At 56.0% G+C, this 132,774-nt stretch overlaps 2 protein-coding genes across 13 annotated transcripts; both read right to left on the reverse strand.

Annotated features, from left to right (window-relative positions):
• Positions 1–5,217: 5,217 nt before the first annotated feature.
• On the reverse strand, positions 5,218–85,557 carry DYSF (dysferlin). Of its 10 annotated transcripts, none has more exons than XM_032108322.1 (58): positions 85,448–85,557; positions 76,943–76,998; positions 76,380–76,471; positions 75,234–75,339; positions 74,435–74,549; positions 74,159–74,352; positions 73,029–73,157; positions 72,750–72,812; positions 72,583–72,633; positions 72,475–72,505; positions 71,598–71,713; positions 70,614–70,740; positions 70,246–70,349; positions 69,056–69,124; positions 68,935–68,978; positions 68,762–68,844; positions 67,269–67,310; positions 66,479–66,594; positions 66,062–66,175; positions 64,692–64,869; positions 63,505–63,629; positions 62,496–62,602; positions 60,302–60,494; positions 59,448–59,603; positions 56,967–57,098; positions 56,512–56,678; positions 56,103–56,217; positions 55,911–56,016; positions 55,255–55,397; positions 53,590–53,763; positions 52,869–52,974; positions 52,536–52,613; positions 49,355–49,536; positions 48,432–48,572; positions 47,614–47,643; positions 46,858–46,884; positions 46,005–46,046; positions 43,953–44,054; positions 43,305–43,466; positions 42,383–42,548; positions 41,606–41,679; positions 37,771–37,833; positions 35,207–35,218; positions 34,062–34,160; positions 33,375–33,503; positions 32,477–32,632; positions 31,119–31,210; positions 28,538–28,708; positions 27,953–28,095; positions 24,710–24,849; positions 23,814–23,902; positions 23,502–23,597; positions 20,880–21,021; positions 13,242–13,341; positions 12,802–12,980; positions 11,799–11,908; positions 10,425–10,572; positions 5,218–8,316 (listed from the first exon to the last, which is right to left on the reverse strand). In XM_032108322.1, the coding sequence occupies exons 1-58, from the start codon at positions 85,533–85,535 to the stop codon at positions 8,278–8,280; spliced, it is 6,354 nt and encodes a 2,117-aa protein (XP_031964213.1). In that variant the 5' UTR covers positions 85,536–85,557; the 3' UTR covers positions 5,218–8,277. The 10 variants fall into 10 exon arrangements, with proteins under 10 accessions (XP_031964213.1, XP_031964209.1, XP_031964214.1 ...); XM_032108318.1 differs by lacking the exon at positions 85,448–85,557 and adding an exon at positions 80,280–80,497; XM_032108323.1 differs by lacking the exon at positions 67,269–67,310.
• Positions 85,558–98,697: 13,140 nt separating this feature from the next.
• LOC116444337 (transcription factor COE4-like) lies at positions 98,698–127,057 on the reverse strand. Of its 3 annotated transcripts, XM_032109653.1 has the most exons (17): positions 126,812–127,057; positions 125,952–126,067; positions 119,492–119,648; positions 116,154–116,217; positions 116,003–116,058; positions 115,714–115,787; positions 114,769–114,837; positions 108,596–108,677; positions 106,842–106,959; positions 105,716–105,849; positions 105,496–105,622; positions 104,253–104,341; positions 103,203–103,268; positions 101,302–101,443; positions 100,644–100,823; positions 99,719–99,907; positions 98,698–98,866 (listed from the first exon to the last, which is right to left on the reverse strand). In XM_032109653.1, the coding sequence occupies exons 1-17, from the start codon at positions 127,055–127,057 to the stop codon at positions 98,796–98,798; spliced, it is 1,980 nt and encodes a 659-aa protein (XP_031965544.1). In that variant the 3' UTR covers positions 98,698–98,795. The 3 variants fall into 3 exon arrangements, with proteins under 3 accessions (XP_031965544.1, XP_031965546.1, XP_031965545.1); XM_032109655.1 differs by lacking the exon at positions 126,812–127,057 and having other exon boundaries at positions 105,496–105,592; positions 125,952–126,130; XM_032109654.1 differs by lacking the exon at positions 126,812–127,057 and having other exon boundaries at positions 105,716–105,846; positions 125,952–126,129.
• Between the last annotated feature and the right edge of the window lie 5,717 nt (positions 127,058–132,774).

Genomic DNA, 132,774 nt, shown 5'->3' on the forward strand with positions numbered 1-132,774 from the left:
TGCAGCTCTCCCTTTCCTCTCAATCTGGCCTCGGACATTTCCAGGGATGGGATATCCACAGCTTCTCTGGAATTCCATTCCAGGGCCTCACCATCCCCACCAACCAATAATTCCTTCCTAAATGATGGACTTTGAACCATTCGGGTTCATTCCATCCCATTTCTCCCAGTTTTGAGGCCTCCCCGGTGGCACCTTTGGAAGAAGGATCCCCATCCCTATTCCCAGGCAATCCATTCCAGGGAAATTAAAAACCACACTTCCCTGTACAAGTCCGGGATATTTCAATCCCGGAATTCTGGATTCTCCATTACCTCTGGGTGATGAAGAAGCCAATATTTCTAAAAGGGCTTTTCCATGCCCAGGATGTGGGAGCAGGGAAGCCGTGTTTGATATCCCGACGGTTTTTTCCATCTCGCATCACATCTTTCATTTTTTTTTCCTTGCTTTTATTCCCTTTTCAGCATCCACTGCTCAGCTTCCTGGATATAAAAATAAATAGCTGGAATCAAATCCCATTCCCAAAAAATGGCATTTAATGGACTCCAGAGCTCCAGCTGCTCTCCAGCACTTTAATGGGAAGCAGAACTCCTGGAATTAGGCAACCTGGAATGTCTCATCCACCCACTGGCACACCAGGAGTGGAATTCCTGCTCCAGACTCTCTCCAGCCTCTTCTTCTCCTTGGCATGGGGAGGACTTGGACATGAGGGGTTGGAATTTCTCCATGGAGCCCGGAAGTTGTCAAAGAGGAATTTTCCCAATGGTGAGGAGAGGATGGAAAATTGTCCTCACCAGCAGAGCTCGGAACAATTGGAATTTGGGATTTGTGGCCCCCTGAATCCCTGGAAGTGTCCAAGGCCAGGCTGGACAGGGCTTGGAGCATCCTGGGATATTGGAAGATGTCCCTGCTCATGGAATGGGGATGAGTTTAAGGTCCCTTCCTTGATCTATTCCATGATCCCATGATCCTGTGGCTTGGGAAGATGAAGGATCGTGGGAAAAGTTCCAAACTGGAGTGAAGGTCAAGGCCCAACCTGACCTCAGCTGCTGCTCCCGCTGGGATAAAATCCTGGATGCATCCACAGCCCTTTCCTGTTGATTTTATCCCAACATTTCCTTTCGGTTTTCCTCCTTGGCCGGAATTTATTCCTGGCCGTTTTCTGGTTCCGCATGGGTTAAACAAGCCTGGGAATTCCAATCTCATCCCACATGGAGTCTCCCTTCTCCCAGATACCTCCGCTCTCTTCCCTGTCTTTTTTCCATCTCCTTGTCCGATTCCCTCCCATCCAGTTTTGTGGGCAGGCTGGAATTTCCCAAAATTAAATATTTGGGACAAATCCCTGTTTTGCGCTAATTCCTGGTTGGGGTGGAGGTGGGAGAGGTAGGAAAGAGGGAATGATCCTCTCCAAGTTAATTTTTTAGGATTGAGTTGAGAAATAATTAATTAATAATCAATAAATTAATTAAAATTAAGTAAGTATTAATTAATTAATTAATTGTCTTCAACACCTCCAGGATTTCCAGAGCTCAGGCCACGAGGGAGATGATCGCCCACAAAATTTGGGATTTCCAGTATTCCTTAAAAAATGGTGCTGGAATTGACGGAAATTTCGGTTATCCTACAAGAATGAGTATTTTCAGGGTTTTTTCCTTGCAAAGGAAATCATGGAATTCCCAATCCCTGATTTTTCAGACAACTGGAAAATAGAAATAAAATCCAACCTGCCCTATTATCATTCAATTTGCTTTTCCTCGGATTGCACAGTTCCTGAAAAAAAACCAGGAATGATTTGGAGGCTCCTAACTCCAATTTGCTCCCAGTTCCCGAGGTGAAAACAGGGATGATCTCTTCCCGGCATTCCAGCACGGAGAGCTTCAAACCTCTCCAATGACCTGCCTGTTCCTCTTTGGAGTCGCTGGGAAGCTCCAAGGCCATTCCCACCCCTTGGAAGTGACTCATCCCAATTGTTCCCTGTTATCCATAGAGGATGACAATGAATCCAGGCTTTGTTTTCCAGCTGCGGATTTGCCAGCAGATGATTCTTCCCGCTGTTTTCATTGGCAAAGAGGAATTGTAAATCTCTGGCTCATCCTGGGATTTCTTTTTCCCACTTTTCCATGTCCACCAAATCCTATTGGTCTTCATTTGCTTGGGACAGAAGCGCAGCCTTTGGATTCTGCTCCAAAGGGTGGAAAAAACAGGGATAAAGAGGCTTCTGCCTCCTCTGCCGGCCCCAGGAATTCCATCCAGTTAAAAGGCTCCATCATTTTCATAAACATGGGATTATTCCGTTTCCAGGGAAAACCTCCAGGAAATCCCAACAGTGAGGTGGGAGAACAGATGAATTTCATTCCCACGACTTCTGGGAAGAAGGAAAAAGAGGGAGAAAAAGGCTGGATTTGGGAGAGCCAAGGCTTCCCTAATTTGTCAGGCTGTAATTCCCATCCCTTCCCGGGATGCTGGATTGGGATGAGGCCTGGATACAAACCACCAGTGGAAAAGAAGGAGAGGATGGAGGGAAAAGTGGGAAAAGACCAAAAAAGAAGGGAAGGCAAAGGGAAGGGCACCGGGGGAAGTTTACATTGGATATCGGGAAGAATTCCTTCATGGCAAAGGTTGCCAAGCACGGAAATTCCTGATGTTCAACCCATTGGACAAGGAATGCTGACACCGCTCCAAGGCAGGGATGGAGCAGCCAAGGGTCAGGGAATCTCCTAGGATTCATCCCAAAGGCCAAACAGGAGCACTCAGGGAATCCTAAAAGTTGGAAAAGATCTCCAAACGCAACCTTCAAAATCCTGTTCTCCAGGGAGGTTCTGGGTTCCCCATCCCTGGAAGTGTCCAAGGCAGGGTTGGACAAGGCTTGGAGCACCCTGGGATAGTGGAAGGTTCTGGATGGGCTTTAAGGTCCATTCCATCCCAAACCATTCCATGATTCCATGATTCAACCCAATATCCCAAATATCCACTAAACCTTTCCCAAAAGTCAGAATTCCATAGCCTGAGCTGGCTTGAAGACGAAGGATCATGGATCCCATGGAAGAGGAGGAGCTTTAAGGTCCCTTCCTTGACCCATTCCATGATTCTGGGACAGCTTGGGAAGATGAAGGATCATGGAAAATTTCCAACTGCCAGGGAAGATCCAGGCCAAATCCAACCTCAGCTGCTGCTCCAGCTGGAATAAAGCCCTGGATGCATCCACAGCCTTTTCCCCCCTTTTTTTATAAGGGATAAAAATACCCGGTACAGTCCAGGGATTGGTTCTTTGGGAAGGCTGGGATGGGGATGGGAAAAGCAGACGGGACAAATAAAGCTCATTTTCCTCTGGAAGCGGATTCGGGATGGAGACAAACCCGGAGCAGTTTCACGGCTCATTTCTTGGGAGTCTCCTCCACATCCCCACAAATCATCCCTCAGTCCCGGGGTTTTGGCTTTTCTGGGATGAATCCCAACTGCAGCTGTCCCACAGCACGGTTATCCATGGAAAAAGCCGATAGGAATTTCAGGTTATCAATCCACTTTTAAATTCATCACCACCTTCTCCATGGCTGCCTCTTCCAGGGGGAACATTCCAGCACTGGGAATCACCATCCTGGGAAAGCCTGAAGGGGTCAAGCCTGAAGTCACAGCTGAAATCCAGGGAAATCTCCACCTTCCCATAGAAAGATTGAGGGATTTGGGAGCCAGGAAGCCACAACGGTGTTTTTTAGGGAGCATCCCGTTGGATCCGTGTTCCAGGGAATGAGAGGAACCCACGGGTTCTGAAGGGGTTAAACCAACAAATCCAGCTGCTAATGGCTCCCAAAAAAATTTATGGAAGGGCTTGACCTGGATCCCACCTCTCATCCCCCTCTCCCTGTGCCGCCTCCCTCCTTTCCAAACGCTCCGGCCCAATCCGCATTTGTGGGTGGAAAACTCTCCCTTCGGAGCGAATCAATCCAGGAACTGCCTGGAAAATTGTTATTATGGAGGAGAAAAATCCACCCAGCTCATTCCCAGGGTTTTTTGGGATGGCTGCTGGAGATTTAGGGAGTTCAGCCCCAGTGTGGGATGGAAGTTTTCCAGCTCCTGGGGCTGAGCCCAGGGAATGGGAACACAACAGGGTCGTTGTGTCAGGACGGTCCCAAAGGAGCTGCCACACTTCGTAATTCCAGGCTGGAATTATTCCCAGCATCAAGCCGAGGAAATCAGGGATCAGGGAAGCTCTCGAGCAGCGGAACGTTTGGCAATTAAATTCCATGCATGGGCAGGGAATCCTGGAATCATGGAATGGGTTGAGATGGAAGGGACTTTAGGATCATCCTGTACCACCCCATCCATGGGCAGGGACACCTCCCACTGTCCCAGCTGGATCCAAGCCCCAGTGTCCAGCCTGGCCTTGGACATTCCCAGGGATCCAGGGGCAGCCCCAGCTGCTCTGGCAATTCCAGCCCAGCCCCTCCCCACCCTCCCAGCCAGCAATTCCTTCCCAACATCCCAGCCCAAGCTCCCCTTTCCCACTGGGAAGCCATTCCCTGCCTCCTGGCCCTCCAGCCCTTGGCCCCAGTCCCTCTGCAGCTCTCCTGGAGCCCCTTTAGGCCCTGCAAGGGGCTCGCAGCTCTCCCTGGCTCCTTCCCTTCTCCAGGGCAACATTCCCAGCTCTCCCAGCCTGATCCAGAGCAGAGAGGCTCCGGAATCCTGGAATGTTTTGGGATGGAAGTGACCTTAAACCCCATCCCACTCCCACCCCATCCATGTGCAGGGACACCTCCCACTATCCGAGTTGCTCCAAGCCCCAGTGTCCAGCCTGGCCTTGGGCACTTCCAGGGATGAGACATCCACAACTTCTCTGGGAATGGTCAACCATGAAGCCCCCAAAAGCATTTTTTCCCCAAAATCCCTTCCCCCCCACCCTCCCCCCCCCATTCCAAACCCAAACCTTATCCAAAAAAACAGGGATCTGAAATATCCCAGCATCTCCATCCCTTCCATGTGGCCATGGGATGTGGACAAACAGAAGCCAGTCTCGGAAAAAATGGGAAAGCAAGGGTGGAATGTGGATTTTAGGGCAACAAATGTTATTTGTTCACCTTTCCCGCCAAAAAAATTCCCAACATGGAAATAATGAAGGGAGCTCCCGGGATCCTTCCCTTCTCCGGGTTGAACCATCCCGATTTTCCCATTCCCACTCCCAAGAGGAGGCGCAATTCCATCCCCACAATGAAAACACCGGGAACGGGAAGGTTTCAGAGCATTTCATTGGGAGTCACAGTGCTTTGGGCATTATTGCGGATAAGGCAGGCACGGGTGATCCAGAACGAATTCCAGCCAATTCCCTGGACAACCGGAAGCCACAGGGAATTCTTTGTACAGCTCCTGCCTGGATTTGGAGGAGCCACAACCGGAGCTGGATGTGGCTGTTCAGGGAAAAGAAATGGGATGGAGTTGGTTTTTCCAGATGCTCCAACCTGAATTTACCCACTGGAATCCCACAGAATCCTCTTGGCATGAAAACTGGACTGGGAGCATGGATTTCCTTATGGAAATCCCTGTCCTTATGGAATTGGATGCCCTGGATCCTCCTCTCCTATCCCTGCTGACCCAGGTTTGCCAGGGGAATGCTAGGAATAAAATAGGATTTCCCACTGGAAGTGTCTCTGGAGTGAATCCCAGAGCTTCAAGCCCATCCCATTCCAGGCAGGGACACCTTCCACTATCCCAGGTGGCTCCAATTGTTTTCCGACCTGGCCTTGGACATTCCAAAGGTAACCCATGGATGGATTTTGATTCCTGGGATAGCCAGCGGTGCTCCCAATGGGATGGGGGATGACCATTCCACGTTTGGCATTCCAACATGGATCGTGCATCCATTTGGGGCTCTTGACTCCAAGATTTTGGTTGGGACCTAAGTCAGGATCATGGGGAATGACACCAGGATGGGAAATCCCAGAGTCCCTACAAATCCGAGAGGTGTTGGACCTGCATTCCCACTGTGGATCCCAGGAGAGCACTCAGGGAATGTCCAGATTCCCTCTGGCACAGCTGGAGCCTGGTGGGAAAGGTGCTGGGACCAACATTCCCATCAAATCCAAACTCCCAATCCCAGCAAGGGCCAAACAGAAGCAACTTTTGTCCTGGGCTCCTCAAATCCTCCAGGATAATAAAACGTCTGGAAAATTGGAGCGAATCCCTGTGGTTTGATCGTGGCTATAAACAGGGATGGAGGTGGGAATGAGGTTGGGAAGCTTTTAGGGAAAAACTGAAGGATAACGAAGCATTTAACGATGGAAAATGAAACCTCCGCCCTGGGATGTGCAAATCCAGAGCCGATTCCTCCGCTCCAACTTTTGGGAAAGGGCCATGGATCAGCCAAAGTTCAGCAGCAGGCATGGGGTTATAAATCCCTATAAATCCCAAATCCACGCTTTTTCCGAGTGGAAAAACATGGAGAAGGATTGGCTTGTGCAATCCAGGAGCTGTTACAATGAGTATCCCGGGATTTAATCCCCCATGGATTACATCCCAATCCAACAAAGCAATTTGGCTGGTTTTCCCTATTTTTTAAGAATAGGCTTAAAATCCCGGCTGAAGCGGGCCAGGAGCACAGTTTGTCCCTTGGGATCACTTTTCCCAGCTCCTTGCTCATTCGGAGCAGCCACAGCTCCAAGGAAAACATGGAATCAAGGATAAATCTCATCCTACTGAAGGACAGATGGGAAGATCCCAAATCAGCAAAGGTGCCGGAGCCGCTGGATCTCAACAGGATTTTTGCAGTGGAAAAATGGGAGCTGATTCTTTGCGGGATGAGAATTCAAGGCTGTGCGGATCAACATCCTCCCAGAGCTGGAAAAGCCTGGGAATAATGGAATTACGGAACCATCCAGTGTGGGAAAGACCTCTGAGCTCAAGTCCAACTCTGCCAAGGTCACAAGACCCCAAATGCTTCATCCCACGGGATCATCCCACTCCAAGGACAGGAGGAGGGAACAGCAAACAGAGGGAATGTCCCAGCATTCCCATTGGATCCATGGGAGGCTGAGCAGGTTGTGGCTCATGGATTTGTTTGGAAAACAGATCCCATCCCGGGACAGGTTTTCCGCTCCATTAACGCCCGGCAACGGCGAGTCCAAGTTGGGATGTTTTCCATAAGAATCTTTGGGAATACGAGGAAAAATGACTGATTCTAAAGGAATATTAGTGGGAGGCTCAGCCTGGAGAAAAGCGGGATCAGGGGGGACCTTCTGGCTCTGCACAATTCCCTGAAAATTTGGAGCCAGGTGGGAGCTGGGATTTGCTCCCAGGGAAAAACAGGAAAAGAGGGAATGGACTCAGGTCATCCCAGGAGAGGTTCTGGTTGGACATTAGCAGGAATTTCCTCATGGAAAGGGCGCTCAGGCCTTGGAAGTGCTCAGGGAGCTTTGGAGTGCCCATCCCTGGAGGTGTCCAAGGAATTCCTGGATGTGTCCCTCAGTGCCAAGGTGGGGATCGGGCACAGCTTGGACTCGCTGATCCCAAAGGTCTTTTCCAACCTCAGGGATTCTGGGATTCTGCAAACACTGATACTGAAAAGACCAAGAATTCCCAAAAATGTGGCTGGGGAGTTGCAGGCAGTGGGAGAAGAGGAAATCAAAGCCCACCTTCTCCTGGGATTCCTCTCCCACTTGGAATAGGAGACATGTGGGATTGTGGAGCAGCTCCAAGGAAAAACCGGATCCAAAATTCCATGAGCGGGAATGCAAAGGCCTCAAAATCCAGGAGGAGTTGGGATTTTGTGGAGCACCAACTCCAAATCCCAGGTTTTGCACCACAGCCTTTCCCATTCCCATGGTTTTGGCTTTGGGAATGCAATGTGCCATTTCAGGGGTTTCAGTTTTCCAACTTATTTTCCATAGGTTTCCAATTTATAAATGGGATAATAAAGGGAAAGGGAAACTGAGGCTGGATCAGAGAGCAAAAAGTGCTTGGAATCCGTGGGATTTTGGCTGCTCAGGGCAGCAAATCCCAAATCCTGAGGATCTTCCTCACATTCCCAACTCAGGGATGGAAAGATCCTTTCCCCCCCTTTTCCTTGGATTTGTGCTGGAATTTGGGATTTACCAACCAGAGCAGCAGGAAAACTCAAATAAAAACTGGGAAGGCTGGAAAATCAGGAATATTTTGGTGGAAGCTTTGGTTACGCGATGCTTCCCAGGCGGAATTCCACAGCAGGGAAGCAGAGTCTTTGGCAGCTGCTGGAGGCCTGGATGAGGTTGTTCCACAATTCCTTCCCAAAATTCCCAGGCAGGCAGGGGAGCAGCTTCAGTTGAAAGGTTTCACCAGTTTCATAGCAGCGTAGTTCTGGAAAGATAGAAAAATATGGGAATCACTGGAAAAATAAGGGAATCCTTGGAAGAATAAGGGAATGACTGGAAAAATAAGGGAACCATTGGAAAAGTAAGGGAACCACTGGAAAAATATGGGAATCATTGGGAAAATAAGGGAATCATTGGAAGAATAAGGGAATGACTGGAAAAATATGGGAATCATTGGAAGAATAAGGGAATGACTGGAAAAATACAGGAATCATTGGAAAAATAAGGGAATCATTGGAAGAATAAGGGAACCACTGGAAAAATAAGGGAACCACTGGAAAAATATGGGAATCATTGGAAAAATAAGGGAACCACTGGAAAAATACGGGAATCATTGGAAAAATAAGGGAACCACTGGAAAAATATGGGAATCATTGGGAAAATAAGGGAATCATTGGAAGAATAGGGGAATCATTGAAAAAATAAGGGAATCATTGGGAAAATAAGGGAATGACTGGAAAAATACAGGAATCATTGAAAAAATAAGGGAATCATTGGAAGAATATGGGAATGACTGGAAAAATAAAGGAACCATTGGAAGAATGAGGGAATCGTTGGAAAAACATGGGGATCATTGGAAAAACACTGGAACCATTGGAAAAACACGGGAACCATTGGAAAAATAAAGGAATGATTGGGAAAAAATGAGGGAACCACTGGAAAAACACTGGAGCCATTGGAAAAACACGGGAATCATTGGTAAAATAAGGGAATGATTGGAAAAATGAGGGAACCATTGGAAAAATGAGGGAATCATTGGAAGCTGATGCATTTTTAGGGATACGGGACACAGCTGAATCCAGGGATGGCCAAGCTTCCAACCCAACCTGCAGGGACAAGGAATTAAAAACCACATTCCCACTAAAAAGAACGGGAGAAAGCCCAAAACACAGGAAAAAACTGGATTTTCCCTTTTCCCAGTAAAAATTCCTGGTCATAGGGATGCTCTTTAAGGTCCCATCCCAGAATTCAACAATGATGGGAGTCATTCCTGGATTTTGGTTGTTCTTCCCAAAAGTTTTTAAGAGAAATTCCCATCTCTTCCAATCCTTGGAATAAATTTGGCGCCGTCCACCAGCACCATCCCAGTGTCCAACCAGGGGGAAGCATTCCCTGCTTTTCCCTGATTTTCTGGAGCCTCCTCCTCTCCTCTGGATCCTGCTGCTCCTTCCCTGTTCCCTGCTTCCCACAAATCTCATGGATTCACCACCCAATCCCTGGCCACGTATCCCTACAGCTCCTTTTTCCACGATCCCACGAAATCCAGGACATTGCCTGTTCTGCCCCTTTGGAAAGGGGTCCTGGAGAATTCCCGAAGCCATGCCAGGATTTTTTTGGAATGCAGAGCTTTCCACAGGCCCAGCACCACTCCAGCCCTGCCCCATCCTCATTTATTCTGAGGACAAATCCAACCGGCAGCTCCATCCCTGATTTTTCCCTCTGCATCCCAGAAAACCTTGGGATCTGTTCCAGTGCCAGCGCTTTGTGTTGCTGAGGATACCCCAGGAATGACCTTCCCGTGTTTTTTTGGGATCTCCACCATTCCTGATATCACAGAATTGTTGAGGTTGGAAAAGAGCACCAACCCTTGGTCATCATTATCCATGTCCTCAAGTGTCACATCCAGATGTTTTTGGAATAATTCCATGGATGGGGACTCCACCACTGCTCCAGGGCTGGACATCCCTTTCCATGAGGAATTTTCCTTAATATCCAACCTAAAATTCCCTTGGAACAGCTTGAGGCTGTTCCGTCTTGGCCTGTTCTTCCCTGGGAGCAGATCCCAACTCCCATCCAGCTCCAACCTTTCAGGGAATTGTGGAGAGCCAGAGGGTCCCCCCGATCCCACTTTTCTCCAGGATGAGCCCCTTTCCCAGCTCCCTCAGCCACTCCTGGTGCTCCAGCCCCTTCCCAACTCCATTCCCATCCCTGGACATGCTCCAGCATCTCCACGTCTTTCTCATGAGGATCCCAAATCCCAAAAAAAGTCCCTTTTTAACCCATTGTGTCCCTCAGCACGGGATTTTTCATCCCCCTGCATCCATCACCCCTCAGACCTCGGCCAATCCCTGTCCTCTCCCACCCACTCCGTACCGGGAAGGCGTAGACGAAGATTCCCAGGAAAAGCAGCAGGATGAAGAGGAGGATGGCCAGGACCAGCACCCACTTGTAGCGGCGCCACAGGATGAACTTCAGGGTCTTGTACGGGGACGTGAACCACAGGAAAGAGGTCTCGGGGCGCCTGGAGCCAAGGAAAGGGGAGGTGATCCCAGGATTTCATCCTCCCGGATTCTCAATCCCATCCACCTTGGTGGTCCGGACCAGCCTCCCAATCTCACTGGATTGTCTCAGCTCCTCCCTCCCTCTGGATGTCCCACCAATGTCCTCCTTCGTGCTCCAGTCCCACTGGATTCATGGTCCAGTCCAGCCTCCCAGTCCCACTGGATTTGTGGTCCAGAAGAGTTTCCCAATTCCCTGGAATGTGTCAGTTTCTCCATCCTTCCAGGTATGTCCCACCAATGTTCTCCTTGGTGGTCCAGACCAGCCGCCCAATCCCACTGGATTCATGGTCCAGTCCAGCCTCCCAATCCCACTGGATTCATGGTCCAGACCAATCTCCCAATCCCAATGGATGCATAGTCCAGTCCAGCCTCCCAGTCCCACTGGATTCATGGTCCAGACCAGCCTCCCAGTCCCACTGGATTCATAGTCCAGACCAGCCTCTCAATCCCACTGGATTCATGGTCCAGACCAACCTCCCAATCCCCTTGGAAGGTCTCAGCTCTTCCATCCTTCTGGATACATCCCACCAATGTCCTCCTTGGTGGTCCAGACTGGTCTCCCAGAGCAACTGGATTGGTGCTCCAGACCAACCTCCCAATCCCACTGGATTCATGGTCCAGACCAATCTCCCAATCCCAATGGATGCATAGTCCAGTCCAGCCTCCCAGTTCCACTGGATTCATGGTCCAGACCAACCTCCCAGTCCCAGTGGATTGGTGCTCCAGACCAACCTCCCAATCCCCACTGGATTCATGGTCCAGACCAGCCTCCCAATCCCACTGGATTCATGCTCCAGTCCAGCCTCCCAATCCCACCGGATTCATGGTCCAGACCAACCTCCCAGTCCCAGTGGATTGGTGCTCCAGTCCAGCCTCCCAATCCCACCGGATTCATGATCCAGACCAACCTCCCAATCCCCACTGGATTCATGGTCCAGACCAGCCTCCCAGTCCCACTGGATTCATGGTCCAGACCAGCCTCCCAATCCCAGTGGATTGGTGCTCCAGACCAACTTCCCAATTCCGCAGGATTGGTCCTCCAGCCCTCCCTCCCAGTCCTCACCAGTTCAGACTGGATCCTACCCAGGTGCAAACCCAGTTCAGCCCAGTTCTCCCCAGCTGGAAACCCAGAATTCCCATGAACTCCATGCCCTGGTGGTTGCTTTTCCATTCGGGATGTTCTTACTTGGGATCCTCCAGCCTGGGGTTCATGTTTGGCTCATCCCGTCCCATCCCAGCCGGACGCTCCTCATGCTCCTGTTCTGCCACAATTTCCAAAGTCATCTCCAATTTGCCCTGGATGGGTTAAACAAAAACTGATTTATTGTCCTAAAATAAAAGGTGGAATGAGTGTGGGCTGAAAAATAGGGATTGAGGAATGGACATGGGATGGGAAATAGGGATTGGAGAGAGAAAATATCCTTTGAGCACAACCAAACCACTCCCAACAATGACCACGAGGATCCCAGAATTCCAGAAATCCCTTACCTGGCACTGGATATACTCCAGGAAATCCCAAGTGCCAGTGACACCCAAATTTGGGCAACCACAGAATCCCAGGATCACTGAGGTTGGAAAAACCTCTGGGATCAAGCCCAAGTTGTGACTGATCATCACTGACGCCACATCCAGGCTTTCCTGATTCCCTGATTCCTGATTTCCCTGGAACCAGCTCAGGATTTTTTGGTTGAATGACCCAGTTCCTGGCTGGATTCCCTCACCTGGATGGAACAGTCACCCAAACCTGGAACAGGAGCCCAGACACCTTTAAAGCCATCACTGGGACAGCTGGAATTTTCTCCTAGTGCTTGGGACACAGAATCATTGGCAATAGTTGTGATTTTGGTGACGCATTCCAAACACCCCGGTGAAAATCCCACAAAATCGCTCATTCCTTGGTATGGTGCTGGAAAATTCCAGCCAGCCACGGATGGTCCAGCTGGATCCACAAAATCTCCAGCTGGAGATGGAATTTCTTGCCCTGGCTTGGATCTCCTCAAAGCTTTCAGGGAATTCTGGAATGGTTTGGCTTGGGAAGGGATTTAAAGCCCATCCAGTCCCACCTCAGGCCATGGGCACCTTCTGCTATCCCAGAGTGCTCCAATCCTCATCCAGCCTGGCCTTGGACAGTTTCAGGGATGGGAATTGGAGTGAAGGATCCAAGGAAAAACATGGAGAGGCCACTTTACCGCCAGGATCTTCTTCTGGTCCTGCTCGGCCACACAGGGCCACCAGCCCTTGACGGTTTTCTGCTCAAAGAGGGACACGGAGCGGCCCAGGGACAGGGAATCATCCACGAGATCCAAGGAACACTTCTCTGCTGTCTTGGCAGGCTTGGGCATCCTGTTGAGATCCATCTGGATGGATCCTGCAAAGGAAGAACATTCCAGGTGAGACATCTCAGTGGGACAACCCTTAAAACATGGAATCTTCCCTGATCCCATGGAGCTTGGGCCACCCCAACCATCTCAATCCAAACTCCCAATTTCCACTGTCCCAGGTTGCTCCAAGCCATGTCCAGCCTGGCCTTGGACATTTCCAGGGATGGGACATCCACAGCTTCTCCGGACAACCTGTGCTGGTGATTTTCCCCTTTTTTTTGGGATGGATCCTAAAATTCCCAACTTACCCAAATAGTCATCGAAGGAGAACTTGTCGTTGTCCCAGATCTGGAGGATCAGCTGCGGTGGGATCTTGTTTTCCGTCTTATCCAAGCTCCAGAAGTGTTCCTAAAATCACACCGGGAAAGAAACCATGGGAAAATGAAAGATTCATCGGGAGAATTGGGCAGAGCCTGGCTCCTCCCATCTCCTGGAAATCCTGGAATTCCTGGAGTGTCCTGCTCTAGATCTGCAGGACCACAGGCTCCAGAAAACTCTTGGCTATGGAGAATCAGTGGGAAAACCAAGATGCTTTTGGAAGGTGTTGTCAACAGTTTATGCTTTAATTTAATGATTTAAATTCATTTAATTGACTTTATTTAATTAATTTAATTCCATTTAGGAAAAGGCGTTCCCAAACAGGATCCCTAGGAGTGACACCATAACATTCCCACAATTCCAAGGATGGTGAATCCAAGGTGAAGAGAGCAACGAGCATCGAGTGCCAGCGCTGCCAAACTTCACCTTCCTCTTAATATCGGATTTACACTTCAGTCAGGACTTCTGGCAGAGAATTCCCACAGATCCCTTCCCTTCTGGATCCACCATGGCTCCAATCTGCTCCCAGGTCTGTCACCGGCCGTGGGACAACCTGAGCCCAGCAAATCCCAGTCCCACCTTCAGGCCACCTGCAGCTCCTGAATTTATTTGTGGAATATGGATATGGAAAGGAAGATTCCATGGAATCCCAGGAAATCTGCTGGTATCATACTGGGTGCTCCAAGCCTCATCCAACCTGGCCTTGGGCACTGCCAGGGATCCAGGGGCAGCCCCAGCTGCTCTGGCAATTCCAGCCCAGCCCCTCCCCACCCTCCCAGCCAGCAATTCCTTCCCAACATCCCAGCCCAAGCTCCCCTTTCCCACTGGGAAGCCATTCCCTGCCTCCTGGCCCTCCAGGCCTTGGCCCCAGTCCCTCTGCAGCTCTCCTGGAGCCCCTTTAGGCCCTGCAAGGGGCTCGCAGCTCTCCCTGGCTCCTTCCCTTCTCCAGGGCAACATTCCCAAGTCATCCATCTGTCCTGCACCCCAGAGTAAGGAATACCCACCACCTGGGAAGCGGCAGCAGTGGCGCTATTTCCATGCTTAAAACCAGGAATTTTTTCCAACAGGGATCTAACACCAATTTTTGGGATGCCTGGGAGTTAGGACGAAGAATCCCAGAATCCCTGAGGCTGAAAAAGGCCTCTGGGATCATCAAGTCCAACCTGGGATAGATCCCCACCTTGGCACTGAGTGCCACGTCCAGGAATTCCTTGGACACCTCCAGGGATGAGGAATCCAAAGCTCCCTGGGCACTTCCAAAGCCTGACCACCCTTTCCATAGAAAAACTCCTCCTGCTGTCCGAAAAAGGAGTATTAGGATAAAGGAGAAGGACAAAATCCCACATAAAGCCAAGGGATTGATGGAATTGTTATTCCTGGCTCCAGCAAAGAGAAGGAAAATCCCAGCGGGATTCCTGACACCCCTCCAAGGGTGTCCCAGTGGCAATTCGTCCTGGAAGTGTCAGAAATGACGGGATTTTAATTAAAACCAGGAAACTCCGGGGTTATTCATCCATCGCTCCATAAATTCACCGCAAGACTCGGATTCATTATTTCATCCAATATTAAATTAAAAAAGGGGGGGGATGAATGTGTCACATTCCATAAGAACATAAATATTCCAGCTGGGAGTCCGTGGGCACTTCAATCCCATTGGATTCACTTTAAGAGATCCCCCTGGATGGTTGTGTTTCAATTTCGCTCCGTTCCCTGCCCAGCTTTGGGAAAACGTGCCAGGAATTTTGCATTGGAGCATTTTATGGATGCATTTGAGATATTGGATAATCCAGAAATCCCAAATGAAGTCCATGGAAAGTTCCCTCTCTCCCCTCCACTGGTTGCAGTTGATTGGGATGGATGTTTATCCAGGGGGATGTTTATCCAGGGGGATTTTTCCCAGCTTTTTCAGCTGGTTTGAATTAAAACTGCTTAAAAAGGGGGAAGAGTTGATGGTGATTCTTCCCTCTCCCAGAAACTGGGGAAAGAAGGGATCCACAGGGATCCAGGAGCCATGGATCCGTGGATAAGGAAGCTGGGATGACCTCAGGAGTGGCTGGAAAATTCCAAGGTGGTGGAAGATCCATGTCCAAGGTGATCAAAACACCACGAGCTCCTTCGGATTGTCCCTTCCTGGAGAAATCCAGGTGCCCATCTAAGCTTGGCTTGGAAAAGGGGGAAATATATGGAATTCTGGACTGGTTTGGGCTGGAAGAGACCTTCAAGACCATCTTGTTTCCCGGTTGGAATATTCCTTGGAAAGGCAACTTCCACGAGCTCCATGTCCTTCAGGTGCCTCCTCTTCCAAGTGAATCCCCGGCTCAGAGGTTGATCCCATCACTCCCACATTCCATGGATGTGTCCATGCTCCGGGAACATCCCACTCTCCTGACAGGGTTGATGCAACTTCCCAAGGATTCATTGGAATTTCTCTTTGCCCCATCCCATCCACCCGGAGCCGAACTTGAGGAAAACCTTGCACTTGGGATCATCTCCCACCCATCCCAACTGGATCAGTGTCCCTTGGGATAAATGTCTGAAGCTGAAGGAAAGGTTGGATGGGATGTTGGGAAGGAATTGCTGGCTGGAAGGGTGGGGAGGGGCTGGGCTGGAATTGCCAGAGCAGCTGGGGCTGCCCCTGGATCCCTGGGAATGCCCAAGGCCAGGTTGACCATCGGGGCTTGGATCCACCTGGGATAGTGGGAAGTGTCCCTGGGCGGACCGGGATGGGCTTTGAGGTCCCTCCCATTCCAAACCATTCCACGATTCCATGGAACTGCTGGCAAACCCAGCAGACTTCGGGATCCCACCTTCCCTCCTTCCCACTGCAATGTCCAAGGAAAAAGGGAACAAAACCTTGGCTACTGGATGTTCCCCGCACCCTCTGCATCCCAATCCCTCAGAACAACATCCCGCCATTCCAGGGATAACTCCGGTGGGGCTCAACCCTTTCCAGGTGGGAATTCAATGCTCCATCTCGCCAGCTTTCCCGGTTTTTTTTATGGAAAAACACCATAAAATATCATTTGGCCGGAGACAAAACCTCCCTGCTCCGAGCGCTGTCAAGCCGGGGACACCCAGAGCTCCGCTGGAAAGGCAGGAAAAGGAATTGGGAACTTGGAAGGGGGAATTTGATGCCGAGCAAAGTTTATGGGTCCCTTTCAAGGCAGCGTGAAATTCGCTCCTATGATTAAATCGAGCCCCGAACATTCCCTATAAAAACAACACGGAGCATGAAATTTATATCCCAGCCTTGTCCAAGCCGTGGGGAAAAAGGGCTGAAATTATTGTTTGGGGTTTGTTTTTCAGGAGAAGGGGGGAGAGAGGGGAGGCTCAGGAATATTTTATGGATTTTTGTGGATAAAGCAGCAGGGAAGACAGGGAAAAGGTCGGCTCTGATTCCCGGGAAAGTGTTGGCAGGGCTGCATTTCTCCTAGATTGTGAATGTGCTCCGGAATACAAAGGAGCAAACATGATTTTTGGGAAAGAGGGGGTTTGCTCCCAAAAAGCCCCATTTCAGTCTCATCCTGAAGTAATTTGGGAGTCCTGGACATGCAGGAACACTCCTTGGATACTCCAGAATCCCTGAGGTTGGAAAATCCTCCAGGATCAGCGAGTCCAAGCTGCGCCCGATCCCCACCTTGGCGCTGAGTGCCACATCCAGGAATTCTTTGGATACCTCCAGGGATGGGCACTCCAAAGCTCCCTGGGCAATTCCAAGGCCTGAGCGCCTTTTCCGTGAGGAAATTCCTGCTGGTGTCCAACCTGGCCCTCCCCTGGCACAGCTTGAGGCCATTCCCTCTTTTCCTGTTGTTCTCTGGGATCAGATCCCAAATCCCATCTGGCTCCAACCTTTCAGGGAGTTGTGCAGAGCCACAAGGTTCGCCCGATCCCTCTTTTCTCTGGGATGAGCCCCTTGCCCAGCTCCCTCAGCTTTTCCAGGTGCTCCAGCCCTTTCCAGCTCCATTGCCTTCCCTGGACACGCTCCAGTCCCTCCGTGTCCATGAAAATCCCAGAATTGGACACAGCATTCATGGAAAAGCCGTTTGCTCCGATATTCCATGCCAATCCTTTCCTGCCCTAAAAAACTTCCCAGATCCAGATTTGCCAGCCACATCCAGCTGCTGCTGGAATTGGCACGGGGAGCTGAACATTCCAAAATCAACTCCATGAATTTTCCACCCCGTGACACCTGCGGGATGTGGGAGCTGAGCTCCTCCCTGAGTGGGTGCCTGGGAAAACGGGATCCACATCCAGGTGACCTTGGATTGTCCTGGTTGGCCCATGACCCATCCAACAACAGACTGGGAATCCAAAGTTTAAACTTCCAGTTTAGGCTGGAATTTAGGGGAAATTCCTGCATGGAAAGGGTTGTCCAACCACACACAGGCTGCCCAAGGAAACAATGGAATGCCCATCCCTGGAATGATGTAAAAGCCCTCTGGATGTGGCACTTGGGGACACGGTCAGCGGTGGCCTTGGCAGAGCTGGTGGTCTTAGAGGGCTTTTCCAACCTAAAAGATTCCACGATTTCCTCCTTTTCCATCCCAGAAACTGTTTTCCTGCAGGATTCAAAAAGCTGTCTGCTCTTCGCATGCAGCCAACATGGCTTGGCTTGTCCAGGGCTGGGAGAGAAAGTTGGCACCAAAAAAAGCAGGAACAAAGTTGGGAATTCCAAAGGAATGCTGAGAAAAGCATTAGAAAAGCATTTCCATGTTTTCAGAAGAGCTGTCCCAAAGATGGGAATATTTCTTTTCCATGGATATATTTTAGAACCTCAGACTGGGGGAAATTCCACTCTCAGAAGGAAAAGAAAAATCTTTGTAACATTAATCCAACCAGGAAAGTTCTGGAAAAACATCCAGAAGTAGTTGGAAGGTTCAGAAAAGTGGGAATAAGAGCAGCATCTGGGATTTCCTGGGTTTCCCTGGTTTTCCCTGGGTTTCCCTGGATTCCTAGGCTCCCAACCACCCCAGGTGTTACCGTCAGACCGAAATATCACAGACACTCCCTTATCCAGGGGCATCCTTGGTTTTTTGGGAGAGTATTCACAGTCTGGGTTGGGATGACACGTTGAGACCTGCAGAGCTGCATCCAGCTCTGGAATTCCCAGCCCAGGAAGGACATGGAGCTGTTGGAGCGATCCAGAGGCACCAGGATGATCAGAGGGATGGAGTAGCTCTGCTGTGAGGAAAGGCTGGGAGAGCTGGGAATGCTCCCCTGGAGAAGGGAAGGAGCCAGGGAGAGCTGCGAGCCCCTTGCAGGGCCTAAAGGGGCTCCAGGAGAGCTGCAGAGGGACTGGGGCCAAGGCATGGAGGGCCAGGAGGCAGGGAATGGCTTCCCAGTGGGAAAGGGGAGCTTGGGCTGGGATGTTGGGAAGGAATTGCTGGCTGGGAGGGTGGGGAGGGGCTGGGCTGGAATTGCCAGAGCAGCTGGGGCTGCCCCTGGATCCCTGGGAATGTCCAAGGCCAGGCTGGACACTGGGGCTTGGATCCACCTGGGATGGTGGGAGGTGTCCCTGGACAGAACTGGATGAGCTTTCAGCTCCCTTCCCAGCCAAACCATCCCATAATTCTGTGATTCCTAATCCACCTGGCCACACTGCCGGGAGCTCTGGTGTGGAACAAACAAAGGAAAATCATTGGAAAACTCCTTCCCTCCTGGCCCAGTTGGGCACAGGTGGTTTTGAGCAGCTCCCAATTCGCCACAGTCACTCCCAACTTTTGATTGAAATTCCACCTTCCAGCGCCTGCCTTTCCAGCCGGGATTTTTACGGCCGCAGGAACGAAGCCGGAGTTCAAACAGCACATGGCGAGATCAAAAAATTCCCGCAGCCGGAATGCTCCACCCGGCTTTTCCTTCATTATTCCGGCCTTTACGGAGAGCTTTTACAAGGTGTTTATTTTCGGATCCAGCGTCGGCAGCCATGTGGTGGGAAGAGATTCCAGATAGGCACAGCGGGATGGATTTGCTTAAAGGGGTTTATGGACGGGTCTTGGCTTTTTCCAAGCGGGATAATTGGATGTAGTACACCCTGTACTTGGGATTTGTTGGATATGAAGCGTGAAATGGGCCCGGCTGGATTCTGTCAATCATTGGAACTGCCCAGGGAGGCCTTTGGAAGCTGGGAATTGTCTGGGATGGGGGATTCGTTTGGCATCCTCCCAGCCGAGGCGCTGGTTCCATGGAAAATAAGATGGGATGGGCATCCTGGTGGGTTTTGGGGATCACTGTGGGTTTTGGGGATCCTGGTGGGTTTTGCGGATTCCAGGGGGTTTTGGGGATCCTGGTGGGTTTTGGGGATCACTGTGGGTTTTGGGGATCCTGGTGGGTTTTGGGGATCACTGTGGGTTTTGGGGATCACTGTGGGTTTTGGGGATTCCAGGGGGTTTTGGGGATCCTGAGGGGATTATGGAATCCCTGAGGTTGGAAAATTCTCCAGGATCACCAAGTCCAAGCTGTGCCCGATCCCCACCTTGGCACTGAGGGACACATCCAGGAATTCCTTGGACACCTCCAGGGATGGGCACTCCAAAGCTCCCTGGGCACTTCCAATGCCTGACCATCTTTTCCATGGAAAAATTCCTTCTGATATCCAAAATCCAGGGATGAAGGCTCAGGATTAGTGGATGAAGGACTTTGAGCCTCCCGGGAGGTGCTGCAGGAAGCCTGGATTGTCCACAGATCCCAAAGAGCCAAAAAAATGACGGAATCGTGGAATGGTTTGGGTTGGAAGGGACCTTAAAGATGATCCAGTTCCACCCCTTGCCAGGGATAGGGAATTTTCCATTGGATTATTCCTCTTAATCCTTTTAATCCTCTAAATCTCCAGGTGAAGGAAATTTAAATTCTCCCTCCTCTATTGCTCGGTGTCCCATTTTCCCTAATTCCCATGATTTCCATGATTTCCACCCTCCAATTTTCCCCTGCATTATTCCATGCACCCAGCCCAGCTCCACTCCTGTTTCCTTCCCGTCCTGGAATTCCCACACCCCACTGCATGAACTGATCCAAGGAACACCGGGAGCAGGCAGAGGAGCAAGGGGATCAAAATCCCACCCAAAAAAATCCCATCCATTTCAACTCCCAATCCTTGAATCCAAAGCTTTTCTTCCAGTGGCACATCCCAACCCGTGTTCCCATCAGGAATTTGGAGGCAGCTCCTTCTTTTCCCAATTTTTAGCCTTTTTGGGAAGTTTTTGCATGGCACGACATCCGTTATTCCATGCTAGGAAACAGAGGTTCCCACCAAACCATCCCCATGGGATTGCCATCTCCAGCTTTGGAAGATCCCTGTTGTCCAAGAGCACTCGGACACATCTTCCAATATTTTTCCTGCTCCAGCCTGGAGGATCCTTTCCCATAGGGATGAGTGTCTCCAAAAAAACCCACCTCTAATTCCAACCCTGTTTTTCTTCCAAATGCAGATTTTTGAACAAAATTCCCACCATTTCACAGTCAGAACCACGGAAAGGCCAAGCCTTGCACGGCTCCGCTTGTGAAGGTCTAAAATTCCCCTTTCAGCCCAGAATTCCCACAGGGATGCAGAAATTCCATCCAGGATAACTCACCTTCTTGGCCACGTGGCACATCTGCTCTGCTGGGAGATAATCGAAGGGAAAGACGAATCTCCAGTTGAAATTCCCTTCTCCTCCCATGGATCTGTAGTGGACATCCGTCTTCTGCTTGTTCTCCTCGTGTCCCACCAGCCACCTGCCAGGGACAAACAGAGCCCATGGAAAAGCGGGATCACGGCGAGGATTTGGGATCTCGCTCAATGTTACAACATCCACGAGTAGGAAATGAAATGTTCCTGGTCCCGGTGGCTGCTGGGGATAGGGAAAACCTGGAGATGGGAGAGGGAATGCAGCAGTTCCAGGGTTGGGAGATCAATCAGTGCTGCGGGTGGCAACTCCAGAATTATGGAATCATGGAATCATGGAATGGTTTGGGATGGAAGGATCTTAAGGATCATCCCATTCTCACCCCATTCCATGGGCAGGGACACCTCCCACTATCCCAGCTGGATCCAAGCCCCAGTGTCCAGCCTGGCCTTGGACATTCCCAGGGATCCAGGGGCAGCCCCAGCTGCTCTGGCAATTCCAGCCCAGCCCCTCCCCACCCTCCCAGCCAGCAATTCCTTCCCAACATCCCAGCCCAAGCTCCCCTTTCCCACTGGGAAGCCATTCCCTGCCTCCTGGCCCTCCAGCCCTTGGCCCCAGTCCCTCTGCAGCTCTCCTGGAGCCCCTTTAGGCCCTGCAAGGGGCTCGCAGCTCTCCCTGGCTCCTTCCCTTCTCCAGGGCAACATTCCCAGCTCTCCCAGGCTGTCCATCACTTCCTCAGGAATCCTGTCCACAGCTTGACAGCCTCTTCCATGGAGAGTTTTTCCCTAATATCCTACAAGGATAGGGAGGTTCCAGTCCCTGCACAGGAGGCAGCAATGGATGGAAGTAAAAGTCTCCACTGGATCCCTGATCCATAGGGCAGATCCTCAGGCACAAAAAGGATCCTTTCATCCCTTCCCAATAGGATTTTTCAGGATGACTCTCCTTGGGGATGGAAGATCTGGAAGCTGAGGAAGTTTTGAACTCATTTCAAGCCCTGCAAGATTCATTTGGATGCTAAAAATCGGGAAAGGGATTTCAGCAATCCCTGGATGCTCCCACTTTTCCAGCAGCATGACTTTTTAGGAGTCCCAAAAGACACGGAGCAGCTTAACCGGAGCTGATAACAACGGACTTGATGGGAATACCGGGAAAGCAGCACGGCATTCTGGATTTACAGGGGGAAAATCGGGATTGTAAAAGGCGGATTTACAGTCTGTTCCCAAATCCCGCCTCTTCCTGCCTATAAATCCCAAGAAGGCACAAAACAAGGAACTCCCTTGGCTGGGAGTTCCACAAAATAAATCCTAAATGGAGTCAGTCAGGGAAGAGAATGTGCTGAAGGAGCTGTTTCCAGGAATAAAGGGAATTCCAAAGAAAGCAGCCGTGCAAATAATCCAATCTATGAGCACGGAAAAAGTCTGGGAGAGGAGTTGGGAATGAGCAGACAACAAGATCCTCTCTCTATGGCCAGGCTGCTCCCACATCTCATCCCACTATGGGAACATCCAAGCGGTCCAAGGAAAAATATTGCCATGGGATCATCCCAGAGATCTGAAGAAAAAGGTTGTGAGCTCAGCAGAGACGTGTCATCCAAAAAACTGGATCCGTGGCTGGAGAGGTGTGGATCCATAGTTGGAGAGGCGTGGATCCATAGTTGGAGTGTTGTGGATCCACGACTGGAGATGTGGATCCATGGTTGGAAAGGTGTGGATCCATGGCTGGAGAGGTGTGGATCCATGACTGGAGAGGTGTGGATCCATAGTTGGAAAGCCATGGATCCATGGTTGGAAAGGTGTGGATCCACAGTTGGGAAGGCGTGGATCCATGGCTGAAGAGGTGTGGATCCATGGTTGGAAAGATGTGGATCCATGACTGGAGATGTGGATCCATAGTTGGAAAGCTGTGGATCCATAGTTGGAGTGTTGTGGATCCATGGCTGGAGAGGTGTGGATCCATGGTTGGAAAGGCGTGGATCCATGGTTGGAAAGGTGTGGATCCATGACTGGAGATGTGGATCCATAGTTGGAAAGGTGTGGATCCATAGTTGGAAAGGTGTGGATCCATGGCTGGAGAGGTGTGGATCCATGGTTGGAAAGGTGTGGATCCATGGTTGGAGAGGCGTGGATCCATGGCTGGAGAGGTGGATCCATGACTGGAGAGGTGTGGATCCATGACTGGAGATGTGGATCCATGGTTGGAAAGGCGTGGATCCATGGCTGGAGAGGTGGATCCATGACTGGAGAGGTGTGGATCCATGACTGGAGAGGTGTGGATCCATAGTTGGAGAGGTGTGGATCCATGGTTGGAAAGCTGTGGATCCATGACTGGAGATGTGGATCCATGGCTGGAGATGTGGATCCACAGTTGGAAAGCTGTGGATCCATGACTGGAGATGTGGATTCATAGTTGGAAATCCATGGATCCATAACTGCAACAGTTACGATGAACTGGAGAGCTGTGATGATTCCTCCATCCCAGCAGGATCCACGTCTATCCCACAATGCCAAGGACCACCTTCATTCCTTCCCTGCTGCTCCTGCACCTCCAGCCTCCGGAATCCGGGAGACTCCGGAGTGGGACACTCACCCTTTGACGTAGATGTCGCTCATCTTCTCCCCGGTGATGCTGAGGTCATCCAGGATCACATCCTTGGTGTTCCAGATGATGCAGCGGAGGTAGAACCTGGAAAATTCCAGGAATAAAACCATGGAAAGGTGGGAAACTCATCCACCTGGAAGCCCAGTTGTCCCGCTGAGGGATTTCCCTGTGGGAGCTGTTTCCCTGGAATGATCCCACACCTGTCCCTCAACCGGGTGGATGAATCCATTCCCACCCGAGGCTTCCAAGCATTCCCAGCTCCCTTCCTGAAGAAAAGATGAGGAAAAAATGGGAAGTTACCTCTTGGCTTTGCGTGGAGTGACATTGAAAGGGGGGCCGGGATGTCCAAGGGATTTGGGAAACAGATCCACCCACATCTGGAGCTTTCCCTGCATGGAAAAACAGAGCCCTGAAGCCTCAGGAGATTCCAAACGGGCACCTGAACTTCCCCAGGGAGAACTGGGATCCTTGGGTGGGAAGGGACGATTCCTCAATGGAAAAGTGGCATTAAAATTATTTTAGGGATAGTTGGGAATGTGTTGATGGATGGAAATCCTGGGAAGCAGCTGAGGGAGGTGGGAATGGTCTGGAGCACCAGGAAAAGCTGTGGGAGCTGGGAAAGGGGCTCAGCCTGGAAAAAACAGGGATCGGGGGTTTCTGGCTCTCCACAGCTTCCTGAAAGGCGGGAATTGGGATCTGCTCCCGGGGAATAACAGGAAAAGAGGGAACAGCTTCCAGCTCTGCCAGGGGAGGCTCAGGGTGGACATCAGCAGGAATTTCCTCATGGAAAGGGTGCTCAGGCTGTGGAATTGCCCAGGGAGCTTTGGAGTGCCCATCCCTGGAGGTGTCCAAGGAATTCCTGGATGTGTCCCTCAGTGCCAAGGTGGGGATCGGGCACAGCTTGGACTCGCTGATCCTGGAGGATTTTCCAACCTCAGGGATCCCAGGATTCTGGGAGAAGAATTCTGAGTAGGACTTTTAGACCAAAAATGTAAAATTAAATAAATTAAATTAAATTAAATTAAATCAACTTAAATTCAAAAATGGGAGCCGATCCTGGAGGGAATGACCACCTCCACTCCCTGGGACCATCCCGTATCCCAGGGCAGACATTCCCAGCAGGATTCTCCCCCTGGATATGGCTGGATCAGGAGATGACGTTCCCGGGCTCATCGCGGCCACATTCCCGGACCCACCTGCTCGATGTCTGGCTGGAGGGGGCTGTAAAGGCGCCGGGTCTCCACGTGCTCCGGAACCAATCCCTGCTTCCGGAGCGCAGCCAGGGCAAGCCGCTCCTCCACCGGCCCCAGGTGCGGATTCGGGGGTTTTCCATCCTCTGGGAATTGGAGAAGTGCAGAGTTCATCCCACAGGAATGGATTTTGGCCAGGAAGAGCTGGAGCAGTGCAGCCTCCATTCCCAAATCCATCGCCACAAACAATCCTCAGCACAGGTATCCCATTCCCAGTGGGAAAACCTGTGGGGACCCTCGTGCAACCACCCCGCAAATCAGAGCCAGGGAAACAGGACAAAGATCCAGCTGGATCCCATGGAAAGAGGAATCCAATGATTGATCCTGCTCCTGTGTCCAGGTCTCCTAAAGTCCCAGAAATCGGGATTCCCGTCAACCCTCAGCTGATGTTCCCACTCCCAACAGTTTATCCCAGAGTTTAAAGCCATCCAGGATCTTCAGCTGGGCGGAGAGGAATGAGCCCAGTGGGATCCCATTTCTTCTCTGCTGGATTTGGGGTGAAAGATGGGAATGGGAAGAGGAGGAAGGACATGGAGACACCACCAGCACAGCCTGGGGCTTGTTCCAAGCTCCTACTCCAGTCCAAGTCCCTGCTCCAGTCCCACCAGGATATTTGTGGTCCTCCATCCATGGAAGACCTGGAATTATCTCCTCCTCCTCCTCCCCTGCTCCACACCAGCCCCTGATCCTGCCTAAAATGGGCCAAAATTCCTCAATAATGGACATTCCTGCCTTCTCTTCCTGGTCAGGATCCATCCATCCATCCACCCATCCATCCATCCATCCCAGTATGGCCAATGGCCAGCTCCTGCCTCCCCATCCCATTCCTGGGATGGGACACGATGCCCTATCCTTGGATATCAGGAAAGTGGTGGAGTCCCCACCCCTGGGGGTGTCCAAGAAAAAACTGGAAATGACATTTGGACAAGGTTGGACTCGATCTCAAAGGTCTTTTCCAACCCGAATTCTGAGATTCCAGGATCTTCAAGGACGTTCCCAACCTAAAAGATTCCCTGATTCTCTGAATCCAACCCAAACGATCCCAAAATCCCAGGCTGGAGTTGGTGGACTTCACCCCACTCTACTCATGCTCCTTCCAGGACCTTTGAAGCACAACACACTCCATAAATATTATTCCAACTCCACCAAATCCAGGTGAGATATCCCAGCTCCTTCCTTGGCAAGGAAGCGCTTAACTCCAGCCAGCTGGGCTAATTCCCAACGATTTCCCAAGTCCTGGAATCCTGGTGTGTGCGCACACGTGCGGCTTTACACACCGGAAAAAGAACGAGCCCCGCTCGGAGAACAACGAATCTGGGATTTATGGAACAACGGGCTGGGGGGAGAGGCTTGTAAAATCCCGGCTCTCGTGTTTAACGGCTCCAGTTTATTCCCAGTCCGGCTCCGGAGCTCGCAGCTGGATTCCAGATCTGCTCCGGGTCAAGCCTCGGGCTTTGTTCTGCTGTTTGAACTCGCGGCCATTAAAGCAGGCGAAGGTGACAGCAGGCGCTGGCACGGGGGGGGGGGACACATTTTAACACCTCCCCAGCTTTCCCTGGAAAATTTTTCCATAAGGAGAGGCTGTAAAGGATTCCTTGCTTCCCTTCTCCTCAGGGGAAAAGTTGAATTCCTGAAGGAATTTGTGCTTTGTTTCCCCAGAGCACAGAGAGGGGCCAGCCCTGGGTTGTGCCTCGTTTTGTGTCTCTGGTGATGTCCTAAAAAAAGCCAATCAAACTTTAGGTGGGATATTGGGAATTCTTCCCTGCGGTGGTGGGGAGGCCCTGGAGGAGAATTCCCAGAGAAGCTGTGGCTGCCCCTGAATGTCTGGAAGTGTGCAAGGCCAGGTTGGATCTACCTGGGATAGTGGGAGGTGTCCCTGCCCATGGAGGGGGTGGAACTGGATCATCTTTAAGGTCCTTCCAACCCAAACCATTCCAGGATTCCAAACTGCGGCTCCTGGACCTGACCCAGTGGGATTTCACCTCCTCCCAGGGCCAAAACCCTTTTTTTGTGCCTTAAAGAAGAGTTTTCCCAAAAAAAACCACCTCTTATCCCAGGAATGTTGGGTCAGATGGAGGTGCCATAGGCAAACAAAAAACTCCTCCCCAAAATTCCAGGACTTTTGCCCTCTTTGGTAGAAGTTAGGTTTGTCCCCCGATTCCCCCAAATCCTGACGGAATTCCCAGGCCCGTGTGTGGGATATTGTCTCCCTCTAGTGACCATCCCCAAAATGAGATTCCAGTGGCAGAGCTGCTCTTCCGGCTCCGGCAGCACTTGGAATATCAGGTTGGAGCTTCCCATCCCACAGTGGGGTGGGGTTGGATTTGTGTCAATCACCGGACTGAAGGTCTGGAATTCAATCCCAGCATTTGGGACACAGCCACGTTTGGGAATGGCTCAGAGCCAATGGGGACAGTGAGGGGGAGGGTGGGGACAATGCCATCGCCCACTCCTGACCTCCAGGATGTCCCTCTTCACGATGACTCCAAGCACTCGGAACATCAGGCTGGAGCTTCTCACTCCCAGTCTGGAGGTGTTGGGTTTGGTCCAACTCAAGGTCAATGTTCCTGGATTGAAGGTCTGGGTTCAATCCCAGGATGTGGAGCACGGCCAAGTTTGGGAATGGGTCAGAGCCAATGGGGACAGTGAGGGGGAGGATGAGGACAAGTCCCTCACCCACTCCTGGCCTTCACAATAACCCTTCTTGTGACATCTCCATGCACTTGGAATGTCAGGTTGGAGCTTCTCACTCCCAAGCTGGGGGTGTTGGGTTTGGTCAAACTCAAGGTCAGTGTTCCTGGATTGAAGGTCTCCAATCCCAGGATTTGGAGCATGGCCAAGTTTGGGAAAAGTGCAGAGCCAACATGGACGGTGAGGAGAAGAATGGGGACAATGCCATCACCCACTCCTGGCCTCCATAATGCTCCTCATGATGTCTCCATGCACTTGGAACATCAGTTTGGAGCTTCCCACAAACATAAGGTCAACGTTCCTGGATTGAAGGTCTCCAATCCCAGGATTTGAAGCATGGCCAAGTTTGGGAAAAGTGCAGAGCCAACGTGGAAATGGAGGAGAAGGTTGGGGACAATGCCATCACCCAGTCTTGGTGATGTCTCCATGACATCCAGCTCCACCCCTTGCTCTGCATAAGGGAAATTCTGCTATCCCGAAGCATCCATGACATCTTACCCAGCTCGGACAGGACATATTCCTGCTCCCGGAAGATGATCCGGTCGGATTTGTAGGTGGGAGCTTTGTAGTTGTGCTGCAGGGAGAAGAGCTGGAGCAGCTGGGAAGGGCGGAGTTGGTCTCGCCACTGATTGGGGCCGGAGCTGAAACCGAACAGAATCATGGAATCATGGAATGGGTTGGGTTGGAAAAAGGTCAAAGATCATCCAATGCCACCCAGGGACACCTCCCACTATCCCAGGTGGATCCAAGTCCCAATGTCCAACCTGGTCCCAGGGATCCAGGGGCAGCCCCAGCTGCTCTGGCAATTCCAGCCCAGCCCCTGCCCACCCTCCCAACCAGCAATTCCTTCCCAAGATCCCATGTAAATCTCCCATTCCAGGGATGGGGCAGCCCCAGCTTCTCTGGGAGTGTCCTCAGCACGAGGTCACCAGGAGACACCAGGGATGGAACAGGATCTCCCTGGAGGAGAATCAGGACTCTGGGAAGTACAGCTCGACAAGTTCCCCTTGCCATGATCCCGTGGCCACCTCAGCAACCCAGTCCTGGGACCCACGGCCATTCCAAGCCCATGGAGATACCCACGTGCAGTAGGTTTGGGGGAGGCCACAGCGCGCCCCGTATTTGGACAGGAAGCGATTCTCCAGGTCGATGACGGTCTCGCCGATCTTCTCATCCTTGGACAGGAGGTCGTAGTCGTAGAGGGTGACCTTGAGGTCCTTCTCCAGAGGCAGGGTGCAGCTCAGCTCGAACATCCTGGAAACGGGAGCGGAGAAATGCTTGGGAAAAGAGGATGGTGCCGCTGGAATTCCATGGGAATGGATCCACACCCACCCCATCCCACCAGTAATGGGATGGATCGTTGGTCACATTGGACCAGCAGTGCCAGGGCTGTGTTGTGGTGGCTGAGTTTATCAAGGAATCACGGAACCATGGAATGGGTTGGGCCAGGAGACACCTCAGTGACCTCATTCCACACCTCCCACTGTCCCAGGTGGATCCAAGCCCCAGTGTCCAGCCTGGCCTTGGACATTCCCAGGGATCCAGGGGCAGCCCCAGCTGCTCTGGCAATTCCAGCCCAGCCCCTCCCCACCCTCCCAGCCAGCAATTCCTTCCCAACATCCCAGCCCAAGCTCCCCTTTCCCACTGGGAAGCCATTCCCTGCCTCCTGGCCCTCCAGCCCTTGGCCCCAGTCCCTCTGCAGCTCTCCTGGAGCCCCTTTAGGCCCTGCAAGGGGCTCGCAGCTCTCCCTGGCTCCTTCCCTTCTCCAGGGCTCCGCTCCCGTGATCCATGTGTGGAAATGGAACCAAGCCTGCCCTGGGTTAATTTTTCCCTGGATAAATTCTTCCCAAAGAAACATTGATCCCATTTAGTTCCTCCTAATTGGACCTGACAGAGGTCGCTGCGATATCCAGGGAAAAAGAGGAACAGGTGGGAGTCCGGAATCCTCATTGCCATGGAGTTTGAAGAGGGGAAGAAATGACAGCTTTGGGAAAAAAATCCTCTTTGAGGAAATATCCAAAACAGGAGTCAGGCCTGGAATCATGGAATTCCAGACTGGTTTGGGTTGGAAGAACCTTAAATCCCATCGAATTCCAACCCAAGGCAGGGGCACCTTCCACCAGCCCCAGATCCACCCCTCTGGATACAAATGGATCCAAACTGAGCCAGCCTCATGGATTTTGGAGACGCGGAATGTGGCACGACTGGGAGTGCTGGAGAATCTGAGCACCACCACAGTAAATAATAAATAATAAATAGTAAATAGTAAATAGTAAATAATAAATAATAAATAATAAATAATAAATAATAAATAAAATCTGGGACTGGGAACACAAACAGGGATCAAATCCTGCTTCCCATAAAATCCATCTGATTTTCCAAGGGTGCTCCCACCAGTCCAGGCCACCAATGCTGGGACACCTTCCCAACAAAGCAAGATGGAGAGGGAGTTAAGTTTAGATGGGATGTTGGGAAAAAATTCCTCCCTGGGAGGGTGGGGAGGGGCTGGGCTGGAATTGCCAGAGCAGCTGGGGCTGCCCCTGGATCCCTGGGAATGCCCAAGGCCAGGCTGGACACTGGGGCTTGGATCCACCTGGGATAGTGGGAGGTGTCCCTGCCCATGGATGGGGTGGAACTGTTGGGATTTAAGGTCTTTTCCAACCCAGACCATTCCATGATTCCATAATTCTTTGATAAAACTTCCCACCCTGGCTTTACACCCCAGTTCCTGGCTGCTGATAAACCCCCAGGTCCTGGCAGCTGATAACCGCAAGTCCTGGCTGATTTTCACCCCAGTTCCTGGCTGCTGATAAACCCCCAGGTCCTGGCAGCTGATAACCCCAGGTCCTGGCTGGTTTTAAACCCCCAGGTCCTGGCAGCTGATCTTAAATGCCAGGTTCTGGCTGCTGATAACCCCCCAGGTCCTGGCAGCTGATAACCCCCGGTCCTGGCTGGTTTTAAACCCCCAGGTCCTGGCAGCTGATCTTAAATGCCAGGTTCTGGCTGCTGATAACCCCCCAGGTCCTGGCAGCTGATAACCCCCCAAGTCCTGGCAGCTGATTTTAAACCCCCAGGTTCTGGCTGCTGTTAAACCACAGGTCCTGGCAGCTGATAACCCCAGGTTCTGGCTGATTTTAACTCCAGGTCCTGGCAGCTGATAAACCCCAGGTCCTGGCTGATTTTAACCGCAGGTCCTGGCAGCTGATTTTAAACCCCCAGGTCCTGGCAGCTGTAACCCCCAGGTCCTGGCTGCTGTTAAAGCCCAGATCCTGGCTGCTGTTAAAGCCCAGGTCCTGGCTGCTGTGTAAAGCCAGGTCCTGGCTGCCATTAAAATCCCATTTCCTGGTTTTTTCCCAGCTGGCTGCCCTCCAGCTCCAGCCAATTACTTCGTGTTGTTCCCAGTTCCTCCTGCACTCTTAATTAGTGCCTTAATTACTCCCTTCCTCTCCTTAAAATCTGCTCCAGAGTGGCTGCTGGGAATGGTTATCCTGCTTTTCCCCAGCCTTCCCGCACAGGTGGAAAATTCCGCAGGGACGCTTCCCACTATCCCAGGTTGCTCCAACCTGGAATTGGGTGCTGGAATGGGAAGCTCTGCTTGGCCCAGCACAATTCCTTCAATAGGACATCAAAAATTCCATGGATCCTGAATGGAATCCACACTTACTTCCCAAAGACAGGCTCCAGAGTGCAGGGAAGGTAATTTTCCTGGTCATTTATGGATTTCTTTCCCACGGAAATCTTCACGTAGGGATCGCACTGGAGGTGGGAACGGAAAGAAACACAAAAATCCCGTGGGGTTGTTGGATTGGGAGTGACCTTAAAACCCGCTCAATCCCACTCTTTTCCATAGGTTGTTCCAAATCCCATCCCTTTCCCGACTCAAATTATTCTGGGAATCGGGCATCAGTTTGGAAAGCAGGGAATTTCATTCAAGTCAGATTTTTTTGCCAGGAGACGCAAAAAACTCAAGGAAAAGATCCAATTCCACTAAAAGACTTCACCTGGATCTACAGGGATCCACCATCCCCGTCACATCCAAAAATTCCCTGGAAAAAAGATCCAGGCCAAGTTTCCTCATCATTTTTCCCTGATTTCCCTTTTCCTGCTGATTTGTTTTTTAAGGAATGGACGGGAAACAGCACTCAGGGAATGGAATGAGCACCCAAGTCTTCCTTGGGCTGGGATGAGCCTCTGGAAAATTTCCATCCCAGGGGAAACTTGGGATCAAATTTCGGTTGGTTTGGGGTTTTAAATTAAAAAAAAAAAAAAGGGTTTTTTCCTTCTTTTTAATGCTCGGGAATCACTTATGGGAGATTTCTAAGGAATGGAACACTTCCGTTCCAAATCCATTGGAAAAAAAAATGGGAAAATTCAAAAGCGGTTGGAATTTCTTTGTATGCTTTTCCATATATTCCATATATATATTTCCCATATTCCATATATGTATAAATATATTTATTTTTCCATATATTTTCATATACATCCATTTTCCCATCTATTTTCCATATCTATTTATCATTTTCCCATCTATTTTTCCTCACATATTTGCCATGATATTCCTTAACTTTTCCCATTTTCCAGTGAACAAAGAGACTTAAAAAGAATTTTTCCCTGAATTTCTGGGAGTTTTCAGGGAAACAAAAGAGAATTTCCTTTTCTAACCAACACAATTCCCTTTTTCCTGGAATTTTACTTCCATACCAGCAAAGCTTTGCAAGGAGGAATTTTGGGAAAAACAGGATTTTGTTTTCTTCGGCACCAAAACACCAAAAAAAACCCCCAAAATAAAAACAAACCTAAAACTTGTTGAACTAATCCTGAAAAATCAGGATGGAGGAAGAGTTGGCTCCTGGAATTCCCAGATATTACAGTGGAGGCAGAAATGAGAGACAAAGTTGTAAATTTGAAGGCAAATCCACAAATTTTGACCAATTTTGACCAAATTTTGACCAAAAAAGCTGTTCCAAGAATCGACTCCAGGAGCCAGCCCAGAGCTCTTCCAGAGGTTTCCCACCGGGATACCTTCCCATTGGAATCCTTGGGCTGGAGGTCGAAGGCGCGGATGATGTAAACCCGGACCAGACATTCCTGGAGTCCCCTGGCCGGGAGCTGCTGGAATTGCCGGGGAGGCACTGGGACGCGTGGATCGTCGGGAAGAGGGTAAATCCTGAAGGAACCCTGGGAAGGACATGGGAATTCAGGGAACAACATGTGGATGTGGGGCCTGTGGGAGCCAGCTGGGAAAGACCGGAACGAATCATGGAACCATGGAATGGTTTGGATGGGATGGGAGCTGAAAGCTCATCCCAGATCCATGGGCAGGGACACTTCCCACCATCCCAGCTGGATCCAAGCCCCAGTGTCCAGCCTGGCCTTGGACATTCCCAGGGATCCAGGGGCAGCCCCAGCTGCTCTGGCAATTCCAGTCCAGCCCCTGCCCACCCTCCCAGCCAGCAATTCCTTCCCAACATCCCAGCCCAAGCTCCCCTTTCCCACTGGGAAGCCATTCCCTGCCTCCTGGCCCTCCAGGCCTTGGCCCCAGTCCCTGTGCAGCTCTCCTGGAGCCCCTTTAGGCCCTGCAAGGGGCTCGCAGCTCTCCCTGGCTCCTTCCCTTCTCCAGGGCAACATTCCCAGCTCTCCCAGCCTGATCCAGAGGGGCTCCAGAATGCTGGAATGGTTTGGGATGGAAAGGACCTTAAATCCCATCCCATTCCCACCCCATCCATGGGCAGGGACACCTTTCCCTATCCCAGCTTGTCTCCAATCCCCATCCAAGCAGCCTTGGACAGTTCCATGGATGAGCATTCCACAACTCCCACAATTCCTGGAGTCATGGAATGATTTGGGCGGGAAAGGACCTTAAAGATCCTCCAATTCCCAGCCCTATGAACACAATCCATGGGGACGGGGCCATTCCCACCTTGAATTCCCCCACGACTGAGGGGTCATCGCTGGAATCCTGGGATCTCCCCCGGAATAGTTTGAAGGTGTGGCAGAAGTCTGAGAGATGCTCAAATTCCTCCACATTTTCCAGCTCCGTCTCGTAGACCTGAGGAGGAAAAGATGGAGCAGGGAAAAAATTCCAACCAAATCCCTCAATCCCAGGAAAATTCAACCCACTAGGAGAAATTCCCAGGAATTTTCCTCCTTATTTCCCTCTGGGACAGTGAGGAGAATTTGGGAATCCCACAGAAAATTCCAGCCCATCCCAACGACCCAGACAAAGCCAAAGTCTCCTGGAGGGTTTTTCATGGATAGAGATCTTCCAGCTGGGAATATTTTCCTTTAAACCAAGGAAAATCTTCCCTATTTGGGAGTTCGTGTTAAATTTAGGACTTCTTGTGCCTGAATCTCCGTTTTCCCTCAGAAATCCCAGATTTTTCTCATTCCCAAACCCTTCCCAGGGAGGCAGTTCCCCACCCCCTCTGCCACTTCCCAAGGGAAAACTTCCAGGAGTTTCCTGAAAGAATTTTGCAAAGGAAATGGAATTTTCCACACTGAGGAAAACGTTTCATTTTTTTTTTTTTTTAACCCAGATGGGAAAAAAAAGCCTCGAATCCCAAGGAAATCATGGAAAGTGGAATTCCACCCAACGGAAGCCACTCACCTTCAAGGTGTCGAATCCCTTTTCCAAGTAATATCCACATTTTTCCCTCTCTCCCGTGGAAGCGTAAAATTTGCTCCACCAGTCGATGAATTCCTCCTCCTGCAGTTAGAGATCCCAAAGTTACTCCTTTTCCACAAGGAAAATCCCAGGAAAACTGCAGCAACAGCTCCCAGGTTTGGGAAGTGAACCCTGCGTCAACCCCATCCCTGATTTCCAGGTTTTTTGGGATGCTCCCAACCTAAATCCGGCCGTTGCGGCCACTGTGGGTATTCCCAAGAGGATGATTCCCCATGGGAAGATGGTGTAGAGCTCCAAGAAGAATATTCCAAGAATTTGGAGCATTTTTAGGGAATTTTTGGCCAGTCAGAGGGTGGTTTTCCCAGGATTTCCATGCAGGGAATTAATTTAACTCTGGTGTTAACAGCCTGAAATGTCCCAATTTTAGGCTTTCCCTGGAAATTTTTGGGATTTGGGAGACAGGGATTGACTTCCTGGTTGTATCCCAGCACCACCCCAGCCTCCCCATCCCAACAAAACCCGCGGCTAAATGAAAAAAATCCATAAAATTCCCATCTTTCCATTAAAATCCAACAGTGCTCAGATCTTCTGAAGGACACAACCCTTGGATGAAAAAAAAAAATGGGAAGATCCCACAAAATCTCAGCTCCCACCATCACCCATCGCCTCATTCCTGGTGTGAAGCATTCCAGCTCCAAGGATGCTGCTCCAAGAGGAAAAGCGGCCACGCTGGCTCAACAATTCCATGGATTTTATAGGAACCCCGTGTTTTAGATCGCTTTGCCGGCGATCCATGAAAAATTCCTGCAGAATCCTGGTGTCTCCTATGAGGAAGCCACAAAATTCCAGCTCGGTGGCCTCACGGAGGATTCCAAATGGAATTTTACTGGCTCTATATTTGAAGTCAAAGGCACAATGGATGGACATTGGATTTAGTTGGAATATTCCGGAAATTCACTCCAAGGCTTCTGCCACCTCCTGGGTTTTTTTTTGGGGGGAGGGGGAGAATCCAAATTTTCCTTTCATCACTTCCCCATTTTATTGTTTCAAAGGCTCCATTCGGCCATCGTGACATTCCACAGGTATTGGGACACAAGGAAAACGCTTGGATTCATCCCGGGACTTACCCATGGAATCTTCTGCAGCCCCAAGGGAAAGAGTTGGATTAGAGATTTTGGTGGATTTTGACCAATACTCCAATGAAAAACAGGGAGAACATAAAAAGGAGGGAAGTGGAGCAGCTGGAATGTTAACAGCGATGGACATGATTCCATTTGGGAATGGGAAAGCCGTGGGAAGCGATGGATCGGCAAAGGATGGATTGAGGGATTTCATTTATCCAGGGGATGGAAAAAATTCCCTCCAGGTATCCCAAACCGCCTCCAGGGATTTATCCTGGACATGGCACAGAGGATCTCTGGGATCGGGATCTGTACTCCCTTTCCAGCTTTTTCATGGATCCCACTGGGCACAACGCCTGGGTGAGCATCCCTTGTGGATAAATTTATTCCCCAGTGACCAAATCCTCAAATTTTCCTGGAAAAGGAGCTTATTCCCACCTGGAAAGCTGCTGCCATGATTATCCAGAGGTTTCCTGTCTCCTTATCTCTGTTCCCTCCCTCTTGTTCTCACCACCCTTGAACTCCAACCTTTTTCCCAAGAGGGACCCATCCCGTGGATATCCTGGGAATTATGGGATCATTCCCCCTGATCCCATCATCCCAGGAGCTGCAGCAGCTCTGGGAGCAAAGCAGGGCTGGAAGGAGGGGGATTTCTCCTTTATGGAAAAAATTCCTCCCTGAGAGGGTGGGCAGGGGCTGGGCTGGAATTGCCAGAGCAGCTGGGGCTGCCCCTGGATCCCTGGCAGTGCCCAAGGCCAGGCTGGACACTGGGGCTTGGATCCATCTGGGACAGTGGGAGGTGTCCCTGCCCATGGAATGGGATGGGATTTAAGGTCACTTCCATCCCAAACCATTCCAGGATTCTGGAGCCCCTCTGCTCAGGATCAGGCTGGGAGAGCTGGGAATGTTGCCCTGGAGAAGGGAAGGAGGCAGGGAGAGCTGCGAGCCCCTTGCAGGGCCTAAAGGGGCTCCAGGAGAGCTGCAGAGGGACTGGGGCCAAGGGCTGGAGGGCCAGGAGGCAGGGAATGGCTTCCCAGTGGGAAAGGGGAGCTTGGGCTGGGATGGTGGGAAGGAATTGCTGGCTGGGAGGGTGGGGAGGGGCTGGGCTGGAATTGCCAGAGCAGCTGGGGCTGCCCCTGGATCCCTGGGAATGCCCAAGGCCAGGCTGGACACTGGGGCTTGGATCCACCTGGGATAGTGGGAAGTGTCCCTGCCCATGGATCTGGGATGAGATTTCAGATCCTTTCCCACCCAAACCATCCCATGGTCCTACAAACCCCAGCTGTGGAAATCCAGCCCTGGAGATGTCTCTGGGAATGCTTTCCCCCCTCCCCAGTGGTAGTGCCATGGGTTGGCTCCCAAACTGGGAATATCAAAACCATCAGGAACATTCCAGGGGGGCAGCACTGGGAACCATTCCCAGGAGGAGCCATCCGACACCCAGAGCTCTTCCAAGGAACCGTAACCGGAGAAGCCGTGAAATGTGGGCTTGGATTGAGAAGGAGCAAACACAGCAAACAACCAATTATCCCAAATCGTTTACAGACACGGATCAGCTGGAATTGGCTCCGCTCGGCTCTGGTAACGTGTCCTGGGATGGGGGATTTGTGTGTCCGACAGGGAAAGCTGCACGAGCCAGAGTAACCGAGGAGTAACCCCCTTGTAGGGCTCCTCAGCAGGGAACGGACACTCAGAGGTGTCTGAGAGTCCCTCCTGAGCTCCTCTCCTCCAGGAGATGCCCAGGAATCATGGAATTATGGAATGGGAAGGGACCTGGAAGCTCATCCAGCTCCATGGGCAGGGACACCTCCCACTATCTCAGGTGGATCCAGCAGAGGGGCTCCACAAACCTGGAATGGTTTGGATGGGAAGGGAGCTTCAATCCCATCCCATTCCCATCCCATCCATGGGCAGGGACACCTCCCACCATCCCAGGTGGATCCAAGCCCCAGTGTCCAGCCTGGCCTTGGACATTCCCAGGGATCCAGGGGCAGCCCCAGCTGCTCTGGCAATTCCAGCCCAGCCCCTGCCCACCCTCCCAGCCAGCAATTCCTTCCCAACATCCCAGCCCAAGCTCCCCTTTCCCACTGGGAAGCCATTCCCTGCCTCCTGGCCCTCCAGCCCTTGGCCCCAGTCCCTCTGCAGCTCTCCTGGAGCCCCTTTAGGCCCTGCAAGGGGCTCGCAGCTCTCCCTGGCTCCTTCCCTTCTCCAGGGCAACATTCCCAGCTCTCCCAGCCTTTCCTCACAGCAGAGCTACTCCATCCCTCTGATCATCCTGGTCCTATCCCTGGATCTCTCCCACATTTCCATGTCCTTCCTGTGCTGGGATCCCAGGGCTGGAGGCAGAATTCCTCCCAAAACCACCCTGATTCCCTTTGAAATGGTGGACAACCCAAGGAAACCCCAGCAGCCAGCTGGAATTCCAATTTCCTAAGCAGCAAGAGGGATTTTTCCCAGAAGGAAACACCCCCTTCCATTTCAATCCATACATTCTCATGGATTCGGGTCATTAATTAAGCGATTAATTAATTAAGTAATTAATTAGCAATTAGAAATTAAGCGATACCTACATGAGGCAGGGCCCGGGAATCCGGGATGTTAATTAGTGCTGAGCTCGTCAAACCCTCGGAAAGCTACAAATTAAAGTGATCCGTTATCCAAGGAATTCTGGGAATGGGGATGAACACACAGTTTGGGAGAAATTAAAGGGAATAATCCAAACAAATATTCCCGACCCTGCAGTTTCCCAGGATGAGGAAACCTTTGGGATGAGCGCAGGGTTGGATTTTAGGGATGTTTGGCAAGAAGCTGGAATGAGGTGGAGGAAAAATGGGATATTAATGGGAAAAAATATGGAAAAGCTGTTAGTAATTCCCAATGGAGGAGAGGCTTTTCCCTGGATACCAAGTGCTGCTAACGCAGGGAGTTATCCCGGGATCCAAGGAGGGATCTGAGCCAGGTGGGTTAAAAACAGGATTGGGAATCCTCAGGATGAAATTCCAGGTCCAAGCCCAGCTCATCCTGGGCAAACCAAAACCCGGGATCACTTCCATGGGCAGGAAGCGGCAGCGCTGCTCCTGGATTCCAAGGGTTGATCCCTTGGAGGTGGAAAAGGCGGAAAAATGAGAGGTTCTTCCCAGAAAACAGCTGGGTTTGAGGATCAGGCTAATCCTGACAGCATTCCCAGATATCCAGCTCAAGCTTGTTCCCAAAACTCTGCTCCCATCCCAAACCCCACAGCTTCCAGCTGTTCCATAGGGAAAAAATTCCTTGAGGATCGTGTTCCACCAGGATTCCCTCACGGCTCCCGTGGCTGCTGGGAACGGCTCCTTTCCAGCTGATTTATCCATGAGCAGACGGAACAAATCCCTGCTCATCCCATGGACCTGTGGAAGTCCTTCCTGAGCCTCTTCCCGTGGGAATGAACCCTTGGAAAACACTGGGAGCAGAGCTGGCAGGACAAGGCCTGATCCAGCAACCTCTTCCACAAATTCCACCTTTCCAAAATCCTGCTCCTTGTCCTTCTCCCAAAGAACCAAACTAGATGGGATTAGCTGGGAAAAATGGCTTTTCCATGATTTTTAGGAGGACTTTCCTCACTTTGGGAAACCAGGATGTGATTCCCATGCACTTAAACTCCGGCTGAACTCCTGATCCCGCCTGGATGAGATGGATAACGCTCTCCCAAACCTCAGAGCAGAGGGATTTCACCTCCGGTTGTTTTCCCAATTTCCCAGGGAAAGCAACAAAGGGATCCTTTGTTCCAATCATCCCTCGGAGCAGGGAGCAAAGCCAAGCTTGGCAAGGAGGGAAAAAACTCCAGAGCCACGCAAGGAAACGCATCCATGAAAAATCCTGGCTCCTGCTTCCAACAGCGCCGCTGGAAGAGCCCTGGGCACGAGCTGCTGCCGTGGGATCCATCCCTTTTCCCGGGAAGGAGGAGCGGGATGGTCCCTGCTGGCCGGGATTGCTCCTTGACCTCCCAAATCTGGCTCTGGATGGGTGGAAGGATCCCGATGGTCCATCCACGCCCTGATCCATGGCCACCTCCAGGAGAGGAGCAGCTTCCAGGGCCAAAATTCCGAGGTGGGAATTTTGGGTTGGCTTTCCAGGAAGAAGCTCCCTCATCTGTCAAAAAAATGGGAAAAACGAGGAAAGAAACAAAGGGAGAAGGACGAATCCGGAGTCAAACTGAAGAACTCCGTTCATGGCAGGGGGATTGTTAGGGAAAAGGTTTTTTCTGGAAAAAAATGCCGGAATTTTCCACTTTGGAATGGTATTGTCACATCCCTCTCCCCCTTTTCTTCCCATTTAAACTCTTCCCTAAATTTGATCCAAGCTTGGAGATGTTTCCAAGACATTTATCCCAGGGAATAAAGCTCCAGGATTCCAAAGCTCCGTCTCATTCCTTCCTATGGGATTTTGGGAATGGGATCCCCCATTGCTGGGAGCAGCTCCCAGAGCTCCAAGGGGTGTAAAGGGAGGTGTGTCCCTATCCAGAGGTTTTGTTCCCAAAGGAAAAAATGGGAGCAGGTTTGCCACCAGCATGGTTTTCCATGAATAAGTCACGGGAATCTGAGCAGAGAATTCCAGGGAATGCTGGGCACGGCCAATCCCACTCCGGGCATCCCAGGGCGTTCCCTCCATCCAGACCACTTGGAAAAATGGGACAAACTGGGAATCCCACCAGCGGGAATGACCAGCACCACATTGTCCGAGCACTTCCAGCACCAGCTCATAGGAGATCCCGATTCCGGATCACGGAAAACCCAGAATCCGGATCATGGGAGACCCCGGCTCCACATCCCAAGTTGGGATCCCGCAGTGAGTTCAGCCCCCAGAAAATTCCCACATTATTCCCTCCGTTTTCTCCCAAGTTTCTCTGTCCTGGACTAAAAAAGGGAGATTTATTCCCAAAATTTCTGTTCCCTAATTCCACGTTTTCCATGGATGCGCTCCAGTTACTTCCCTGATCCACGATGAAGCCCAACTGTAAATTTTAAGGATAAATCCTTAAATGGGAAGCAAAAAGGAGGGGATGAGGCTGCTTTCCCGATTTCCCAATGCTCCAATCAGGAGCATTTTCAGGAGTTGCTTTTTCCTTTCCACACTTTTCACCGGAGCCAACTTTTCCCAACTTTCCTGTCCAGTTGCTAATGGAGGCTGAAGAATTCCAGGACAAGATTCCAATGGAGCTGTGAATGGGATCATGGAATCCTGGAATGTTTTGGGTGGGAAGGACCTTAAAGCCCATCCCATTCCACCTTTTCCATGGGTGGAATCTCCCGCTATCCCAGGTTTCTCCAAGCCTCATCCAACCTGGCCTTGGACACTTCTAGGGAGGAGGATTTGGAGTGAGCGGGGAATGAGTAGGGCCACATCCAGAGGGGTTTTTTTGGGAATTTTGGCCAAATTCCTGATTCTCAGCTTGATGTGGGACCCAGCTGGAGCCTGCCTCGGGACACACCACAAATATCCAACGGCAATGGAAAATCCTTGGGAATAGAACCCCCAGGAGGCACCAAGGAGATGGAAAAGAGCAGGATCCATGCCCAAGTTGCACATCCTGAGTTTACCGGTTCCTCCATCCCTGGAAGAGCTCAAGGCCAGGGAAACTGAGGCAGGAAACACCTGAAGGGCAGATCCCTTCCAGAAAACTCTGGCTTTTCCAGCCCTGCAGCATCCAGGAACAGGGAGAAGGAAAATTCCAGCCCTCGATATCCCACCAAGGCATAGGAAACCAGGAAAAGCTCCACCAAACATTCCTGACACCATTCCCAGCTGCTCCAGAGGCACCGGCATCGCCTCCTGATCCGTGCATCCCATGCATGGCTCGGCACAGGTCTGGCCCAAAGATTCCTTCTGCTGGAGAAGGAATCCGAGGGCTGTGGATATGGGAAGTTTCTGGAAGAACCAAAGCTCCAGGGGTGTGTCCATCCTGATCATTCCCAAGGGAATGCTGAGGTTCCTCCAATTCATTGGAACCGCACCCATTCCCCCCTCCTTCCATGCTCCCCAGCACCACGGATTTGGGATTTGGGATTCCGCAATCCCGGTCCTGTAAAATTCCTGCAAACAAGGAGCCAAACTGGGAAAAGGAGACCTGGCCATGGAGTGAGGACAGTGGAGCCTCATGGAATTTTAGCTTTCCTTGGGAAGAGCCTGGCATGGATTTCTCTCCATCGGGAAAGCAAATCCAGGCCCTCATTCCCAATGTAGGGAATGAGGAGGAGTTTGGGGTTGTGCGGATGAGGAGAGGGAGGGAAACCACTTGGAAGTTGAAAAAGGATGGATCCAACCAGATCCAGCCTCGCGTGGGCACCGCTGTGTCCATCCACCCTCACTGCATCCACCAGAGCACGGAAAAATCCCGGGATCTTCCCAGCGCGGCCGCCTTTTCCGTACCTGGATGGGAATCAGGGGCTCTTTGTCGTCAATGTCGATGAGGATGTCATCCCTGGGCGTGAGGCTGACGTCATCTGCAACCAGAGCGGGGCGTGATCCCGGGATTTGGGAATCCCAGAGACGAGAAACTTTGGGATCGACCTTCAGGAGTGATCCCAGTTTCTCCAAGACCCCATCTCTGTGATCTCAGCCTCTTCCAGACCCTTCCCTTCTCCCAAAGCTGATGTCCATGATCCCAAACCCATCCAGATCCTTCCCACCGTCCAAAGGTCATCGCCATGATCCTAATCCTATCCAGACTTTTCCCACCATCCAAAGTTGATTTCCATGATCCCAACCTCATCCAGACCCTTCCCACCATCCAAAGTTGATATCCAAGATTTCAACCTCATCCAGACCATTCCCACCACCCAAAGCTCATCTCCATGATCCCAGTCCAATCCAGGGCTCCAAGGAGTCAGGAGAGGGACTTCGGACAAGGACATGGAGTGCCAGGACAAGAGGGAATGGATTAAACTAAAGGAGGGGAGGTTGGGCTGGGATGTTGGGAAAAAATTCCTCCCTGGGAGGGTGGGCAGGGGCTGGGCTGGAATTGCCAGAGCAGCTGGGGCTGCCCCTGGATCCCTGGGAATGTCCAAGGCAAGGCTGGATGTACTTGGATCCACCTGGGATAGTGGGAGGTGTCCCTGGGTGGAACTGGATGGGTTTGAAGATCCATTCCCACCCAGCCCATTCCATGACTCCATGAAGGACACAAATCCCGGTATTCCCACGTACCCGGCTGCTCCTGGGGTGCCCCCGTGTCCTGCTGGAAAGGATCCCAGTAGAATTCCTGGAGGGAGCGGATCGTGCACTGTCCCACCACAGGCCGCCGGCCGAAGGGGCGGTTGTCGATGATCTTCAGGATGATGGGGGGGCTATAGAGGCTCTCCTTGGGAAGACGCTGTGGGAACAGGGAAGGGAAGAGGGAATGAGGTCGGGAAGGGAGGGCAGAAGTTCTGCACCACCCCAAAAAACCAAGGGCAGAGTTAATTTCACCAGAAGAATCAATTTTATGGGATTTTGAGGTCCTTCCCCATAAAATCCAATGTTATGGGATTCCGAGGTCCTTCACCACAAGATCCATTTTTATGGGACTTTAAGGTCCTTCTCAAGACACTTTTTTATGGGACTTTGAGGTCCTTCACCACAAGACCCATTTCTATGGAACTTTGAGGTCCTTCACCACAAGACCCATTTCTATGGAACTTTGAGGTCCTTCATCACAAGATCCCATTTTATGGGATTTTGAGGTCCTTCATCACAAGATCCCATTTTATGGGATTTTGAGGTCCTTCACAAGATCCATTTTATGGCACTCTGAGGCTCTTCACCCTAAGATGCATTTTTAGGGGACTTTGAGGTCCTTCACCAGAAGACCCATTTTCATGGGACTGTGAGGTCCTTCACCATAAAATCCATTTTTATGGAACTTTGAGGTCCTTCACCACAAGATCCCATTTTACGGGATTCTAAGGTCCTTCACAAGATAAACTTTTATGGGATTTTGAGGTCCTCCACCACAAGATCCATTTTTATGTGACTTTGAGGCTCTTCACCCTAAGATGCATTTTTATGGGACTTTGAGGTCCTTCACAGGATCCATTTTTGTGGGACCTTCCCTTCACCCTGCACCACCCCAGCCCCACCAGGACCTCACCACTTCCATGTAGAGCACGCAGACATCAAAGTTGGGGTTCTTCTTGACGTTCTTGATGACGCCGGACTGGACGCGCTGCCCGCCGCACTCCACCAGCAGGCTGGGCGAGGTCACGCTGGCCAGCTGGAAGCTCTTGAGGTTCCTCAGCCCCCAGGCCAGGATCTGTGGGATGAGAGGACAGCAAATCCTGAGCCCGACTTCTGCTTCCAGGCTTCCATGGAGCTTCCTCGGCACTGCAGGAGAAGCTGGAGGTTCAACTGTGCAGGACATGCAGTGGTGGGAATTATGGAATCCTTGAGGTTGGAAAAGACCTCCGAGGTCTTCGAGTTCAACCTGCGGCTGATCCACACCTCGACACCAGGAATTCCTTGGACACCTCCAGGGATGGGGATTCCAAACCTCCCTGAGCACTTCCAACGCCTGCCCACGTTTTCCGTGAGGAAATTCCTCCTGATGTCCAACCTGAACTTCATCCTTATCCCATCCCTTTTTCCCTGGGAGCAGATCCCAACCCCTCCAGCTCCACCCTCCTATTAGGGCATCATGGAGAGCCGGAAGGTCCCCCCGTAGTCTCCTTTTTTTTTTGGAATTCCACCCCAGAATCCAGCTCAGATCCCATTCCCAGATCCCACGGGATTCCCGGCTCACCTCGATGGCCGTGCGCTGCAGGACGGGTTTGATTCCCTGCGGGACCATGTAAACGTTGGGCTCCCGCTGGGGCGGCGGATAGGGAAGGTCGGAATCCGCGGACTGCGGGAATGGAGAGGGAAAGGAAACATCAGGAAGCGCCAGGATGGGATAACAACCCCTTTTCCATATTGGATCCACCTGGAGTCTCCATCTCTGCCAAACTCATCTCTCCCAGGAAATCCAGGACAGCCGAAGGAGGGAGATGAGGAATGGTGGGATGGAGGTGCTGGAAAAGTGGTTTTATCCCTTTAATCCGTCCTGGAGAAGATCCAACATCCCTGAGCTTTTCCCAAAGGATCTGCCCTCCAAAGTTCTACGTTTTTTAGGGAATGATGGGAGGAAACCGCCTCTATCCCATCCCGGGATCCCGGTGGGATGAGGAAAGGGATGAAGCAGCAGCAGCGGGGTCGTAGTTGGGCGATTCCCAGAAATTTAGTGGGAGCAGCGCTGTGGGATGGGGGATTGGCATCGCCTCGGGATCTGGGAAGGGGCTGTGGCTCATCCCACAGTTCGTGGACAATCCACAAATCCACGGGACAGGGCTCAGGTGAAACTACCTGAGAATTCCATCGGGATCATCCCAAATCTGGGAAGCAACTGAGGAATTCCCAATTTGCCTTCCCAGAGGAGGAAAGCAGGAAGAAGAATTCCTCCCCTCTTCTTTTCCCGCATCTCCCAGAGCCCACAGAAAGGTGGGAATGAAAGCAAAACCTCTGGAAATCCATCCCAGGAGCATGGAATTCTCTCCCAGCTGGAATTTTATTGGATTCAATAAAATGCAGGTGTGTTTTAATTCCGGGATTGGGTCAGGGATTGCCTCTCCAAAGGGATTTTCCCCAGTGGCACATGGAGAATCATGGAATGGTTGGGGTTGGATCCTTAAGGATCATCCAATTCCAATCCCCTTTCCCATAAAATTCCAAGCTTTAATTTTCCTTGGGAATTGCCAGTGGTTCCTGAGTCCAGCTGCTCGTCAGCTGAAGGTTTTTGGGAATTCCATCTGGGGGAAGGTGCCTGGGATTCCCACATGGAGCAGCCACTCCTCCATCCCATGATCCGCGTGCTCCCAGCGCTGGTTAGTGCCAGCAGGGAATGGGAATTTTATTCAGGATAACCCGAAGGAGAAGGGAGAGCTGCAGAGAATTCCCACATTCCCTGGGTTACCTCTGCAACCCTAATTCCCAAAAAAATTCATTTCAGGCTGCTCAGGCCCAAAATCATGGAATGGTTTGGGTTGGAAGGGATTTTAGTGATGAATCCTTTGGCAAATCCAATGGGAATTCCTTGGAAAAAGAGCTCCTGCTCCGTTCATCCTCTCCAGGATCAACTTGGATTTGAACCCTGCATCATTCCAGGTTTTTTTAAGTCCTTCCTGCTACTCTCCCGGTGGTTTTCCAGGCATTCTCCTGGATTCCAGCTGAATGCCGGAGGATGGAATGTTCCACCGGATGGACGGGAATGAGCAGGGAATGCCGGGAAGGAGGTGGGAGCAGGGAGGGATCGGGATGGGAGCGGGAAAAGCAATTCCCAGACAAAGCCATCTGGAGGGAGGAAAATCCATAAAAATCCTGCTGGGAGCCGGGATGGGTTGAACAAGGATAAATCAGAGGGAATCCAGGTGGAAAGAAGCTCTGGAGATCACGGAATCCAACCCGGATTTGGATCCAGGATGAGTGAAAATCAACATGGATGAGGCCGAAAAAACTGGAAAAGCTGGAAAAGATTGCGGGTTTAAATGGAAGCTGGGATGTGATCTGAAGATAAATCCCAGAGTCTGGTGGGAATTCAGCCCCAAAAGGCCATTCCCAAAAAAAATGGAGAAGGATGGAGCCAGCCTGGTCCCTCAGGAGCACCCAAGAGGCACTGGAGACTCCGGCTGGCACCAATCCTTGGGATGCAGCCTCAGGAATTTTGTCGGGATGGGGTTCCTGTGATCCTGCTCTCCCTGAGAGGCTCTGCTGGGATTTTCGTGGATTCTGGGAATAGGGAAGGAAGCAGGGAGAGCGATACCCATTGGAGGAGCCCCTCGGAGAACAAGGCGGGAATGCAGAGCTGTGGAATGCCCCATCCCGGAATTCCGGCGGTGGGAAGAAATGGAGGAAAAAGAGGAGAGAGATGATTATGGACACATGGAACAGCGGGATGAGTTCCCAAGGAAAGGCGGCGTGGTGGGAAAAATATCTTGGAAAAATGCATTCATCCCATCCAATCCAACCTTTCCTGGGAATGTTGCTCAGGTCTTTCCTAGCTCATCTCCTGGATTTTGGGATTTACAGCTCTGGGAGTTGTTCCCTTTCCCTGCCAGGAGTTTCCCAAGATCCCAACTCTTGGTTCAGCCTGGGATCGGTTCCATGCGATGCACAAGGATAAAGTCTGGGAAAGGTTGGGATCCTGGGCGTGGAATCAGAATCTTGGGAATGATGGAATCATGGAAGAGTTTCCATTGGAAAGCTCATCCCATTGCATGGGCAGGGAACCTTCCACTATCCCAGGTTGCTCCAAGCCCCATCCAACCTATCCTGGAATTTTTGGGGGGAATGGGACATGAGACTTTCCTTGGGAACAACTGGAACAGTCCGGCACATCCTCGATTCATGGCAAATTCCCTATGGAAAGTCTGGAATTGGGATTTCCCATGGCCAGCCCAGCGTTCCGGCTCTGGCATTCCAGGTTTGGAAGGATGGGACACCTCATTCCAGAGGGTAAATGGATCCCAACATTCCCGGCCATGGGGAAAAGCCCATCCTGCCATTCCCGAAATTCTGGTGCTCCTGGCTTGATCCATCTGGGAAAAAGGGGATTGCCCAAGGAGGCAAATTTTAACAATTCCAAGATGAAAAACAAGGAATTCCCAAAGACTCACCTCATCCAGGCTGGAGGAGAGCTCGCTCTGGGAAAGAGGAGGAGAGGACGGAATTAGAGAAATTCTCATCCCTAAGCCCATCCCAAGGTTTCTAATTGGAGCTGACAACTGAAGGGAACCCTGGAATGGTTTGGGGTGGGAAGGGATCATTAAATCCCATCCAGTCCCACCCCATTCCCCAATCCCAGGTGGATCCAACCTGGCCTTGGACATTCCCAGGGATCCAGGGGCAGCCCCAGCTGCTCTGGCAATTCCAGCCCAGCCCCTCCCCACCCTCCCAGCCAGCAATTCCTTCCCAACATCCCAGCCCAAGCTCCCCTTTCCCACTGGGAAGCCATTCCCTGCCTCCTGGCCCTCCAGCCCTTGGCCCCAGTCCCTCTGCAGCTCTCCTGGAGCCCCTTTAGGCCCTGCAAGGGGCTCGCAGCTCTCCCTGCCTCCTTCCCTTCTCCAGGGCAACATTCCCAGCTCTCCCAGCCTGATCCAGAGCCCTTGGAGCATCTCCATGGGATCCTCTGGATCCTGGAATGGGATAAATTTGCTGTGTCAGGAAGGAGCTGCCCCATTCCCAGTTTTCCTTATCAGTGAGGAAAACCAGAATCTCTACACGGGAATTCCTTCATCCTAAAATAATTCCCTAGGATTGGATGGAGGGATGGCTGCAGGGCTGGAAACAGGATCCAAATCCCTGGGAAAGCTGGGAATGGTGCTGGGCCATTCCCAGGGATAGAGGAGTTGCAAGGAGGAGTCGGGAATTACCTCGAATCCAGGGATGTGATGGACAGCTGGCTGCAGGGAGAGAAAACAATTCCCATTAACATTCCCAGTATTCCCGGTGCTAATTCCAATTGAGCTGGCAGAGAAGCCTCAGCCCCTTCCATTCCCAAAAATCCTGGACTGTCATCCAGCCAGGAGGCACCAAATCCACCCGGATGAGTCCCGCCAGGATCAAACAGCTCCTCTGGGAGCACATCCCATTCCAAGGCCTTCCCGAGGCCTTTCCCACCTGGTTCTCAGAGAATGAGGAGAAGGAAGAGGCCTCGTGTGGGGATTTGGGGCCTTTTCCCGGTGTTTGTGTAGGGATTTCCAGGGAATTGTGGGATTCCCATTCCCAGTTAAACCTTGGGGCTGGGAAGGAAGAACAGGATGGAGGGATTGAGCTTCCCAATCCATCCATTTTCCTAGGCAGCCATCGGAAAAGCTGGAGTGGCTTCAGCTCTCCTGAACCCCCTCCAGGAATAATTCCAAGGAAAGGGCAGCATTCTTTAGGGATTTGGCAATTCCCAGCTCCCTCGATATCCCTGAGACCCCCCAGGACTTGTCCTGGGAGAGATGGATCCATGCAGCCCATCCCACCTGGAATTTCCATCAGACCAACCCCAAACCACCTCTTTTCCCGGCTGGAAAACCTCAGCCTATGGAATTATCCCTCCAAAAGAGACAAATCCCAAATCCCTCCGGCTCTTCCCATGCTCCAAAGGCGCCAATGGATGGACAAAACCCAACACCTGGCAAAGGTCAGATCCTGGAGAAGAACGGGAATTCCGGAGCATTGCAGGCTCGGGGATGGAGCTCACCTTTTCCCGCTGGATCAGCTCGAAGGCAGCCAGGAGCTCCCCGACATTCCGGCCGGATTTGAGGACGGGATACCAGGAGAGCCGGGGCGAGCGCTCCAGGCTGGGCTGGCAGATGCAGCGTCCCATGAATTCATCCGCGCCCTGGAGAGGGAATCCCGGGATTTGGGATCATCCTTCCCATCCCTTTTCTCCAAAAAAATCCATCCCCCTCTCAGCCAAAAAATTGGAAGTGAGGGATGATCCCGTTATGGGATTGGGGCAGGAAAATGAATGGATTGGTGCCCACAGAGCCTCCAGCTTTCCAGCTCTTTCCTGGAATTCCTAAGGCTGAAAATACACTTTTTTAGGAATTTTGGCTTAAAAGCTGGAATTCCTATCCCAGGTTTTCCAGAGCAGGAACTTGGAGCCTTCAGCAGCTCCTAAAAATCCCGTTCACTGCTCCGCACTGGGATCTTTGGGATCTTTCCTGCTTCCTGCTGGCAATGAGCAGGAAAGAGGGAAAAAGATTCCTGAGATATTCCCAAGCCCTTCCTGAGGTTTATTCCAAGTGCTTTTCGCCTGAATTCCCTCCTGCGCTTGCGACAGTCTCCAGCCTGGTTTTTCCAGGAAAAAAAATGAAATTCCTGCCACCCATCCCCCAAAATTCCATAATTCCCAGGCCCTTTGGACACAGCAAACAGCAGAGGGCGTTTCCCTAATTCCATGACTGCTTCCAATCTTATCCCAAGGTTTTTCCATGAGGAAACGCCATTAATTTTCCCACTTTAAATGATGCCGATGAAGCCCAATGAATGGGACTGCAAGGACACCACGAGATTTTCCCTGGAATTTCACCCTCTGGAATGTCCAGCTCAAGGCCTGAAGAGAAGCCGGACATCACATCCCAGAGGCTGGGAATTCCCGGTGGGAATTCCCACACTCACATAGGTGTCGTGGTCGTAGATTTCCACCAGGATATTGGGAGGGGACTCGGCCACATCCCGAGAATTCCCGAAAATCTCGATCTCGTAGAAAATCAGGGTCTGATCCCAGGTGGGATTCAGAGTGTTCTTCTCCACCACCGTCTTCTGGCTCTGGTGCAGGAAGGACACGATGGCGTAGGGATCTGCGGGAATGGGATTCAGGGAATGGGATTCAGGGAATGGGATTCAGGGATGGAGCCGAGCTCCGGCTCTTCCCAGAATTCCAAGCTCCATCCAGAACTGCCTCCCAAAGGATTTTGGGAGTTCTCAGCGTGCTCCAGCTCATCCTGAGGTCCTTCAGGTCTTGCTTGAGGAGAAAGGAGCTGCCCAGTCCATCCCGCCTGGAATTCGACATTCCAACGCCAATCTGCCTGGCTTTCCAGGTGATTTTCCAGCTGGGAAGGCTCAGTCTCGGAGCTGGGATTGTTCTAAAGATCCAGGGAGAGCTGCGAGCCCCTTGCAGGGCCTAAAGGGGCTCCAGGAGAGCTGCAGAGGGACTGGGGCCAAGGGCTGGAGGGCCAGGAGGCAGGGAATGGCTTCCCAGTGGGAAAGGGGAGCTTGGGCTGGGATGTTGGGAAGGAATTGCTGGCTGGGAGGGTGGGGAGCATCCCACACATCCCTGGATGCAGATCCCAGGAAAATCCCACATTTCTGGGTTCATATCCCAGGATTATCCCACATACCCCTGGATTCAGATCCCAGGAAAATCCTACCCATCCCTGGATTTGAATCCCAGCATTACCCCACATATCCCTGAATGCGGATCCCAGGATTATCCCACACATCCCTGGATTCAGATTCCAGGAACATCCTACACATCCCTGGATTCAGATCCGAGGAACATCCCGCACATCCCTGGGAGATTTCCTGGGATCCAAAGGATGCAGATCCCATGTTTATCCCACAAACCCCCGGATGCAGCTCCCAGGAACACCCCAAATTCCTGGATTCAGATCCCAGGAAGATCCCACACTCCTGGATCCAGATCCCAGGATTACCCCACACATTCCCAGGTTCATATTCCAGGATTATCCCACACCCCCTGGGATTCAGATCCCAGGAACACCCCCCACACACCTGGACTGAGATTCCAGGATTATCCCACATATCCCTGCATTCAGACCCCAGGATTACCGCACATTTCTGGATGCGGATCCCAGGAAACCCCACATCCCAGGATTCAGACCCCAGGATTATCCCACACCCCCTGGAAGTGGGGCCAGCTGATCCCAGCAGCATTCCCCCTTTCCTCCCCTTTTCCAAGGAACTGGGGGATCTGGGGATGGATTCCCCCTCTATCCATGTGAACAATCCCGGGCCGCTCAGACATTCCCAACAATCCGCTCTGGGAAGAGCCTTTCCCACTTTTTTTCCAGCTGAATCCACTACAATAAACAAAAACCCCTGGATTTGGAGCTGCTTTTTCCCTCTCTTTTTTTTCCCCCATTTTTCCCTCCCTTCTCCTCCTTTTTTTTTTTCATGGAAGCCTCTCTAAAGCCCCTTTGTCGGGAACAGGGAATGTTTATTTTTCCAACGGCCGAGCCCCTTTAATGAACTCCTTTATTCCCGGCAGCGGGAATCACAATCCCACATTGTGGAACTCGTGTTGTCCTTGGCCGGGATTTTTCCAAAGGAAAACAATTCCGGACTCCCCTCCCAGGCCATGAGCTCACCTCACTCCCACCTCCTCATCCCAACAAGCAGCTTTTTGTGGGAATCCCGGGTGGGAGCAGGCACTGGGGGATTGTTTGGATGCTCCAGAGTGTTTATTCCCAAAAAATCCCATCATTCCAGCTACTAGGAGAAAGAGGATTCCTTCGGGATCACAGTCCAGCTGCTTCTCCAATTTTGGGATTGTCCGTGTGTCCCATCCAGGATCCATCATTCCCAGGATGTGTTGTTCCAAGCGGAGTTTAAATCCCAGAATTTGGAGGGAAATCCCACCCAAATCCCTCCCTAAGTTCCCATGGAAATCGAGCAGGGATAGCCGTGGAGGGATGTTGGATCTCTCCTGCCTGTGGACACTTTTCCCGGGATTTGGGACATTCCACGTTATCCCAGCTCTGATCCAGAGGCGGTGACATCCCCTTTTCCTGCTTTTCCAGCTCCGAAGCATTAATGAGATCACCTGGCTGGGATGACCCAGCCCCCAGGGATGAGGATGTGGGATTTTCCAGTTGCCGGGATAATTCCTGGCACTCCATCCCACCTCAGCCACATTCCAAAGGGATGTTCCACCTACATCCAATCATCCAAGCACCGCCAGCACCAAAATCCCATGGATAAAAGGATTTCTCCTATTCCCACTTATTTCCTATCCCAAAAAACCCCAGTGTGGGATGTCCCGACCACACCAGCACAATCCTGGGAATTTCAGAAATCCCTGGAGCTGTGCTGGGAATGGTTGGAGCAGCAGGACATGGAAAACTCCTCCCTCAAAGCCCAGCCCATTTTCCACCTGGAATCCCTTTCTTCCATGGAAATCCCCTTCCCAAGTCCCAGACCCCAGGGATTGCTGCCCTCCTGAGCTGGGAGAAGGGGAATGCTGAGGAATTCTGGAATCATGGAATACCAGAGTGGTTGGGAATGGAAGGGACCTTAGGGATCATCCAGACCCAACCCCATGGGCTGGAAACCTTCCCATGGATCAAATCCAATGAATTTCCTGAGGATGCTGGAGAAGAAGGGCCCAGACTGTGCCGAGATCCTGATTAAATCCTCTCACCCTCTGGAATTTTTCCTGAGTATATCCCATGGAAGTTTCTCCCTGTGCTCCATCATATCCAGCCTGGAGAAGGGAAGACTCCAGAGATTCCTTGGAGCTCATTCCAGAGCCTAAAGGGGCTCCAGGAGAGCTGCAGAGGGACTGGGGCCAAGGGCTGGAGGGCCAGGAGGCAGGGAATGGCTTCCCAGTGGGAAAGGGGAGCTTGGGCTGGGATGTTGGGAAGGAATTGCTGGCTGGGAGGGTGGGGAGGGGCTGGGCTGGAATTGCCAGAGCAGCTGGGGCTGCCCCTGGATCCCTGGGAATGTCCCAGGCCAGGTTGGGATGGACTTGGATCCAGCTGGGATAGTGAGAGGTGTCCCTGCCCATGGGATGATCCCTCTGCTCCTGGAATTCCTCCCGCTGCGGATCCGGACTCACCGGAGAAGCTGTCCTTGTCCATGGCTATCAGATCCCGCGCCTGGTACAGGTAGCAGCGCAGGTGGAATCTGTTCCCAGCTGCCGGAAAAATGGGAATCATGGAAAAGATGAGCCCAGGAATACTTTTCCATCAATCCCAGTCTCCCATGTGAGGGAATCCCAGCTTAATCCCCCCAGGATATCCCAAGCACTGATCCCAGAGCCTGTGGATGTTCCCATAAGCACCATCCTCCCCTCCACCCTTTTTCCAGGTTTCTTTTTCCACGTTTCTTTTTCCATCTTTTTCCAGGAAAAGGATGGGAAATGCCTTTCCAGCTCCCCTTGGATCCTTACAGTCAAAAATGCAGGAGATTGTGGGTCGGTTGACTCCGAAGCTGAGGGTGGACACGGATTTTCCGTTGGATTTTCCATCGTCGCTCTTGTCGTCTGTCACTCCCCCCTGCAAGGAAAACAACGGAAAGTCGGGAATGCCAGGATCACCTCCACAGCCGGGATTCCCCATTGGATGGGATCGTCCGGGGTGTCCAACAGGAGTCCGGGCTTCCAGCACTCCCCAGAATCCTAAAATTTAGGTTGGAAAACCTTTTGGAGATTCCTGAATCTTCCTAATTGCCCCACTGGCCTTGGAATATTTGTGGGAAAAGGAGTAATTTCCAAAGCTGAGAATTCCCACCCACGGATCCCAGGGGAAAAGGGGGAATAGGAACAATCCTGCTGGGAGCTTTGGGAGGCAGCTGGGATTCCCAGGATGGGAGCAGCTCATGGAAGACACCACAGAGCTGCTTTTATCCCGAAGGGATCAACACTGGATGGAAGCAGGGAAAAAGGGGAAAAAATCCAAACAGGAGGGGGAAAAATTCCATGAAAACACAGAATGGGAGCTTTGTGCTGCTTTGGCTCTCATGGAATCATTGGAAAAGCAGCAGATTGGGAAATCCAGAGCGTGGATGAAGTCAGGATAGCAGGGAACAAACAGGGATGGCGGGAAGCTTAAAATGAGCGGCCGATAATATTCCCAGGCGGAAATTTGGGAATGGGGGAAGCTGTTCCCTACCAGAGCCCCTTCCAAGGCGAAGACGGCGGCGGGGCCGGTGCGTTCCAGAGGCTCCATCCGGCGTCTCCAGCGGCGCCGGCGGAAGGAGTCGGAGCGGCGCTGCTGGAGGTGGAAGCGCCAGCCGAAGAGGGAAGCGTATTCCCAACCATCCCCATCCAGCTCCTCCTGCTTGTGCTGCCGGACAGGGATCACAGGGATCACGTTTTCCAGGATCCACCCAAAAGCTGGATTTAGGTTTTTCGGAATGCTGTCCCATCCCGGGTTTTTTCCCTGTGTTTTGCCCAGGTTGGACTCATGGAATGGAGTCATGGAATCATTGAGAGAATTATAGGAATATTTAGGTTGGGAAAGACCAAAAGGTCAGCGGGTTTAGGTTGGGAAAGGCCCTGGAGATCATCATGGAATTATGGAATGGTTTGGGATGGAAGGGATCTTAAGGATCATCCCATTCCATGAGCAGGGACACCTCCCACCATCCCAGCTGGATCCAAGCCCCAGTGTCCAGCCTGGCCTTGGACATTCGCAGGGATCCAGGGGCAGCCCCAGCTGCTCTGGCAATTCCAGCCCAGCCCCTCCCCACCCTCCCAGCCAGCAATTCCTTCCCAACATCCCAGCCCAAGCTCCCCTTTCCCACTGGGAAGCCATTCCCTGCCTCCTGGCCCTCCAGGCCTTGGCCCCAGTCCCTCTGCAGCTCTCCTGGAGCCCCTTTAGGCCCTGCAAGGGGCTCGCAGCTCTCCCTGCCTCCTTCCCTTCTCCAGGGCAACATTCCCAGCTCTCCCAGCCTGATCCAGAGCAGAGGGGCTCCAGAATGCTGGAATGGTTTGGGATGGAAGGGACCTTAAATCCCATCCCATTCCCAATCCATCCACGGGCAGGGACACCTCCCACTATCCCAGGTGGATCCAAGCCCCAGTGTCCAACCTGGCCTTGGACATTCCCAGGGATCCAGGAACTGGAGTCTCCCAATCCAACCATTAACCCTGCTGGATCCACCACTGGCAATTCAGCCCTTCACCAATCCCTGGGATGAATCCCACTTGGAATGGGATCTCTGAGCTGGGGCTGAGCAAGGCTGGGGTCAGATCCTGCCCAGGCCTGTGGAGCTCCAGCAGCTCCACTTCCCATCCCGCTTTTCCCTTTGCCATCATCCCGACCCCTCTCATGGCTCTGCCACCTCTGGAATTTCTCCCTGGATCATCCACCACAAGCCCGGGAAGGATTTTCCTCCCCAGCTCCTGGTGACACCCACACCCCTTTGAAAACAGAGTGCCAGGGGCTCCACGTGGCCACAATTATCCCGAAAAATTGCTGGGAAGGGAGACAAGTGGCCTTGGGAAGCAGCGGAGGTGGGGGAGGAGGGAGGGAGGATTCCGAGCATTCCCGGTCCAATGGCACCATCTAGAGGCAAGCGGGATATGGGCAGGCTGGGGCCATCGGCCCATTCCCATTTCCCACACTCCAGAACATTCCTGGATGTCCCCATCCCACCCCGCAGCCCAGTCAATCCCCCTGGAATATCCTCCACCCCTGGGAATGTGGAATTTTCCGTGGGAAACCGCAATGAACCTCCCCCCCCAGCTTCCAAGGAAAAGCAGATCCTGCCAAAACCCGGCACCCATCCGGAGGGACAGAGCCACATCCCGATCCGGTGTCACCTTTTCCCACCTTTCTCATGGCTTCCATGTGCTCCAGGTCGCACCGGCGGAGCCGCACCCAGCGCCGGCGCCGGTGGGTGTGGAACATCTTCTCCGCTGGCACCCAGGCCTTGGGCTTGCGCTCCGGCGGGATCGTGATCCCGTATTCCCAGCCTTGGGAAGGAGGGAATACCTGGTGGAGGTGGGAGAAGAGCCCCCCCCTCTATTGGCTCCCACCAGGAATTTCCAACAGTGAAGGTGTGGCCGAATCCCAACAACATTTCTTGGTTGGATTTCCGTCCTTATGGCACCACCCATCCCTCTGGAATGCCCAGGGATGGATCCGTGGTGTCCAAATCCCACCTTGGGGACTCTTCCCTGCCTCCCTCCAGCCATTCCAGACTCTGGGATCATCCTGGAGCTCTCCAGCCCAGTGTTTTCCATTTCTTTCCCACCAGGATCTTCCCAGATTATCCCAGCATGGCCTTTGGGAATTCCCGTCCCACAGCTCCAGGCTGAGCCAAGGGAAAAGGATCCTCCAGGAACTAACCCCATCTCCTGATCCAGATCCCACAGCCTGGGAATGTTCTCATCCACAGACCATGGAAGAAACCAGGATCCCAAAATTCCCGAATCCAGGATCCTAAAATTCCGGAATCCAGGATCCCAAAATTCCCTCCCTGGTACCTTTCTCATCCACAGCCCTGTTGAGATCCGTATCCCATTCCACGTCTTCCCACTTCCAGCCTGGAGGACACTCAATCTCATCCTTGGGCAGGACCTTCTCCCCATTCTGTGGGACACAGGGAAGTTTCACCCACTCCTTAAATTTCCCCTGGGATTCCAGCCTGGCTCCCAGAATTCCCAGTTTTCCCTCACCACATCCGTGTAGGAATCGGTCATGTGGATCCACTGCCCTCCGGGAAGCCGGACTTGGTTCTCAAACACCTCCTCCACAAAGCTCAGGTGTCCGGCATCCACGTCGTGCAACAACCTGAATCCCGGGAATACCCAAAATTTGGGATTCCTCATCCTACCTTCCTCTTTTGCCACCCTCAGCGCTCCCAAATTTCTCCCACCCCTCCAAGCAAAGTTTTCCCTCAGGAAAAACCCAAACCAGGATGAAAATCCCACCCCAAAGCTCCTCAGTTTTGGAGCATCCCAAGATTTGGATGAGGGGGAATCACATCCTTGGGCACAGATGAGGAACCCCAGGGGCATCCCAGATTTTTCCAATGGATTTTGGGATCCCCAGGACACCCATTCCCAGCAGAAAAGCCCCACTCACGTCTTTTCCGGGCAGATGAACCAGTCCCCAGCCCAGGTCCATCCCGCAGAAGGCCGGAAGCTGTCCTTGGGCAGCTTGATCCGGCCGGTGACATCGGAATATTTGGGATAGGTCAGGCCGGTGGTGCCCCAGTTCCCCACCAGCGCCAGTTTGGTTTGGTTCTCATACTGGGAGAGCCAAAAAAAAAAAGATGGATTTAGGGTTGGAATACCAGAATTCCATGAATAATCCCTGCAGAGGGACAGACCTCCCGGGAAAAGCCCAACCCATTCCATGGCATCCTGATTTTCCCATTGTGAGGGATAACGCAACTTCACGGCTCATTCCCAACTTTGCCCTCAGCATTCCAGGCTGAGCTGGTGATCCTCCTCCCCACGGTTTTAGGGAATGATGAGATTTTAGGTCCAGCCCACCCCATTTTCCCGCCAGGATGGGGATTCTTTGGGAATGCTCACGGTTTCGGCGAAGACGGAGAGTTTTCCCTCGGCAAATTGGTTGAATTCCTTCTCATCCACAGCCAATCCGAACCAGAGGCGCACCCGGACCTGCGCCGGGATCCGTGGTCCCATTCCATCCTCCTGCGGGTACTGCCAAGGAAAAGGTCCCCAGGAGGGGATTAATGGGAATTCTCAGGATGGGAGGCTGGAAGAGCGGGAATGAAGGATCCCTGGATGGGGAAGGCGGGACATGGAGCAGTTGGGACAATGTTGACAGCAGGTGGAGCTCTTTGGGATCATGGAATTGAGGTTGAGAAAGACCTTCAGGATCATCCCAATGGCACCATCAAGATCCCAGCTGACCTTGAGGAGCTTCAAAATTCCAGGGTGATGGACAGGATCAGGGATAGGGTCAGGGACAAGATGAGGGACATGGGCAAGGACAGGGACAAGGACAAGAACAAGGACAAGATCAGGGACAAGCTCAGGGACAGGGACATGGACAAGGACATGGACAAGCTCAGGGACAGGGACAAGGACATGGAAAAGGACATGGACAAGGACAGGGACAAGGTCAGAGACAAGGACAGGGGCAGGGACAAGGAAAAGGACAGGGCCGTGGACATAGGGATAAGGACAGGGACAAGCTTAGGGATAATGTCGGGGACAGGGACAAGGTCAGGAACAGGGAAAAAGACATGGACAAGGATAAACTCAGGGACAAGGACAAGGACATGGAGAGGAACAAGGACACGGACAAGCTCAGGGACAGGGATAAGGACAGGGACATGGAAAAGGACATGGAAAAGGACATGGAGAGGAACAAGGACACGGACAAGGCCAGGGACAAGTTCAGGGACAGGGACAAGCTCAGGGACATGGACAGGGACAAGGTCAGGGACAAGGACATGAACAGGGACAAGGACAAGGTCAGGGCCAAGGACAGGGACATGGAAAAGGACAAGGACATGGACATGAAAAAGGACATGGAAAAGGACAAGGACACGGCCAGGGACAAGTTCAGGGACAAGGACATGGAAAAGGACATGGAGAGGGTCAGGAACAGGGACAAGGTCAGGGATATGGACAGGGACATGGACAAGGACAAGGACATGGAAAAGGACATGGAAAAGGACAAGGACACGGCCAGGGACAAGGACATGGAAAAGGACATGGACATGGACAAGGCCAGGGATAAGGACAGGGACATGGACAAGGACAAGGACAAGGACATGGAAAAGGACATGGAGAGGGACAAGGAGATGGAAAAGGACAGGGACATGGACAGGGTCATGGACAAGGCCAGGGACAAGGTCAGGGACAAGGACATGGACAAGGACAAGGACATGGAAAAGGACATGGAGAGGGACAAGGACACGGACAAGGCCAGGGACAAGTTCAGGGACAAGGACATGGAAAAGGACAGGGACATGGAGAAGGTCAGAGACAAGGACATGGACAGGAACAAGGACCTGGACAAGGACAGGAACAAGGACATGGCCAGGGACAAGGTCCAGGAACAGGGAAAAGGACACGGACAAGGACAGGGACAAGGTCAGGGGCAGGGACATGGACAGGAACAAGGACAGAGACAAGGTCAGGGTCAGGGACACCCTCCAGGGTCGACTCCAAACCCAACTCACACACTCAGGAAAAATGGGAATAATCTCCAGGAATTTTTTTCCTCACTGCCCTTTTCCCTCTCTCCCAGCCGCTTTTTCCTACTCTGAGAGCTGCTGGGTTTCCATCCCAAAATCACAGATAAGGAAAAATCCCGATGGAGAGATTTGAGTTCATTTTTGGTGCTGGCTGGGTTTGGGAATTGGGATTTTATTCCATTTATTTTATTTCATTTCCCCTTTTTTTTTTTTTTTTTTTTGGAGCTTATTCTGTGTTGATTTTCTGCTCCCGGTATTTTCCGGACATGAAATATCCTTGGAGATGGGAGAAGCTTGGGAAGTGCCTGGGAGAGGAGGCAGCAGCTGAAATTTCCTGGAGCGGCAGAGGGTTGGGAATTTGAAAAATATAAAAAACATTAAAAATAAAATGGATTTTCCTAAAAAAAGCACAATCTTGGATAAATATTCCCTGCCCTGGAATTGCAGGATAGAGGGAGATATCCAGGGAATCTGCTGCAGATCCGTGGAAGAGGAGCTGGACCCCACCAGAAGCACAGCCAGGAATTTTTCCTGCAATTTCAACAGGCTGGAATTCCCAGAGAAGCTTTGGCTGCTCCTGGATCCCTGAAAGTGCCCAAGGCCAGGTTGGATGGACTTGGATCCACCTGGGATAGCAGAAGCTGCCCATGGATGGGGTGGAATTGTTGGGATTTACGATCTCTCCCAACCCAAACCTTTCCATGATTCCATGAAACCGGGGCTGAGCGTTGTGTTGGGATTTGAGGTATCCTTGCTGGATTTTCCGTCTTTTTTATTATTTGTAGTGGAAAAACTGCTTGGAAAAAATCAAGATTCCACCTGGACACTCTTCCAAAGGTACCTTGAGGAAGATGGTCTGCAGCTTCCCGCAGTTCCGGCCGCAGCAGTTGGAGATGTTCCGGGAATACAGCACCTGGTGGGCTGGGACGCGGGCGAAGGCCACGCGTTTGTCCCCCTGGAGCATCCAGATGACGATGTCCGGGAGGCTGTTCTGGGGCTGGAAAACACAAATCCACAGGGTCCCACTAGGAAGGACAGCCTGGAATGGGATCATGGGATCCTGGAATGGTTTGAGGTGGGAGGGATCTTAAATCCCATCCCGTTCCATTGACAGGGACACCTTCTGCTATCCCAGCTGGATCCAAGTTCATCCCAGCCTGGCCTGGGACATTCCCAGGGATCCAGGGGCAGCCCCAGCTGCTCTGGCAATTCCAGCCCAGCCCCTCCCCACCCTCCCAGCCAGCAATTCCTTCCCAACATCCCAGCCCAAGCTCCCCTTTCCCACTGGGAAGCCATTCCCTGCCTCCTGGCCCTCCAGCCCTTGGCCCCAGTCCCTCTGCAGCTCTCCTGGAGCCCCTTTAGGCCCTGCAAGGGGCTCGCAGCTCTCCCTGCCTCCTTCCCTTCTCCAGGGCAACATTCCCAGCTCTCCCAGCCTGATCCAGAGCAGAGGGGCAGAATTCCCCCTTTTCCTGCTGTGGGATCAGCCTGGGACATGTGGAGCTTCCCACCCACCAACATTCCAAGTCCTTCTCCAGGGCTGCTCCCAATCCATGAGTTGGCCCCAACTCATCCATGAGCAAGACCAACCTCAACCATCGGAACCAAACCTGGGGGAAGTCATGGATTTGGGAGCCAGGATGGAGCACCACCCCTGCTTCCCACCAAAACCACGATGGGAAAACCGGGAAGAGTTACCTCCTCCGCCATGGCCCGGAGCCGGCACAGCCAATCCTCCGCCTGATCCAGGATCTGGGAAAGGCTGGAATTCTCGTGCTTGAGCCTCAGGGCCACCTTCAGGATCTGCTCCAGGTGGGTGCTCCGGAAGCGGAACAGGTTCTGATCCAGGTGGGTGCTGGACGCCTTCCCCAGGACGTCGGGAAGCTTCAGGCTGCAGGGATGGGCGGAAATCAGGGATTGGGTTGGATTGGGATGGACCTTGAAGGTCATTAACCATCATTAAGGGTCATTAATTATCATTAATGGTCATTAGTGATCATTAATGGTCACTAATCATCATTGATGGTCATTAATAGTCATTAAAGGTCATCAATGATCACCAATCATCATTAATGGTCATTAATGGTCATTAAACGTCATTAATGGTCATTAATGGTCACCGATCATCATTGATGGCCGCTGATCATCATTAATGGTCACTAATCATCATTAATGGTCATTAATGGTCATTAATCCATCCCAAATCCACCCCCAACAGCTCATCCAGGGTCTTGTGGGATTTTCCTGCCTTTTTGAAAGGGTTTTTCCATACTTCCAGTGAGTTTCCAAGGAACTGAGGAGCCACCAAAGACATTTGGGAACAGGAAGACCAAAAGAGCTTCAAACCACAGCCGGAATTCCCCCTGGAATCAGGATGGGAACGAGCCACACCCACATTTTAATATCCATTGATCCAAGCTCCTGGAAAAATGGATCAGGTGCCAAACTGGGAGGTTTTCCTGTAAAATTCAAGGATTTATGGATCCGCTGCTATAAATGAACTTCCTGCTCCCGGCTCCCGAGCCGCAAATCAGGATTTCCTCCGGAAAAAATAGATGGACACAAAGATAAATTTATTTTTAGGCCATGGAGAGGTTTGGAAGGAGATTGTTGAGGAGGCAACATTCCCACCTCAGGATTTGGGATTGGGATCTGTAAATCCCGTTTTCATTGTGGGTAAATTGGGAGAACATGGAATCATGGAATGGTTTGGGTGGGAAGGGATCTTAAATCCCACCCAGTTCCACACAAGGACACCTCCCACTATCCCAGATTGCTCCAAGCCCTGTCCAGCCTGGCCTTGGACAATTCCAGGGATGAGGATTTGGAGTGAGGGGGAAAGAGGAGGGAAAAGGTGGGAAAAGAGGGAAAGGGAGAAAGGGTAAAAGGAGGGAAAGGGAGGAGGAAAGGGGAAAAAAGAAAAAAAGGGGGAAAGGGGGAAAAAGGAAAACAAGGGAAAAGGGAAAGAAAGGAGGAAAGGGGGGAAAGGGGAAAGGAGAAAAAAACAGAAAAAAGGAAAAAAGGGGGGAAAAAGGAGAGAAGAGACAAAAAAGGGGAAAAGGGGGAAAGGGAATAAAAGGAGAAAAAAGAGGGAAAAGGAAAAAATTGGGAAAAGGGGAAAAATAAAAAAAAAGGGAAAGGGGGAGAAAAGGAAAAAGATAAAAAGGCAGAAAGAGGGAGGAAAAGGGGGGAAAAGAGGGAGAAAGGGGAAAAAAGAGGAATCAGAAAATAGAAAAGAAGAAAAAAGGAGGGGAAAGAACAAAAAAGGAAAAAAGGGAAGAGGGGGGAAAGGGGGAAAAAGGAAAGGAAAAAGGAGGGGAAAAAAGGAGGGGGGAAAAGGAGGGGGGAAAAGGAGGGGGGAAAAGGAGGGGGGAAAAGGAGGGGGGAAAAGGAGGGGGAAAAAGGAGGGGGAAAAAGGAGGGGGAAAAAGGAGGGGGAAAAAGGAGGGGGAAAAAGGAGGGGGAAAAAGGAGGGGGAAAAAGGAGGGGGAAAAAGGAGGGGGAAAAAGGAGGGGGAAAAGGAGGGGGAAAAAGGAGGGGGAAAAAGGAGGGGGAAAAAGGAGGGGGAAAAAGGAGGGGGAAAAAGGAGGGGGAAAAAGGAGGGGGAAAAAGGAGGGGGAAAAAGGAGGGGGAAAAAGGAGGGGGAAAAAGGAGGGGGAAAAAGGAGGGGGAAAAAGGAGGGGGAAAAAGGAGGGGGAAAAAGGAGGGGGAAAAAGGAGGGGGAAAAAGGAGGGGGAAAAAGGAGGGGGAAAAAGGAGGGGAAATGGGAAAAGGGGGGAAAAGGGGAAGAAAAGGGGGGGAAAAGTAGGGAGAAGAGGGGCAGAAGCTGTGGTCCCTTCCAAGATCAAGAAAAAACATCAGGAAAGGTCTCCCATCCCGAATTCCCGAAGTACCTGCAATCAGCGATGACATCATCAAGCAGTTGGGATCCCAGAGCCTCCAGCTCCATCGGGGAGCGGTTGGATTTCAGGGCCACCTGGACCTTCTCCAGGTTTGCTTCCTGCAGGAAAGGTGGGGATCAGGAGCTGCGGAATCCCCGGAATCCTACTCCTTTCAAGGACATTCCCAGCAAGGGGTTGGGGAAGAAGTTGGATCAGAGATTCCACTCGGAGTCCCACCAGGGATCTGCATCCCAATGTTTGGAGCTCCAGGGGAACCAACAGGGAAATCCAGCAGGAAATCCCAGAAGTTGCTTTGGAGCTGAAGGAGCTGAAGGACTGGCCCTGGATCCCTGGAAGTGTCCGAGGCCAGGTTGGACACTGGGGCTTGGAGCAATCTGGGATCTGCTGGGATGGTGGGAGGTGTCCCTGCACATGGAATGGGATGGGATTTAAGGTCCTTTCCAAGCCAAAGCATTCCAGGGTTCTGGAGCCCCTCTGCTCTGGAGGCAGCTGGGAGAGCTGGGAATGTTGCCCTGGAGAAGGGAAGGAGCCAGGGAGAGCTGCGAGCCCCTTGCAGGGCCTAAAGGGGCTCCAGGAGAGCTGCAGAGGGACTGGGGCCAAGGCCTGGAGGGCCAGGAGGCAGGGAATGGCTTCCCAGTGGGAAAGGGGAGCTTGGGCTGGGATGTTGGGAAGGAATTGCTGGCTGGGAGGGTGGGGAGGGGCTGGGCTGGAATTGCCAGAGCAGCTGGGGCTGCCCCTGGATCCCTGGGAATGTCCAAGGCCAGGCTGGACACTGGGGCTTGGATCCAGCTGGGATGGTGGGAAGTGTCCCTGCCCATGGAACAGGATGGGAATGGGATGGGATTTAAAGCCCCTTCCCACCTCAAACCATTCCATGATCCCATAATTCCGTGAAGCTCCTGATCCAGTGGGTTCACGGCTCTGCGTGGCCGGTCGCTCTCCAGGCTGGAGGTGCCCTCTGTGCCCTCCCAGTGTCCCCAGGATGCCGCCGGTCACTCACCAAGCGCTCGGCCCCGTGCAGCAGGAGGTTCTGGGCGTCCGTGCGGGAGCTGATGTCCTCCCAGTACGAGGACAGCACCACCACCGGCTTCACGTTCCCCCAGGGCAGGTAATAATAGTGACAACCTGGGGACAGTGCAGGGTCACCTCGGGATGTTGGGATAATGGGATTCACCCCTTGGGAGCAGGGATGAAGGGGGAAGAGTGGCATCGGGATGGGAATTCGCCTTGGGAAGTCCTTTGGAACCAAATGGGAATGGTGTTTCCCAGATCCGTGGGATCCCACCAAGAACCAATGGGATTTGACTCCACGGCTCTGGAAGTGAGACCAGAAACCACCTCAACATTCCTGGCGGGATGAGGATGGGAGCCAGGGAAAGGCCAGGGAAAGGCCAGGGAAAGGCCAGGGAAAGGCCAGGGAAAGGTGTTCCCAAAAACCTCCTCATGGAGCTGAGAGAAATCCCGGCTTCCCTGCTCCTCCCCAGACAATTCCCTGTGGCTGAGGTGGGAAAACTTTCTGGAGTTGTCTGGTCCAAGCAGGGAAACCTTCAGCAGGATCACCTGGACACAACCTCTGGATTCCCCATGATCCCTGGAAGTGCCCAAGGCCAGGCTGGATGGGGCTTGGAGCAACCTGGGATAGTGGGAGGTGTCCCTGCCCGTGGATGGATTGGGAATGGGATGGGATTTAAGGTCCCTTCCATCCCAAACCTTTCCAAGATTCTGGAGCCCCTCTGCTCTGGATCAGGCTGGGAGAGCTGGGAATGTTGCCCTGGAGAAGGGAAGGAGCCAGGGAGAGCTGCGAGCCCCTTGCAGGGCCTAAAGGGGCTCCAGGAGAGCTGCAGAGGGACTGGGGCCAAGGGCTGGAGGGCCAGGAGGCAGGGAATGGCTTCCCAGTGGGAAAGGGGAGCTTGGGCTGGGATGTTGGGAAGGAATTGCTGGCTGGGAGGGTGGGGAGGGGCTGGGCTGGAATTGCCAGAGCAGCTGGGGCTGCCCCTGGATCCCTGGGAATGTCCCAGGCCAGGTTGGAGCACCTTGGGACAGTGGGAGGTGTCCCTGCCCATGGATGGGGTGGGACTGGATGGGATTTAAGGTCCCTCCCAACCCAACCCCTTCCATAATTCCAGGATTCTCTCCCAGCAGCTGCGTTTGGATCATCCCAAAGGATGGAACCCACGCCGCGCTCACCATCAAAGACAGCCCGGCTGTACTGGGTGGTGGAGGCCAGGGGCAGGCAGGTGGTGTCGAACTTGTTCCCGTAATTCCCGATGGATACCTCGAACTGGATGGCTCCGTCCACGCCCTGGAGCATCGTAGCCGAGTAGAAGGCGGCAAAGAGGGAATATTTCCTTCGGCGCAGGTATTTCTGGGATACGGATGGGAATTGGATATGGAGGAGATGCCAGCAATGATCTCCAGGAGGTTGAGCCAGAAGGGGATTGAGGGCAAATCCTGAGGGAGCTGGGAATGGGGTGGAGAACCAGGAAAAGCTGAGGGAGCTGGGAAAGGGAGAAAAGGTGGATCCAGAGGGACTTTGTGGCTCTGCACAACTCCCTGACAGGTTGGAGCCAGGTGGGATTTGGGATCTGCTCCCGGGGAATAACAGGAAAAGAGGGAACGGCCTCCAGCGCTGCCAGGGGAGGCTCGGGTTGGACATCAGCAGGAATTTCCTCATGGAAAAGGCGCTCAGGCCTTGGAAGTGCCCAGGGAGCTTTGGAGTGCCCATCCCTGGAGGCGTCCAAGGAACTCCTGGATGTGTCCCTCAGTGCCAAGGTGGGGATCGGGCACAGCTTGGACTCGCTGATCCTGGAGGATTTTCCAACCTCAGTGATCCCAGGATTTGGGGATTCCATGACCCCTCACTGCCCTGGCACAAACACCTCAGTGATCGCTCCCAAATGGGAATTTTATTGGAAGGGGAATAACAAAAGTTGCAGCACAGGAATTTTGGGGGAATTTTAGGAAAAGCTGACAGAAGAGAAGGCTGCAATTTCTCATGGAAAAGGAGCCAAAGCAGGAAATCTGGGAGAGCCGGAATGGAGGGAAATCTCCCATGGGAGACCTTGGAGACCCTTGCAGGGCCTAAAGGGGCTCCAGGAGAGCTGCAGAGGGACTGGGGCCAAGGGCTGGAGGGCCAGGAGGCAGGGAATGGCTTCCCAGTGGGAAAGGGGAGCTTGGGCTGGGATGTTGGGAAGGAATTGCTGGCTGGGAGGGTGGGGAGGGGCTGGGCTGGAATTGCCAGAGCAGCTGGGGCTGCCCCTGGATCCCTGGGAATGTCCAAGGCCAGGCTGGACACTGGGGCTTGGAGCCACCTGGGACAGTGGGAGGTGTCCCCGCCCATGGATTGGGATGAGTTTTAAGGTCCATTCCCACCCAAACCATTCCACGATCCCACAATTCCATGCTCACCATTACCAGCTCGGACACTTTGGGATGGAAATCCAGCAGGAACCCCCTCCAGGAGCTCACAGACCACAGGACACCCCCCACCCACGGCCAACATCCCTTCCATAGCGTCCCATGTGCCAATCCCAGAGATTTTCCAGAAATCCCAATACCTCCACCCTCAGGATGTCATCAGCAGGAATCTCCTCCACCTTCTGCTCCATGTGCTCCACCAGTTTGGTCTCCAGCTCCACCAGGATCCGGCCCCGATATGCAACCCCCTCGCCCTTAGGATAGACCGAAACAGGTGTCAGGATCCCAAAATTCCCTTCCCGAGGCCGAGCTCTGCCTTCGCTTCCAAGGAGCTTCGTTGCGGAGCAGCAAGATCAGGCAAAGAATTCCAGCCGGCGCTTCCCAGGTGGAATTTTGGGAGCAGAGCGGGATCGGGAGGCGTTAGCAGCAATAGCCTGGAGCGGGAAACAGCGCAGGCTCCTATGACAAAGCCAGGTTGGGTTAAGAGCATCTTTTTTTTTGGGAAAAGAGAAGCCGGAGGATTATTTTGGGATGCGCCAGGAAGCAGCCGAGGTCACCTTTCCCAAATTGAGCGTCTCGTAGGGATCGGGAAATCCGGTGAATTCCCGGGGGCTGCCGTAGAGGTTGATGTAGCAGGGCCCGAAGGTCGGCAGGAATCCCAGCCCGTCATCCACTGGGAATGGCAGGGAAAAGAGGGATTAGGGATTTTTGGAGGATCCTTGGCAAGGTGTCCTGCTTGGTGTAGGATCACAGGCGGATGGAGGCCACCAAAATCCTGGGATTTCCACCCATTTTGAGTCTACGACCTCACCTTGGAATAGGAGAAAGATAAGGAGGGCGTGGCGCTGTATCCCGGGAATTCCCAATCCCAGGAAAAGTCCCCATGGAAAAGGGAAAGGACAGAGAGGGATTGGACAAGAGGAAGAGTGACAGGAGAGAGGGAGGAGCCTCAGGATGTGCCAAGGGACATTTAGGTTGGATTTTTGGGAAAATTCCTTCCTGGAAAGGGCTGTCCTCATCCCAGGAGGGATGGAACATCCCTGTGGATGTGGCACTTGGAGACACGGATCAGGGGTGCTCTTGGCAGCCAGTGGATCACAGGGATTTTCCAACCCTGTGATTCCATTAAAACCTCTCGTTTTTATGGAATTTTGAGCAGGAATCCTGCCCTGAGCTCCATGTCCACACCCCAGACATGGCAACATCCCCGGAATCCCCAAAGAGCCAAACCAGAGCCATTCCCTTTTCCCAACTCATCCCAGCCAATCCTCCCCCAGTCCAGAGAGCGGAACCAGTAAAACCAGTCCCAGGAGGCGCTGGAAAACTGGGATGGTACTGGGAACGTACGGTCCGAGGGTTTCAGAGGCTTCGCAGGAGCAGGAAATTCATCTGAGGCACAGAGAGAGGGAGAGAGGTTGGGAAAGGTTGGAAGAGGAGCATGGAAAAGGGACGGATATGGGAACGAAGGTGGAGATTCCCATGGAGAGACAGAGAGAGAAAGGGAGAGGTTGGAAGAGGTTCGTGGAATCATGGAATCACAGAATCACGGAATCATGGAATGGTTTGGGTGGGGAAGGGACCTTAAAGCCCATCCAGGTGCATCCAGGGACACCTCCCACTATCCCAGGTTGTTTCAAGCCTCATCCAGCCTGGCCTTGGAAAATTCCAGAAGCTGTAGGATTGGGATGGAGCAGGATTGGGATGGAGCAGGATTGGAGCCTCCCTGAGTTGCATTCCCTGGAATTTCCTTGGGATCCAGCAGATCCCAGTGGTTGAATGGGAGATGCCAATCCTGCATCCCCCCATTCCCATCCTCCCTCCTGGCCTTCTCTCCCTCTCTCTCTCTCTCCAGCCCATCCCAGGATCTGGATTGGGATTGGGAAGAGGGGACTGGACAATGCCGGTGGGTGGGACACGGGTGGAGCCCCTGGATCGTGTCCCAGTTCATGGAATCCGTGGAATGGCTTGGAAGGACCTTCAAGCTCATCTCATTCCATGGGCAGGGACACCTCCCACTATCCCAGGGTGCTCCACGTTTTTTCCAACATGGCCATCCCGTGTCCCTACGGTTCGTTTGGGGTGGGGGGGGGGGGTCACAAAGCCACACGTGGAATTCCCGGTGGGATCGCGGATTCCATGGAAGTGCTGGCAGCAGGAGAAGCTCGTGCAGGCAGAAGCTCCCGGCCCTCGGCAGCTCCAAAGCCGTGTCCCAAATTCCCACCCGGCACTGGTGACGGTGACACCCAGCTGAGCCCTGCCACCACCTGGGGGTCCTTCCCCTTTGAAAAATCCCAGGATTTGGATGGGAATTCCCACCCTGTGACAGCCCCTAACTGTCACCTCAGCCACACCACAGGGGGGACGTGGCCTCGGCCAGCAGCAGTGCCACCACCGCCACGTGTCACCAACCTCCAGCACCCACGGACCTGCAACCTCCATCTCCCATTCCCCAGAATCCACCAAATCCCAAATCCCAAGTGCAGAGGGGTTGGATCCATCCGGAAATGGGGCACAGCTTGGAGCAACCCCCAGGACCCCACTGTGTGTCCCCAGGCGGGGACGGTGACAGTGACAGTGACATCCCCAAGGCCACCACCAACCTCCAGCCACGCCATGGACCTGCAACCTCCACCCCGCATTCCCAAGAATCCATCAAATCCCAAATGCAGAGGGGTTGGATCCATCCGGAAACGGGGCACAGCTCGGCGCAACCCCCAGGACCCCAGGGACGGTGACAGCTGTGACAGTGACATCCCCAAGGCCACCACCAACCTCCAGCCATGCCATGCAGCTCCTCCAAGGCCATGCATCCCAAATCCCGGCCTCCTTCCCGCCCTTACCCTCCAGCTCCCCGCCGGGAGCCGAGATCTTGGACATTCCAAGGAAAGCGGTGCCAATGACATCGTTGTGCGTCAGGCGGTCCCTGTGAGGTGACATCGTCACTTTGGGGACCTCAGGGTGTCCCCGTGCCCATCCCGCCGCTCCGGGCACTGGGAATGCCCTTCCCGCTCACCAGTCGGTCACACGGATCCTCATCCGCTCGCACATGGATGGGAACTGGGAAAAGGGATGCGGGAAGAGGGTGAGCGGCGCTGGGGACAGCGGGAGGGGATCTTGGGGACACCGGTGCTCACCATGGCCGGCAGCGTCAGGCACTGGTTCCACTGGGGGTTGGCGTTTTTCTCCAGGATCCGGGAGTAGAGCTGGAAGGGAGGGGTGGGAAGAGGGAAAATTCCCCCAAAATCCAGCCTCAGATTCCCTAAAATCCAGCCTCAGGTTCCCTAAAATCCGGCCTCAGGTTCCCTAAAATCTGGCCTCACATTCCCTAAAATCCAGCTTCAGGTTCCCTAAAATCCAGCTTCAGATTCCCCAAAAATACGGCCTCAGATTCCCCAAAATCCGGCCTCAGATTCCCCCAAAATCCGGCTTCTGATTCCCTAAAATCTGGCTTCAGGTTCCCTAAAATCCAGCTTCAGATTCCCTATAATCCAGCCTCAGATTCCCTAAAATCCAGCTTCAGATTCCCTATAATCCAGCCTCAGATTCCCTATAATCCAGCCTCAGATTCCCTATAATCCAGCTCCAAATTCCCCAAAATCCGTCCTCCATTCCATGGGATTCCTAAACCCCCTGGTGCAGGGGCTGAGGATGTCACAGATTTCCCTGGGATCTTCCCACCTTGGAACCAGCAGGATCCCATTTTCCCCATTCCAAGACCAAATTCCCCCATTCCAGGACCAAATTCCCTCATTCCAGGACTAGATTTTTCCATGCCAGGACTAAATTCCCCCATGCCAAGAGCAAATTCCTCCATTCCAAGATCAGATTCCCCCATTCCAGAACCAAATTCCCACATGCCAGGACCAGGCCTGGGGATCTGGAGGGAATATCCCATTGCCATCCCAACCCCAAGGTCATCCCGGTGCCATCCCAATCCCAGGGATCCAAAGGAAATGTCCCAATCCCAAATTCCTGGGGACCGTCCCGCTACCATTCCAGCTCCACCAACATCCCGCTGCCATCCCAATCCCAAAGACTTGGGCGGGAATGTCCCACTGCCATCCCAATCCCAGCGATCCTAAGGGAATGTCCCGCTGCCGTTCCAGCTCTGAGAACATCCCAGGGCCATCCCAATCCCAGGGATCCAAAGGGAATATCCCATTGAAATCCCAATCCCAAAGACCTGGGAGGGAAACCCCAGGAAATCGGAGGGAATGTCCCACTGCCATTCCCATCCCAGTCCCGGGAACACCCCGCTGCCATCCCAATCCCGGGTTCCTCCCACTGCCATTCCCAGGGATCCTGGAGCATCCCATTCCCTGACCGTTTTCCCGGCAAAGCTGACTTCCACGAAGGGATCCACCAGGTTCTTCTTGTTGCTCTCGAAGCCGAAGATCTGCCGGACGTTGTCCATGACGGCGTCATCCACTGGGGAAAGAGGGAGACGCCAAAATTCATGGAATTCCGCAGCATCCCGATGGTCCTGGTGGGATGAGCATTCCCACAGAGGCGCTCTCCAGGCGGGAAAAGCAGGATAAAACCAGTTTGAAGCAGTAAGAAACTCCTCCCACATGAAACCACCCGATTAAGACATGGATTATCCTTCGATGAAGATCCGGATCATTCCCTTCTCCGGGCCCTAATTCCCACCCGGAATGTTGCGATTCCAAGGGATCCGAAGGGAAAACCTACTCTGGGGCAAATCCTCGGCTTTGAAGATCTTGAGGCAGAACTGGGCCCCCCTGAGGGTGACCCCGGTGGGGCGCAGCAGATTGGCCTCGATGTCCTCCTTGTCCTCGGCTGCCTCCTTCTTCTCCAGCTGCAGGAAAAGGGAACAGCGGGAAAAGTCAGCCTGGATTCGGGAGTGAGCGGGAAAATCCCAAAACAGAGAGATCGGGTGGATCTCTCATCCATGGGAGTTGTCCAAGGCCAGGTTGGATGGGGTTTGGAGTGATCTGGGATAGTGGGAGGTGTCCCTGGACATGGATCTGGGAATCATGGATGAGGTGGGATTTAAGGTCGCTTCCAATCCAAACCATTCCAGGATTCTGGAGCCCCTCTGCTCTGGATCAGGCTGGGAGAGCTGGGAATGTTCCCTGGAGAAGGGAAGGAGCCAGGGAGAGCTGCGAGCCCCTTGCAGGGCCTAAAGGGGCTCCAGGAGAGCTGCAGAGGGACTGGGGCCAAGGCCTGGAGGGCCAGGAGGCAGGGAATGGCTTCCCAGTGGGAAAGGGGAGCTTGGGCTGGGATGGTGGGAAGGAATTGCTGGCTGGGAGGGTGGGGAGGGGCTGGGCTGGAATTGCCAGAGCAGCTGGGGCTGCCCCTGGATCCCTGGGAATGCCCAAGGCCAGGTTGGATCCATCTGGGATAGTGGGAGGTGTCCCCGGGTGGGAATGGATGAGCTTTAAATCCCTCCCAAACCATTCCAGGATTCCATGAGAAAATGCAGCGCTTTTCCCCCAAAATGGAGGAGGATCCAGGCTGTGGCTTCTCTGGGAATGCCCATGGGGTTTGGTGACCCTTGGCCGGAATATCCCATGGCCAGAATATCCCAGAGCTGGAATATCCCAGATCCGGAATATCCCCTGGCTGCAATATCCCAGAGCCGGAATATCCCAGAGCCGGAATATCCAGAGCTGGACTATCCCAGATCCAGAATATCCCATTGGGAATACTCACAGGAGCTTCATCTCCAGGCCCCAGCACGCAGGCGCTGACCTTCAGGTATCCCTTGGCTCCGGCGGAAAAATCCTCCGGATCCGACAGGAGCAGCCACTTCCTGAGGAAAGCATGTTCTGCGGGAAAACACGGAAATCCGGGAATTAGTCCTTGGATGGCCAGGGATGCTCCTGGGTGGAATTTTGAATGGATATCATGGAATGGGATACGGGAATGTTTCAGCTCTTTTCCCAGGAAGGGATCTGAGAAGAGGGAGGTGTCTTTGGGATGGAATTCCCACAGAAGCTGTGGATGTGACATCCCTGGAAGTGTCCAAGGAGAGGTTGGATGAGGCTTGGAGAAACCTGGGATAGTGGGAAGTGTCCCTGGACATGGATGGGGTGGGAATGGGATGGGATTTAAGGTCTCCAAACCCAAACCATTTCAGGATTCTGGAGGCAGCCTGGGAGAGCTGGGAATGTTCCCCTGGAGAAGGGAAAACTCCAGGGAATCCTCAGAGTCCCTAAAGGGGCTCCAGGAGAGCTGCAGAGGGATTTGGGAGAAGGGATTTGGGCCAGGAGGCAGGGAATGGCTTCCCAGTGGGAAAGGGGAGCTTGGGCTGGGATGTTGGGAAGGAATTCCTCGGGATGGAATTCCCAGAGCAGCTGGGGCTGCCCCTGGATCCCTGGGAGCATCCAAGGCCAGGCTGGGATGGACTCGGATCCACCTGGGATCATGGAATTTGTCCCTGGATGGATCCGGATGATCCTTAAGGTCCCTTCCCACCCCAACCATTCCAGGATTCCATGCTCATGGATCCGGTGTTCCTCTATGGAAGAGCTCGGATGTGTGGGTGCAATTTCCAAAAAAAAAAATCAAGGAGTTTCCCAAGGCTCACTCGGCTCAGAGTAAACGGTCTCCACATCCATCTGTGGGATAAAAGGAAAAGGAGATTCCAGAGCTCATCCAGAGCAGGAAACGCCAGGAAAAGTGGACGAGATCTTACCCGGAATTCCCCGATCACCGAATCCGTGCGGAACGACCGAGAATCCACAACCTGGAAATGAGGAAAAATGGGACATCCAACGCAAATCCCGCCGGGATGGAGGATCCTGGGGAACAAGGGGGTGTTTCCCTGGAAAGGGGAGAATTCCAGGAATTCCCGGCACTCACCGTGAGGAAAACGGGAGCGTCGAACAGCTCCGATGGGGACTCGAAGACGTTGAAGAAAAAGGTCTGTGGGAAACAGGGATAAGGATGAGGAACATTCCCGATTTTCCCCCTGGAGCACATTTCCACTTCCCATGGGATGGAGCTTCCAGCCTCCAGGTAGCTCTGGGATTTTGGGAAGAGCCCTGGATGAGCGGCAGGGAATGCTGGGCTCGCTCCTTGGTGTCACATCCCAAATCCCAGCCTCTCCCGGGAATTGTTGGAGTGGGAATTCCCGCTGACCTCGTCGAAGACGGGGCTGTTCCCTTTCCGGATCCGCGTCCTCCGGGTTTGTCCGGACACCGTCACCTTCACCACCGGCCGGATGTTGATCCCGGGAAGCTGCCGGGCCTCGATGACCCTGACCCGGATCTGGGATGGGATGGAGAAAAGGGAATCACCAGGATGGGAATCACCGGGATCATCTCATAGGATGGAGGACAGGGAATCACCGGGATCATCCCATGGGGTGGAGAACAGGGAATCACCTGGATCTGGGATGGGATGAAGGACCGGGAATCATTGGGATCATCCCATGGGATGGAGGACAAGCAATCAACAGGATCTGGGATGGGATGGAGGACTGGGAATCACCAGGATTTGGGATTGAGGACAGGGAATCATCGGGATCTTCCCATGGGATGGAGGACAGGGAATCACTGGGAATCACCCCATGGGATGGCGGACAAGGAATCACCGGGCTGGGAATCACCGGGATCATCCCACAGGATGGAGAACAGGGAATCATTGGGATCATCCCATGGGGTGGAGGACAGGGAATCACCAGGATCTGGGATGGGATGGAAGACAGGGAATCACCAGGATTTGGGATTGAGGACAGGGAATCATCGGAATCATCCCATGGGATGGAGGACAAGGAATCAACAGGATCTGGGATAGGATGGAGGACAGGGAATCACCAGGATGGGAATCACCGGGATCATCCCACAGGCTGGAGGACAGGGAATCACCAGGATTTGGGATTGAGGACAGGGAATCATCGGGATCATCCCATGGGGTGAAGGACAAGGAATCAACAGGATCTGGGATGGGATGGAGGACAGGGAATCACTGGGAATCACCCCATGGGATGGAGGACAAGGAATCACTGGGATGGGAATCACCGGGATCATCCCATGAGGTGGAGGACAGGGAATCACCAGGATTTGGGATTGAGGACAGGGAATCATCAGGATCATCCCATGGGGTGGAGGACAAGGAATCACCCGGGTCTGGGATGGGATGGAGGACAAGGAATCACCGGGATCATCTCATAGGATGGAGGACAGGGAATCACCGGGATCTGGGATGGGATGGAGGACTGGGAATCACCGGGACAACCTGCAGGATTTTACAGGAACAGATCATCCCACCTGGAAATCCTGGGGTTTGTTGGATAAAGGTTTTTTGGGAGAGCTCCTCCTCCTCCTCTTCATCCCCTGGATGAGATTCCCGGATGGCTTCCTTGGGAACGAGGGCGGCTCCGATCCCGGCGCTCCCGAGGACGCTGAAGGCTCCGTGTCCCCCGTGGCCTCTGGATCCTCGGGATCCTCCTCTCCGGCCGTCTCTGCCCGGCAGGAGAAGGGAAAAGTGGGATTTGGGAATGGCTTTGGATGCCAAAAACCAGGATGGGGAGGGGTGGTGGTTACCGGTGACCGTGTCCAGCTCGGCCGCAGCCGGGGCCGGATCCGGAGGGGCCGGAGGCGGGAAAAGCGGGATAGAGCCCGGAGGGGGGATGTAGGACACCTGCAGGAACAGGGAAGCCTGGAAAACAGGGAATGAGCGTTAGAGCGCCAGGATGGGTAACTGGGATAAACTGGGAGGGACAGGCTCAGACTGGTCCCAAACTGGGAGGGACGTGGGTGGGACTGGTCCCAAACTGGGAGCTGAAAGTGGCAGGGACGTGGCTCAAACTGGTCTGAAACTGGGAGGGACAGGACTCAGACTGGTCCCAAACTGGGAGGGACACGGCTCAAACTGGGAGCTGCCACTGGAAGGGCCATGGCTCACACTGGTCCCAAACTGGGAGTCCCCCTGGCCAAGCCATGGCTCATACTGGTCCCAAACTGGGGGGCCCAACTCGTCCCAAACTGGGAGCCCAAACTGGCCATTCCATGGCTTCTACTGGTCGCAAACTGGGAGCCACAACTGGTCCCAAACTGGGAGTCCCCCTGGCCATTCCATGGCTTGTACTGGTCCCAAACTGGGAGTCCAAACTGGCCCCAAACTGGGAGCCCCCCTGGCCAAGCCATGGCTCATACTGGTCCCAAACTGGGAGCCACAACTGGTCCCAAACTGGGAGCCCAAACTGGCCATTCCATGGCTTCTACTGGTCACAAACTGGGAGCCACAACTGGTCCCAAACTGGGAGTCCCACTGGCTATGCCATGGCTTGTACTGGTCCCAAACTGGGAGCCCAAACTGGTCCAAACTGGTGCCAGCGCTCACCCCGGTGCTCTCCTTGCGCGAGTCCAGCAGGGGGAGGTTGAACGAGGCCGCCAGGCTGGGAGTGCCCAGAACATCCCGGAGCGGCACCCGGGATTCTCCCAAAAACCTGCGGGAAACAGCGACAGGGCTCAGGGCAGATCCAGGGGCATCCCAACCATTCCAGAGGCAGGGATGGGAGTCGGGAGAGGGGCACGGAGATGGAGGCAGGCTGGGAGAGCTGGGAATGTTCCCCTGGAGAAGGGAAAACTCCAGGGAATCCTCAGAGTCCCTAAAGGGGCTCCAGGAGAGCTGCAGAGGGATTTGGGAGAAGGGATTTGGGCCAGGAGGCAGGGAATGGCTTCCCAGTGGGAAAGGGGAGCTTGGGCTGGGATGCTGGGAAGGAATTGCTGGGAATGGAATTGCCAGAGCAGCTGGGGCTGCCCCTGGATCCCTGGGAATGCCCAAGGCCAGGCTGGATCCCTCGGGATAGTGGGAGGCATCAGCCGGAATCTTCCTGCTCGGGGATCCAGGACCCTCCTCCCATTTTCCCGTGGTTATTTATGGACACTCCGGAGCTGGAACAGCCCCAAACTCCAGCTCCTTTGGATTCCAGCCCAGCAGCAATTCCAGCCTCGGCTCCAGCCTTGGAAACGGGATCCTTGCCGGAGCAGGGAGCACATTCCCAACCTCCGATCCCAAAAATAAATCCCATCCTTTATTTTTCCCTTTTCCCAGCAGCTCTCCCACCCCACAGAGCCGGGAATCCCTGGAATCCCTGGAATTCCCTCGTTCCTCCCCCAGCAGGAGCCCCCGATCCGTGGGGAACCCCTGGAATGGGAGGCACCGGGAGCATCGGGAGGAAGGAAACCGGAGGCTCTGCTCCCGCCACCCTTCCCGGCACTCCGGAGCCTTGGGAATGACCTTGGCAGCGCTTCCCAAATCCCGGCCAAGTATCCAAAGTATCCATCCCCAAACAAGGACCCCCTGTGTATTCCCAACCTTCCAACGCTGGAATTTTCCCCCGGAATTCCGAGCGAAGCAGCCCAAAAATGTGGCTCCGGCCTCCCACGGCGGGAATTCGCGGAGTTCGGGAAGAGCTCCGGGAATGGGAGAAGGGAGAGGAATTTTTTCCCACCCGTTCTGGAATTTTTCCGGAATTTTTCCCACCTGTTCCTTCCCACGGTTTCATGGTCCTTGACCACCACGGTGAGCTCGGCATCGGGATCCAGCGGGATTCCCTTCAGATCCCACTCGAATCCCTGGAAAAAAAGGGAGGAAGGAGCCGGGATCAGCGCCTGGAAGTGGAGAACCCAAATCCCAAACCCCCTTGGAATCACAGCATTCCCAAAGCCAAAATTCCTGGCAAATCCTTTGGGAAAAGATGCCCTGGGAAAAGCTTGTATTTGGATTCCCGGGAAGGAGCTGCTCCAGCCCAAACCTGTGCCCGTTTTCCCACCAAATTCCAATCTTTTTTGGGAATTTTGGCCCATGGGAGCACAAGGATGGGGTTGGAAGGGAAAATGTGCTGGAAAAATTCCCATTCCATAGGAATTCCTTGTAACGTTGGTGGCGAGCCTGGATAAGGCCTCGATGGAAGGGGAAGAGGTTGGAATTCTGCCCGGAATTCCAGAGCAGAAAGGGAACGATCCCAAACTTTCCGTGGAGTGGAAGCCTCAGGGAATCCCCTGGGCTCGGGAACAGGGATAAATCCAGGGATTGGGAATTCTCACCTCATTCCAGATGGGATTTGTGTTGTTCTTGATGACCTTTGTCTTCTTCTTCACACCTGGAAGGGGAAAAAATGGGATTGGAATCTTCCCATGGATCAGGAGAAACACCAGGATCGGGAGCTTCCCATGGATCGGGAGCTTCCCAGGGATTGGGAGCTTCCCAGGGATCAGGATCCCAGAATGAAACTCCGATCCCGGGTGCATCTGAACTTCCAGGGATTTCCGGAATCAGGATTGGATCCCAATCCCCAATCCCAGCTGGAGCTGAACTTCCAGGGATTCCCGGGATCAGGATTGGAGCCCATTCCCTGCTCCCAGCTGGGGCTGAACTTCCAGGGATTCCCGGGATCAGGATTGGAGCCCATTCCCTGCTCCCAGCTGGGGCTGAACTTCCAGGGATTCCCAGGATCAGGATTGGAGCCCATTCCCCAATCCCAGCTGGGGCTGAACTTCCAGGGATTTCCAGGATCAGGATTGGATCCCATTCCCCAATCCCAGCTGGAGCTGAACTTCCAGGGATTCCCGGGATCAGGATTGGAGCCCATTCCCCAATCCCAGCTGGGGCTGAACTTCCAGGGATTCCCGGGATCAGGATTGGAGCCCATTCCCCAATCCCAGCTGGGGCTGAACTTCCAGGGATTTCCAGGATCAGGATTGGATCCCATTCCCCAATCCCAGCTGGAGCTGAACTTCCAGGGATTCCCGGGATCAGGATTGGATCCCATCCCCAATCCCAGTTTGGGCTGAACTTCCAGGGATTTCCAGGATCAGGATTGGAGCCCATTCCCCAATCCCAGCTGGAGCTGAACTTCCAGGGATTCCCGGGATCAGGATTGGATCCCATCCCTAATTCCATCTTGGGCTGAACTTCCAGGGATTCCCAGGATCAGGATTGGATCCCATTCCCCAATCCCAGCTGGAGCTGAACTTCCAGGGATTCCCGGGATCAGGATTGGATCCCATTCCCCAATCCCAGCTGGAGCTGAACTTCCAGGGATTTCCAGGATCAGGATTGGAGCCCATTCCCCAATCCCAGCTGGGGCTGAACTTCCAGGGATTCCCAGGATCAGGATTGGAGCCCATTCCCCAATCCCAGCTGGGGCTGAACTTCCAGGGATTCCCGGGATCAGGATTGGATCCCATTCCCTGCTCCCAGCTGGAGCTGAACTTCCAGGTATTCCCGGGATCAGGATTGGATCCCATCCCTAATCCCAACTGGGGCTGAACTTCCAGGGATTCCCGGGATCAGGATTGGATCCCAATCCCCAATCCCAGCTGGAGCTGAACTTCCAGGGATTTCCAGGATCAGGATTGGATCCCATCCCTAATCCCAACTGGGGCTGAACTTCCAGGGATTCCCAGGATCAGGATTGGATCCCATCCCTAATCCCAACTGGGGCTGAACTTCCAGGGATTCCCGGGATCAGGATTGGATCCCAATCCCCAATCCCAACTGGAGCTGAACTTCCAGGGATTTCCAGGATCAGGATTGGATCCCATCCCTAATCCCAACTGGGGCTGAACTTCCAGGGATTCCCAGGATCAGGATTGGATCCCATCCCTAATCCCAACTGGGGCTGAACTTCCAGGGATTCCCGGGATCAGGATTGGATCCCATTCCCTGCTCCCAGCTGGGGCTGAGCTTCCAGGAATTCCCACAGCTTCCAGGATCGGGATCCGGCCCCATTCCCTATTCCCAGGCAGGAATGGGGATCCCCAACCGTTCCCGGTTGGAAAATCCCATGGAAATCCCCTTCTTGCCGTGCCTCAGTTTCCCCAGGAGCAGCAAGGCCGCATCCAAAGGTTTCCAAGGATTGGGAATTCGGGCTGGGCAGAGCCACAGGTGATCCCAACCATTCCAATCCCTCCATTCCCTGCATCCAAACCTCGGGATTGTGCCTCAGTTTCCCCAGGATCCTCCAAAAAACCGCGGGATCGGCAGCTCCGAATTCCCCCAAATCCAACATTCCCAAATCTTGGGAATGCTCCATCCCCACCCCCACCACCCCCTTCCCAAAGCCACGCCCCCCTCATCCCTCTTGGAATGCGGCTGCATCCCAAGGGAAGAGGAAAAGGAAAAGGCCAAACAATGGAGGTGACTCAAACCCCGGGAGACTCCCGAGATATTCCAAATATTCCCGGTTTTCTGCTCTTTTAGCCCCGTTCAGCGAATCCTTCCCCGTTTGGGATTGGGAAAAGCCAAAATTCCCGGCAGCCGGGAATTTGGACAACTCAGTTTTCCTCATCCAAAGGTTCATTCCCCTCCTCATTCCTGATTTTTCCCGGGATTCAGAGCTCTGGAATTGGCCTGGATCGGGATTTGGCCAAAGATGGAGCTCCCGGGATTCTCCGGAGGGATCCCGGTGGGAATGGGATCAGCGGCACCCGCATTCCAAAGGGAAAAGCTGAATCGGGACCCACTTTTAGGTCCTTTTCCTTAATTTTTTTCTAAAACCGGGATTTTCCCCCCTTTTCCCCCGTTTCTTTCTCATTTCCCCCCTTTTTTTTCCTATTTTCCCCATTTTTCCCTATTTTTCCCAATTATTTTCCTATTTGTCCCCATTTTTTCCTATTTTTCCCCATTTTTCCCCATTTTTTCCTATTTTCCCCCATTTTTTCCTATTTTTCCCTATTTTTCCCCATTTTTTCCTTATTTTCCCCATTTTTTCCTTATTTTCCCCATTTTTCCCTATTTTTCCCCATTTTTTTCCTATTTCCCCCCATTTTTTCCTATTTTCCCAATTTTTTCCCTATTATTCTCCATTTCTTCCCCATTTTTTCCCAGTTTTCCCTGTTTTCCCCATTTTTCCCCATTTTTCCCATTTTCCCCCATTTTTTCCCATTTCCCCCCATTTTTCCCCATTTTCCCCATTTCCCCCATTTTTCCCCGTTTTCCCCCATTTTTCCCCATTTCCCCCCCCATTTTTTTCCATTTCCCCCCTTTTTTTCCTCATTTTTCCCCCCACCAGGAAATACCAAAAACCCCCAAGGCAGCGCCAGCTTCCAGCGGGAATTTTGGGAGCGCAAAGCCCTCCCTTTTCCCAGGAAATCCATCCCTCGGGAATGGGATAAACCCCGCTCCACATGGGATTATTCCCATCCATCCCAATCCGGAATTCAAGGATTTAAAGGCACGGAATTCCCAGGGATATTCCAGCGCGGATTTTAAAAATTCAGGATCAGGGGGATAAAAGCTGGGAAAAGAGGGGAGGATTTTCCAAGGATTTGGGAGCAGCAGGAGCTTTCGCAGATGCCAAATTTTGCTGCCAAAGCAGCCAAAAATATTCCAAAGCCGCCCTTCCTTCCCAAAAAAATTAAAACTCCGGGATTCCCTCACCTCGGAATGTCAGGCTGGCCACGGGATCGCTTTGTTTATCCCGCTTTTCCACGTTGGGAAGTTGGGAAGCCCTTTGGAGCAGGCAGCGGAGCATGGCCGGGATCGGGAAAGCCGGGATCGGGAAAGCCGGGATCGGGATAAGGATCCGCTCCCTCATCCCATTCCCACCCCCTTTTCCCGGTCCGGCCCTTCCCGGCACGGGAACGCCCCTGGAGGGGCTGGAAAAAAACCGGGATGGTGGGAAGGAGAGCTGGGAGAGGCGGGAGTTGGGAATAAATCCCTGGGGTTTAGGGATGCTGGGAGCGCCAGGGATCGGGAATGAATCCCTGGAATTCAGGGATGCTGGGAAGCCCAGGGATGGGCAAACACCGGGATCGGGGAATGCTGCAATTCCCAGGGATGGGGAACCAAAATATCAGGATTTGGGAATGCTGGGAACCCCAAAGATCCCCTAAACACCGGGATCTGGGAATGCTGGGAACCCCAAAAATCCCCTAAACACCGGGATTTGGGAATGCTGCAATTCCCAGAGATGGGGAACCAAAACATCGGGATTTGGGAATGCTGGGAACCCCAAGGATCCCCTAAACACCGGGATTTGGGAATGCTGGGAAGCCCAGGGATGGGGAATAAATCCCTGGGATTTGGGAATCTCAAAATTCCCAGGGATGGAGAATGAAATCCTTGGGATTCAGGAATGCCGGGAACCCCAAGGATATCCCAGCACTGGGATTTGGGAATGCTGGGAACCTCAAAAATCCTCTAAACACCGGGATTTGGGAATGCTGGGAACATTCCCAGGGATGGGGAATAAATCCCTGGGATTTTGGGGATCCCCCAAGGCCTGAGGCTGCCCCAGCACCGGGATCCCAGAATTCGGGAATGCCGCAATCCCAGAAACACCAAAAAACCCCCAAAACCTGGGAACTGGGGAGCAGCAGAACCCCGGGAACGCCGCACGCACCCACCGGGAGAATTCCATGAAAAACCGGGAACGCTCGATCCCACAACCGGCCCCCTCTCCCGGCAATCCCAAAAAGCCGCTTTTTCCCAGGGAAAAACCCATCCCAAACATCCCGTGACGTCACGGCCCTTTGTTCCCTCTCGGGAAGGGACAAATTCCCCGGTATTCCCAAATTTGGGATCGTCCCTTTCCCCCCGCGCGGGAAATCCCAAAATATCCCGGGCGGGGCCGGGGGTGGCTCCAGGGGGGTCCCCAAGGGCCACCAGGGGGGAGGCGACAGCGGGGACAGGGAGGGAGCGAGGGAATCCCGGCCCCATCCCAAATTCCAGAGCCGGAATTCCCTCCAAATCCCACCGAAGTCACCCAAAAATCCCACCCGGATCATCCCAGAATTCCACTAAATCCAACTAAATCCCACTAATTTCCCCCAAATCTCCCCCTAAAATCCCCCCAAATCAGCCCTAAATTCCCCTAAACGCCCCTAAATTCCCCCAAATTCCCCCAATCCACCTAAATCCCCCCTAAAAATCCCCCTAAATTGCCCCTAAAACCACCCGAAATCCACCGAAATCCCCCAAATTTCCCCCAAATCCCCCAAATCACCCTAAATCAGGGCAAAATTCCCCTAAACCCCCCTAAATCCACCTAAACCCCCCTACATTCCCTCAACTCCCCCAAAATCCCCCTAAAGCCTCCAAAATCCCCCCAAAATTGCCCCTAAAATCACCCCAAATCCACCTAAATCCCCCAAAATTCCCCCCAAATCTCCCCCCAATTTCCCCTAAAATCCCCCCAAATCAACCCAAATCAGCCCTAAATTCCCCTAAACCCCACTAAACTCCCCCAAATCCACCTAAATCCCCCCAAAATTGACCCCCAAATTGCCCCTAAAATCCCCCCAAAATTTCCCCCAAATCTCCTCCCAATTCCCCCCAAAATCCCCCAAATCACCCTAAATCAGAGCAAAATTCCCCTAAACCCCCTAAATTCCCCCAAATCCACCTAAATCCCCCCAAAAATGCCCCCAAATTGCCCCTAAAATCACCCTAATCACCCTAGATCAGCCCTAAATTCCCCTAAATCTCCCCCCAAAATTGCCCCTAAAAATCCCCCCAAAATTGCCCCTAAAATTACCCCAAATCCCCCTAAATCCCCCAAATTCCCCAAATCTCCCCCCAATTTCCCCCTAAAATCCCCCCAAATCCACCGAAATCCCCCAAATTCCCCCAAAAAAATCCCCCAAATCACCCTAAATCAGCCCTAAATTCCCCTAAACCCCCCCAAAATTGCCCCTAAAAATCCCCCCAAAATCGCCCCTAAAATCACCCGAAATCCACCGAAATCCCCCCAAATCTCCCCCCAATTCCCCCTAAAATCCCCCAAATCACCCTAAATCAGCCCTAAATTCCCCTAAACCCCACTAAACTCCCCCAAATCCACCTAAATCCCTCCAAAATTGATCCCCAAAATCGCCCCAAATTGCCCCTAAAATCCCCCCAAAATTTCCCCCGAATCTCCCCCCAATTCCCCCCAAAATCCCTCAAATCACCCTAAATCAGAGCAAAATTCCCCTAAACCCCCTAAATTCCCCCAAATCCACCTAAATCCCCCCAATTTCCCTCAAATCCCCCAAAAAATCCCCCAAATCACCCTAAATCAGCCCTAAATTCCCCTAAACCCCCCCAAAATTGCCCCTAAAAGCCCCCCAAAATTGCCCCTAAAAATCCCCCAAAAATCGCCCCTAAAATCACCCGAAATCCACCGAAATCCCCCAAATTCCCCCAAATCAGCCAAAATTCCCCCAAAATCCCCTCAAAATCCCCTCCAAATTCTACCAAAATCCCCTCAAAATCCCGATTTTTTTTTCCCCCTAAATCCCGATTTTTCCCCCCTAAATCCCGGGGTTTTCCCCCTAAATCCCCATTCTCCCCCCTAAATCCCTTTTTTTTTTCCCCTAAATCCCGATTTTTTCCCCTAAATCCCCATTTTTTTCCCCTTAAATACCCTTTTTTTCCCCCCCTAAATCCCTTTTTTTTTCCCCTAAATCCCCATTTTTTCCCCTAAATCCCGAATTTTTTCCCCTAAATCCCCATTTTTTTTTCCCCTAAATCCCAATTTTCCCCGCTAAACCCCTTATTTTTTTCCTTAAATCCCGATTTTTCCCCTAAATCCCCATTTTTTTTCCCCCTAAATCCAGGGGTTTTTCTTCCCCTAAATCCCCATTTTCCCCCCTAAATCCCGGAGGTTTTTTCCCCTAAATCCGGATTTTTTTTCCCCTAAATCCCCATTTTTTTCCCCTAAATCCCCATTTATTTTTCCCTTAAATACCCTTTTTTTTTTCCCCTAAATCCCCATTTTCCCCCTAAAATCCCGATTTTTCCCCCCTAAATCCCCAAATTTTTTCCCCCTAAATCCCCATTTTTCCCCCCTAAATCCCGGGGTTTTTTTCCCCTAAATCCCCAATTTTTTTTCCCCTAAATACCCTTTTTCTTTCCCCTAAATACCCATTTTTTTTCCCCTAAATCCCCATTTTCCCCCCTAAATCCCCAATTTTTTTTCCCTTAAATCCCGGGGGGTTTTTCCCCTAAATTCCGATTTTTTCCTTTTTTTTTTCCCCTTAAATACGCTTTTTTTCCCCCCTAAATCCCCAATTTTTTTTCCCCCCAAATCCCCAATTTTTCCCCCTAAATTCCGAATTTTTCCCCTAAATCCCGGGAGTTTTTCCCCCTAAATCCCCATTTTTCCCCCTAAATCCCCATCTTTCCCCCCCAAATCCCCAATTTTTCCCCCTAAATCCCCATTTTCCCCCCTAAATCCCCAATTTTTTTTCCCCTAAATCCCGGGGTTTTTTCCCCTAAATCCCGATTTTTTTCCCCTAAATTCCTTTTTTTTTTCCCCCCTTAAATACGCTTTTTTTTTCCCCTAAATCCCCATTTTCCCCCCTAAATCCCCAATTTTTTTCCCCCCTAAATCCCGGGGTTTTTTCCCCTAAATCCCGATTTTTTCCCCTAAATTCCTTTTTTTTTTTTCCCCTTAAATACGCTTTTTTTTTTCCCCTAAATCCCCATTTTCCCCCCCAAATCCCCAATTTTTTTTCCCCCTAAATCCCCATTTTCCCCCCCAAATCCCCATTTTTTTTTTCCCCTAAATCCCGAATTTTTCCCCTAAATCCCGGGAGTTTTTCCCCCTAAATCCCCATTTTTCCCCCTAAATCCCCATCTTTCCCCCCCAAATCCCCAATTTTTCCCCCTAAATCCCCATTTTCCCCCCTAAATCCCCAATTTTTTTTCCCCTAAATCCCGGGGTTTTTTCCCCTAAATTCCGATTTTTTCCCCTAAATTCCTTTTTTTTTTTCCCCCCTTAAATACGCTTTTTTTTTCCCCTAAATCCCCATTTTCCCCCCTAAATCCCCAATTTTTTTCCCCCCTAAATCCCGATTTTTTCCCCCCCAAATCCCCATTTTCCCCCCCCAAATCCCCATTTTTCTCCCCCAAATCCCCATTTTTCCCCCTAAATCCCGGGGTTTTTTCCCCTAAATCCCCATTTATTTTTCCCCTAAATCCCCATTTTCCCCCCCAAATCCCCATTTTTCCCCCCAAATCCCCATTTCCCCCCCCAAATCCCCATTTTCCCCCCCTAAATCCCCATTTTTCCCCCCAAATCCCCATTTTTCTCCCCCAAATCCCCATTTTTCTCCCCCAAATCCCCATTTCCCCCCAATCCCCATTTCCCCCCCAAATCCCCATTTTCCCCCCCAAATCCCCATTTTTCCCCCCCCAATCCCCATTTCCCCCCCAAATCCCCATTTTTCCCCCCAAATCCCCATTTTTCCCCCCAAATCCCCATTTTTCCCCCCAAAATCCCCATTTTTTTTTTCCCCTAAATCCCGAATTTTTCCCCTAAATCCCGGGAGTTTTTCCCCCTAAATCCCCATTTTCCCCCCTAAATCCCGGGGTTTTTTCCCCTAAATCCCCATTTATTTTTCCCCTAAATCCCCATTTTTCCCCCCAAATCCCCATTTTCCCCCCCAAATCCCCATTTTCCCTCCCCTCTGGCCCTTCCCACTTTCACGACACCAAAGCCGGGGGAGGGGGGAGGGGCGGCGATAACGGGGACAGCTCCTTCCCACCCTTTAGGGCGCCCCAAATCCTCCTCAACCCCTCCCCAAAATGCCCCAAATCCCGGTTTTTTCCCCCAAATCCACCTCGGAACGTGCAGCAGCAGTAGCTGTCGCTGATGTCGCTGCCCCCCGTGAGAACATTCTCGGCCCGCAGGACGAAGACGCGGAGCATCCTCCCCTCCCCCACCCCTCCGGGTCCCCCCCCGATCCCAAAAAAAATCCCGGGAATTCCCCCCCCTCTCCCCTCCCCCCCTTCAAGTCCCGCCTCCCTTAAAGGGACCCGGCCCCGGCGTGGGGGAGGGGCGGGGATGAGGCGCCACCCCCCCTTTTTGGGGATATCGGGGTGGATTTTGGGGTCCCCACCCCTTTTTGGGGATATCGGGGTGGATTTTGGGGTCCTCACCCCTTTTTGGGGATATTGGGGTGGATTTTGGGGTCCTCACCCCCCCTTTGCGGATATCGGGGGGGTTTTGGGGACCCCACAGCCCCAAATTGTCCCCAAAGAGGAGATTTTGGGGTCCCCATCCCCTTTTTGGGGATATCGGGGTGGATTTTGGGGTCCCCAATCCCCCTTTGGGGATATCGGGGTGGATTTTGGGGTCCTCACCCCTTTTTGGGGATATTCGGGTGGATTTTGGGGTCCCCACCCCTTTTTGGGGATATCGGGGTGGATTTTGGGGTCCCCACCCCTTTTTGGGGATATCGGGGTGGATTTTGGGGTCCTCACCCCTTTTTGGGGATATCGGGGTGGATTTTGGGGTCCTCACCCCCCCTTTGGGGATATCGGGGGGGTTTTGGGGACCCCACAGCCCCAAATTGTCCCCAAGGAGGAGATTTTGGGGGTCCCCATCCCCTTTTTGGGGATATCGGGGTGGATTTTGGGGTCCCCACCCCTTTTTGGGGATATCGGGGTGGATTTTGGGGTCCTCACCCCTTTTTGGGGATATTCGGGGTGGATTTTGGGGTCCTCACCCCTTTTTGGGGATATTCGGGTGGATTTTGGGGCCCTCACCCCCCCTTTGGGGATATTGGGGTGGATTTTGGGGTCCTCACCCCTTTTTGGGGATATTCGGGTGGATTTTGGGGTCCTCACCCCTTTTTGGGGACATCGACGGGGGATTTTGGGGTCCCCACCCCTCCTTTGGTCCCAAGAAGGGATTTGGGGTTTCCACCCCCCCCTTTGGGGACATCGACGGGGTTTTGGGGTTCCCAATCCCCCTTTTATGGCCTGAGGGGGAATTTTGGGGTCCCCACCCCTCCTTTGGTCCCAAGAAGGGATTTTGGGGTCCCCAATCCCCCTTTGGGGATATCGGGGGGGTTTTGGGGACCCCACAGCCCCAAATTGTCCCCAAAGAGGAGATTTTGGGGTCCCCATCCCCTTTTTGGGGATATTCGGGTGGATTTTGGGGTCCCCATCCCCTTTTTGGGGATATCGGGGTGGATTTTGGGGTCCCCAATCCCCCTTTGGGGATATTGGGGTGGATTTTGGGGTCCCCACCCCCCTTTGCGGATATCGAGGGGGGTTTTGGGGACCCCACAGCCCCAAATTGTCCCCAAGGAGGAGATTTTGGGGGTCCCCATCCCCTTTTTGGGGATATCGGGGTGGATTTTGGGGTCCCCACCCCTTTTTGGGGATATCGGGGTGGATTTTGGGGTCCCCATCCCCTTTTTGGGGATATCGGGGTGGATTTTGGGGTCCCCACCCCTTTTTGGGGATATTGGGGTGGATTTTGGGGTCCCCAATCCCCCTTTGGGGATATTGGGGTGGATTTTGGGGTCCCCATCCCCTTTTTGGGGGATATTCGGGTGGATTTTGGGGTCCCCAATCCCCCTTTGGGGATATTGGGGTGGATTTTGGGGTTCCCATCCCCTTTTTGGGGGATATTCGGGTGGATTTTGGGGTTCCCCACCCCCCCTTTGGGGATATTCGGGTGGATTTTGGGGTCCCCACCCCCCCTTTGCGGATATCGAGGGGGGTTTTGGGGACCCCACAGCCCCAAATTGTCCCCAAAGAGGAGATTTTGGGGTCCCCATCCCCTTTTTGGGGATATTGGGGTGGATTTTGGGGTCCCCAATCCCCCTTTGGGGATATCGGGGTGGATTTTGGGGTCCCCACCCCCTTTTTGGGGATATCGGGGTGGATTTTGGGGTCCCCACCCCCTTTTTGGGGATATCGGGGTGGATTTTGGGGTCCCCACCCCCCTTTGGGGATATCGGGGTGGATTTTGGGGTCCCCACCCCTCCTTTGCGGATATCGAGGGGGGTTTTGGGGACCCCACAGCCCCAAATTGTCCCCAAAGAGGAGATTTTGGGGTCCCCATCCCCTTTTTGGGGATATTCGGGTGGATTTTGGGGCCCTCACCCCCCCTTTGGGGATATTGGGGTGGATTTTGGGGTCCCCACCCCTTTTTGGGGATATTGGGGTGGATTTTGGGGTCCCCACCCCCCTTTGGGAATATTGGGGTGGATTTTGGGGTCCCCACCCCCCTTTGCGGATATCGAGGGGGGTTTTGGGGACCCCACAGCCCCAAATTGTCCCCAAAGAGGAGATTTTGGGGTTCCCATCCCCTTTTTTGGGGATATTGGGGTGGATTTTGGGGTCCCCACCCCTCCTTTGCGGATATCGAGGGGGATTTTGGGGACCCCACAGCCCCAAATTGTCCCCAAGGAGGAGATTTTGGGGTCCTCACCCCTTTTTGGGGATATTCGGGTGGATTTTGGGGTCCCCACCCCCTTTTTGGGGATATCGGGGTGGATTTTGGGGTCCCCACCCCTTTTTGGGGATATTGGGGTGGATTTTGGGGTCCTCACCCTTTTTGGGGGATATCGGGGTGGATTTTGGGGTCCCCACCTCCCTTTGGGGATATCGGGGTGGATTTTGAGGTCCTCACCCTTTTTGGGGACATCGACGGGGGATTTTGGGGTCCTCACCCCTCCTTTGGTCCCAAGAAGGGATTTGGGGTTTCCACCCCCCCCTTTGGGGACATCGACGGGGTTTTGGGGTTCCCAATCCCCCTTTTATGGCCTGAGGGGGAATTTTGGGGTCCCCACCCCTCCTTTGGTCCCAAGAAGGGATTTTGGGGTCCCCAATCCCCCTTTGGGGATATCGGGGGGGTTTTGGGGACCCCACAGCCCCAAATTGTCCCCAAAGAGGAGATTTTGGGGTCCCCATCCCCTTTTTGGGGATATTCGGGTGGATTTTGGGGTCCCCATCCCCTTTTTGGGGATATCGGGGTGGATTTTGGGGTCCCCAATCCCCCTTTGGGGATATTGGGGTGGATTTTGGGGTCCCCACCCCCCTTTGCGGATATCGAGGGGGGTTTTGGGGACCCCACAGCCCCAAATTGTCCCCAAGGAGGAGATTTTGGGGGTCCCCATCCCCTTTTTGGGGATATCGGGGTGGATTTTGGGGTCCCCACCCCTTTTTGGGGATATCGGGGTGGATTTTGGGGTCCCCATCCCCTTTTTGGGGATATCGGGGTGGATTTTGGGGTCCCCACCCCTTTTTGGGGATATTGGGGTGGATTTTGGGGTCCCCAATCCCCCTTTGGGGATATTGGGGTGGATTTTGGGGTCCCCATCCCCTTTTTGGGGGATATTCGGGTGGATTTTGGGGTCCCCAATCCCCCTTTGGGGATATTGGGGTGGATTTTGGGGTCCCCATCCCCTTTTTGGGGGATATTCGGGTGGATTTTGGGGTTCCCCACCCCCCCTTTGGGGATATTCGGGTGGATTTTGGGGTCCCCACCCCCCCTTTGCGGATATCGAGGGGGGTTTTGGGGACCCCACAGCCCCAAATTGTCCCCAAAGAGGAGATTTTGGGGTCCCCATCCCCTTTTTGGGGATATTGGGGTGGATTTTGGGGTCCCCAATCCCCCTTTGGGGATATCGGGGTGGATTTTGGGGTCCCCACCCCCTTTTTGGGGATATCGGGGTGGATTTTGGGGTCCCCACCCCCTTTTTGGGGATATCGGGGTGGATTTTGGGGTCCCCACCCCCCTTTGGGGATATCGGGGTGGATTTTGGGGTCCTCACCCCTTTTTGGGGATATCGGGGTGGATTTTGGGGCCCTCACCCCCCCTTTGGGGATATCGGGGTGGATTTTGGGGTCCCCACCCCTCCTTTGCGGATATCGAGGGGGGTTTTGGGGACCCCACAGCCCCAAATTGTCCCCAAAGAGGAGATTTTGGGGTCCCCATCCCCTTTTTGGGGATATTCGGGTGGATTTTGGGGCCCTCACCCCCCCTTTGGGGATATTGGGGTGGATTTTGGGGTCCCCACCCCTTTTTGGGGATATTGGGGTGGATTTTGGGGTCCCCACCCCCCTTTGGGAATATTGGGGTGGATTTTGGGGTCCCCACCCCCCTTTGCGGATATCGAGGGGGGTTTTGGGGACCCCACAGCCCCAAATTGTCCCCAAAGAGGAGATTTTGGGGTCCCCATCCCCTTTTTGGGGATATTCGGGTGGATTTTGGGGTCCCCACCCCTCCTTTGCGGATATCGAGGGGGATTTTGGGGACCCCACAGCCCCAAATTGTCCCCAAGGAGGAGATTTTGGGGTCCTCACCCCTTTTTGGGGATATTCGGGTGGATTTTGGGGTCCCCACCCCCTTTTTGGGGATATCGGGGTGGATTTTGGGGTCCCCACCCCTTTTTGGGGATATTGGGGTGGATTTTGGGGTCCTCACCCTTTTTGGGGGATATCGGGGTGGATTTTGGGGTCCCCACCTCCCTTTGGGGATATCGGGGTGGATTTTGAGGTCCTCACCCTTTTTGGGGACATCGACGGGGGATTTTGGGGTCCTCACCCCTCCTTTGGTCCCAAGAAGGGATTTGGGGTTTCCACCCCCCCCTTTGGGGACATCGACGGGGTTTTGGGGTTCCCAATCCCCCTTTTATGGCCTGAGGGGGAATTTTGGGGTCCCCACCCCTCCTTTGGTCCCAAGAAGGGATTTTGGGGTCCCCAATCCCCCTTTGGGGATATCGGGGGGGTTTTGGGGACCCCACAGCCCCAAATTGTCCCCAAAGAGGAGATTTTGGGGTACCCACCCCTCGTTTGGTCCCAAGAAGGGATTTTGGGGTCCTCATCCCCCTTTTGGGGATATCGAGGAGGCCCAAATTGTCCCCAAGGAGGAGATTTTGGGGTCCCCATCCCCTTTTTGGGGATATCGGGGGTGGATTTTGGGGTCCCCACCCCTCCTTTGGGGACATCGAGGGGGGTTTTGGGGTCCCCACCGCTCGTTTGGTCCCAAGAAGGGATTTTGGGGTCCTCATCCCCCTTTTGTGTTCCGAGGGAGGATTTTGGGGTCCCCACGCCTCCTCTGGGGATATCGGGGTGGATTTTGGGGTTCCCCATCCCCTTTTTGGGGACGTCGGGAGGGATTTTGGGGTTCCCACCCCTCCATTGTCCCCAAGAGGGGATTTTGGGGTCCCCAGGCCCCCCAGTTATGGGATATGGGGCCGCGCATTCCCGACGGGAGCAGCTGGGCCCGGCCCCGCCCCCGGCTATTTTTGGGAATTCTTTCCATCCCGAGCCTTTCCCAGAAAGCGGCTCCGGGAGATCCCGGCCCTAAACCGGGATTTGGGATTTGGGATCCCCCTTTTCCCTGTTTTCCCATCCCCTCATCCCCGCTTTCTCCGACTCCATTCCCGTTTTTCCCTTCCCCTTTTTCCTGGCCCCAAATCCCGGGATCGGTCACAACCCCAAAACCTGGGAGCGTCGGGATTGGGAATTGAGGGGATTTGGGGTGAATTTGGGATTTGGGAGAGGTCAAAGCCGAGGGTGCCCACGGGAATGGGAAGGGCGCGGCCATGGGGACCCCTCAGAGACCCCAAAACACCCCAGACCCCCCCGAACCCCACCACAGACCCCAAAACACCCCAGACCCCCCAATTTTGACCCCAAAACACCCCAGACCCCCCAATTTTGACCCCAAAACCCTCCCAGGCCCCAGACGGTCCCAAAACTCCCCCAGACCCCCCAATTTTGACCCCAAAACTCCCCCAGACCCCCCAATTTTGACCCCAAAACTCCCCCAGACCCCCCAATTTTGACCCCAAAACACCCCAGACCCCCCAATTTTGACCCCAAAACCCTCCCAGGCCCCAGACGGCCCCAAAACTCCCCCAGACCCCCCAATTTTGACCCCAAAACTCCCCCGGACCCCCCCAATTTTGACCCCAAAACCCTCCCAGGCCCCAGACGGTCTCAAAACTCCCCCAGACCCCCCCAATTTTGACCCCAAAACACCCCCAGACCCCCCAATTTTGACCCCAAAACCCTCCCAGGCCCCAGACCCCCCAATTTTGACCCCAAAACACCCCCAGGCCCCAGACGGCCCCAAAACTCCCCAGACCCCCCAATTTTGACCCCAAAACCCTCCCAGGCCCCAGACCCCCCAATTTTGACCCCAAAACACCCCCAGGCCCCAGACGGCCCCAAAACTCCCCAGACCCCCCAATTTTGACCCCAAAACCCTCCCAGGCCCCAGACCCCCCAATTTTGACCCCAAAACACCCCCAGGCCCCAGACGGTCCCAAAACTCCCCAGACCCCCCAATTTTGACCCCAAAACTCCCCCAGACCCCCCAATTTTGACCCCAAAACCCTCCCAGGCACCAGACGCTCCCAAAACTCCCCCAGACCCCCCAATTTTGACCCCAAAACTCCCCCAGACCCCCCAATTTTGACCCCAAAACCCTCCCAGGCCCCAGACGGTCCCAAAACTCCCCCAGACCCCCCAATTTTGCCCCAAAACCCCCCCAGACCCCACAAGTTTTCCCCAAACCCCCCGCAAACCTCCCCCAGGTCCCCATCAGAGACCCCAAAAAGCCCCAGACCCTCAAATTGTCCCCGAAGTCCCCCAGATGTCCCCACTACATCCCCCAAAAGACCCCCAGACCCCTCCCCATGTCCCTCAAGGGACCCCAAAGCCCCCACCTTGTCCCCAAAGCCCCCCAGAGGGCCCCAAATTGTCCCCGAAGTCCCCAAGAGGCCCTAAATTGTCCCCAAAGTCCCCAAGAGGCCCCCACAACACCCCCAGAACCCCCCATGTCCCTCAAGGGACCCCAAAGCCCCAAACTTGTCCCCAAGAGGCCCCAAATTGTCCCCAAAATCTCCCAGAGTCCCCCGCTGTCCCCAAAAGCCCCCAGAGCCCAGGCAGACCCTCCCGGTGTCCCCAAGTGCCACCGGGGTGTCCCCAATAGCCAGGGGTGTCCCCAAGAGCCACCAGGGTGTCCCCAAGTGCCACCAGGGTGTCCCAACACCGGTGTTGTGTGCGTGTCCCCTCATGTGCCACCTGCGTGTCCCCAAGAGTCACCAGGATGTCCCCAAGTGCCACCAGGGTGTCCCCAACACTGGTGTTGTGTGCGTGTCCCCTCGTGTGCCACCTGCGTGTCCCCAAGAGCCACCAGGATGTTCCCAAGTGCCACCAGGGTGTCCCCAACACTGGTGTTGTGTGCGTGTCCCCTCACGTGCCACCTGCGTGTCCCCAAGAGTCACCAGGATGTCCCCAACACCTGGGCGCGACCCTGTCCCCCCGTGTGCCACCTGCGTGTCCCCAATAGCCAGGGGTGTCCCCAAGAGCCACCAGGATGTCCCAACACCGGTGTCGTGTGCGTGTCCCCTCATGTGCCACCTGCGTGTCCCCAAGAGTCACCAGGATGTCCCCAAGTGCCACCAGGGTGTCCCCAATGCTGGTGTTGTGTGCGTGTCCCCTCGTGTGCCTCCTGCGTGTCCCCAAGTGCCACCAGGGTGCCCCCAACACCTGGGCGCGACCCTGTCCCCCCGTGTGCCACCTGCGTGTCCCCAATAGCCAGGGGTGTCCCCAAGAGCCACCTGCGTGTCCCCAAGAGCCACCAGGGTGTCCCAACACCGGTGTTGTGTGCGTGTCCCCTCGTGTGCCACCTGCGTGTCCCCAAGAGCCACCAGGGTGTCCCCAAGTGCCACCAGGGTGTCCCCAATGCTGGTGTTGTGTGCGTGTCCCCTCATGTGCCACCTGCGTGTCCCCAAGAGCCACCAGGATGTCCCCAACACCTGGGTGCGACCCTGTCCCCTCATGTGCCACCTGCGTGTCCCCAAGAGTCACCAGGATGTCCCCAACACCTGGGTGCAACCCTGTCCCCCCGTGTGCCACCTGCGTGTCCCCAAGTGCCACCAGGGATGTCCCCAAGAGCCACCAGGGTGTCCCCAACACTGGTGTTGTGTGCGTGTCCCCTCGTGTGCCACCTGCGTGTCCCCAATAGCCGGGGATGTCCCCAAGTGCCACCAGGATGTCCCCAACACCTGGGCGCGACCCTGTCCCCCCGTGTGCCACCTGCGTGTCCCCAATAGCCAGGGGTGTCCCCAAGAGCCACCAGGGTGTCCCCAAGAGCCACCAGGGTGTCCCAACACCGGTGTTGTGTGCATGTCCCCTCATGTGCCACCTGCGTGTCCCCAAGAGTCACCAGGATGTCCCCAAGTGCCACCAGGGTGTCCCCAACACTGGTGTTGTGTGCGTGTCCCCTCGTGTGCCACCTGCGTGTCCCCAATAGCCGGGGATGTCCCCAAGAGCCACCAGGATGTCCCAACACCGGTGTTGTGTGCATGTCCCCTCGTGTGCCACCTGCGTGTCCCCAAGAGCCACCAGGATGTCCCCAACGCTGGTGTTGTGTGCGTGTCCCCAAGAGCCACCAGGATGTCCCCAAGTGCCACCAGGGTGTCCCCAAGAGCCACCAGGATGTCCCCAAGAGCCACCAGGGTGTCCCAACACCGGTGTTGTGTGTGTGTCCCCTCGTGTGCCACCTGCGTGTCCCCAAGTGCCACCAGGGTGTCCCCAATGCTGGTGTTGTGTGCGTGTCCCCTCATGTGCCACCTGCGTGTCCCCAAGTGCCACCAGGGTGTCCCCAACACCTGGGTGCGATCCTGTCCCCCCGTGTGCCACCTGCGTGTCCCCAACAGCCGGGGATGTCCCCAAGTGCCACCTGCGTGTCCCCAAGAGCCACCAGGATGTCCCCAAGAGCCACCAGGGTGTCCCAACACCGGTGTTGTGTGCATGTCCCCTCGTGTGCCACCTGCGTGTCCCCAAGAGCCACCAGGATGTCCCCAAGTGCCACCAGGGTGTCCCCAACGCTGGTGTTGTGTGCGTGTCCCCTCGTGTGCCACCTGCGTGTCCCCAAGAGCCACCAGGATGTCCCCAAGTGCCACCAGGGTGTCCCCAATGCTGGTGTTGTGTGCGTGTCCCCTCATGTGCCACCTGCGTGTCCCCAAGAGTCACCAGGGTGTCCCCAACACCTGGGTGCGACCCTGTCCCCCCGTGTGCCACCTGCGTGTCCCCAACAGCCGGGGATGTCCCCAAGTGCCACCTGCGTGTCCCCAAGTGCCACCAGGATGTCCCCAAGTGCCACCAGGATGTCCCCAAGAGCCACCAGGATGCCCCCAAAAGCCGGGGGTGTCCCCAAGTGCAACCTGCGTGTCCCCAACAGCCACCAGGATGTCCCCAACACCTGGGTGCGACCCTGTCCCCTCATGTGCCACCTGCGTGTCCCCAATAGCCAGGGGTGTCCCCAAGAGCCACCAGGGTGTCCCAACACCGGTGTTGTGTGCGTGTCCCCTCGTGTGCCACCTGCGTGTCCCCAAGAGCCACCAGGATGTCCCCAAGTGCCACCAGGGTGTGCCCAATGCTGGTGTTGTGTGCGTGTCCCCTCATGTGCCACCTGCGTGTCCCCAAGAGTCACCAGGATGTCCCCAACACCTGGGTGCGACCCTGTCCCCCCGTGTGCCACCTGCGTGTCCCCAACAGCCGGGGATGTCCCCAAGTGCCACCTGCGTGTCCCCAAGAGCCACCAGGATGTCCCCAAGTGCCACCAGGGTGTCCCAACACCGGTGTTGTGTGCGTGTCCCCTCGTGTGCCACCTGCGTGTCCCCAAGAGCCACCAGGGTGTCCCCAACACCTGGGCGCGACCCTGTCCCCCCGTGTGCCACCTGCGTGTCCCCAATAGCCAGGGGTGTCCCCAAGAGCCACCAGGGTGTCCCAACACCGGTGTTGTGTGCATGTCCCCTCATGTGCCACCTGCGTGTCCCCAAGAGTCACCAGGATGTCCCCAAGTGCCACCAGGGTGTCCCCAACGCTGGTGTTGTGTGCGTGTCCCCTCGTGTGCCACCTGCGTGTCCCCAAGTGCCACCAGGGTGCCCCCAACACCTGGGCGCGACCCTGTCCCCCCGTGTGCCACCTGCGTGTCCCCAACAGCCGGGGATGTCCCCAAGTGCCACCTGCGTGTCCCCAAGAGCCACCAGGATGTCCCCAAGTGCCACCAGGATGTCCCCAAGAGCCACCAGGATGCCCCCAAAAGCCGGGGGTGTCCCCAAGTGCAACCTGCGTGTCCCCAACAGCCACCAGGATGTCCCCAACACCTGGGTGCAACCCTGTCCCCTCATGTGCCACCTGCGTGTCCCCAATAGCCAGGGGTGTCCCCAAGAGCCACCAGGGTGTCCCAACACCGGTGTTGTGTGCATGTCCCCTCGTGTGCCACCTGCGTGTCCCCAAGAGCCACCAGGATGTCCCCAAGAGCCACCAGGGTGTCCCCAGTGCTGGTGTTGTGTGCGTGTCCCCTCGTGTGCCACCTGCGTGTCCCCAAGTGCCACCTGCGTGTCCCCAAGAGCCACCAGGGTGTCCCCAGTGCTGGTGTTGTGTGCGTGTCCCCTCACGTGCCACCTGCGTGTCCCCAAGAGCCACCAGGGTGTCCCCAACACCTGGGCGCGATCCTGTCCCCCCGTGTGCCACCTGCGTGTCCCCAACCCCTGGGTGTGTCCCCACGGCCTGTGCCACGTGCGTGTCCCCACCATAAGTGTCCCCATGCCACCTGTGTCCCCCCACACCTGATGGGACGCGTGCCACATGTCCCCAACACCCGTGAGTGTCCCCAGGGCATGTGCCACGTGTGTCCCCCACCACCTGTCCCCACAGCGAGTGCCACACGCGTGTCCCCGTGTCCCATCCGTGTGTCCCCAACACCTGAGACCGTCCCCGCCACCGGTGCCACGTGCGTGTCCCCACCACGTGTCCCCAACCCCTGTGAGTGTCCCCATGGCATGTGCCACCTGGGAGTGTCCCCACCACCTATAAATGTCCCCACCAGCCGTGCCACATCTGTGTCCCCACCACCCGAGTGTCCCCATGACGCGTGCCACCTGTGTCCCCACCACCTGTGGCTGTCCCCACCAGCGCTCCCAGTCTACCCCCGCGTGCTCGCGGTGCCACCACCCCCGGCTGGTCACGGTGTCACCCCCATTCCCCACGGGGGTCACGCGGTGTCCCCAACCGCGCTGCCAGCCCCGTGTCGCTGCTCGCTGTCCCCGCCCCGTGTCGCCACCCCCGTGACAGTGCCAGCTGTGCCACCCCCCCCGCGCTGGCACCGCCGCCTCCTCCTCATTAACCTTTCTTGATTAACGCAATTAACTCCCGCTCCTCCTGCGCTCATCCCGGCGCGCGGGGGCGGGGGGGAGGTGACAAGAGGTGACACCGCAGCTGGAGGGGACCGGGGGTGGCCTCTGTGGGGTGGGGGGGAGTGGACACGACTGGGGCGGCTCCCGGGGGTCGCGCCCGGAGCATTCCCGGGATTCCAGCGCTGCGAAGGAGCCGGGGGTGGCGGTGGGGACATCACGGCTTTGTCCCCAAGGGGTGGGGACAGCGGGGTGACAGCGGTGTCACCACGCCGGGGGTGACAAAGCCTCGGGAGTCGCAGCTTTTCCACGAGGTCTTTAATTCCCATGGGAGCTCCCCGGCCACGCCCCGCGCCACCTCCGCCAGGGGGGACATTGTCCCCAAGGGTCACCCACCCCCCCCAGAGCCGGAGGGGGGACACGCGGTGACACTGAGAGGGGACAGACACGGAGGGGAGGGACACGGGCCACCCCCGAGGGGGGAAAAGGGGGAATGGTGGGAATTTTTCCCGTTTTATGTACAAAATTCCCGGCTGGGAGAGGGGACAGGGACATCCAGGGACCTCCAGGGACATCCCCCCCACCCCACGGTGGCCTGGGGTCAAAATAATTCTGCTAATTAACATTGATAATAATGGCGATAATTAATGGCAGGGGACAGGGACTGCAGTGTCCCCAAGGGCCCAGGTGGCACCGGGATCCTGATCCTGGATGGGCAGAGATCCGGGATCTGGGAATTGCAGGGATCCGGGTTCTGGAATGGGATTCTGGAATTGCAGGTGAGGCTCCAGATGTGGAATTAGGGAGAGAGCCGGGAAGGGTGGGGGGAGCCAGGTCCTGTCCTGGGGTATCCATCCTATCCTGGAATATCCATCCCAGCCGGAACATCAATCCTGTCTAGGGGTATCCATCCATCCATCCATCCATCCATCCATCCATGGATCCATCTATCCATCCATCCATGGATCCATCAATCCCTCCATCCATCCCTCCATCCATGGATCCATCAATCCCTCCATCCATCCCTCCATCCATGGATCCATCTATCCATCCATCCATGGATCCATCCACCCATCCATCCATCCCTCCATCCCTGGATCCATCCATGGATCCACCCATCCCTCCATCCATCCATCCCATTCCACATCATCCCACCTGCCCAGGCTCATCCATGTTTTCCTTCTACATCCCTCTAAATTGTCGATATCCATCTTGCTCCAGAAAATCCGTCCCATCTGGAATATCCCACCCACCTGGAGCATCCATCCTATTCCAAAGCATCCATCCCATCCTGGAGCACCCATCCTACCTTGGATCATCCATCCCATCCAAGATCATCCATCCTTTTCCAGAGCTTCCATCCCACCTTGGATCATCCATCCCACCTGGATCTTCCATCTCATCTGGATCTTCCATTCTATTCCAGAGCTTCCATCCCACCTGGATCATCCATCCCACCTGGATCTTCCATCCTATTCCAGAGCTTCCATCCCACCTTGGATCATCCATCCCACCTTGGATCATCCATCCCACCTTGGATCATCCATCCTTTTCCAGAGCTTCCATCCCACCTTGGATCTTCCATCCTTTTCCAGAGCTTCCATCCCACCTTGGATCATCCATCCCACCCTGGACCATCCTTCCCACCTTGGATCATCCCCTCTATCCCAGATCATCCATCTCACTTGGACCATTCCTCCTCCCATCCTGGCACCTCCATCCTGCGCCCTCCGCTGCCCCCATTCCCGGCTCTCTCCTCCTCTTCCTGAGGCCAAACCCGGGAATTTTGGCTCATTCCAGGATTTCCCCAACTCCCCCCTCAGCCAGGCTGGGCCGGGGTCACCCAGGGTGGGGACATCGCGGGGCTGGGTCCCCTCATCCCATTCCGTGTGGCGGCTCCAGCGCCATCCCAGCTCCGAGGGGTGGGCACAGGGGACAGGGATGTCCCCAGTCCGTGTCCCCGCTGCTGTCCCAGTGGGATGGGGGGTGCGGAGCCCCTCCGGATATTCCATCCTTAGGAATAGGCCAATCCCTGGAGCGGCCGAGCCGGAGCGTGGAATTTGTCCGAGTCCTCGAAAGCCGGGTCTGGGCAGGGCAGGGACAGCATCAGCCAGGGGACACTGGGGACACTGGGGGACAGGGGTGAGGGTGGCATGGGACAACCCCATGGGCATAACACGGGTATGGATACCAGGCAGGGGGTGTGGTGACACTGGGGACACGCCATGGGGCAGGGGGGACTCGGGGTGGGCGTCGGGGTCACTGGTGACTTTGGGAACACTGGGGACACGAGGGGTCAGGGACAACGGTGGCCCAACCATGTCCATGGTCAGGACATTGGGCAGGTAGCAGGATCACAGTGACACCGAGGTCCTTCTGGAGTAGGGGCACAGAGGAGTGGCCATTGGGGACATTGGGGGACCTTTGGGGACACTGGGGACCTTTGGGGACCTTGGGGACACTGGGAGAGAGGGACAAGGGTGCCACAGGGCCCATGTACAGGACATCAGGCAGTACCAGGAGTGACACCGGGGACCCTCCATGGCGCACGAGCCACCCGGGGCTGGGTGTCAGGGACCTTGGGGACCTTGGGGACACTGGGGACACGAGGGGTCAGGGACGAGGGTGACCCAACCATGTCCATGGTCAGGACATTGGGCAGGTAGTGGGATCACAGTGACACCGAGGTCCTTCTGGGGTAGGGGCACACAGGAGTGGCCATTGGGGACACTGGGGACCTTTGGGGACCTTGGGGACACTGGGGACACGAGGGGTCAGGGACAAGGGTGACCCAACCATGTCCATGGTCAGGACACCGGGCAGGTACTGGGATCACAGTGACACCGAGGTCCCTCCATGGGGCAGAGGCCACTCAGGGCTGGGTGTTGGAGACCTTGGGGACCTTGGTGGCCCTGGTGGCCTTGGGGACAGTCTCACCTTGCAGGGCGCTGGCGCAGGGCGGGGGGGAGCCCGGTGGCCGCAGCACGGGGGCGAAGGCGCTCTTCTGCTTCACGGCCGAGATCATCGTCACCGGCGAGAAGGAGAAGCCACCAGGTGGGGTGGCCGCGCCAGGACCCGAGGTGACAGTGACCGACGAGGTGCCCAGCGGGGGACTGGCAGGCAGGACTGCGGGGACACCGCGCACGGCTCGGGGACGGGACAGGGGACACCGCGCAGGGACGGGATGGGGACGGGGACAAGGAGAGAGGCAGGAAAAGGGACAAGGATGGGGCCGGGACAGGGACGGGGACGGGGAAGGGGACGGGGACGGGGCAGGACAGGACTGGGACAGGGAAGGGGACAGGGAAGGGGACAGGACAGGGACAAGGATGGGGACAGGGATGGGGACAGGGCCAGGACAGAGACAAGGACAGGACTGGGACAGGGATGGGGACAGGGACAGGGCTGTCCCACCTCAGCTGGCCATGTCCCCGCTCCCTCTCTTGCCCTCAGTGATGGTTTTGGGGACCCCCAGGGCTCCCACAACGACTTTTGGGACCCCCTGGGACCACCCATGACTTCAGGAACCCCCCAGGGGTGTCACATGACTTTGGGGACCCGCAGGAACCCCACAATGGCTTTGGGGGACCCCTTGGGCGCTCCCGTGACTTTGGGGACTCCCAGGGACCCCGCAATGGCTTTGGGGACCCCTTAGGACCCTCCCATGATTTCGGGGACACCCCAGGGTTGTCACATGGCTTTGGGGACCTCCCCAGGAACCCCACAATGACTTTGGGGACCCCCCCCAGGTTTGGCTTACGGCTTTGGGACACTCTGGGCTTGGCCTATGACTTCAGGAACCCCCCAGGAACCCCACAACGACTTTGGGGATCCCCCAGGACCCCCCCTTGGTGTCACTCACTGGCGTAGGGGGAGGTGGCCGTGGAGCCGCTCAGGAAGCTCGGGGGGGACCCGGGGACGCCCAGCCCGGCCATGGTGGCCCCACCGAAGCCGCCGGTAGCCCCGGCGAAGCCTGGCTGGGGGGCCGAGCCCGGGGGGCCGAACCCTCGCGCCGGGGGGGACCCGGGGCTGCGCGAGAACCCTGCGGGGACAGCGACACGGTGGCGTCACCTGGGGAGGGGACAGAGACTCTCCGGACCCCCCTCCCCCCTCCCCCCCGAGGCCACCGCGCATCTTTTTGGGAGCCCTGAGGGGACAGCGACACGGTGGCACCACCTGCGGAGGGGACAAAGACTCTCTGGAACCACCCCCCCCCGAGGCCACCGCGAGGCCACCGCGCATCTTTTTGGGAGCCCTGAGGGGACAGCGACAGGTGGCACCGACCGGAGAGGGGACAGAGACCACCCCCGCCACCCCGAGGCCACCGCGCACTTTGGTCCCAGCCCTGCGGGGACAGCGACACGGTGGCATCACTTGGGAAGGGGACACGGTGCCCCCGGGGTCACCGCGCGTCTTACGGGGTGGGAGCCCTGAGGGGACAGGGACAGGTGGCACCGCCCAGCCAGGCCACAAAGGCCACCCCGAGGCCACCCCGAGGCCACCGCGAGGCCACCGCGCACCTTGCTCGGAGCCCTGCGGGGAGTCGCCCATGGCGAGGCCGAGCTGTCCCCCGCCGAAGGAGGGGACAGTGACATGCGCGGGGGCCCTGGGGACACTGTAGAGCGCCTCGGCCACATCGGCCGCCCGCTTCAGCAGCACGTCCTGGGGACACGGCGGCGTCACCGAGCGGGGTGGCACCGCTTGGTGGCACCTCTGGGTGGCACCCGGCCGTGGCACCCACCGGCGTCACCCTCCAGGAGAGAGTCGCCTCACAGTGCCAGCCCTCGGTGTCACCCCACAGCGTCACCCCTTGGTGTCACCCTTCAGTGTCACCTCTCAGGGCCACCCTGCAGTGGCACTCCCCAGTGTCACCCCACAGTGTCACCCCTCGGTGTCAACCCACAGTGTCAACCCACAGCGTCACCCCTCGGTGTCACTCTTCGGTGTCGTCCCACGGAGTCACCCCTCGGTGTCACCCTTCAGTGTCACCTCTCAGGGCCACCCTGCAGTGGCACTCCCCAGTGTCACCCCACAGTGTCACCCCTCCATGGTGCCCCACAGTGTCACTTCTCAGTGTCACCCCTTGATGCCACCTCACAGTGTCACCCCAAAGTGTCACCCTCCAGCACAGCGTCACCCTTCAGTGTCACCCTTCAGTGTCACCCTTCCGTGTCACCCTCCAGCACAGCATCACTCTTCAGTGTCACCCTCCAGGACAGTATCACCCCTCAGTGCCACCCCTCAGTGTCACCCTCCAGCACCGCATCACCCTTCAGTGTCACCCCTCGGTGCCACCCCTCAGTGTCACCCTCCAGCACCGCATCACCCTTCAGTGTCACCCCTCAGTGTCACCCCTCAGTGTCGCCCTCCAGCACAGCATCACCCTTCAGTGTCACCCCTCGGTGTCACCCCTCGGTGTCACCCCACAGAGTAACCCCTTGGTGCCACCCTTCAGTGTCACCCACTGGCATCACCCTCCAGCACTGTGTCACCCCTCGATGTCACCCCTCAGTGTCATCCCACAGAGCAACCCCTTGGTGCCACCCTTCAGTGTCACCTCTCAGTGTCACCCACCGGCATCACCCTCCATCACGGTGTCACCCCTCAGTGCCATCCCACAGAGTAACCCCTTGGGGTCACCCTAAAGTGTCACCTCTCAGTGCCACCCCTCAACGGTGCCCCACAGTGTCACATCTTGGTGTCACCCCACAGTGTCACCCTCAGCATGACCCCACAGTGCCACCCCTCAGTGCCACCCTTCAATGTCACCTCACGGTGTCACCCTTCAGTGTCACCCCACCACCTGGGGTGACCCCGGGATGGGCCGGGAGTGTCTGGGACTGTCCCAGCTCGTGTCACCTCCCGGGGCACCCATGGGCCCTTGGGTCCCCAGATGTGCCAGGGCTGGGAGTGGGGTGGGGGACAGGGACCCTCCAGATGTGGCAGGGGGGACCCGAGGGGGTTCCCAGGGTGGGGATCCCAAGGGGGTCCTGGGGGGAATTGAGGGTGGTCCCGGGGGGATTCTGGGGGTGCTGTGAGGGACTGGGGGGTCCTGGGGTGGGGGGGTCACAGGGGTGTCCCAGGGTGGGGGGTCCAGAAGGGCCCCAGGGTGTCCCCAGGGGTCCCAGGGGGTCCCGGGGGTGTCCCAGGATGGGAGGTCCCAGAGGGTCCTGGGGGAAACTGGGGGGGGACGGGGGGGTCCCAGGGAGGTTCCAGAGGGGTCCCAAGGGGATCCCAGGGGACGGGGGGGATGAGGGGGGGTTATCCCAGGGTGAGGGGTCCCGAAGGGAACTGCGGGGGGGGGGGGGTCCCAGGGGCGTCCCAGAGTGGGGGATCCCAGTGGGTCCCAGTGGGTGACTGGGGGAGCGTTATCCCAGGGTGGGGGGTCCCCGAGGGGTCCCAGGAAGGGGGTCCTGCAGACCTGGTTGCTGTGGGGGACCCCATAAAGCGCCTCCACCAGGTCGGCCGCGCGCTTCAGCAGCACCTCCTGGGGACAGGGAGGGGCCAGAAGGGTCAGGGGGGAGTGCACCCCTAGCCCACCCCCCATGACCACCCCATGACCCCCCACAGCCACCCCATGTCCCCCCATTCTGTGTCCCCAATGACCCCCCCGTGTCCCCAGCCCCCCATGACCACCCCATGTCCCCCCATTCTGTGTCCCCAATGACCCCCGGTGTCCCCAGCCCCCCATGACCACCCCATGTCCCCCCATTCTGTGTCCCCAATGACCCCCCCGTGTCCCCAGCCCCCCATGACCACCCCATGTCCCCCCATTCTGTGTCCCCAATGACCCCCCGGTGTCCCCAGCCCCCCATGACCACCCCATGTCCCCCCATTCTGTGTCCCCAATGCCCCCCCCGTGTCCCCAGCCCCCCATGACCACCCCATGTCCCCCCATTCTGTGTCCCCAATGACCCCCGGTGTCCCCAGCCCCCCATGACCACCCCATGTCCCCCCATTCTGTGTCCCCAATGCCCCCCCCCGTGTCCCCAGCCCCCCATGACCACCCCATGTCCCCCCATTCTGTGTCCCCAATGACCCCCCGGTGTCCCCAGCCCCCCATGACCACCCCATGTCCCCCCATTCTGTGTCCCCAATGCCCCCCCCGTGTCCCCAGCCCCCCATGACCACCCCATGTCCCCCCATTCTGTGTCCCCAATGACCCCCCCGTGTCCCCAGCCCCCCATGACCACCCCATGTCCCTCCATTCTGTGTCCCCAATGATGTCCCCGTGTCCCCCCTGTGTCCCCAACTCCCCTGTGGCCACCCCATGTCCCCCATGGTCACCCCCCATTGTGTCCCCAATGCCCCCCTGTGTCCCCAACCCTCACCGCCCCCCAACCCTCCCTGCCCCAAACTCTGCCAGACCCGGGGGACACAAAACTGTCACCCCCTCCCTGTCCTTTGCTCCCTGGGATGTCCCTGTCCCCTGGCTGTGTCACCACATCCCAGGGGTGTCCCTGTCCCCTACCTTGGGCAGGCGCTCGGGGTCCCCGGGGTGCCGCGGGATCACCTTCTGCAGCCGCTGGAACCCGTAATCGATGGTGGGCTCGTTCAGGGCTGGGGACAGGGGACACCGACGGGTCACTGTCACCGGGGCTGGGTCATTGGCCCCTTCCCGGGGGCCAGGACATTGTCCCAAGGGGCCGGGTCACTGTCCCGGGTGTCTGTGTCACTGTCACAGGGATCTGTGTCCCCATCCCACGAGTCCGTGTCACAGTCCCAGGTGCTTCCATCCCAATCCCAGGTGCCTCCATCCCAATCTCAGGTGCCTCCATCCCAATCCCAAAACGTTTTATCCCAATTCCAGGGCTCTCCATCCCAATCCCAGGTCTCTCCATCCCATTTCCAGGTCTCTCCATCCCAATCCCCAAAGTCCCCATCCCAATGTCCCCATCCCAACCCCAATGTCCTCCATTCCCCATCCTGCAGTCCTCATCCCCATCCCAATGTTCCCACCCCAATCCCAGTATCTCCATCCCAATGTCCCCATCCTGATATCCCCATTCCAACCCCAATGTCCCCATTCCGATGTCCCCACTCCAATCCCGATGTCCCATCCCAATGTCCCCACCCCAATCCCAATATCCCCATCCCGATATCCCCATCCCAACCCCAGTGTCCCCATCCCCATCCTGATGTCCCTTCCCCAATTCCAATGTCTCCATCCTGATGTCCCCATCCCAAGATCCCCATCCCAACCCCAATGTCCCCATCCCCATCCTGATATCCCCATCCCAACCCCAATGTCCCCATCCTGATGTCCCAACCCCAATCCCAGTGTCCCCATCCCGATGTCGCCATCCCAATGTCCCCACCCCAATCCCAATGCCTCCATCCCGATGGCCCCATCCCAATGTCCCTGATCCCGATGCCCCCATCCTGATCCCAGTGTCCCCACCCCAATCCCGATGTCCCCAATCCTGATGTCCCCAATCCCGATGTTCTCAATCCCGATGTCCCCACTCCGATGTCCCCAATCCCAATGTCCCCACCCTACTGTCCCCATCCCAATGTCCCCACCCCAATGTCCCCACCCCAATGTCCCCATTCCGATGCCCCCACCCCGATCCCAATGCCTCCATCCCAATGTCCCCAATCCTGATGTCCCCAATCCCGATGTCCCCACCCTGACGTCCCCAATCCTGATGTCCCCAATCCCGATGTCCCCTCCCCGATCCCAATGCCTCCATCCCGATGTCCCCACCCCTCACCGGTGTAGACGAAGCGTCCGGGGGCGCCCTTGCAGAAGTGCTTGGCCTTGTAGGACAATGTCACCTCCACAACCCCCGGGATGTGGCGGGGGGGGGTCTGCACGCGGATGGCGTGGGGGGTGATGAGCTGCGGGGGGGGACACGGCCTCAGCCCGGCCCGCGGTGTCCCCAGGCTGTCCCCAAGCTGTCCCCGGGCCACCCCCAGGCCCCGTCCCCGTACCTCGCTCCACACCAGGACGGTGCCGAAGAGCACCTGGAGGCCATCGAAAAAGTTGTCCCCGATGACGATGACGGTGGCACCGCCCGTGGTCCAGCCCTCGCTGGGGCTGATGGCCTTGATGCAGGGGGTGGCTGCTGGAGGGGACAGGGACAGCGATGGTGGGGACGGGGACAGTGATGGTGGGGACGGGGAGGGGTGGGGGGGACAGTGACAGCGATGGTGGGGACATGGAGGGGTGGGGGGGTTGGGGAGATGGGCAAAGAGGGGACAGGCATGGGGACACAAGGACACGAATGGGGACACGGGGACAGGCGTGGGGACACAAGGACAGGCATGGGGACATGGGGACATGGGCATGGATTAGGACAGGCAGGGGGGACACAGGGAATGGACAGGGATGGGGACAGACACAGGTGGCCGTGGACACACAGACACGGATTGGGACACACAGGTGGCCACAGGGACATGGGGACATGGATAGGGACAGGCATGGGGTCACAGGGACATGGATTGGGACAGACATGGGGACATGGACGGGGACATGGACAGGGGACACGGGGATGTGGACAGGGATGGGGACAGACAGACATGGATGGGGACAAATACAGGTGGCCACAGGGACATGGACACATAAGTGGCCACAGGGACATGGCTGGGGACAGACACACGGACACAGATGGGGACAACCACAGGTGGCCACAGGGACATGGCTGGGGACAGACACACGGACACAGATGGGGACAACCACAGGTGGCCACGTGGACATGGCTGGTGACAGACCCGTGTGACCACGGTGACAAGGATGGGGACAAACAGAGGTACCCACGGACACCCACCCACGGACGGACACGGACATTGGGGACAGCAGGGTGGGCTCACAGGGGTCACCCAAGGGGTGCCAGGCCACGCTGGGGGGGTCCTAACAAATGTCCCCACCATGTCCCCAACATGTCCTCAGATGGCCACGGTGACACAGATGGGGAGGTGCCCATGGACACCCAACCATGGACAGGCACGGACACTTGGGGACAGCAGGATGGGGACACAGGGGTCACCCTAGGGGTGCCAGGCCACGCTTGGGGAGTCCCAACACACGTCCCAAAGATGTCCCCAGATGTCCCCTGACCTTCGGAGGGGTCGAGGCGCCGGGCACGCCGGCCATGCTTGGAGTTGTTGTGGACGAACATGTTGTCGGACACGGCCAGCACGTGGCCGTCCACGTGCACCGTGGTGGACACCACAACCTGCAGGGGACAAGGGACACGGTCACCCGCGCTGTCCCCTGCCCTGGCACAGGGGTGTCCCCTCCTCGTCACAGCCGTGTCACACCATGGCGGGGCTGTGAGTGGGGTCCCCGTGGTGTCCCCAAGGTGTCCCCTCCTCGTCACAGCCGTGTCACACCATGGCGGGGCTGTGAGTGGGGTCCCTGTGGTGTCCCCGTGGTGTCGCCTCCTCGTCACAGCCGTGTCACACCATGGCGGGGCTGTGAGTGGGGTCCCCGTGGTGTCCCCGTGGTGTCCCCTCCCTGTCACAGCCGTGTCACACCATGGCGGGGCTGTGAGTGGGGTCCCTGTGGTGTCCCCGTGGTGTCCCCTCCTCGTCACAGCCGTGTCACACCATGGCGGGGCTGTGAGTGGGGTCCCCGTGGTGTCCCCAAGGTGTCCCCTCCTCGTCACAGCCGTGTCACACCATGGCGGGGCTGTGAGTGGGGTCCCCGTGGTGTCCCCCTGGTGTCCCCCCTCACCTGGGGTCTCCAGCCCCCCCCCAAGGGGACCTCCAGATTGCCAAAGTCCCTCCTAGGACACCCCAAACCCTCCTTAGGGCCACCTCCGTGTCCCCAAGTTTGCCACAGGGACCCCCCAGACCCCCAGGTTCCCCCTTGGGACCACCCCAAGTTCCCCCAGGGGACCCCAAACCCCCTTAGGGTCACTCCAGGTTCCCCCCAGACCCCCAAGTTCCCCCCAGGGACTCCCAGAGATCCCACCAGGGAACCCCTCCCAGCCCCTCCAGGAGACCCCAAACCCCCCTGAGGCCCCCTCGGGGCCACCTCAAGTCTCCTCAGGGGACCCCAAACCCCCTTTAAGGCCAGCCCCAGCCCCACCAGGAGACCCCAAACCCCCCTTAGGGCCACCCCCAGCCCCTCCAGGAGACACCAAATCCTCCTGGGACCCCCTCAAGGACCCCCCCAGCCTCCCCAGACGACCCCAAACCCCCTTTTAGGGACCACCCAGCCCCTCCAGCAGACCCCAAACCCCCTCGGGCCACCCCAACCCCACCCCAGCCCCCCAGGGGACCCCAAACACCCCTTAGGATCATCCCCAGCCCCCCAAACGACCCCAAACCCCTTTGGGACTACTCCCATCCCTTCCAGCAGCCCCCAACCCCCTTTTAGAACCACCCCAACCCCCCCCATCCCCTAAAAGGGAACTCCCCCCCCCCCCATCCCCGTCCCCCCCTAATCCCACAAACCCCCCCCCCCTTTTTTTCCCCGCCGCGCCGATGCCTCGATGCAAATGGGGTCGTTAATCACCGAAATGTCATAATTAACATCTCGTTACCGAGCCCTGATGAACCTCGGGAGGGGGGGGCCAGGACCCAGCTGCGACCAGGAAAGGGGGGAGGGGGCGAAGAGATTTTTGGGGTTTTCGGGGCGGATTTGGGTTTTTTTCTTTTTTTATAGGGCGGCGGGAATTTTTTTAGGGTGGTGGTGAATTTTAGCATTTTCAAAGGGGTCGAGGGGAATCGGGGACTCGATTCCCCCCCATTTGGGGGGGAATCGAGTCCCCGATTCCCCTCGACCCCTTTGGGAAATCTTTTGGGGTTGCCCACACCCCTTTTAGGATCCCCTCCACCCCTCTTCTTGATGTCCCCAAGTGTCACCTGGAAGCGCCGCATGTCCCGCGGGTTCCCGGCGTTTTTCAGGCAGTTCTGGTTGCACTTGAGGAAAAACTTGAGGAAAAACCTGGGATTGGGGGAAAAAAAAAGGGGGGGGGGGACGACAAAAGTGTCACCAGTGTCCCCATCCCGATGTCCCGTTCCATCCCTGTCCCGCTGTCCCTGCCCCCATCCTTGTCCCCATCACGCTGTCCCTGTCCCCATCCCGGTGTCCCCATCCCAATATCCCATCCTGTCCCCACCCCATCCTGTCCCACCTTGTCCCCATCCTTCTGTCCCACTTTGGCCCCATCCCAATGTCCCATTCTGTCCCCATCCCAATGTCCCCGTCCTGTTCCTGTCCACTGTCCCCATCCCACTGTCCCCATCCCAATGTCCCATTCTGTTCCCATCCCAATGTCCCCATCCTGTTCCTGTCCACTGTCCCCATCCCACTGTCCCTATCCCATTGTCCCCGTCCTGTTCCTGTCCGCTGTCCCCATCCCAATGTCCCATTCTGTCCCCATCCCAATGTCCCTGTCCTGTTCCTGTCCACTGTCCCCATCCCACTGTCCCCATCCCACTGTCCTATTCTGTCCCCATTCTGCTCTCCCATCTTGTCCTCATCCCTCTGTCCCCTCCTGTCCCATCTCTCTGTCCCACTTTGTCCCCATCCCAATGTCCTGCTCTGTCCCCATCCCACTGTCCCCAACCCAGTGTCCCATTCTGCCCCTATCCCGTTGTCCCCGTCCTGTCCCCATCCCGGTGTCCCCATCCTTCTGTTCCCTCCTGTCGCCATCCCACTGTCCCACCCCATCCCCATCTCTCTGTCCTGCTCTGTCCCCATCCCACTGTCCCACCTTGTCCCTATCCCACTGTCCCCATCCCAGTATCCCATTCTGTCCCCATTCTGCTGTCCCATCTTGTCCCCATCCCTCTGTCCTCTCCTGTCCCATCCCTCTGTCCTGCTCTGTCCCCACCCCGTCCCTATCCTGTTGTCCCCCTTCCAATGTCCCCATCCTGTCCCCACCCCATCCTCTCCCCCCTTGTCCCCATCCCACTGTCCCTGTCCCCATCCCAGTATCCAATTCTGTCCCAATCCCACTGCCCCATCCCATTCTGCTGTCCCCATCCCATTGTGCCACCCTGTCCCCATCCCACTCTCCCCATCCCAGTCCTGTCTCATCCCATCCCGGTGTCCTTCCCTGTCCCCATCCCAGTCCCATCCCATCCCAGTGTCCCCATCCCAGTCCCATCCCATCCCAGTGTCCCTCCCTGACCCCATCCCAGTCCCATCCCATCCCAGTGTCCCATTCTGTCCCCATCCCATCCCGGTGTCCCTCCCTGTCCCCATCCCAGTGTCCCATTCTGTCCCCATCCCAGTCCCATCCCATCCCAGTGTCCCTCCCTGTCCCCATCCCAGTGTCCCCATCCCAGTGTCCCATTCTGTCCCCATCCCAGTGTCCCCATCCCAGTGTCCCATTCTGTCTCCATCCCAGTCCCATCCCATCCCAGTGTCCCTCCCTGTCCCCATCCCGCTGAGGGTGGCACTGGGACACCCCTGGGAACATCGGGATCCTCGGGCCCATCCCTGGGGGTCACATGGGGTTTGGGGACACCCCGGGGACCCCGATGGGGGTCACCCCCCGGTCAGGCTGGGGGGACACGGAGGGGGTGCCAGGGAACGGGGATCCCACAAAAAGGGGGATCCCAAGCAAAAGAGATCCCACAAAAAGGAGGTCCCAGAAAAAGGGGATCCCATGGAAAAGGGGTCTCAGGGAATGGGGATCCCACAAAAAGGGGATCCCATGGCATGAGGGTCTCCTCATGGAAAGGGGATCCCAGAAAAAGGGGATCCCATGGAAAAGGGGTCTCAGGGAATGGGGATTCCACAAAAAGGGGATTCCAGGGATCCGACAAAAAAGGGATTACATGAAAAGAGGGCCCTACAAAAAGGAGGAACAGGGAACACGGATCCCACAAAAAGGGGATCCCAGGGAAAGGTGGTCCCAGAAGAGGAGGGTCCCAGAAAAAGGGGATCCCTTGGAAAAGGGGTCCGACAGGAAGGGGTTTCCAGGGAAAGTTGGTCCTATAGGGATCCCATGGATGAAGGATCCCACAAAAAGGGGATCCCACAAAAAGGGGATCCCATGGAGTTGGGATCACATTGAAGGAGGGTCCCATGAAGGGGGGATCCCATGGAAAGGGGATCTCATGGAAAAGGGGATCCCACAGAAAGGAGATCCCACAGTGTGGGGGTCCCATGGAATGGGGATCCCATGGAAAATAAGTCCCACAAAAAGGGGCTCCCACGGATGAGGGGGTCCCACAGAAAGGGGTTTCCCATGGAAAAGGGGGAATCCCCCAAAAAGCAGATCCCATGGAAAGGGGTACCACGGAGGGAGGGGCCACAGGGAAAGAGGATCCCATGGAATGCGGGTCCCACAGTGAGGGGCTACCCATGGAAAGGCGGATCCCAAAAAAAAGGTGGATCCCAAGGAAATGGGGATCCCACAAAACAAGGGCTCTCATTTAGAGGATCCCATGGAAAAGGAATTCCAGGGAAAAAGGATCTCACACTGAGGGGGTCCTGACCCCACAGAAAGGGGGTCCCACCCTATGGGACAATACAGGAAAAGGGGCGGATCCCCATTCCTCCCATTCCCATCATTCCATTCCCACCCCACGGGCGGCAATCAGGGCAAGGAAGGAGCTGGAAAACGCCCGGAAAACGCACAGAAAATGCTGGAAAACGCCTGGAAAACGCACAGAAAATGCTGGAAAACACCCAGAAAACACCCGGAAAACATGGAAAATGGCTGGAAAACAACTGGAAAACACCCAGAAAATGGCTGGGAAATACCCAGAGAACACCCGGAAAACACTGGGAAATGGCTGGAAAACAACTGGAAAGCATCCGGAAAACGCCCGGAAAAGGGCCAAAAAATGCCTGGACAATGCCGGAAAACACCTGGAAAACACTGGAAAACGCCTGGAAAAAGCTGGAAAACGCCCGGAAAATGCCTGGAAACACCTGGAAAACACTGGAAAACACTGGAAAACGCCTGGAAAACGCCCAGGAAAAGCTGGAAAACACCCGGAAAACGCTGGAAAACAACTGGAAAATGGCTGGGAAACGCCTGGAAAATAGCCGGAAAACAGCCGGAAAATGGCTGGAAAACGCTTGGAAAATGCCCAGAAAAGGGCCAGAAAATGCCTGGAAAACGCCGGAAAACACCTGGAAAACACTGGAAAACAACTGGAAAACACTGGAAAACAACTGGAAAACGCCTGGAAAACAACTGGAAAATACCCGGAAAAAGCCCGGAAAACAACTGGAAAACGCTCGGAAAAGGGCCAGAAAATGCCGGAAAACACCTGGAAAACACTGGAAAACGCCTGGAAAATTCCCGGAAAACGCTCCCACCATTCCTGGGCCAGCGCGCCCTGGGGGGATTCCCCAAATCCCAAAAAACACCCCCCAAATCCCCCCCAAATCCCCCAAATCCCGATCCCATCTTGGGGGGTGGCGGGGGGGGGAGGGCTGGGGCTGAACCCCCGCGAGTTAAAAATACGGGGCCGGCGCATTAATTAGCATCGCTAATTACCATTGAATATGCAAATGCCCGGCGCCGCTGCCGAGCACCTTCTGCTCGCGGCGCATAAATTTGAATACGCAATTTGCATAATCGTGGCTAATTAATGAGAAGCGTCAATTTTCGCTGCCGGGTAATTTGATTAACGCCGCGAGAGGGGCACTTAGCGCGCTCTCAAACCAGCGGGGCTGGCCCGGGGGGGGACACGGGGGGGACCGGGGGACGGGGCGGGAGGGGGAAGGGACACGCCTGGCCCTGCGTGACCCCCCGAAAGGGCTGGGGATACCCCAAAAAGGGCTGGGGATTGGGGACAAGAGACTGGGGACACGTCCGGAACTCGGTGACACCCCAAAAGGCATGGGGGACACCCCAAAGGTTCTGGGATGGGGACGTGTCTGGCACTGGGTGACACCCCAAAAGTTCTGGGAGTGGGGACGTGTCTGGCACTCAGTGACACCCCAAAAGGCATGGGGGACACCCCAAAAGTTCTGGGATGGGGACGTGTCTGGCACTGGGTGACACCCCAAAAGTTCTGGGATGGGGACGTGTCTGGCACTGGGTGACACCCCAAAAGGCATGGGTGACACCCCAAAGGTTCTGGGATGGGGACGTGTCTGGCACTGGGTGGCACCCCAAAAGTTCTGTGGATAGGGACAGGGAGACTAGGGACGTGTCTGGCACTGGGTGACACCCCAAAGGTTCTGGGATGGGGACGTGTCTGGCACTGGGTGGCACCCCAAAAGGCATGGGTGACACCCCAAAAGTTCTGGGGATGGGGACAGGGAGATTGGGGACGTGTCTGGCACTGGGTGACACCCCAAAAGGCATGGGGGACACCCCAAAAGTTCTAGGAGTGGGGACGTGTCTGGCACTCAGTGACACCCCAAAAGGCATGGGTGACACCCCAAAGGTTCTGGGATGGGGACGTGTCTGGCACTGGGTGGCACCCCAAAAGTTCTGGGGATAGGGAGACTGGGGACACGTCCGGAACTCGGTGACACCCCAAAAGGCATGGAGGACACCCCAAAAGTTCTGGGAGTGGGGAGAGGGGGATTGGGGACGTGTCTGGCACTGGGTGACACCCCAAAAGTTCTGGGAGTGGGGACGTGTCTGGCACTGAGTGACACCCCAAAAGTTCTGTGGATAGGGACAGGGAGACTGGGGACGTGTCTGGCACTGGGTGACACCCCAAAAGTTCTGGGAGTGGGGACGTGTCTGGCACTGAGTGACACCCCAAAAGTTCTGGGGATGGGGACAGGGAGATTGGGGACACCCCAGAAGTCTTGGGGCTGTTGGGGGGGACAGGTTGGGGACACTCCTGGGACTGGGTGACACCCCCAGAAGTCCTGGGTGATCCCCCTCCAAAAGCCTTGGGAGTGGGGGGATTGGGGACACCCCAAAAGTCCTGAGAATAGGGATATGGGACTGGAAACACACCTTGGGTGACCCCCCAAAAGTCGTGGGAATGGGGACAGGGGACTGGGGACACCCCAAAAGCCCTGGGACTGGGGAGAGGGGGTTTGGGGACACGCCTGGCCCTGCGGGACCCCCTGAAAGGGATGGGAGTGGGGGGACAGGTTGGGGGCACCCCAAAAGCCCTGGGAATAGGGGGGACAGGTTGGGGACACGCCTGGAACTGGGTGACCCCAAGAAAGCCTTCAGTGACACCCCGAAAGCCCTGGGAGTGAGGACAGGGGATTGGGGCCACCCCAAAAGTCCTGGGGCAGGTTGGGGGACACGCCTGGAACTGAGTGACCCCCCAAAAAAATTCTGGGGATGGGGGGGACAGGTTGGGGACACCCCAAAAGGCCTGGGGCAGGGGAGGGGGGGATTGGGGACACCCCAGAAGTCTTGGGGGTGGGGGAGACACTCCTGGGACTGGGTGACACCCCAAAAGTCCTGGGAATGGGGACAGGGGATTTGGGACACCCCAAAAGCCCTTGGGAGCAGGTTGGGAACACCCCAAAAGTCCTGGGGATGGGGGGGACACGTTGGGGACACACCTGGCCCTCAGTGACACCCAGGAAGCCCTGGGACTGGAGGGGACACAGGGACATTTGGGGACATTTGGGGACATTAGGGACACTGCCACCAGCCGCCGGGATGTCACCTCCCAGGGGGACACCAGTCCCGGGGGGTTGGGGGGGTCACAGGACCTTCCCCCCGAGCACCCCAAAAGTGCCACCGTGGGGACAGCCCCAGGACACCTGCGGGACACGGGGACAGTGGCAGTGACAAGGGCACCGCGGTCCTGACACCCCCGGGCTTGGTGGCACCAGCGAGGTGACACCGGGACAGGCAGGAGGGGACAGGGACAGAGGGACCTCGGTGGCCTCAAGGATGGGGACACGGCCACCCCCGGGATGTCCCCAACGCGCTGGTGCCACCCCCATTACCGGTGTGACCCACGGGGACATCTGTCACCCCCCCTGGGGACACCCGGAGCTCCTGCGCTGTCCCCTGCATCGCGTTCCCAAACTTGGGGACACCCCCGGTGGCTGCCACCCCTCCAGGTCCCTGTGAGGTGTCGGGAGTCCCCTGATGTCCCCCGATGTCCCCCGATGTCCCCAGTGTCCCCAGCACCTGTCGATGATGACGGGGTCCGAGGGCGTCTCGTTGCGGTTCCCGCAGCTCTTCTTGTCACAGCAGCGGCTGGACACGGGGACAGGAGGGGACATCAGGGGACAGCGAGGGCTGAGGGACCCCCAAGGTCCTCATATCCCACCCTCGGACCCCCCCCCGTCACTCAGGGGTGGGGACAGAGGGGACACCAGGACAGGGACACTGCAGGGGGGACACTCGGGGGTGTCACGTTTCCACCCCCTTATGGGGTTGGGGACAGATTTGGGGGTCCTGTGGGGCTCCTTGTCACCCTCGGGTGGCTCTGAAGGGGTTGGGGACCGATCCCTGTCACCTTTGGGTGGCTCTGGAGGGGGTGGGGACCGATCCCTGTCACCTTTGGGTGGCTCTGGAGGGGGTGGGGACCGATCTCTGTCACCCCGGCTGGCTCCGTGTCACCTCCGGGTGGCTCTGAAGGGGTTGGGGACCGATCCCTGTCACCTCCGGGTGGCTCTGAAGGGGGTGGGGACCGATCTCTGTCACCCTCAGGTGGCTCCATGTCACCTCCGGGTGGCTCTGAAGGGGTTGGGGACTGATCTCTGTCACCCTCAGGTGGCTCCGTGTCACCTCCGGGTGGCTCTGAAGGGGTTGGGGACCGATCCCTGTCACCTCCGGGTGGCTCTGAAGGGGGTGGGGACCGATCTCTGTCACCTCTGGGTGGCTCCATGTCACCCTCGGGTGGCTCTGAAGGGGTTGGGGACCGACCCCTGTCACCCCGGGTGGCTCTGAAGGGGTTGAGGACCCACCCCTGTCACTCGGGGGGTGGCCTGTCCCCTTGTCGTGGTGGCTCCCGGGGTTAATTAGTGGCGCTCTCTGAGCTCATTAATTAGCACCGGCTCGGTGACCAAGAGCGAGCACTAAAGGGACCTTGGGGACACCCCTGTCACCCCCCGGGTGTCCCCAACCCACCTGCACATGATCTCGTGGGTCAGCAGCACCCGGCACATCTCGGGGTTCTTGTCCTGCCCCTCGTAAATGATGGCCTGGAGGGGACACCGAGGGGACAGCGGCGACACCGGGGTGGCACCGGGATGGCACCGGGATGGCACCCGCCATCCGCCCAGAGCAGGTGACACCGCGGCCAGAGGTGGCCACAGTGACATCCAGATGTTCCCCGAGTAGGGTAAGGGGGATTTGGGGGATCTATGGGAGATTTGAGGCATTTGGGGAATTTATGGGGGATTTGGGGTCTCGGTACCTGCTTGGACATGGAGTCAATGAGGCGCACGTACAAATCCTGCTCGGTCCGGAGCCCTGCGGGGACACCGGGGGGGGGTCACCCCGTTTGTCACCTCCCCCTGGGGACACCCCAAAACCCCCCAAAAGCCACCCAAAACCCCCGCACGCACCGTTGCTGTAGAGCAGCTGCAGCCGGTAGTGGATCCCATTGTTGGTTTTCTCCCCGTTCTGCTCCTTGGGGTGGGGGGCAAAATTAACGGGGAGGGGTCAGTTGGTCACTGCATGTCCCCTCTGCACCCTCCTGGTCACTCTGCACCCCCCTGGTCACTCCATGTCCCTCCATGTCCCCTCTGCACCCTCCTGGTCACTCCATGTCCCCTCTGCACCCTCCTGGTCACTCCATGTCCCTCCACGCTCTCCTGGTCACTCCATGTCCTCTCCAAACCCCCCTGGTCACTCCATGTCCCCTCCGCACCTTCCTGGTCACTCCATGTCCCCTCCGCACCCTCCTGGTCACTCCATGTCCCCTCTGCACTCTCCTGGTCACTCCATGTCCCTCCAAACCCCCCTGGTCACTCCATGTCCCCTCCGCACCTTCCTGGTCACTCTATGTCCCTCCAAACCCCCCTGGTCACTCCATGTCCCCTCCGCACCTTCCTGGTCACTCCATGTCCCCTCTGCACCCTCCTGGTCACTCCATGTCCCCTCCGCACCCTCCTGGTCACTCCATGTCCCCTCTGCATCCTCCTGGTCACTCCATGTCCCCTCTGTACCCTCCTGGTCACTCTGCACTCTCCTGGTCACTCCATGTCCCTCCATGTCCCCTCTGCACCCTCCTGGTCACTCCATGTACCCTCCGCACCTTCCTGGTCACTCCCTGTCCCCTCTGCACCCTCCTGGTCACTCTGCACCCTCCTGGTCACTCCATGTCCCTCCAAACCCCCCTGGTCACTCCATGTCCCCTCTGCACCCTCCTGGTCACTCCATGTCCCCTCTGCACCCTCCTGGTCACTCCCTGCCCCCTCCAAACCCTCCTGGTCACTCCCTGGTCACTCCACACCCTCCTGGTCACTCCATGTCCCCTCTGCACCCTCCTGGTCACTCCATGTCCCTCCACGCTCTCCTGGTCACTCCATGTCCTCTCCAAACCCCCCTGGTCACTCCATGTCCCCTCCGCACCTTCCTGGTCACTCCATGTCCCCTCCGCACCCTCCTGGTCACTCCATGTCCCCTCTGCACTCTCCTGGTCACTCCCTGTCCCCTCCACACCCCCCTGGTCACTCCATGTCCCCTCCGCACCTTCCTGGTCACTCCATGTCCCCTCTGCACCCTCCTGGTCACTCCATGTCCCCTCTGCATCCTCCTGGTCACTCCATGTCCCCTCTGTACCCTCCTGGTCACTCTGCACTCTCCTGGTCACTCCATGTCCCTCCATGTCCCCTCTGCACCCTCCTGGTCACTCCATGTACCCTCCGCACCTTCCTGGTCACTCCCTGTCCCCTCTGCACCCTCCTGGTCACTCTGCACCCTCCTGGTCACTCCATGTCCCTCCAAACCCTCCTGGTCACTCCATGTCCCTCCAAACCCCCCTGGTCACTCCATGTCCCCTCTGCACCCTCCTGGTCACTCCATGTCCCCTCCACGCTCTCCTGGTCACTCCCTGCCCCCTCCAAACCCTCCTGGTCACTCCCTGGTCACTCCACACCCTCCTGGTCACTCCATGTCCCCTCCGCACCTTCCTGGTCACTCCATGTCCCTCCACGCTCTCCTGGTCACTCCATGTCCTCTCCAAACCCTCCTGGTCACTCCATGTCCCCTCTGCACTCTCCTGGTCACTCCTTGTCCCCTCCAAACCCTCCTAGTCACTCCCTGTCCCCTCTGCACCCCCCTGGTCACTCCCTGTCCCCTCCGCACCCTCCTGGTCACTCCATGTCCCCTCTGCACCCTCCTGGTCACTCCATGTCCCCCCACACCCTCCTGGTCACTCCATGTCCCCTCTGTACCCTCCTGGTCACTCCATGTCCCCTCCGCACCTTCCTGGTCACTCCATGTCCCCTCTGCATCCTCCTGGTCACTCCATGTCCCCTCTGTACCCTCCTGGTCACTCTGCACTCTCCTGGTCACTCCATGTCCCTCCATGTCCCCTCTGCACCCTCCTGGTCACTCCATGTACCCTCCGCACCTTCCTGGTCACTCCCTGTCCCCTCTGCACCCTCCTGGTCACTCTGCACCCTCCTGGTCACTCCATGTCCCTCCAAACCCTCCTGGTCACTCCATGTCCCTCCAAACCCCCCTGGTCACTCCATGTCCCCTCCACGCTCTCCTGGTCACTCCCTGCCCCCTCCAAACCCTCCTGGTCACTCCCTGGTCACTCCACACCCTCCTGGTCACTCCATGTCCCCTCTGCACCTTCCTGGTCACTCCATGTCCCTCCACGCTCTCCTGGTCACTCCATGTCCTCTCCAAACCCTCCTGGTCACTCCATGTCCCCTCTGCACTCTCCTGGTCACTCCTTGTCCCCTCCAAACCCTCCTGGTCACTCCCTGTCCCCTCTGCACCCCCCTGGTCACTCTCTGTCCCCTCCGCACCCTCCTGGTCACTCCATGTCCCCTCTGCACCCTCCTGGTCACTCCATGTCCCCCCACACCCTCCTGGTCACTCCATGTCCCCTCTGCACCCTCCTGGTCACTCCCTGCCCCCTCCAAACCCTCTTGGTCACTCCCTGGTCACTCCACACCCTCCTGGTCACTCCGCACCCTCCTGGTCACTCCCTGGTCACTCCACACCCTCCTGGTCACTCCCACCCCATGTGGCCACTCCGGCCTCTCATGAGATGAGCTGGGGCCACTCTCCGGCCTCAGCCACGGCCCCAGAGGGGTTTTGGGTCTATTCGGGGTTTTTGGGGGGTTTTTTCGGGGGGATTGGAGGGTTTTGGGGTGTTTTTGGGGGTTCGAGGGGTTTTTTTGGGAGGTTTTATGGGGGTTTTGACAGTTTTTTTAGGGGAAGGTTGGGTGGTTCTTTGGGGTTTTTTGGGGAGTTTTGGGGGGGTATTTTGGGGGGTTTTAAGTTTTGGGGGGGATTTTTGGGGGGGGTTCAGGTTTTTTTGTGGGGGTTATGGGGTCTTTTTGGGGGGGTTTTATGGGTGAATTGGGGGTTTTATTTTGTTTCTGGGTTTTTTGGGGGGAGCTTTGGGGGGTTATTTGGGATATTTTTGGGCGGCTTTGGGGGTTATTTGGGGGTTTTGGGGGGGCGGGTTTTGAGGGTTTTTTTCAGGGACATTGGGGGGATTTTTGGAGGGCTTTGGAGGTTTTGTGGAGGCTTTTTTGGGAAGTTTTGGAGGTCTTGGGGAGTTGGGTTTTTTGGGCATTTTCTTGGGTTTTTTGGGGGGTGTTTTTTGATTTTTTGGGTTTTTTCGGGGGTGGGTATTGGGGTTTCTTTTGGGGTTTTTTGGGGGGGGTTTTTTGGGGAGTTAGGGAGAGGTTTTGGGGGGCTTTTTGGGGGCGCTCACCCGCTCCTTCTCCACGAAGTCGATGAAGCAGGTGCGCTCCACCTCCACGGGCTGGCCCTGCCGGTCGTACATGGCCAGCACGAAGTGGAAGAAGTTGGACTTGCGCAGGTTGGCCGGCGGCTGCTTCTCGAAGTGAGCCCGGGCCAGCGACACCCCGCTGAAACAGGGCCACGGCATGTGGGGGGGACGGCCAGGACAGCGGGACACCCCAAAACCCAGCACCGCATCCCAGGGAACCCCAAAACCCAGCACCCGGATCCACATCCCCGAAAACCGCAGTCCTGGGGATCCCCGGCACCAGGAACCTCGAGCACCCCATCCTGGGGACCCCCAGTGTCCCAGGATATCCAGAACCCCATTCCCAGCACCCCATTACCAGGAACCCCAGAAGCGCCTCCATGGGACACCAGCACCCCATCCCAGAGACCCCAATCCCTGAGAACCCCAGTTCTGGGGATCTCCAGCTCCAGGACCCCCAGCACCAGGACCCCCAGAACCTCCTCCATGGGGCATTGCCACCCCCAGCTCCTCCATGGGGATCCGAGAACCCCAGTCCTGGGGACCCCCAGCACCCCAGAACTGGGAATCCCATCACGGGGGCCCCCAGTACCGGGACACGCAGAACCTCACCCCAGCACCCCATTATCAGGAACCCCAAAACCTCCTCCGTGGGACACCAGCACCCCAAACCCCCAGCTCCCCATCCCTGAGAACCCCAGTCCCAGGGACCCCCCCAATGCCCCATCCTGGGGAACCCCCAGCTTCAGGTACCCCCAGAATCCCGGCACGGGGAACCCCCAGCGCCCCATCCCCAGGATGCCCATCCTCGAGAATCCCAGTCCCAGGGATCCCCAGTACTGGGGTGGGACACTGGGAAATCCCATCCTGGGGACCCCTCAGCACCCCATTGCCAGGAACCTCCTCCATGGGACACCGGCACCCCGAGAACCCCATTCCCGGGAACCCCCAGAAGCCCATCCCAGGCACCCCTCGCACCCCATTCCCAGGAACCCCAGAACCTCCTCCATAGGACACCCCAGTACTGGGACCCCCAGCACCACCTCCACGGGACTTCTCCTCAGCACCAGCACCCCCAGCACCCCAGAACCCAATCCCAGCACCCCATTACCAAGACCCGCAGCACCCCAGTACTGGGACACCCAAAAACTCTACAGCGGGACCCCCAGAACCCCAATACTGGGAGACCCAGAACCTCAGCACTGGGACACCCAAAAACTCAGCACCGGCACCCCCCAGCACCCCATCCCAGGAACCCCCAGTTCCGGGACCCCCAGAACCCAATTTGGGGACTCCCAGCACGAGGACACCTGGAAATTCAGCACCAGGACCCCAGCACCCCATGACCAGGAACCCCAGAACCTCCTCCATGGGACATCAGTACCCCATCCGGGGGACCTCAAACACCCCATCCTGGGGACCCCCAGCACCCCAATACTGGGACATCCAGAAACCCAGCACCAGGAACCCCAGGATCCCATCCTGGGCACCCTCAGCACCCCAGTACTGAGAACCCCAGAACCTCCTCTATGGGACACCAGTACTGCATCCCGGGAACCCTCAGCACCCCAGTACAGGGACCCCTGTAAATTCAGCACTGGGACCCCCAAAACTTCCTCCATAGGACCTCTCGGCACCCCTTTCCAAGACCCCAAACACCCCATCCCAGGGACCTCCAGCACCCCAATACTGGGACATCCAGAAACCCAGCACCAGGAACCCCAGGATCCCCAGCACCGCGACACCCAGAACCTCATCCCCAGCACCCCAATACCAGGAACCCCAGAACCTCCTCCATGGGACACAAGCACCCCATCCCGGAGACCCCCAATACCCCAGTACTGGCACACCCCAGGAGCCAGGAACCCCAGAACCTCCTCCACAGGACCCCCAGCACCACAGCACTCAGCAACACCCAAAACCTCAGCAACGGGACCCCCAACACCCCATCCGGGGGACCCCCAGAATCTCCTCCATGGGACCCCAGCACCCCAATACTGGGACATCCAGAACCCCAGCACCAGGAACCCCAGTACCCCATCCTGGGGACCCCCGTAAATTCAGCACAGGGACCCCCAAAACCTCCTCCATAGGACCCCTCAGCACCCCTTTCCAAGACCCCAAACACCCCATCCCAGGGACCTCCAGCACCCCAATACTGGGACACCCAACGTCCCATTGCCAGGAACGCCAACACCTCCTCCATAGGACACCAGCACCCCATCCCAGGGATCCTCAGCTCTGGGAACCCCAATACCCCATCCTGGCGACCCCCAGCACTGGGACCCCCAGCACCTCCTCCACTGGACCCCAGCGCCCCATCCAAGGGACCCCCAGCACCCCATTACCAGAACCCCCAGCACGATGTCCCCAAGACCCCCAGCAGCCCTTCCCAGAATCCCAGAATCCAGTCCCTGGGACCCCAGGCATCCTGGCCTGGAACCCCCAAAACCTGCAGCACCCCCTCCCCAGGGCCACCAGCCTGTCCCTAAATCCCTCAGGACGCCGTCCCACAGCCACCAGCCTGTCCCCAAGACGCCCAGGACCCGGTCCCCAGGGCCACCAGCGTGTGCCCAGGGCCACCAGCGTGTCCCCAGCATCCCCTCAGGGGGACACCCAGCACCCCCTCCCTGGGACCCTCCCCAGAGTCCCCTCCCTGTCCAGGGTAGGGGACACAGCTGGGGACACCGCCAGCCTCAGCAGCACCCCCTGTCCTGGCCTCGGCGACACGAGGGACAGGAGGGGACATCCCTGAGACCTCCCCGCCCAAGCCACCCGCGCTGCCCTCCCCTGGTGCCACCCCGGGGCTCGCCGGTGTCACCGCTGCTGTCCCCGTGCCCCGACACGCGGGGTGCCAGGACAGTGACAGCAGAGCTACCCCAGGGACGATGTCCCCGTGTCCCCACCCCGCGGGTGCTCCCTGTCCCCTCGGTGTCCCCCCGGGAGCAGCGGAGCGGGTCCCCAGTGTCGCCCCCGCCACAGCGTGAAACCCCTGGGGACCTTGGCGACACTCTGGGGACACTTCTCCGTGGCGTGACAGAGGAAAAGCTCCTCCAGCTGCTCCTCGAGGACCCAAACTGTCCCCAGGGCCACCCGCGAGGACCCAAACTGTCCCCAGGGGCCACACCTGGGGAGGCGACAACACCTGTGCGCGGCCATCCCAGACGTGTCACACTTGCCCCTTGTCCCCTCCCTGTGCGGGTGGCTTTGGCCACCTCTGTCCCCTCCCTGTCGCCCGCCACCCCCAACGGGACAGCGGCGCTTTCCAGCCCCCAAAAATCCCCCTCGGCGCCCCCCAGATCCCCTCGGTGACGCGCGGGGGGTGGCCCTGACTGTCGCCGCTGTCCCCCGCCGTGTCCCCCCCTCCCCGCGCTGCCAGCCCCGCCCGCGCGTTAATTAATTATTAAAGCCAATCAAGCATTTCCAAGCAGCCGCGGCCCCGGCGCTTCCAGGAAAGCGGCGGCTCCGGGCGGGCCCCGGGCACGGCCCTAAAGCGGCTCCGAGTGGGGTTGAGGGGCGTGGGGACCCCCCCCGAGAGCGGGGACACCGCGTGGGTCACTCAGGGACCTTCAGGGGGACACCGGAGCTCGGTGTCAACCCCTTGGGGACACCGTGATGGCCGCGAGGACACGCGGGAGGGGGAGGTTTAGAGGGTCCACGGGTGAGGACCCCGCGTGGGTCACCCCACAGCCCAGGACCGCAGTGCCAAGCCCTTGGGGACATCGTGGTGGCCGTGGGGACACGTGGGAGGGGGGGGTTGGAGGGTCCTGGATGCCACCCAGGGGTGGGGACTGTCTGTAGGACCCCAGGATGGCAGTGCCAAGCCCTTGGGGACATCGTGGTGGCCGTGGGGACACTCGGGAGGGGGGGGTTTAGGGAGTGCTGGACCCCAACCGAGAGCGGGGACCCCGCGTTGGTCACTCAAGGACCTTCGGGGGGACCCCAGACCTCGGTGTCAACCCCTTGGGGACATCGTGGTGGCCGCGGGAGGGGGTGTGAGGGTCCTGGATGCCACCCAAGAGTGGGGACATTGCGTGGGTCACCCCCGGACCCCCTGCGGGTCCTCAGGGTGGCGGTGCCAACCTCTTGGGGACATCGTGGTGGCCGCGGGGACACGCGGGGGGAGGGGGGGTTTAGAGGGCCCTGGATGCCACCCCCACGTGGGGACCCCTCTGTGGGACCCCAGACCCCACTGCCAACCCCTTGGGGACACCGCGGTGGCCATGGGGACACACGGAGCGGGGGACACCGGTGTTTGTGGGGTGCGGGTAACCCCTCCCCAGCCAGGTGTCCCCACGGGTGGCACTGCCACCAGGGTGGCACAGGAAGGCTGGGAAGCTGCCCAGGACTCCACTCGGGGTGTCCCTGTCACCGCTGCCAGCCCTGGGTGTGTCCCCCTGTCCCCCGTGGGAGTGCCGGGGGACTTTTTAGGGACACAGGGACAAGGCTGGCACCTCCCTGGGACCCCGACCCCCCCAGCCTGGCACTGCTGTCCCTCAGTCCCGCATTGTCACCCCCGGGGGTGGATGTCACCACGGTGGTGGCCGCGCTGGGGTCCCTTTTAGGGGGGAGAGGGGGTGTTCTCTGAGATTTTCCAGCATCCCAAAGTTTTGGGGGGAGCCCAGGGAGCCACCATGGCCTCGGTGACCCCTTAGGGACAGCCCAGACCCCGCAGAGGATGGGGGTGGCACTGACCCCTCTGGGCATGTGCTGGACAGAGGCAGAGGGGACACTGAGGGCCCCGGGGAGGGCAGGGAATGGGATTTGAGCCCCCTGGAAAAGCAGGGAATGGGATTCAGGGAGCCCTGAATCCCCTGGAAAAAGCAGGGAACGGGATCCGTGGAGCCCTGAACCCCCCACGGAGGGCAGGAAATGGGATCTGAGCCACCTGGAAAGGGCAGGGAATAGGATTCAGGGAGCCCTGAGCCCCTCGGGAAGGCAGGGAATGGGATTTGAGTCTCTTGGGAAAGCAGGGAATGGGATCCGTGGAGCCATGAACCCCCACGGAGGGCAGGGAATGGGATCTGAGCCACCTGGAAAGGGCAGGGAATGGGATTTGGGCCCCTCAGGAGAGCAGGGAATAGGATTCAGGGAGCCCTGAGCCCCTCGGGAAGGCAGGGAATGGGATTTGAGTCTCTTGGGAAAGCAGGGAATGGGGTTCAGGGAGCTCTGAGCCCTCTGGGAATGCAGGGAATGGAATTCAGGAAGTCCTGAGCCCCCCAGGAGGGCAGGGAATGGGATTTGAGTCCCCCAGGAGAGCGGCAAATGGGACTCAGGGAGCCCTGAGCCCTCTGGGAAAGCAGGGAATGGGATTTAAGGTCCCCAGAAAAGGCAGGGAACGGGGTCCATGGAGCCCTGAACCCCCGGGAAGGCAGGGAATGGGATTTGAGTCTCCCAAGAGAGCAGGGAATGGGATTTGAGCTCCAGAGGAAGGCAGGGAATGGGATTCAGGGCAGGGAATGGCGTTTGGGACCTCTGGAAAAGGCAGGGAGTGGGCACAGATCCCATTCCCATTGGCACAAACCCCTGGCAGCTGGAATCCGTGGGGTTCCCGGGATGCCCAGGGCACTGGCATGGGAGATCCAGAGGCCCAGGGAATCCCAGGACAGGGGGGCACATCCAGGGATGCCCGCGGAGCCCGTGGGACCCAGGACACCTGCGGTGCCCGGAATGACCACGGAGCCTGGCATGACCACGATGCCCACGGGGCATGGAATGTCCGTGGATCCCAGGACACTCCCAAACTTCGGGATAGCCACAGCCCCTGGAATGCCCGCAGTGCCCAGGATGCCCACAGTGACCAGGACACTCCCAGAGCCCGGGATATCCACAGCCCCTGGAATGCCCGTGGATCCCGGGATAATCCCAGAGCCCCTGGAATGCCCGGAGTGCCCAGCACGGCTGCAGAGCCTGGGATGCTCATGGAATCTGGGATGCCCGTGGAATTCGGGAAGCCGGGCACATCCACAGCCCTGGGAACGCCTGTGGAGCCCAGAATGCCCGGAACCCCGGGATACCCAGAGCGCCTGGAATGCCCACGGAAGCTGGGATACCCGAGGAGCCCAGGATACCCAGAGCCCTGGAATGCCCAGAACCCCCATGAAAACCGGGATGCCCACGAAACCCGGGATGCCCAGAGCCCTGGGATGCCCGCTGTAACCAGGATGCCCACGAAACCTGCCGTGACCACTCCATCTGGGATGACCAGAGCCCCGGGATGCCCCCAGCCCCTGGAACTCCCGTGGAATCCAGGATGCCCACTGCACCCGGAATGTTCACTTGCCCTGGAATGCCCACAGCCTCCGGGATGACCGCTCCACCTGGGATTCCCATGGAGCCCGGGATGCCCGCGGAGCTCGGGCTGCACCCATCCCGCAGTCCCCGGGCTGTCCCCGGGCTGTCCCCGGGCTGTCCCCGGGCTGTCCCCCGGCTGTCCCCTTACCTCTGCGCCGCCGTGCTGGCGTCCAGGATGCCGGTGCCCTGCAGCCAGCGGCCGGCGGGGACCCCCGCGCTCAGCGGCTCCTCCTTCATGGGGACCCCCCCCCGGGGCAGCGCCTCCTGCACCGAGAACATCACCGAGGGCTCAGGGGGACCCCCGGACACCGCCCCCCGGACCCCCCCCAGCCCCGCGCTCAGCACCGGGCAGGTGCCGGGGGCCGCCGTCCCGGCCGCCGGGAAAGCGGCATCTGCGGAGGGAGGGAGGGAGGGAGAGAAGGAGGGAGGGGGAGGCTCCCGGGGGGGGGGGGTTCGGGGGGAGGGAGGAGGGAGAGAGGGAGGGGGCAGAGCCCGAGAAGTTGGAGCTGGAGGAGCCCCGGAGCCAAGTGAGGGGAGGGGAAGGGGCGGGGGGCGGCGCGGGGGGGAGAGGGAGGGGTGGAGGGAGGGGTGGAGGGAGGGATGGAGGGAGGGATGGAGGGAGGGATGGAGGGAGGGATGGAGGGAGGGAGGCTGAGGAGGAGTGGAGGGAGGGATGGAGGAAGGCTCGGAGGAGGAGTAGAAGGATGGAAGGGAGGGAGAGGCTGGAGAGGAGGAGTGGAGGGAGGGATGGAAGGAGGGAGAGGAGGGGTGGAGGAAGGCTCGGAGGAGGAGTGGAAGGATGGAGGGAGGGATGGAGGAGGAGTGGAGGGATGGAGCGCGGCAGAGGGAGGGAGGGAGGGATGGAGGGAGGCTCGGAGAGCGGCCCCGGAGGGATGGAAGGAGGATCGCAGGGAGGCCGGAGGGAGGGAGGGCCGAGGCGCAGGGGAGGAGCGGCGGCGGCCGGGGAGGGGGGGGGCCCGGCCGGGGGCGGGGGCTCGGTTCCGTTACCGGGCGGGCGGCGGCGGCGGCGCGGGGCGGAGGCGGAGGCGGCGGCGGCGGCAGCGGCAGCAGCAGCAGCAGCGGGCGGCCGGGGGGAAGCCCGGGGGTGCCGGGGGTGCCATCGCTGTCCCCTCGCCGCCTCCGCCGCCCCCCGGCGCGGCCCCGGCGGCCCGGCTCGGGCAGCAGCACCATGAGCAGCAGCAGCGCCCGCTGCCGCCGCCCCGCCGCTGCCGCCGCCCCGCCGGCCCGGGCCATCCCGGCACCGCCGCCGCCGCCGCCTCCCCGGGGAGGCAGGGCCGGAGCCGCCGGGGGAGGCGGGGGCCGCGGCCGGCCAGGCTGACATCATTCCGGGGAGGAGCGGTCCCTCCCCGCGCCGCGCGGGGGGCGCCGGGCACCCCGAGGGGAGACCCCCGAGAGACCCCCGGGGAGAGACCCCCGGGAGGGACCCCCGGGAGGGACCCCCGGGAGGGACCGATGAGGCCACGGGGACAGCCTGGAGAGGCACCAAGTGGGTGCCAGGGGTACCCCAAAGTAGCCCAAATGTGTCCGCCGAGACACCCCGGGGTGACCCCGAACGGGTGCCAGGGGTAGCGTGAAGTGACCCCGGTGTGGCCCCCGAGATTCCCTGGGGGGACCCCAAACTGGCCCCAGGGACACCCCGGGGTGACCCCAGATGGGTGCCAGGGGTACCCCAAAGTAGCCCAAATGTGTCCCCTGAGACACCCCGGGGTGACCCCAAACGGGTGTCAGGGGAACTGTGAGGTGACCCTGATGCGTCCCCCGAGATTCCCTGGGGGGACCCCAAATGGGTGCAGGGATAGCACAAAGTGACCCCAATGGGGGGACCCCAAATGGGTGCAGGGATAGCACAAAGTGACCCCAAATGTGTCCCTGGGGACCCCAAATGGGTGCCAGGGATAGCACAAAGTGACCCCAATGGGGGGACCCCAAATGGGTGCAGGGATAGCACAAAGTGACCCCAAATGTGTCCCTGGGGACCCCAAATGGGTGCAGGGATAGCACAAAGTGACCCCAAATCTCCCTCGAGACACCCCGGGGTGACCCCAAACATGTGCAAGGGGTACCCCAAAGTGACCCCAATGTGTCCCAGGGGTTTTGTCTGTCCATGTCCCCACCCATCCCAGTATCCCTCTGTCCATCCCGGTGTCCATCCTTGGTGTCCATCCCAGTGTCTATCTGTGCATATCCCCATCCATCCCAGTGTCCATCTTGAGTGTCCATGTCCTTGTCCATCCCAGAGTCCATCCGTCCCAGTGTCCATCTTTCCACGCTTCCAACCATCCCAATGTCCATCTGTCCATGATCTCGTCCTTCCCAGTGTCCATCCATCCATCCATTCATCCATCCATGCCCCTGTCCATCCCAATGTCCATCTGTCCATGATCTCGTCCTTCCCAGTGTCCATCCATCCATCCATGCCCCTGTCCATCCCAGTGTCCATCTGTCCATCCTACCATTTATCCATCCATCCCCGTGTCCATCCTTTCATGCCTCTGTCCATCCCAATGTCCATCCATCCATCCTGGTGTCCATCCGTCCATGCTCCCATCCATTCCAGTGTCCATCCATCCATGCACACATCCATGCCCCTGTCCATCCCAGTGTCCATCTGTACCATCCATTCATCCATCCATCCCAGTGTCCATCCATCCCAGTGTCCATCCATCCATCCATTCCAGTGGCCATCTGTCCATCCCCATGTGCATCCATCTGCCTAATCCAGTGTCCATCCATCCACAGCCCCATCCATCCCAGTGTCCACCTCTCCATGCCCCTGTCAATCCCAGTGTCCATCCATCCATGCCCTTATCCATCCCAGGATCCATTTGTCCATCCCAGTGTCCAACCGTCCATGCCCCCATCCATCCATGACCCTGTCCATCCCAGTGTCCATCTGTCCATCCACCCAGCCCAGTGTCCATCTCTCCATCCCAGCATCCATTTGTCCATCCCAGCATCCATCTGGACCCTGCCCATCCCAGTGTCCATCTCTCTGTCCATCCATCCCAGTGTCCGTCCATCCATCCATCCGTCCCAGTGTCCATCCATCCATGCTCTCATCCATCTCAGCATCCCAGTGTCCATCCCAGTGTCCATCCATCCATCCATCCATCCGTCCGTCCCAGTGTCCATCCCAGTGTCCGTCCATCCATCCCAGTGTCCATCCATCCCATTGTCCATCCATCCATCTCAGCATCCACATGTCCATCCCAGCATCCATCCCAGTGTCCATCTCAGCATCCACATGTCCATCCCAGTGTCCATCTCAGCATCCACATGTCCATCCCAGTGTTCATCCATCCATCCATCCATCCATCCCTCCATCCCAGTGTCCATCCCTCATCCATCCCAGTGTCCATCCATCCATCCATCCCAGTGTCCGTCCCAGTGTCCATCCATCCATGCCCTCATCCATCTCAGCATCCACCTGTCCATCCCAGTGTCCGTCCGTCCATCCATCCATCCATCCCGGTGTCCATCCCAGTGTCCATCCCTCCATCCCAGTGTCCATCCCTCATCCATCCCAGTGTCCATCTCTCCATCCATCCACCCATCCCTCTGTCCATCCCAGTGACCATCCATCCATCCCTCCATCCCAGTGTCCGTCCCAGTGTCCATCCATCCTAGTGTCCATCCTAGTGTCCATCCCTCCATGCCCTCATCCATCCCAGTGTCCATCCATCCCTCCCTCCATCTCTCCCAGTGTACATCCCTCCATCCCTCCAAGTGTCCATCCCAGTGTCCATCCCTCCCAGTGTTCATCCATTCATCCCAGTGTCCATCACTCATCCATCCCTCATCCATCCCAGTATCCATCCATCCATCCCTCCCAGTGTCCATCCCAGTGTCCATCCCTCCCAGTGTCCCTCCCAGTGTCCATCCATCCATCCCTCCCTCCATCTCTCCCAGTGTCCATCCCAGTGTCCATCCATCCATCCATCCATCCCTCCATCTCTCCCAGTGTCCATCCCAGTGTCCATCCATCCCTCCCTCCATCTCTCCCAGTGTCCATCCCAGTGTCCATCCCGTATTCCCCCAGGACCATCCCCTTCTTCTCGATGATCGCGGCGTTTTTCCCTCTCCCCATTCCCATTCCAGGCGAGTCCCCCGGCATCAGCTCCTTTGGGATCCGCGCCCTAAACGGGCCCTAATGGGGAGAGCGGGGCTGGGGGGTGACACCAGGGGACCCCAAATCTCGCCGGGGGATGGATTTGGGATCACCAAGGGGGACGGCGTTTATCCCACGGGATTCCCATCGGGAATGGGGTGGCGGCTCATGTCCCACATTCCCAGGGCCACCCTGGGGCCACCAAAGCCCCGCTGGGGGTGGCAGAGGTGTCCCCGTGGGGCGAGGGGACAATGCCACCCTCCCCTGTCCGCTGTCACCTCCGGCATTGTCCGGCTGGCCCGGCAGGGGGCGCCCTGTCTGCGGTGACGTCATAACCACGCCCACTCTGTGACGTCAGGGTTACGTGCACGATGACGTCAGAGCCCCGCGGCGGCCACGTTGGGTGAGGGCAGGGGACGGGCACGGGGGACCCCAAAATGGGCACAGAAAACCCTAAAAAGGGCACAGAAACCCCAAAAACTGGGAGCTGTTAGGCCAAAAATGGGAGAATTCACCCCAAAACTGGGCACGGCCACCCCCGAAATGGGCACGAGAACCCCAAACTGGGCACTGACACCCCAAAAAATGAACATGGAAACCCCCAAACTGGGAATAGGCACCCCAAAACTGGGAGAAGCCACCCCAGAAATGGGCAGTGCCACCTCAAAAACTGGATGTGGTCACCCCAAACTGGGAGAATTCACCCCAAAACTGGGTGCAGACACCCCGTAAATGAGCACAGAACCCCAGACTGGACAGTGACACCCCAAAAACCGGGACAATTCACCCCAAAAACGGGATCCAGTCACCCCAAACTGGGAGAAATCACCCCAAACTGGGAGAAGACACCTCAAACTGGGCAAATTCACCCCAAAACTGGGCGAATTCACCCCAGAACGGGATCCAGTCACCCCAAAACTGGATCCAGTCACCCCAAAAACGGGATCCAGTCACCCCAAAAACGGGATCCAGTCACCCCAAACTGGGAAAAGAAACCCCAAAACTGGGCGAATTCACCCCAAACTGGGCAAATTCACCCCAAAAGTGGATCCAGTCATCCCAAACTGGTCACTGACACCTAAAAACTGGGAAAATTCACCCCAAATCTGGGGACAATCATCCCAAACTGGGAAAAGACACCCAAAAACTGGACCCGGTCACCCCAGTCTGGCCAAATTCACCCCAAACTGGGAGAATTCCCTCCAAACTGGGAGAATTCCCTCTAAACTGGGAGTAGACATCGCAGAACTGGACACAGTCACCCCAAAACTGGATCCGGTCACCCCAAACTGAGCCCTGATACCCCAAAACTGGGTGAATTCACCCCAAACTTGGCAAATTCACCCCCAAGACTGGATCCAGTCACCCCCAATGGGCCGAATTCCCCTCAAACTGGGAAAATCCGCCCCAAACTGGGAAAATCCGCCCCAAACCGGGGTGTTTGGGGTCCGGGGGTGATCCCACCGGATCCGTCCCCTCCCGGGAAATTCCGTCACCCCCCGAGTCACCCCCTGTCCCCATCCCCACCTTGCGCAATTCCCGTTTCCTTCCCCCTTCCCATCCCGGATATTGGGGAACATCCGGCCTGAGTCACCCCCCGGGGTCACTGACACCCCCCGAGGTCCCCCCGGATCCAGAAGGGGCTGAATCCATGGGAAATTCCACATGGAAAGGCAAAAAAATCCGGGAATTCCAACCCAAAATTGCGGTTTGGGGTTGGGTTTTTTCCCCCAATCCAAACCATTCCGAGATTATGGGGTTGGTTGAAAGCGTCATCCCGATGATCGTGGAGTTCCCATGGGATCGATGAGGTCACGAATATTCCCTTGGGAGAGCCCATTCCAGGGATTCCCGAACTTTTTAGGGAGTAGGAACCTGAAGGAGATGAAAAGAGAGGAGCGGGATTGGGGCCAGTGCCCCAAAAATTCCAAGGAATTTGGGTTTTCCAGTGTCCAAGGCCAGGTTGGAGCCACCTGGGATAGTGGGAATATTCCCTGCCCATGGAGTGGGATTGATGGGATTTGGGGTCACTTCCCAGCCCAAAGCATTCCAGGATTCCAGGAGGGACCCAGCCAGGGGTGAGATTGGGATCGGGGAGTTGGATCCCGCTGGGATTCCCGGGGGTTTCTCCGGGATTTCAGTGTCTGAGGGTGGGAGGAGTGGATTGGGCTCGAGGGCGTGTGGGGTGGAACTGTGGGGACAGGGATATAGGGATACAGGGACACAGGGATACAGGGATACACGGATATAGGGATATAGGGACATAGGGACAGGGATACAGGGATATAGGGATACAGGGACAGGGATATAGGGATATAGGGATACAGGGACAGGGATATAGGGATATAGGGACAGGGATACAGGGACATACAGACACGGATATAGGGACAGGGATATAGGGACAGGGATACATGGATATAGGGATATAGGGATACAAGGACAGGGATACAGGGATATAGGGACACAGGGATATAGGGACAGGGATATAGGGACACAGGGATACATGGCTATAGGGATATAGGGACAGGGATACAGGGACATACGGACAGGGATATAGGGACAAGGATATAGGGACAGGGATACAGGGACATAAGGACAGGGATATAGGGACATATGGACAGGGATATAGGGACAGGGATACATGGATATAGGGATATGGGGACAGGATACAGGGACATACGGACAGGGATATAGGGGCAAGGATATAAGGACAGGGATACACGGATATAGGGATATAGGGACAGGATACAGGGACATACAGGACAGGGATATAGGGACAAGGATATAAGGACAGGGATATAGGGACATAAGGACAGGGATATAGGGACAGGGATACATGGAT

The sequence above is a fragment of the Corvus moneduloides genome, chromosome 5 (genome assembly GCF_009650955.1).
Source record: "Corvus moneduloides isolate bCorMon1 chromosome 5, bCorMon1.pri, whole genome shotgun sequence".
Lineage (NCBI taxonomy): Eukaryota > Metazoa > Chordata > Aves > Passeriformes > Corvidae > Corvus > Corvus moneduloides.

Bases quoted from the DNA above. Each gene is read 5' to 3' on its own strand.
- DYSF (XM_032108318.1), bottom strand. From the start codon at position 80,436: ATGAGGGAGCGGATCCTTATCCCGATCCCGGCTTTCCCGATCCCGGCT. The intron at 72,634-72,749 runs GTGAGTGCCGGG...CCTCATTTCCAG, and splicing joins ACGCTCCCGTTTTCCTCACG to GTTGTGGATTCTCGGTCGTT. The intron at 72,506-72,582 runs GTAAGATCTCGT...TTTATCCCACAG, and splicing joins CGGTGATCGGGGAATTCCGG to ATGGATGTGGAGACCGTTTA.
- LOC116444337 (XM_032109653.1), bottom strand. From the start codon at position 127,057: ATGGCCCGGGCCGGCGGGGCGGCGGCAGCGGCGGGGCGGCGGCAGCGG. The intron at 105,850-106,841 runs GTCAGGGGACAT...TGTCCCCTCCAG, and splicing joins GCGCCTCGACCCCTCCGAAG to CAGCCACCCCCTGCATCAAG. The intron at 104,342-105,495 runs GTGAGGGGTGGG...CCCTGTCCCCAG, and splicing joins CGGACGCTTCGTCTACACCG to CCCTGAACGAGCCCACCATC.